The 141,322-nt window shown below is 52.2% G+C and overlaps 2 protein-coding genes and 1 long non-coding RNA gene across 7 annotated transcripts; 1 reads left to right on the top strand and 2 right to left on the bottom strand.

The window, feature by feature from the left end:
- Positions 1–30,220: 30,220 nt before the first annotated feature.
- Positions 30,221–35,401, bottom strand: MRPS23 (mitochondrial ribosomal protein S23). Its single transcript, XM_036105929.2, has 5 exons — positions 34,800–35,401; positions 34,076–34,246; positions 31,341–31,418; positions 31,006–31,132; positions 30,221–30,602 (listed from the first exon to the last, which is right to left on the bottom strand). Exons 1-5 carry the CDS (start codon positions 34,841–34,843, stop codon positions 30,450–30,452), a joined length of 573 nt encoding a protein of 190 aa, XP_035961822.1. The 5' UTR covers positions 34,844–35,401; the 3' UTR covers positions 30,221–30,449.
- An 8,709-nt stretch (positions 35,402–44,110) lies between these two features.
- CUEDC1 (CUE domain containing 1) lies at positions 44,111–125,855 on the bottom strand. Of its 4 annotated transcripts, none has more exons than XM_078064841.1 (12): positions 125,718–125,849; positions 74,175–74,271; positions 64,394–65,017; positions 59,786–59,913; positions 54,766–54,892; positions 53,843–54,035; positions 52,559–52,645; positions 50,620–50,691; positions 49,702–49,795; positions 48,912–48,970; positions 48,021–48,091; positions 44,111–45,848 (listed from the first exon to the last, which is right to left on the bottom strand). In XM_078064841.1, exons 3-11 carry the CDS (start codon positions 64,724–64,726, stop codon positions 48,024–48,026), a joined length of 1,161 nt encoding a protein of 386 aa, XP_077920967.1. In that variant the 5' UTR covers positions 64,727–65,017; positions 74,175–74,271; positions 125,718–125,849; the 3' UTR covers positions 44,111–45,848; positions 48,021–48,023. The 4 variants fall into 4 exon arrangements, with proteins under 4 accessions (XP_077920967.1, XP_077920972.1, XP_077920980.1 ...); XM_078064846.1 differs by having other exon boundaries at positions 44,111–45,845; XM_078064854.1 differs by lacking the exons at positions 48,912–48,970; positions 49,702–49,795 and having other exon boundaries at positions 125,718–125,855.
- On the top strand, positions 66,933–78,296 carry LOC118544190 (uncharacterized). 2 transcript variants are annotated; one of them, XR_004921450.2, is made up of 3 exons: positions 66,933–67,080; positions 72,526–72,732; positions 78,101–78,296. It is a non-coding gene; the product is annotated as an uncharacterized LOC118544190 (long non-coding RNA). The 2 variants fall into 2 exon arrangements; XR_004921452.2 differs by lacking the exon at positions 66,933–67,080 and adding an exon at positions 71,393–71,459.
- Positions 125,856–141,322: the final 15,467 nt, after the last annotated feature.

Raw genomic sequence — 141,322 nt, 5'->3', positions numbered from 1 at the left:
GGAGGCGGGTTGGGGCTGAATGGCTCTAATTAATTTATTATTGGAGTTCACTGATATAAAGAGAGGGTCACTACAAATGTAAATGATGCCTGTTTTTATCCCAGGATCTAAAGCCACTTAACCAAGGAAATGAAAGCTATCTCACATTTGTTTAATTAGCTCATTTGAATAGAAGAGAGGCCAGGGAGGGACAAAAAAAGGTCTGAACTCAGGAACTTGCCCACAGGAATCATTCCTCACCCCCTTAACAGGGAAGCCCCGCTGAATGCCTTCCTCGGTACTTGTTTTTAAATGTTATTAATATTTGCAATTATAAAAATAGTTTGTGCTCATTGTCACAAGGCAAACAATACAGAATTTAAGTTATTGTCTCCCCTCCGATTCCAGTCAGTTGAGGTAATCAGTGTTAACATGCTGGAGTACATAGCCTTCCATCGCTTTCTTTGCGACCATTTCAACGTACCTAACCATTCCCCATTATGGCCTCCCCCTCTGCCTCACCTGCTTTAATGTTGCTCTTGCTATTCAACATTATATCACGGTATCATGGAGATTTCTCCACGTCAACATATATGGATCTAATTAACTCTTTAATACCCCCATAATCTTCTTTTTTTTTTTTTTAAGATTTTATTTATTTATTTGACAGAGATAGAGAGAGAGCACAAGTAGGCAAAGAGGCAGACAGAGAGAGAGGGAGAAGCAGACTCCCCGCTGAGCAGGGAGCCTGATGTGGGTCTCGATCCCAGGACCCTGGGATCATGACCAGAGCCGAAGGCAGCCGCTTAACGGACTGAACCGCCCAGGTGCCCAATACCTCCATAATCTTCTATAAATACTATAATTTATTCAACATTCCCCTATTGATGGACAATTCTGGTTATATCCAGCTTTTCCTACTATAAATAGGGTCCATCTTTTGTGTGTATATATGTATCTTATTGTATATATACAATATTGTATGTCTCATTACCTACATTGAATATCTTATATACATGTATATTGATGTTATTATTTCTATAAGATACAGTCTCAAAATTGGAATCAGATGATGTGCTCATTTTTATTTCTAAAAGTCACCTTGAGATTACCTTTTCAAAAAGGCTTAGCAATTCACATAGTTTCCCACACACTTGACAGCACTGGATGTTATCAATCTTTAATTTTTGCCAATCTGATGAGTGAAACCGGTACTAATTGTTGTTTTCTTTTGCATTTCCCTGACTACAAACAGAGTTGAGTGTCTTTTCATGTGCTTGTCGCGCATTTGTATTCTTTCATCCATAAAATGCTTGTTCATATACTTTGTCCATTTTTTTTTAAGTTTTGTCTTTTCCTTATCAGGTTATACATTCACAATATTATTTATTGTCTGTCACAGGTATTATCATTGTTAGTTTTGGGGCTTAGTAGAACTCGATCATTTTTGTCCCTTCCCTGTCAGTTTCACTTGTGAATGTCAGCTTCCACCATTTTTTCCAAGTTAATGGACAAAGGAGCAGGACTAGGGAAAAGCATGCCATGACTACAGAACAGAGAGGAGGTTCAAGTGATCAGAGCAGTGAGTTTGTGCTAGGAGGTGGGGAAAACCACGTTGGACAAAATTGAGCATCTATAATACTCTCATATCTGGCGGAGAGAGGTGAGTAGCTTTTCCAGAATTCAATCAATCTCTTTGTTTTGCTTTATTTATTTATGTATTATTTTATTTATTTGAGAGAGAGAGCACAAACAGGGGGAGCGGCAGAGGGAGAGGGAGAAGCAGACTCCCTGCTGAGCAGGGAGCCCAATGCGGGACTCAATCCCAGGACCCTGGGATCATGACCTGAGCTGAAGGCAGACGCTTAACCAACTGAGCCACCCAGGCGCCCCTGTTTTATTTTTTTTTTTAAGATTTTATTTTTAAGTCATCTCTGCACCCAACATGGGGCTCGAACTTACAACCCCAAGATCAAGAGTCACATGCTCCACCTGCTGAGCCAGCCAGGCGCCCCTCTTTGTTCTGCTTTAAATGCTCCTCCTCCTCCTCTCGGAATAGAATCCTTCTCCCATATCCCTTTATCTAGCTCACTCCTATTCATTTCTCAAAACTTAGCTCAAACATCACCTCTTCTGAAAAGCCTTCCTTGATCCACCCACTGGTGACCTAGATGCCCCTCCTATGTATAGTTCTATTCTAGCTCTTGTCATATCATATCATAACCCCCTGGTCAGCTTGTCTGTCCCCCTCCACTCTAGACTGATCGCCTTTAGAGCAGGACTCCCTTTGGAGCACCTGTCCATTCCCAGGGGCCAGCACCTTTGTGAGTGCTCTGTTTGTTCAGAGAATAGCTTGTACAAATTTAGCAAACTTTTCTTTAGCACCACTGTGCCAGGGGCTATGGGGGTGAGGGAAGAATTATAACACATGATCCCTGATATCAGAGTGGTTAAAATCTAGCTGGGACACAATAACACACTAAAATGGAGATAGTAGCAATTATATTTCAGTAGAATAGTATGTAACTGAGAATAGAAATGGGATAGAAGCTCTGGTTGAGGGGGCACAGGGGAAGAGTCATGGAGGATGTGGGATTTGCTCTGGATTGTGATGGGTGGGTGGGATTTGGGTAGGGAGTAAGAAGAAACCAGGGCAGCCAGGTAGGGGCAGCAATGGGCAAAGGTTGGGACTGGGAAAGAGTACATGGTGATTATGTAACGGCAGGGAGGCTCAAGTGACCAGAGCAGAATTTGTTCGAGGAGGAAGAAACCCACCTGGGACAGCATCTAGCTTCCAGCAAGGAATTTCTGCATTACTATGAATGTGCATGTTGCTTCCCCAGATCTTGTTGGCTGATTATGGATGGCACTCTGCCACATCCTCTAAAGATGTGTTCACATGTCTCTATCACTAAATTGTAAGCTCCTGGTCTGGAGTGTGGTTTGCAGAAAAATGTGTTCCCCCCCCACACACACACACGCACACAAAAAGATGTCCATATCCGGGGCGCCTGGGTGGCTCAGTCGTTAAGCGTCTGCCTTCGGCTCAGGTCATGATCCCAGGGTCCTGGGATCAAGCCCCACATCGGGCTCCCTGCTCAGCGGGAAGCCTGCTTCTCCCTCTCCCACTCCCCCTGCTTGTGTTCCTCTCTCGCTGTGTCTCTCTCTGTCAAATAAAATCTTTAAAAAAAAAAAAAAAAAAGATGTCCATATCCTAATAACCCCCAGAACCTGTGAATATTCTGCATTATGTGGCAAAAGGGAATTAAGGTTGCTAGTCAGCTGACCTAAAAACCAGATTATCCTGGATTATCTGGGTGGGTCCAATATAATCACATGGGTCCTTAAAAATGGCACAAAGAGGGGTGCCTGGGTGGCTCAGTCGTTAAGCGTCTGCCTTCGGCTCAGGTCATGATCCCAGGGTCCTGGGATTGAGCCCAGCATCAGGCTCCCTGCTCAGCGGGAAGCCTGCTTCTCCCTCTCCCTCTACCTCTCTTTCCTCTGGTGCTCGCTCTCTCTCTCTTTCATGCTCTCTCTCAAATAAATAAATAAATAAAATCTTTAAAAAAAAAAGGGAACTGAGTTAAAAAAAAAAAATGGCACAAAGAAGCAGAAGAAGGGAGGCAGAGGGAGCTGTGACTCCTGGAGAAGGTCCAAGGGATGCAATGTGAGGATTCAGCTCACCTTCGGCTTTGAAGGTGGAGGAAGGAGCCAGCAAGCCAAGGTGCATAGGCAGGCTCTAAATGCTGGAAAAGGCAAGGAAATAGATTCTCCCTAGAGCCTCCTGAGAGGAAAAGAGCTGTGCAGGCATCTTGATGTTAGCCCAGGGAGACCCATTTCAGACCTCTGATGTACAGGACTGTAAGGTAATAAACACGTATTGTTGAAGCCACGAAGTTGGAAGTAATTTGTTACAGCAGCAATAGGAAACTAACATAGGAGGGACCGTGTCTCGGCTGAATTTACATACACACGTAACCTGGCTCCTTCTATTTCGGGGCTCGATAAATGCTCCCTTAATGCAATTGCATTAAGAATTCCTGACTCAACATCCCTCCCAGAAAACATAAAGCAAACTCTATCAACATCCATGGGCTTAGAGCCACGTGCTCTAGGTCATTGTGCTTTCAGCACAGATTTTGTTTTTGCTATTATAAAATAACACCAGAGCAAACATCATTCTTCTGTTTTTGAAACGGTTTGCTTATCCTAAGCAGATTTCCTGGGTGAAAGATAATGGACAATGTTTATGGCTCTTGACCCATTTAGCCACCTTACTTTCCAGAGAGTTCGAGCTAATTCACGCCCTTACCTGTAACCAAGCACCACCCTCCACCACAACTGGGCCCAGCAGGGCCCTCATGCACAGCCTCCCCCCTGCCCATTAAAGTTTTTCCTGCTCTGATATCAGCTGTGTAAGTTTTGGCCCCTGAGACTCCTGGACATTTGGCTGTGGTGGCCTTCCTGGTGGCAAGAGTGACTTTTCCACAGCCATAAGGAACATTCCTTAGGGATAATGCTGGTCCAGGAGGGAGCAACCTGACACATCCCTAGTTTATTTTTAGTCAGCAATTACAATGAGAGAATTTTTTTTTTAAAGAGTTGCAAGAATGGATCTGCCTATGTGCAGGAAGCTGGTAATTTTCCAGTGTCCCCGAAGAGGTGGCCTGGGAATCGAGGAGAGACTGGCCCCAGAGGGAAAAGCTGGTTGATTTAAAGGTCTGATTCTTTTTTCCCCTTTGCAGTATCATGGGTGGGGTGATTTTGTTTTTCTTTTTAATGAATCTTTTGTTTACTATGCTAATAAGAGCATCATGGAAGCATTTTTGCACCTGCTTTGAGCCCACAGAACACAGACCTGCAGGCTTCATCTTCCCTTAGGAATGACTGTCTTCCCACTTTAGGAGAAAAATCACACGAATAAAACTTTGCTTGCCTCGACTTCGTCACTCACAGAAGTGTCACTGCACTTGGGTGTGGAGGCTGCTGTTCAAGCATGGGGAGGCAACCAGGTAGGGATGTGGCCAGCGGGACCTTCCAAAGCGCTGGGAACTGGCAGCTCCTGGGAGAGTGGGCAGTTCCCGTCTCGGGCCCTCGGAGCGGTCAGGCAGTCTGGTGGCTCTTCCCTCCCTCTTCTCTTTGGTCTCTTTTCTTCCCCCCTGCCCAGCCTCTACCTCTGATATGTCCACGTGACATAAGGCCAATGAAGCCCTGCTCTTAGGAGGCCAGAGGAATGTCCCACTGCACCAGACGCACATCCTGGGGCTCTGCCAGGCCCAAAGGTACCTTGGTTTTGCCTGCAGATGCTTACTCTGAAAAATGGAAAAAGGCTTCGGACTCCAGAGATCTTCACTGTAGTCCTGCTCCTCCTCAGACCTTCCCTCATGACTTTGAGTCTCCGGTCCCCAGGGCTTCAGGTTCCCTCTCTGTGAAATGGCCAAACTATCTTGCTTCCCAGGGAGCGAGCACCCGGCGTGCCTTGGGAGAAAAGAGCAACAAATATTTATAACTCCATCACTGAGGTGGCAACTGAAACAGCTGATGGAGCAAAGCCCGACCTCAGTCAGGTCCCGGACCTCCTCGGGCCCCGTTTCTTCCTGCGGCCTCCCACCCACCCCCAGACAGAGCAGGGCTGACCTCCAGCCTCGCCTTGGGACCCCAGGAAAATTCCCAGCCCATGAATTTCCTTTGGCACTTTGAGGCTCCCCCAGGAGGATTCCTGAGACCACAGCAGGAAATGAGGAACATATTTTTAAATCAGAAGGGGAAGCAATGTCTTTGTGTCAGATAAGTGGCCTGGATCCAGGGCTGAGAGACTGTGGCGCATTTCTCTTCACAGACAGCAGGTGCTCTTCTAGATGTGGTTATGGCAACAAAATAAATGATGGATAATTGCTTTTGTGACAACTTGCCAATTAAATTAGACTCAGCAGAATAACATAATGACAATTTGTTATGCTCCGGTGGGCACTAACATACCAATCATAATTAAATGCTATGACTGAAATAGAATACCGCTCGACGCAGGAATATATAACCCCAATTCCCTCTCCGTGAAACATTATAGGTTGAGGCTTGATTTTAATTTCGCAAAGATAATGGCATTAGTGCATATCCAAGTGGGCTTGTGGAGAAGCCTGTGGCGAGGGAGATGGGCCTGAGTGGGAAGACTAGGTCTGTGAGGAAATGCCCCCGGGGGCTGAACTCCAAGGTCATGGGGAAGAGCCAGCCGAGGAGCCCCTGGATGTGAAGACGGTGCTTCACGGGCCACCGATGTGCCTGGGCCTGTCAGCCCAGCTGGGGAAGGAAAGGAGGAGGCCTTTGCCAACAGCGTCTGCTAACAGGGCCTGGGCTGTGGCAAATCCGAGGCCTCCACACCGGAATGTTCCAGGAGCAGGCACATCCTTGAATGAGAAGCCCCAGCTCATGCTTCCCGACAAAGGTGAAGGCCTACTGTGTGCCCGGCAGGTATTCAGTACTCTTCACCCATAAGGCATTTTCTCACAACCTTTAACTCCAGTAAGGAACCAGCCTCAGAGATGAGGGACCTACTCAAAGTCACAGTCAATTCAAACCCAGATCGTCTGCCTTCGAAGCCACTTCCCGTTTCCAGGATGTTCTTCCTGGCTGATTGAGGCTGTCAATAAACATGAGGGAGGGAAACACCAGAGAGAAACACAGAAGCAGGCCCAGTGGAGGTGAAATGTCCACCCAGGTCCCCCCACCCTGCCTCCAGTGACGCCACCCTCCCCCCTCACTGGGCCAGGAGGGAACAGCTGACCCAACGAGGGCCAATCAAAGTCTCCCTCTGCGAACTTGGCAACTGAGCCACTGCAGTTCCATAAAATGGTAACAAATGTACACATCTGTCTCAGTCTGTTTGAGCTGCTATAACAGAACACCAAGGACTGGGCCGTTTATAAACAACACAAATTTACTTCTCACAGTTCTGAGGTCTGGCAAGTCCAAGATCAAGGTGCCTGTAGATTCAATGTCTGGTGAGAACCACTTCTCTGTTCATAGACAGCTGTGTTCTCACTGTGGGTCTCTTTTATGAGGGCACTAATTCATGAGGGCTCCATTCTCATGATCTAATCATTCCCGGAGGCCCCCACTTCCAAATACCATTCGCACTGGGGATTGGGGATTAGGATTTCAATAGATGAATGGGGGAGGGGACACAAACTTTCAGTCCATAGCAACATTGATTTTAAAAGAGCGTCTCTGGGGCGCGCCTGAGTGGCTCAGTTGGTTAACCATCCGACTCTTGGTCTCAGCTCAGGTCTTGATCTCAGGGTCATGAGTTCAAGCCCTGCATGGAGCCTACTTTAAAAAAGAAAAAAAAAGAGCTTCTATTATAATATACACACTATGCACGCAGCACAAAAAGGGCTACAACTCAACTATCAAAGACTTGACCAAAACTGGATACTCTGATAATAATAAATATTAAGTATGTACTCAAGTTTTAATATCTTTATTGATGCATTAATCCCCAAGCCATTCCATAAAAGATTTGAAGTGGCTTTTTTTTTTTTTTTAAGATTTTATTTATTTATTTGACAGACACAGCGAGAGAGGGAACACAAGCAGGGGGAGTGGGAGAGGGAGAAGCAGGCTTCCTGCTGAGCAGGAAGCCCAATGCGGGGCTTGATTCCAGGACCCTGGGATCATGACCTGAGCTGAAGGCAGACGCTTAATGACTGAGCCACCCAGGCACCCCTAATTTTTTTAAATAGTAGCATCCTACCTGGATTTTATAATTTCTTTTTTTTTTAAGATTTTATTTATCTATGGGGCGCCTGGGTGGCTCAGTTGGTTAAGCGACTGCCTTCGGCTCAGGTCATGATCCTGGAGTCCCTGGATCGAGTCCCGCATCGGGCTCCCTGCTCGGCAGGGAGTCTGCTTCTCCCTCTGACCCTCCCCCCTCTCATGTACTCGCTCTCTCTCATTCTCTCTCTCTCAAATAAATAAATAAAATCTTTAAAAAAAAAAAAAGATTTTATTTATCTATTTGACAGAGAGAGACACAGCGAGAGAGGGAACACAAGCAGGGGGAGTGGGAGAGGGAGAAGCAGGCTTCCCGCTGAGCAGGGAGCCCGATGCGGAGCTCGATCCCAGGACTCTGGGATCATGACCTGAGCTGAAGGCAGACACTTAACGACCAAGCTACCCAGGCACCCCTTGAAGTGGCTTTTAAAAAATCAAGTAATAGGGGCGCCTGGCTGGCTCTGTCGGTAGAGCATGCTTGATCTCTGGGTCGTGGGTTTTAAGGGGTCATGGTTTAAGCCCCACATTGGCCTAGAGCTTACTTTAAAGGAAAAAAATCAAGTAACAATTACTTGTTTGCTTTTTTAAAATTTAGAAGGAGGTTCTGTAGAGGTAAAAGGGATGGTTGAGGTTTCTCTCTTTCTCTTAAAAACTTTACTGAGCTTCTTAAAAACTAAATAATGCAAACACAAAACATATAATACCAAAATGTTTATAATGAAAATCCACCCTCATCAGTCCCATTCCCCTACAATGACCACTGACATCAACTTCATGTGTATTCTTTGAGCCTTGCTTCCCTGCCTGCACCGTCCTTTGAATGTGGAAGTGGACCTGAATATTTATGGATGCAATGATACGCTATTTGGGATCTGCTTCAAATAATCCACAGGTGGAAAAAGAAAGGGAATGCGATGGAAAAAAAAATAACCAAGAGTTAAAATTGTTGCAACAAGGTGATGGGACTCTAGTTCATTGCACTATTGCTCTTCACTTTTTATGAACTTGACAATTTCTACAATAGGAACTTAAATTGTTAAATGCTGTTTTTTTAACTGCTTAGAAAATGGACTCATGCTTTACATAAAAATCAGTTTGCTTTTTTCTTTAACTAACAGCTTCTTGTGGACCTTGTTCCAAATCTATACAACATAGATCAGCTCTGTTCTTTCTAATGGCTTTCTATTGTATGGATATCCCATAATTTACCCAACCTCCCTTCCCCTGACAGACTGTTCTCACTGTTGTGCCGTAACAAATGATGCCAAGTAAACCTACTTGCGCCTACGTCTCTTCTCTCTCGAAGGCAGCTTCTGTATGATCAATTCTGAGAAGTATAATTTCTGGGTCAAAGGGTAAATATGTTTTAAGTTTGACTGATATTGCTAAATTATTCTTCAAAAATGTTATTGCAAGTTTCAGTTCCAGCTATATATCCCTTTTTATCTGTATCCTCCCAAACACTGAGTTCTAGCAATCTGGTTAACCTTTACCAGTTTCAATAGGGAGAATATATCTCATTTTCTGTTAATGTGTATTGTTCTAATTGTTGCTGAGGTTGCTCATCTTTTCATGCTTTCTCTGCCACACGTATTTCCTCCTCTGCACATTGCCAGTTCATTGCCCTTGCTCGTTTGTCTATGGCATTTCTCTTTCTTATTGATTTGTAGCAGCTCTTTGTATATTATCGATGTTAACCTTTTATCTAGTATATATGTTTAAAACATTTTCTTCCATTCTTTAATTGTTGTTTGTGGTATTTTTCATCATACAGACGTTGTTGTTGTTGGTTTGTTCATGTAGTTAGAACTGTCATTCTTTCCCTGCCGTCTTCTAGGTTTTATGTCATGCTGAAAAAGACCCTATATTTTCTTCTAGTACTTTCATAGTCTTACTTTTTATTTTTAGATCTTTAGTTCACTTGGGATTTATTTGGGGCATGGTATCAGATAGAGAATTAAATTTAAAATTCCCCTGAAATTCACAACCCATTCCCAGTACAACCTATCCTGTTCTCTCGGATGTCAAATGCTATCTTTGTCATATACTTAATGCCCATATATATATCAATTTTTTCTAGACTCTCTGTTGTATTCCCCTGGTCTAATTGCCTAATCCTATACCTGTATCATAATGCGTTAATTATTGTTGCTTTGTAATACCTCTGATAGTGAGTAAGTAATACTACATTCTGATATTCCAAAATTTTGTTAGCCATTCTCATGCATTTATCCTTCCAGATGAACTTTATTATCAAGTTGTGAAGTTAAAAATAAAAACCACCATGGGATCTGATTAGAATTGCCTTGACTATATATATTAAGTTGGGAAGGATGGTCCAAGACTCTGTGTGAAAGGGAAAGACAAAAACTAGGCATGGATTTCTCATATACCCAGGATGCCATAGCCAGAATCCAACAGGCTCAGCATCAATTCTGGAATGATGCTGCCCCATACACCATGTCACCCTTCGCTCAGCCTGCTCTATAATCAACTCCTGCTTTTTCTTCCTGTTGGGCTCCAACTCTGATTCTTACTTGCGTATGAGTTACGTGTTTCTCTGGCCTTTCAACCACCTCTGATTCTCCTAGCATAGCATGGCTGGTCTTCTCTCTTGACCATTCTAGAATATGCTCCTTCATGCAGGGGAGTGGTCCCAGCCACTGAAGCTGGCCAGTAGGCTCAGGATTGGACAATGTCCTCAATGCCATGGTAATAAAAGGAAACTGAAGACTCTTCTAGTTCAAACTCCCTCCTCTGACTTCATTTCCATAACACAAAGATCATAAGGAAATGACCAGGGGCTTAGACAAACAAAGTTATAGAATAACTGGCTGGTTAGGAAAGGTGTTTTGAAATTTTTTTGGCAGTAATAAGAAGTAACACCTTTCCCTAGTGTCCACCTTTCCATTCCCCGAAGAGAAGTGGAAAGGAAATATTCTAGGACTATGTTGTCTAAGATTCCACCAGTTTCAGAAAGAGGCTGTCTTCATGGTAACTGGGAAGTTTATCCTGGTCAACCTGAAATGCCTACCATTTCTGATATTAGATTCCAATGAATGTCAGACAGGGCCCGGACTAGGGTGAGGCAAGTGCCAAATTTGCATTTGTATGATCTTGAGGATGAGTGACTCCTTAAATTTGAGCCTTACTCTGGCCCCCGCCCTGGAGTTTGATCCCTTGAGTGGATACTGTGGTCCCCTGCCCAAACCTCCTCTGCACCCATTCTAGCTGCTGAGACGATCAGCTGATGATGACTCGTGGCTGCATCCCTCAATGGGGATCACTCTAGCCCCAGGGGATCACTCTAGCCCCAGGGAACTGCCTTGCCCAAATTACATGCCTTCCAGGGAGCAGCCTATAGCCAAGGACTGACTTAGGTGGGGATGCAAATGCTCGGCCTCCTTTTCTCATTTGGAAGAGTTCTGAAGAGGTGTCCCGGCTCCAGAGTGCCAGGGCCTCAGCTCCCACCACCTCATCAAGTTCTGGAGGTACCAAGGTCCACACTTTGGACATCTCCATAGAGATGGAACAAACTTACTGTGCAAAGCAAGTGAATCTGAACAGCTCAAAGGACAGTCTGCTATGGGTTCTGTCTGCTGAGATCCCCCTCTTTGGGGCCACCCACTCATCCCCCAGCTGCTGAAAATATGGGCTGCTGATGGCTCAGAGCTTCATCCCTCCCTGGAAATTGCTTTACCCAAGGTGCATCCTCTCCTAGGGATGGCCCTAGCAATGACTAGCTGATGGAGGAGATGCAAAGGCCCAGCCCCAATACCTGGCGGCAACTCTGAAGGGCCATCCTACTTGCAGAGTCCCTGTACAATTAGCTGAGGTCTCCATGGCAACCACAACAGGGGACATCTTCCCCCTCTGCCTGGTCCTGCCGCCTTGCCCCCTCACAGGTGTATCTCCAGAGAATGCCCCTAACAAAGGTTTTACATGCAGCTCTCCATCTCAGAGTCTGCTTCCAGGGAACCCAACCTAACACATCCCCAAACTCAAGCTGAGACATTGGGACACTCCAATGATGCTGACTTGGTTCTTTGACACAATGAACCCCAACAGGTGTACTGATCAATAGTTAAGCCTTAGATCAATCTTCAGGTTGGTTGTTTCCAACCTGTCCCCTCTCACTGGGGTTCAAGGAGATTACCCAAAGAAAGGAGAATGCAGCCTAAGCCACACTTCATTGGTGAATTCCACTCATATGCCCTTTTTCCTCACTTTAAATCATATGACTCGAGAAAACTTTAAATAATAATAGTAAAGCCTTCAGCAAGACAAGGACAAACCCAGGGACATCTGCTAGGGAGCACAACCAAGCTTGTCTTTCTGAAAGGAAAGGAAAAGAGATTAGCATTTATGATGTCCACAGGGGGGTCAGTGTTATACAGGAATATTTTTAGTAAATGACAGAGAAAAACGTAGAAAACAGGCTGATTGATTGGCAGACAACCCAATTTTTAATCTGGACATCTTTAATAAATTCTGCAATGCAGGATTATCAATCTTATCTTACCTGGATTTTTACCTTCACAAGGAGATGCCCTTGATTTTAGGGTGGCTAAATCAAGGCCACCCTTTATTTATCAATAAAGAATAAGTGGCTTCTTTATCAAAAGGTTTACTGTAAATGGCCAAGCCTGAGCAGCCCTGAGCTGGCCCCCAGGAGCCAAATCTCATCACCTTTTCATGGTAAAAGAGTTTTTCTGACTCGTAACACATAGGGAGTCAATCTCCTTACATAAATCCTTCCTGGATTTAAACACAAGCAAAATGCAAATGTCAACGTCACTTGGATGTGGTAATACTGTTCCAAGAAGCTAAAGTCACAATGGCACGTTTCACATGTCAGCAGAATGTAAAGCTCTTTCCATCCAGGATCTTTCTTGGCTCCCTCAACCCTTTGAATCAGGTACAGTGCTATTATTATTTCCATTTTGCAGATGAGCAAACTGGAGCTCTGAGAAATTAAGGAATTTGCGCACAATTACAAAATGTACGTGGCAGAGCTGGAACCCCAACCAGTCTATCTGAGGCAGAGCCTGTGTTTTTAACTATGATGTTTTAGTCCAACATCCTACAGATTTTTAGCAATGTCATCTATACCCCATAATATCATAGCCACCTACACTGCAGATTTTAACATTTACAAATCAAATGAAATACATTTTCTATGACGATTTAAAAATGTGAGGTTGTATACTCCTCTCTTTTTTTGCAGAATAGGGTGTGGTATGTTGTCTGTTGTCTATTTTCAAGATGTTTCAGTCAACTTGCCTAAAGGTATTTCTTACTTCCGCCTTCCATGTTAATCATAAATTTCAAATTGTAATTTTTTCAAGGCACGAATAAAGGTCAAAAGGAAGTTCTGTGCTTGACATTCTTTGTTGAAAATAAGCATATTGAGACAGAACAATGCCTCTTCTCGTTTGCTTAATAATAAACCAAGTGAGCTTTCCATATTGAATTCTGCAGCTCAGAATTTCTTTCTTCTTTGGGGGATGGAGTGGGAGGGAAGAACAGTGGATAGATAGCTGCATATTTGTCCTATAACAACTTCTTGTTTTCTGCTCTCCAAAGATATCTTCAAACTTATCTTTTATTTATTTAAACATAGTAAGGAGGCAAAGTTATTTATTGTCTGTAGTCTGATGGCTTCAATATTGAAAGTCTTTATAGATCTGCTTTTATTGTCTGTTTTTGCTGGTTCTCACTCATGGAGTCAGGTTTCCTTGTGTGCCTGGTTATCACTGACCACGGTCCAATAAATATAGGAATAATAGAAGGCCTAATGGTAAAGTTCCTATGCCCAGAAATCTGCTTCTCTGATGCATTAAGCCATACCAGGCTGGGCCCAAATTAGATCAAGTGCAAGGCTTGCGATTTCCTGGACCAGGACAATCTGGTAATTGGAACCTCGCGTTGTGATTCTGGGTGACAGTTGCTCCACTTCCAGATTGCCCTCCCCCAGCTTCCTGTGGAGAGAGCCTTTCCTTGGGCTGTCTCCCAGCTCTCTCTTCCCGGTAGGCTGCAAGGCCACTGAGGATCAGTAACCCTCAAGGCAAAAACAACCTCTGTGCCCACTCACCCCTTTGGCTCCTACTCTTCCCGTCTGTTGACCTCATCATTCTTACTGTTTGTCAGCAATTTAATACTATTTAAGAAGATGCCAAAACTTATTTTATGCTTTTATAGTTGTCTCTAATGGGAGAGTTGGTCCAAATTGTTTAGCCTCATCCTACAAGTTTCTCAAGAAATAACCAACTCAGAATACATTTGGGACCCGACAAATACCTGAGGTTTGATTTATGTGTCTTAAAACAAAACAATCAAATTTTGAACAAAGCATCTTTAATGGTGCTCACTGAGGCCTGCAGTTCACAAAAGTGCTGGTTTAGGGTCCTCAAAGGAAGGGGGTCTGGGGGTGGGAAGGGAAGATTATAGGAGTCACCTGTGGCATCAGCCTCACTGGATCGGCCACCAAGCCCCTGTCCAACCTGGGCCAATGATGCCGGCTCTTGCTGGTTTTCTCAATTGGAAAATGAGGAGGAGGAGAAGGAGGAGGAGGGCGAGGAGGAGGAGAAGGAGGAGGAAGAAGAGGAGGAAGCAAAAGAAGAAGAAAAAGAATGCCTGTTTGACAATGTTGTCATATGAACTAAATGAGATTAAATAATACATGCAAAGTCTATAGCACAATGTCAAATGTCTGCTAAACATGATTATTACTATTGTCCTTAAGACGCTGATGTCCTCAGACACACACACACACACACACACACACACACACAACTCAGCAGACCGCCCCAACCTTCCCCGCATGTACACACAAGTCTAGTCAAGAACCACTGCCTTAGTTAATGATGATTTGAATAAATCACTCAATTCCCGTGGTCTGGTTGCTAAGGACATCATTCTGATGGCCTTAAAGCCAGGCCTCCTGGATTTTATCTCCTTTAACTCATTCTGTGACCTACAAATAGAAAGGATGACAGTAATTCAGCCGTGGGAAGCGCCTGGAGAGCCCCCCGATGGAAAGTACCCCTGCCACCACGTGGCCGGTTGTGCTGTTGTGATGGAGCGGAAGGCTGTTTGGAAATAATCAAAAATTCTCTCAGGAAGCCCAATTATATTTTTACATCAAGAATCAAAATGCTAGTGCTGCAGACTTCAGCCTATCATTCACAAACCTTTTATCCTGTAATTAAGCCAGATCTGCTGCTGGGCTAATTCTTCCCTGAATGACACCACCCTTTGAGCCAGCCCGTATGTCGGCATAAGACTTCACTCTGATGATCTATTACACCAATACATCACCGCGGTGAGCTGCTTCCTTAATGATTTATCCATAACACATCATCGGAGTGAGCCACACTCATAACATATTGCTCAATAAGTCTGCGGTGGCCAAGGGAGAAAGCCACGGACAGCGGCCGAGTGCATGCCCTTACACGGCTGGTGTCAGCGTGCAGGGCCCATGCTGGGCTCCCCGCTTCCTAAACAAATGTTTATATAGGTGGGAGGGCTCTCGTGCCAATAGGCTTTTAAAACATGAAGAACCATGACCTTAAGAAAGTCCTATAAATCCTGAGCAGCAAAGCCCCCAGTGGGTAGTGGGGGCTGCCCTTCTAAGCCTGTCAAGCAGGTAGGAAACATTTGCTTTAAGCTCTTACTTAGAAGGCCAGGGCCCATGCACTGCACAACTCCAGGGGGCGCCATTCACATCGCCGTCTGTGCAAATGGTGCCCCCGCGAGTTGTGCAATGTGCAGCCTGAGCCACCTCACACCACAGCCCTGTAGGAGGCCCTGGGTAAGAGCATAGATTCTGGCATCAGACTGCCTCATCGGAGTCAAGGTTCTGGGACTAATGGTCCTATTCACTGCATTGCTATGAGATGGAACAGAACGATGTATGCAGAGCACCTATTAGTAAGCACTCCATGTGAGCACGACTGGTAGCAACCTTAATGAGTCCGGAGAGCCAGGAATCCTGGAGGTCCACAGCAGGCAGTCCCTGAGGATTGTGCTCTTCATTCTGCGGGATCCTATCTCATTTTTACGTATTTATATCCTGCATCATTCCAAAGAAAAAGGAGGAAGGGTGGAGAAGAGAAGGCTCACAGAAGTCCATACTAGGATAAAAATAAGTAGATGGGGGGGGCGCCTGGGTGGCTCAGTCATTAAGCATCTGCCTTCGGCTCAGGTCATGACCCCAGGGTCCTGGGATCGAGCCCCGCATCGGGCTCTCTGCTTGGTGGGAAGCCTGCTTCTCCCTCTCCCACTCCCCCTGCTTGTGTTCCCTCTTTCGCTATCTCTGTCTGTTGAATAAATAAGTAAAATCTTTAAAAAAAATAAATAAATAAGTAGATGGGGACATTCGGGCAAAAGGAAAGAAAGATTTAGCCAAGTTTAAGCAAAAGTAGTGCACCAAAACAACACCAAGAACGGGCCAGGGCGAGGATCGTGCTGGAGAGCACATTCACATTGCCCAGAAAAGGAAAGATGGGCACACCCTATGGCCCAGCAATCCACTCCCACGTGTGTGCCCTGGCCCAGAGGAACTCTCTGGCACACATGCGCAAAGAACAAATAGAATAATGTTCTCTGCAACATCCGGAGACAGGGCAAAACTGGAAACGTCCACCAGTAGAAAAATAAACATGCAACAGTGATAGCCAGGTCTTGAAGAGTGCACACTGTGCGCCAGGCTTATTTTAAAAGCTTCACAGCTTACATCATTTAATCTTCACATCGACTGAGGTAGGTGCTATCATTTGCCCCATCCTATGGCTAAGGAAACTGAGGCCCAGAGAGGCTGATTTGCCCAAGGTCGTAGAACTAGTAAGTGGCAGAGCTGGGATTTGAACCCTGGCATTCTGGCCCCAGGCCCGTGCTTTGAAACACCGCATAATCATTTGTCTAGTCTTCGAGGGGAATACTACACAGCAGTGAAAAATGAATTAACTAGAGCTACATGTGTCAACAGAGGGAAGTTTCAAAGTAAAATCCTTGAGTAAAAAGAACAAATTACAGAACGATACATATAGTACAAAGCCACTTATAGAATGTTTTTAAATATGCAATACGATACCATATGTTTGCTACAGGGGCATACGTTTGGAGAAAATTTCTTATTTTTTGAATAGGAAGGGCTAGAGCAAGTCCAGGAAGAGACGTCCCACAGGGGTGGGAGGTGGGAGAACGGGTGCAGGACCTGGCGCTCGGAGGGCTTCAATCTGTCTTTGCTAAGTTTGACAGGGATATTTGTTATATATTCTCTGTTATTTTTGTAAGCCTAAAATATTTCACAATTATCAAAACAAATGTCATCATAAATTCCTCTATCAGCTGCATGTGACTGTAACTTTAACTCTGAATTTACTCACAGCCAAAGCAAAGAGGGAAACTAAGGTACCAAATTGGCCAAGACCACGAGAGTAAGCCACGCCAGGTGTTCAGAAGACATACAGGTTTTCTTTGCATTGGGATGGACAGGAATTTCACCCATGGGTCCTCACAGGGGAAAAGACAGTTAATAACATCCCTACAGAAATGTAAGGGGGGAGGGAGCAGCACACAACCATGTTCTAGCATCTCCCTGTGCATGCCAATGGCGTAATGTCAACGGAGGACTCAGAAGGAGCTGCTCTCTGAGGGGGGCATCTCTATGGCCAGTGTCTGGGGCCTTCCCACAGAAACTGGCCTGTGTGACTCGGGAGCGAAGCAGGCGGACCCTGGAGGGGAATGAAATAACCTTGACTCTGGGCAGGACTCTCCCTCCCACGTCTGCGTCCCGGTGTGGACACAGGCCCAGGCAGCCAGTGTCTCTGCAGATGGAGAAAATGGAACAGTGGCAGCCCTGGGATCAGAAGGCATCCACCCTCTGCCTTATGCTGCCCTCCATCACTTGCACTTCTCACATCCTGGGCCCTTCCGGCTGTGTTTAAACCTCTGGTTCTTACCCTCATCGTACAAAGCAGGGAGTCAAGAGGTAGTGGATGGAACAAGAAATACAGGGTAAGTACTTTATGTGACTCTAATAGTGGGATTCGTAATAAGAAATACATGTTGGGGGCGCCTGGGTGGCTCAGTCGTTAAGCGTCTGCCATCGGCTCAGGTCATGATCCCAGGGTCCTGGGATCGAGCCCCGCGTCAGGCTCCCTGCTCAGCCGGAAGCCTGCTTCTCCCTCTCCCACTCCTCCTGCTTGTGTTCCCTCTCTAGCTGTCTCTCTCTCTGTGTCAAATAAATAAATAAAAATCTTTAAAAAAAAAAAAAAAAAAAAGAAAGAAATACATGTTGGTCTCTGCCCCCAGCTCCTAAGACAGAGCTCCTGAAACCCTCATAATTTCTGATAGGAGGGATAGGAGTATCTTTTATTCTACTAAGGTGACTCTGGGTGGGTTCCTGGATGGCTCCTGGATGGCTCCTGGATGAGGGCTGGTCACTGGAAAATCCAAACCATAATTAGAAGCTTGGAATTTTCAGCCCCGCCCCCCCATTCCCTTGAGAAGGGAGAAGGGCTGAAAGTGGAGTCAATGCTCACTCATGCCTGCGTGATGAAGCCTCCATAAAATCCTAAAAGTACAGGGTTCTGAGAGCTTCCAGGGTGGTGAGCACGTGGAGGGAAGTGCTGGGAAATGACGCACCCAGAGAGGGCACGGGAGCTCCGCACCCCTCCCACATACCTTGTCCCATGCATCTCTTCCCTCTGGATGGCCTCTGTATTCATTATCATAGGCTTTAAGAAACTGGTAAATGTGTTTCCCTGATTTCCGTGAGCTGCTCTAGCAAATCAATTGAACCCGAGAACAGGGCTGTTGGAACTTGCGATCTATAGCTGGTCGGTTGGAAGTATAGGTGATAATCTGGCCTTTCCTCTGGCATCTGAAGTGTTGTGTGTGTGTGTGTGTGTGTGTGTGTGTGTGTGTGTGTGTGTGTGTGTGTGTTGAGGGGCAGCCTTGTGGGACTGAGCCCTTAACCTAACCTGTGGGATCTGACACTATGTCTGGGTAGACAGTGTCAGAATTAAACTGTAGGACAGCCAGCTAGTGTAGCAGACAATGACTTGTTGTGGGGAACCCCCCACTCCCTGCCACTTTTGGTGACCAGAAGTCAAGTGTTTTATGTGAGTAGTAAAGTCAAGTCATGGGGAGAAAGGCAGTAGAGAAGAACTGGGTTGTTCCCTGCATAGGAAAGAGGAAAACCGAGTTCCCCTTACAGTGATCCCAAAGGTAGAGGAACCATATTAGTTTCCTAGGGTTGCCATAACAAACTGCCACGAAGCTTAAAACAACAGTAACGTACCGCTCACAGTCTGGAGGCCAGAAGTCTGAAATCAAGGTGTCGGCAGGGCCGTGCTCCCTCTGAAGGCCCTGGAGAGTTCCTGCCTTGCCTCTTGCAGCCTCTGGCAGCTGCTGGCAACCCTTGGCGCTCCTTGGCTGGTGGAGGCACCTTGCTCCAATCTCTGCCTTGGTCTCCGCGTGGCTGTCTTTCCTCTTTGTGTGTGCCTGTTTCCAAGTCTCTCTCTCCTACTGAGGATGCCAGTCATTGGATTTAGGGCCCGCTCTACTCCAGCATGACCTCATCTTCACCTGATCACCTCTGCAAAGCCCCTGTTGCCTAATAACGTCACATTCACAGGCACCAGCAATTAGGACTTTGACATACCTTTTTTGGGGGGTGGGGGAAAGGGTACAAAATTCAACCCCAAACAGAACCTTAATAAGTGTTACTACACAGAGGAACTAAGGGGGTAAATGCCGCTGTGGAAGAAGAGAGAATCGAAGTTACCTGTCATCTCTCCTAGCAGAAAGCCAGGAGGTGACGACAGCAGCTGGGGGTGTGAACCCCCCTGAAGCTACTCACCAGAAGCACCAAACACAGAAAGAGTTAACCATGGTTGGCCCCAGGGACGGGCTGACGTAGGAGGCGGCAGACAGCCTGGAAATGTGAATATGGACTGGTTATCAGGTAATATTACAGAATTACTGTTAATTGCCATTTTGTTAGGCTTAATAATGGTAATGGTGTTGATGTAAGGAAAGGTGTTATTTTTCAGAGAAGCAGGCTGAAGCCTTGGGTGAGAGTGGTCATGTCTGGATGAACTTTAAGATACAGAAAAATATATCGATAAGCAAAATCTTCAGAGAAGATCTAGATGAGCAAATAGAGCAAAATATTAATAATGGTTAAGTCTACATGATGAACATATGGAGGATCATACCATTTTCTCTACCCTTATGAGTGTTTGCATCATCAAAATTTATTTTTTTTAATTTAAATTCAGTTAACTAACATATAATGTATTCTTTGTTTCGGGGGTACAGGTCTGTGATTCATCAGTCTTATATAATACCCAGTGCTCATTACAACAATTACCCTCCCCAATGTCCATCACCGAGTTACCCCATCCCTCCACACCCCTCCCCTCCAGCAACCCTCAGTTTGTTTCCTGATTAAGAGTCTCTTACGGTTTTTCGCCCTCTCTGGTTTCGTCTTATTTTTTCCTCTCTTCCCCTATGATCCTCTGTCTTGTTTCTTAAATTCCACATATCAGTGAGATCATATGATACTTGTCTTTCTCTGACTGACTTATTTCGCTTAGTATAATACCCTCTAGTTCCATCCACGTCATTGCAAATAGCAAGATTTCATTTTTTGATGGCTGTGTAATATTCCTGTGTGTGTGTGTGTGTGTGTGTGTGTGTGTGTGTGTGTGTACACACCACATCTTCTTTATCCATTCATCTGTCGATGAACATCTGGGCTCTTTGCATAGTTTGGCTATTGTGGACACTGCTGCTATAAACATCGGGGTGCACGTACCCCTTCGGATCCCTACATTTGTATCTTTGGGGTAAATACCCAGTAGTGCAATTGCTGGGTCATAGGGTAGCTCTATTTTCAACTTTTTGAGGAACCTCCATACTGTTTTCCAGAGTGGCTGCACCAGCTTGCATTCCCATCCATAATCAAAATTTAAAAGTGAGAAGGTTTGGGGGCACCTGGGTGACTCAGTTGCTTAAGCCTCTGCCTTCAGCTCAGATCATAATCTCAGGGTCCTGGGACTGAGCCCCAAATTGGGCTCTCTGCTCAGCGGGGAGTCTGCTTGTCCCTCTGCCCCTTCCCCTGCTCATTCTCTTTCAAATAAATAAAATCTTTAAAAAAAAAAAAAAAGTAAGGTTTTAAGTATTTAGTAAGTCTTGGAATGTGCTTGCTCTCCCCATCTTTGCAGCTCTTCTTGGACCAAAGACCCAGAGAATAGGGCTTCCAAGGTCTTGTAGTTCAACCCCCTTATTTTACAAATGGCTAAAAAGGTTGAATGACTTTCCAAAGTCACGCAGCCAACAAGTTGATGAGTCGGGGCTGGGCCAGGATCTCCAAGAGCCTCATCCAGTGCCCCAGCTGCTCTCCATACCATCTTCTGCCTCAGTTGTGCGCTAAAGGAGATATTTTTAAATGTCGGTAAACAATGGAGGTACACTCAGTTCTTTATTTTTTATGGCAGACACTGCCTATGGGTCACTGAGTTCTCATATATAAGAAATCTTGATTATACCTGAAAGCTTTATTCTCTTCAACATGACAGTAAAGTACATTCAGGTCCTTTAGATCTTAAAGTAACCCCTTTGGGGTTTGGCAACACACGTTAGTTGAGCAATAAACATCTGTCATCTATCTTTCATTAGCATTAATTATAATGTGAATTTCATTAGTATTATTTATTATTATATAATAGCAATTATAATAAATTATATTGTAATAATTTTATAATATAGTTATTATGAGTCAACAGCACACAGGAACTAAGTCCAGTCGGTGAGATTTTTCCTAAATTTGAGCTTCTTGACTTTACAGGTATTCCAAGTGGTTCTTTTAAGAAGCCACGCTAAGTGTGTCAATCAATAATCAAAAGGGAAGGAATAAACAGTTCCAACCTTGAGAACACGCTGCACTGGAGGTTAGATCGCCCAGAAGGCCAGGAGAGACACGACAGGAATGCTGCAGGACTGTGGAACATTCTGGTGCCCTTGACCTGCCTGCTGTTCAGATGACCGGACCCCTCCAACTCATCTGGCCTGTCTCCCACGCCCTTTTGTCTTCTCTCACAACCCAAAGTAGGAAAGTTAGGGATGGTGCAGGGTTGCCGAAGACAAGCTTTGCCTTCTTAGGATTTAAATTGAAAACTTTCTGGGATTAAGCTGGCTTTCTCTAAGGCCCATGAGTGTGGTTTGACCGGGACAACCAGGAGCCGGGCGCGGGCACACTCGCTGAGGCAAGCCAGGCAGGCCCACCCTGTCCCCAGCCTGAACAGGGAGACCCCGCCCAGGCTACGAGTTAGCTCGAGGCTGCCGGCAGAAACAGTAACACAAGCCCACTGTCCCTTGAATTATACATTTCAGGAGCTGGAAGCCTTGAGGAGCCAGAGGGACATTCGTGCCAGGGCAGGGGAGAATGGTTCCAGCAGGGAGCCGGGCCCAAGGAAGGAAATGAATTCCAGGGAGGCAGGGAGGCCATGACCCTTGCTGCTGAGACGGAGCAGGGCCATTTCACCTCACCTGGCAGGAGCCAAGGGAAGCTGGTGATAAAGTCCAGGATCCAATTCTCTTCGTGCTTAATATTCAAGAGATAATGCTGAGCACCCTCGGGATTTAAAGCAAGCACCCAGGAGGGGGTTTGAAGAAGCTGGCATCTCCTGCAGAATTCCTCAACACACAGAGACTAGCCCAGCTGTCCTGGCCTGCTGCCATTGCTCTCCGGAGTCCGAAGTCCTGGGCTCCGCTCCCCCGGGGCAAGCCCAGCACCAGCAGCTCCCAGGACATTTGCTTCGGACCAGCATCTTTATTTTATGGAACCGTAGACGGCTTCAGAGTTTCCAAAGTTCTGCCACAACCAGCATCTTTGGGTTCTGCACCCCAAAACATACTTGGTACAGTACTATTATCCCTATGCTTAGATGGGGAAACCATTCATTTGTTCATTCACTCACTCAACAAGTACACTGTCAAGGATCTCTTAGGCTCCAGACCCTGTGCTGGAAGTGAATGCAGCTCAGAAGGGTTAATGACCTGTCCAAAGCCACAGTCATATACAGGGAGCGGCAGTGCCAGGATTGGAACCCAGTTCTTTGACACCTGAAGAGGAAAGAGGCCAGAGCTCTTCCTCTGTAATGTCCCTCAGTGGCACCCTCAGCGCTTGTGTCCTCTAGACTAGCACCCCAGGTGACCAGTGGCAGAGGGGTCCCACTGCAGACCGACCAGGGTCAAATGGAGTGACAGGGGCACAGGACAATGGGAAAGACATAATGATCTTTTTTCTTTTTTTTTAAGACTTTATTTGAGAGAGAGAGAGAGAGAGCATAAGCGGGGGGGAGGGGGGGCAGCAGAGGAAGAGGGAGAAGCAGACTCCCCACTGAGTAGGGCACCTGACATGGGGCTCGATCCCAGGACCCTGAGATCATGACTTGAGCTGAAGGCAGATGCTTAACTGACTAAGCCACCCAGGTGCCCCAGGACATAAATAGATCTTTCTGGCTCTCCAGACCTCACTCCCATCCCACCCACCATTCCAACCCTGGCATCAACCCTGCCCTTCACCGGGAGGAGGACCAGAGGGAGTTCCAGAAACTCCTGCCCCAAGGGTTGCGCAGCCCTGACCCCCGGGAACAATGTTTCTGGGGTTGGAGCCATTTTTTTCTGTTGGACCTCTAGGTAGTAACCCTCTGGCTTCCCTCCACAATCAGGGGGCAGGAGGGAAAAAGAAAGGAGCAAAAGTTTCCCACAAGGAGGGCAAGGGAAGCAACAATGAGGAAGGAAAGAGGAAACAGAAGGAATGCCATTAAGACATTGCTTTCTACACACACACACACAAAAAGCTCCAATAATAGACGAGTTCCCAGGTTGTTCTTTAGCTTTCTCCTTTGTCTTTTTGTTTTTAATTGTTTGATTGATTGGCTGATTGACTGGTTTAGTGCTAGAAGGTTGGAAGAAGATAAAAGAGATCGCAACTGCTGGGGGGAGGAGTTGAGAAGAGAGAAGCGATTAGACAAGTACCTGGTGAAAAGGGACACTATCCTAGTTTTTTTGTTTCTTCTGTTTTGTTTTTTTTTTAAGATTTTATTTATTAGAGAGAGCGCACGCGCACATGAGTGAGTGGGGGTAGGAGGGCAGAGGCAGAGGGAGAAGCAGACTCCCCGCTGAGCCGGGAGCCCAACGAGGGGCTCGATCCCAGGACGCCAAGATCACGACCCCAGCCGAAGGCAGACGCGTACAGACTGAGCCAGCCAGGCGCCCCTTTTCTCCATTTTAATCTAATGTACATTCGCCTTCACCCAGTGGGAAGCAACAGCTGCTGAGAGCCTTCCAAGCACTGAGCAAAGACTGACTCCGTGCCAAGAACTTTGTTCCTGCTCTTCTTTAACCCGTATAGCACCTTGATGAAGGAGATGTTAGGACCCCTGCTTTACAGATAAGGGAACTGAGGGTCAAGTTATTCACCTGCTCCCCTCATGTCACAAGACAAGGCAATCGATCAGGGCTTCAGTCCCAGGCCTGACCCGGCAAGGCCTGGGGTTTTTCCGCTACCCCACACTGCCTCTCTGCCCACACCACTCCCCCAGTCCGTCCTCCACAGCAAATTCGCAGATTTTGTCATTGACTGGAGAAGGTTAGGAAACGCTGCTCTGGGCAGTCTCTAGGGACTCGGCCAGTTAGCTCCTTCCTCTCCTGCTCCCACTATGGTGCAAACATGGTTTCCCCCACAGGCCTTTGTCATTTGTCCTGGGGCCTATCAGCTCCCATCTTTACCCTATCCCAGGCACCCCAGGACTCAGCTTCCTAAACCTCAGCCAGAACATTATTTTACAAGGACACTCACCAACCTTGAAAGGCAAGTACCCCAAGGCAAGGAAATAAAATTAATGTGGTTGAGCAGCACGAGAGTGCAGCGCCACCTAGCGGTTCTGGGGCCAAATGGTCCCGGGTGGTGACATTTTCAAACAATCAATATCTCATTATTAACCATAATCACAACCTGATGTTTACTTTTGGAGAAATGGTCAGCGGCAAGGGATGCACAAGCACTTTTCTGCATGTTTCAGAGGTCTGCGATCCTAAATGCCACAATGACTATTAAACAGTGTCCTGCCCATGAGCAAACAGGAGGGAGCAGAGATTGATTGTATATCTTTTTCATCTAAGCTACTCACCAAAAACAAAGCATCTGTTGAAGCCACTGACCTTTCACTAACTGCTGGAAGGAAAATGCTTGATAAATAATAAATAGACCACTACTTGATGTTGCTTAGAACTATCTTTTAATTAAAAGAACAGACCAACTAGAAGGTCAGGTGACTGACATTTAAGTTCCGGTCTCAGACAAGCATCAGTCGAGGGTAAAACTCTACCCCAAATGTAATTTCACTGTCAGCCACCACTCAACTAAAGTCCTCTGCCTGTAATACACATGGATGGAGGGGACATAGCCTCCACTTCCTGCCTTTGCTTTCCCCTAGAGACCTCTCCATCTGAGTGCCAGAGCAGAAACAGTGTGGTTCGGCATCTCCACAGAACCTGCTCCAGCGCCGGGCTCACCCAGTCACACGGCCACAGGCCACACTGAGCGCTACCCTAGACTGTCTTCCCCACGGGAGGTGCCCTTCCTCCACCAGCCAAGGTGACCTCAACCAAGTGGCTCACCGAACCTGCTCAGGCATCCATCTCCCTGAGCACCGTCAAAGGCTCAAAACACACGATGAACCTCGCCAATCACGCCTCCACCTTCTGGCTGTTCTGGAATAGAGCTCAGGAACACGGAGACCCTGAGCGAAGTAATAATCTCGTGCCCCCCCCGCCAACACACACACACCCACTCACCGCTCCTTGTCCCTAGCTCCACATTCCCGAGGCAGAGCCAGCACTTGCAGTCCCAGAGCCACGGCATGTCCCAGGCCCTAGAGCCCATGTAGTCAGGAAAACAGCCGGCCCGGTTTTGAGTTAGCCCTGCTCCTAGCGGAGAGCCTAGAAGGATGGAAGAGGCCCCACAACTCCTGCGTGCCTATCTGGGTTCCCAGGGGCAGAGGTAGGCACCAGTGCGGGGCTGAGGTAGGCACCAGTGCGGGGCTGAGAGAAAATCTTCTCCCACTTGAATGACTTTTGTCAAAGAGAGAATCTGTGGAATGTTTTTAAGTGGCAAGCCATCATTTATTTACAGAGAAGGGTACCATTTAAAAAAAAAAAATCAGGAATCCTCTGGGAGCACCAAATTTTCTATAATACTGCTTTCATGATCAGAGAACACGACACTAAGTGTTACACAAAATTACAAAAAGACCTGGGTTTGCCTTTTAAGGACACATGATCAAGAACCAGGCCTACTAAACAAAAGCGAAGGAAGAACTCTAAAAAATCTTGTGAATCCAGGACCACTTAAAAGAGCCTTGCCATAGGGGCGCCTGGGTGGGTCAGTCGGTTAAGGGTCTGCCTTCAGCTCACGTTGTGATCCCAGGGTCATGGGATGGAGCCCCGCATTGCGTCGGGCTCCCTGCTCAGTGGGGAGCCAGCTTCTCCCTCTCCCTGAACCCTCCCACCCCCCCCTTTAGCTCTCTTGCTCTCAAATAAATTAAAAAAAAAAAAAAAGCCTTGCTATATAGATGATGGGAGATGTGGGATCAGTTTCCTTTGTTGACTTTCTTGTTCCTTCTGTCCCTTAACTAAGAGCATTCACCTGGCTCAGCCCCCAACATCCTGTGTCGCTCTACACTCCCCTTGGAGAGCTTTCATTCTCCTGGCTCCAACCCTTACCCCTGTGCTAGGGACTTCCTCCCCATCTCCCAGACATCTAACTCATCCCTTTGTCTGCCACTTGGACGATGCACCATCACCTCTCAGTATGTTGAGAACTGAAGCCCTCTTCCCAACCTTGCTGTTAGTGATGCAGGTATTCTGGTCACTCAGATTTGTAACCCTGGCATGGCTGCAGAGACCAAAGTCTCCTCTTCCTGCCCTCCCCCCTCCCTGCCGGCTCCGCCAACGCCATTCTTTGTATCACATCTGGGTCAATCTTCCTTCCACACAACACTGCTTTCACTATGTTACTTCCCTGCTCAAACTTTCTGATACCCAACTGAACAACTCCAGGTAGTTACTGAGGCCACCGTGGTCTGACTCCATACTACCTGTTCAAACCTGTTTTCCACTACTCAAGAGTCATAGAAGCATCTGTCACGTACTACAAGTGGGCTTTGCATTCTGTCTCAATTTTCACATAACTAACTAGAAGCCAAAGAAGCAAACATTATCCCTATTTTGTACTCTGAGACTGTCACGGGCACAAGGTCACACCAACAAAAACTGGAGGAACGAGAACTAGTCCCAGAACTTCAAACTTGTCTTTGCAAACTGCACTGTAACCTGGACACATGCCTTTCTTGGCTTCAGCTCAGCAAACCTACATGGAGGGCCCACTCCAGAAAGGCTCTGTTTAATGCGTCAGTGGGTACGAGTAAGAATTTCTGCACTTGTTTACACTCTGAATGGAAAGAAGGTAGTTCCTTCTGGAACGGATGACAAGGGTGAGGCCAGAGTGCCAACAGCGGACCAGGTGTGCCAACTGAATGACATGCATGAGTGCAGCCCGGAAGGGACTGGAGATCTGATTTGAACATCAGGTAACATTTCCAAGCATGTACCATTTCTTCTTTTTTTTTTTGTAACTGAGTTTTATGCCCATGAACTCAGGACCCTGAGATCAAGAGCCACATGCTCTACCAACTGAGCCAGCCAAGCACCTCTGAGCAGTCACCATTTGTAAATGGCAGTGAAAATAGTTTCTCAAAACTGTGGTGGCAGGGAGGGTGCTCCAGGCAGAGGAAACAGCATGCCTCCTTCAACTCCCCCTGCCTTTCAAGGCTCTCCGTGCAGTATTCCTGGACTAGTCTAGAGCTGGCTCCTCCCCCCGACTCTACCATTATTTTGTATCATAACTTGAAAGAATTCTTGTTCATCTTGTTTCCAAAGTCACTCGTCTTCCCAATTAGATTTTAAGGTCCTTGATGCAAGAATGAGCTTCCACTTCCATTCTGTCCAAGCATCTCTATGCCAACGATGGCTTTTGCCCACACCAACTGTGGGAAGGGCTCTGAATTCCCCAAAACACTTCACTTTCACTGTTTTGACTACTGAGATTCAACATAAAGGAAGTTTGCTGTAAGGTCTAGTCTCTCTCCCTTCTCCCAGGCTTAGGCTCTCCTCAGGGAAGAGTCTGTCTGGTTTAACAAGATGGGAATGGAGGCGCCTGGGTGGCTCAATCAGTTAAATGTCTGACTTCGGCTCCGGCAGTGATCCCTGGGTCCTGGAATTAAGCCCTGGGTCTGGCTCTGCGCTCAGCAGGGGAGTCGGCTTCTCCCTCTTCCCTCCCCCCGCCCCGTCCTGTGCGTGTGCATGGTCTCTCTCTAATAAATAAATAAAATCTTAAAAAAAAAACACAAAAAACACAAGCTGGAAGTGTAGTGGTGAGGGTGCGGGGATACAGGCATCCCTGTATATTGCTGGCGGGAGCGTAACTGAGCCGCTTCTATGGAGGACAACATCAAAATCAAAGGCACGCTATTCCTAGCAGTACCGCTGTAAAGGACACACCCACAGCAGCACGGGCCTGTCTGCAGCCCAAGAAAACACAGAGCCATTTCTGTCATTCGGGCACTGATTAAATCACTAGGCATCCACACAAAGGATCTGAGACATATTAAATGGAAAAATGAGGTACAGGACAGTAAGCACAGTGTCCCCATGCATACGCCCAAAATATTCCTGGAAAGGAAATGGCCTTGGGAGAGAGACATAGGTGGCTGGAGATAGGTTTTGGAAAGGAAACCAGCCTTTTACCTTTAAATTCTGAACCATGTGCCTGTGTAATTTTTTTAAAAAATTATGCATCAGGGGCATCTCGGTGGCACAGTCAGTTAAGCATCTGACTCTTGGCTTCAGTTCCGGTCCCGATCTCAGGATCGTGAAATCGAGCCCCACGTCTGGCTCCGCACTCAGCAAAGAGCCTGCTTCAGGTTCTCTCTCCCTTTCCCTCTGCCCCTCGCGCTCATGCTAAGTAAATAAATCAATCTTAAAAAAAAAAAATAGGAGCGCCTGGATGGCTCAGTTGGTTAAGCATCTGCCTTCGGCTCAGGTCATGATCCCAGGGTCCTGGGATTGAGTCCCGCGACGGGCTCCCTGCTCAGCGGGGAGTCTGCTACTCCCTCTGCCTCTGCTGCTCCCCCTGCTTGTGTTCTTTTGCTGTCAAATAAATAAATAAAATCTTTAAAAAATAAAAATTAAAAAAAAAAGTATGTATCAAACAACTTTCTAAAAATGTCTTCATCATTATGGCAAAAAACTTCCTTTTAAACCCCAGAAAGTCTAGAGAAGTTAATGAGTGACCCCCCCCCCCCACAATTGTTCCTCTGAGAACAGAACTGTCTCTTCCCCCTGCTTAAGTCCTCCTCCCCAAGCTCGGCATTCACTAGCTGTCTATGGTTGTTGAATGGATGAAATTTACTTTCCCATCTAAAAGTAAAGCATTCTGCAAACAAGAGGAATCGCAAACCAGTGACGGGGTGGCAGGGAGATGCAGCGTGGCTGAGAACTGCTTTTGCCTCATGTACTATTCCCCTTCCATTCACAGAGCACCATGTGCAAGGCTGTGCCGGGGCTGAGGTGTGGGCTCTACCCTGGGTCTACCAGGAGACAGAAGAGACTGTACACAAAGAACAGAAAAGCTACATGAGTTTTAAAATCAGGAATTTCTGAAGCAGCTTTACTAGTAGCTGAAAACCAGTGGCCTTAGGATCACAAATATAAAGGCTACAAACTCAGAAGATGTCATTCATTCAGGAGAAGATATGAAAATGAAGAAAGCAGAACGGTTGGTAAGGTCTCATCACCACATCTCCACACCAGGGAGGCAGGTGGATGCCGGTGGATCACGGCATCTAAATGAGCTGGCCCCCTCCTGGCAATCCAGTTATCTACAGATGTCCTCTGAATTCAGTCTTCAGCTGGATGTAATCATTTATTCATTCAAATCTTTACTGAGCAGACTAGGTTTGGGCCTATGCTAATTGTCTCCAGCACTCTCAACCTAATCTATGAGATTAAAGCTATAGTTTTGACCTTTGTCTATCATCAATGATAGGTTCTCACTCTTACAACAAAGCACAAGTCAACTTGACCTCTCAAGTTGAAGATCAATAGTTCTATAACAAAACGTGAAGATTATCTGCAGACAGAAAGTTGGCCCAGGGGACATACCATATGCACAAGTAAAAGCCTGATGGGGCCAGAAAAGAGAAAGATACCCAAGAATCAGATACAGCCAACCCACATGTTAACAGAAATCCAAGCAGACCTACTCAGAACAAGTCCCATTCAAACCATACTTATAAAGGTTTCTTCATGCTATTTACAATTTTAAAGTAAATTTACTTTATAAGCAGCCAGGGAATTCTTTATTTAACACCATCCTAACATAAAAGTTCATTCAAACCATGAAACTCAGCTTTATGACAACCTAGAAATAGGAACTAAAAGAAGGCAAACATAATGCCTTAGAGACTGGGAAACATTTACACAGTCCAACTGTTAAAAACAGTTCAACATTCATCTAGTGAATACAGTTTGGATGTCAGTATACACGGTATACAAGTTCTTCAGGGAGGTGAGAGACCTTTCGGCTCTTCTTCAGATGTCTCCAAATGCTGGTCCTGTGGAACTTCTTGTAGAGGCTGGTTTTTTTCCAATACTGTTTGCGGTTTGACACCCGTGGGTTCAGATTCCGAGGAAACGTGACTACCTTCCTTTTGCTTAAAAGACCAGACATAAATACATCACACAGATGTCATTTTCATTCCACTGACTGGCCGAAGCTGTATGACTAAGCACATTCTATCATGGAGTCAAAACGTAACATTAATATCCCAGGTCAAATTCTATTATAACAAGCAATACACGTGATAAAAATCTCTAGAGAACCATAATTTCAAAAGCCCTAATGACAACTCACTTGTTCCAAGTAGCAGTCACCATCACAAAATTTTAGTGTGTGTGTACACATTTTTTTTTTCATTTCAGTATATTTCATCTACCAGTATTTGACCTGGTGTTCAGGGACATAAACCAAGGTTGGAGAAGGAAAACCAAGTCTTCCTTTAACTTCTAACAAATAGACACTAACCCTAATAACAATTTTAATCAAAAAATACTCACAGTCCTTGCTTCTCCTACTCTTCTCAAAATGACACCTGCTGCCAATAAAGCCTTCCCTGTTTCCACAAATAACTTCTCTTCATCTGTTTCTCCAAGCTTCTGCAGCTCAATGTACTTCTCCACAAACCTGGAATTCCAAGCAGACCACATCTGAGGCCTGTATATTAAGAGTCATCATGACATGCTGTTACATAGTATCAAGCATTCCCTTAACATGTCTTCCTTAGAGGAGCAGCTTTTCCCTGCGGTGGAATTCAACAAAACTCCTCAAACCAATAACTAAATTCCTTAAAAAACAAAAAAAAAACTAACCCAGGAATTGTAAAATGGCTTACTGTTGACAGGTAGACTTGAAATTTGGATTGAACAGATCAAAAGCTTTCTGACCAGATCCATAGGCTGAATAAAATTTCCTAGAAAATATAAACAACACAATATAAATCTCCATTTACAGATCACAGCCAAGAACGGAGTAAAGAAAAATTACTAGTCCAAACATAAGCTTTTTTTTTTTTTTTAAATAAGCAGTGCATGCACATGGCAAATAAACCAAATATTACAAAAAGGTATCTAATGAAAAGTTAACATTCCTGCTCACCTCTGCCCCCAACCCCCAGTTCCCTCCCAGGAAGCAACACTAACCAGTTTTTTGTGTATCCATCCAAGAATATTCTAACGTACAAGCATATATGCATCTATCATTCCCTGTCCCCAGCCGTATAGTTTAACTCCAAGGACAGAAAACACTATTGTACATTCTGCCTCTTCACCTTAATAGTTCTTCCAATCAGTGAACTTAGATTGTTTCCAATCCTTTGCTCCTTTAGACAGTGCTGCAACGATTAACTTTATCAATATTTCTTAGTACACTGTGCAAATGAGTCTAGAATAAATTCATAAAAATAGTACTACTAGCTCAAGGTATGTGCATTTGTAATATGGCCTTCCAAACTGCCAAATACTTCCCAAAGTGGCTGTGCCAATTTACGTTCACACCAGTAATGCATGAGGATGTCTATTTCCCCACACCCGGGCCAAATTCTATTTTCTAACTTTTTGTTTTGTCAATTTGACAGGTGAAAAATTATAACTCGTTTTATTTTTGCCTTTTCTTATGAAATAGACTGGACATCTTTTCATGTTTAAAAGCAAACTGAATTTCCTTTTCTGTGCCCTATCCATGTTCTTTGCCTTCCATTTGGTGGGTTTTTTCTACTGATTTATAAGCAAACTATACAGCAGTCTAAATAGGAAATCAGCCCGTCATACTTGTTGCAAAATTTTTTTCCCAGTATGTTGGCTGACTTTTGATTCTGTTTGTGGTACTTTTTTGGGGGCAGAAAATTTTAATATTTTCATTTATGGCTTCTGGGTTTTATGTTATACTTACAAAGGTCTTTATCACTCAGATTATTTTTAAAATTCTCCCATGTTTTCTTCTAGTACTTTTATGCTTTCATTTTTTACATTTAGGTTTTGCTATGTCTGGAATTTATTTTATTGTTATAAGCTCTTTAAAAATATTAAAAACACGGGCGCCTGGGTGGCTCAGTCGTTAAGCGTCTGCCTTCGGCTTAGGTCATGATCCCAGGGTCCTGGGATCGAGTCCCACATCGGGCTCCCTGCTCCGCGGGAAGCCTGCTTCTCCCTCTCCTACTCCCCCTGCTTGTGTTTCTGCTCTATGTCTCTCTCTGTCAAATAAGTAAATAAAATCTTTAAAAAATCAAATAAATAAATAAATAAAAATAAAAATATTAAGAACACTAAAGAAGCCACAAAAATAAACGTTCAAAAAATTACTTAAATGCAAGGTATTATTATTTTGACATTAACAGTAATAAAAGAAGGAGCAGTAAAATATTCCACATTCTCCAATGACCTATCACCTAGTTCCTGCTATTCACACAGCAGAAGCACAAATGATTTTTTTTTTTTAATTTTTAGAGATAGAGAGCACGAGCAGGAGGAGGGGGAGAGGAAGAGAGAGACTCCCAAGCAGACTCCCCGTGGTAGAGCCCAATGCAAGGTTCAATCCCAGGACCCTGAGATCATGACCTGAACCAAAAACAAGAGTCGAATGCTTAACTGATTAAGACACCGAGGCGCACCCACAAATGATTTTAATGTATAAATCCTGACCAAGTGCATGCAATAAGCCTATCCAGAAAAGCACTGACAAAGTATTTAATGCCCCCAAAAAGCTCGGGAACTACCCTGAAAATTTCCAAGTAGAGCAAAAACATACTTTTCTCCTACCTCAAGGAGTGTTGGGGGCCAGGGGAGGAGATTCCTCAAATGAAAGGGGCCTAAACCTCAAATGAGAATATAATGACTTCATAAATTGTTTTCTTACATCCGGAAATAGAGAAAAGAATAAGGGGACAGGGCACCTGGGTGGCACAGTCAGCCGAGAATCTGACTCATGGTTTTGGCTCAGGTCACAGTCTCAAGGTTGTGAGATCGAGCCTCGCCTGGGGCTTCATGCTCAGCACAGAGTCTGCTTCTCTCTCTCTCTCCCTCTGCTCTTCCCCTGTGCTCTTGTGTGTGTGCGCGCGCATGCTCTCTCTCTCAAAAAAAAAAAGGAGAAGAAGGAATATGTATTACCCTGAATAACGTACAACCTCCAATCTTAATATTTAAGAAAAAAGAATCATACAAATTCTGGGTACTAAAAACTGACATCAGTATTTGAGGGAAAGAGCTGTGCCACTGAATTCCCAGTGAACTGACCTCCTTGAGCCTCACAGTCTTCATGAATAAAATGGAGACAATATACTGATCTTATAGGGTTAGAGTAAGGCCTAAGTTAGAGAATGTTTTTTAAGGGCTTAGCATAGTGCTAACAGATGCACAGAAACGGGTAGCTATAATTGCAATTATCAGTCCATTGCTGGGCTCCAGATTCTACTTCCCAGAACTTGTTTCTGAATTCCTAACTTGGTAGATACACAAGACCTCCTCCACAGGGCAAGCCCTGGCTCGACTCCCACTAAAGTTACCAGACTAATAGCTAAATCCTTCCTTCTGAAGTTCTGCTGCCTCCTGTCCATCATGTGGGCTTTGTACTCACGCTCTAATCCTGTCCTCGGGGTACAAGATGTCCTGGATGGCAGCTTTGGCTTTGCCATATCGCAAGCGGGGCCTTCGGAAGACAGGCTCTCTCAGCGGGGGAAAGGCATTATATATGTCAAACCAGAGGGGCTTCTCATTCAACACCCCAGCTCGAATCAGGTCCCGAGTCCTGAAGGAAGGAAAAATAACGAAGGACAGTCAGTTACAACAGCCTAAGCCCCTGAATCAGTCTAGCACAGTCTGGGACATCAGTGGGATCACGGAGTCCACAAGACAGAACCGGAAGGAGGCCACAGCAGGGGTGTTCCCCACCTACAGTTAACATATTTCCATACTCCAAACCGCCCTAACAAAGCTCAGGGGTTAAGTCCTATTTTTCTCATGTGCGTCCCACTCCCCTCGCCCCATCCCCGTCGCGTCGAAGAAAATACAAAGATGGCCCAGCCGGGCCCATCATCATCTTCCTCCCTTCCTCTTCCTAGAGAACTCCACTCGGGCAGGAGAGGTGCAATCTTGGGCGGGAAAGATACATTCAGGGAGCGGCGCCGTCAAGCACACCTATTCAGAGACAGGAGAGAGCACGAGTGGGCCTCACCCGGCTCAGCCTCCCGCACTCTGGAGAAGGCCTCGCCCTGCTCTGACCCCCCCAGAAAGAGCGTGAGCTGTCGAGAGCCCCCATGCGGAGGAAGCACCCTCAGCCCACGCCGGCTCCGAGCACGCACCGCGAGAAAACGCTGCCCACGGTCTCCAGCCGGCTCCTCGCCATGGCAGGCGCCTCGGACGCTCACGGCCTGGGACTACCGGAAGCGGAAGCGCCGGCGACAGGCGAAATGGGCGCAGGCTGCTGGCCGAGCCGAGGATCGCGGCGCTCTCTCCGCAGCCGCAGCCGGAGAGCCGAGCCAGGCAGAAGCAAAGGATGGGCCGAACTGGCGCGGCCCTCGCCCCCGGCCAGGTTCAGACGGGAGCACTCGACAGCCGAGCCGAAAGGGACGGAGCGGGTCAGAGCCGGGCAGAAGCAATAAATGACCGAGCTAGAGGAGGGACTCACGCTGGCGCTTGCGTTACCCTTTCCGGCCTGGCGGAGCCACCTGCAGTCGAGAAGGTGGGGCGGCGCGGAGGGAAGATTGATGGGGAGGAAGGAGGCAGGCGCAGCCAACGAGGCCAGGACACACGTAAAGGCAGAGATGACAGGTCACACCGGGGCTGGGCCCGGACTACGCCTTACGTTGCTTGGAGACACAGACTGCGCAGAAGGAAACCGAGGCCGGGGATGGGCAGGCACTGGCCCAAGGTCACACTAGCGCCGAGCCTCCGTCCTCCGTGCCCTGCTGTGCAGCGCGCCCCGGGAGTCCGTCGGCCCCGGAGCTGCCTCCTGCATCCGCTGCCCTCGGGATGCTGCGGGGCAACTAGTATTTTCTCCGCCGGGAGACGTCTCGGGCTCGCTCCTCCTTGGAGCTGGAAAAGCGAAAGTGAACAGAACAAATTCGGAGACGGAGACTCAGAAACCTGGGGAAAGTAACCTCTCAGGGTGACCTTTTGGTCCAATAATCATACGTTGGGTAGAGTACCCCAGAGAAATCGAAGCTCAATTTGCTGAGGATACTTGTGCAAAGATCGTCATTGCAGCATTGCAGTGGGGAAAAAAGTCAAATGGAAGGTTATGGTTCATATATCCTATGCAATCCTATGCAGCTATTACAATGAACAAGTTATGTCCCTATGTATTTACCTAGAGGCATGCCCATGACTTCTAGTTAAATGAAAAAGGAAGTTGCAGAGAAACATTTTAGTGGGATCCTAACCTGTTCAAAGAAAAAAGAAAACACCTTTATATGTGTTTGTGTTTGAATGAAGATAGAAACTGTGTGGAAGGCACACAAGACTGTGAACACTGGTTATCTCCAATCTTGAGACTGCAAGAGAAGAGAGAATTTTTTTTCTTTAGATATCCCTCAGAGTTTGACCTGTAAAGAGTTTTTATTCATATTTGAACTTTTTAATCCAATGAAATGTTTTGAATCACATACACACAAAATAGCTCCTGGGAGCCCATTATCATCTTTGTCAGCCAGAAAGAGCAGCAAGTCATCCCAGAGCCCTCCCACTCTATGGGAGGCTGGTAAGGAGGAGAGAAGTAATGTTTTAGGAGCAATTACTGCTTGTTTGTGTTATCTTGGAATCCACACACCTACCCAGAAGGTAGCTATTATTAGCCTTATTATAGATGAGAAAGTGAGGCCACAGGGGGTGAAGTAACTTGTCAGATACCTGAGTGACAGAGCCAGGCTTCCAGCACAGCCTGGGCCCTTTCCAGAACCCACAACCCTCTTTAGTTATGCCTCAAGCTGGAGACAGGTAGACCTACGGAGGTGTGACAAAGCTGGCCCCAGGGCTAGGGGCCAGGGTGACCCGAGGCCCAGGGCTACACTAAAAGGTGGGTTTCACTGTTGCCACAAGGCCCTGTGACACAGGGAAGAGAGAACACAGTTCTGGCTGGTGGGTCAAGTGTAGAGATTCCAATCTCCCAGTCGTAGGAAGGTCTGGAAGACTCTGCTCTAGGGAGAGCAAACATGCTCCCAGCTAAATATAGTCTTCCCAGCCTCATAACAAGTTTCTAATTCTGTCTAAGTCAGAGCTAGCTGCCCGCGGGGACCACAGACACACTTCCCCTCCCCCACTCGGGCCTCCCCCCGACCCCCTGGCCTCCCCCCTCCCCAGGCCACTGCAGTGACCGCTGGTAAAGAAGTAGAAGGCTTTATTCCATGATCAGGGAGGTGAGCCAAGAACCCAAACCCTCAACAGGGGAGGAATTGCAAGGTGGGAATTTTTCCTCTAGATCTTCTTAAGAAAGTTCCTTCCTCTTCTGAGCTTTGAAAGTTTCCCCTCCAGCATCCTATTTAATGCCTCTGTGACTGAGACAGGGGAATGCTGGTGGGTAGATAGGAGGACCACAGGGATGTGGGAGCAAGATGAATCGGGAGCCCTCTGAGCCTGCAGCAGGAAGTGTGCGCCCCAGCGAGCGTTATTCATGAAAGGGAAGAAGCTGTCAGGCAGCTGGGGGCAGGCAAACTGGACCTTCGAGGCTTCTGTCTTTTCACCCAGGACCTCTCAAGGCTGCAAGGGACTGATGCACTCGTGCCAAGCACTGCACCAGGAATCTGGATTGTCTTGTTCAACTGTTCAACTATCTGATGCCACAGGTAATGTCCTGGCGATCTTACACAGAAGGAAAGAGAACCTGTAAACTCTCCAAAAGGCCATATGCCTTCCACTACACTGCTCAACCCCTGTAGATGTGCCCACTAAGTAGTGTCAACTCTCTGCGTGGCTTGCTGCAAGAGTAGAAGCCTCCATTCGTTAAAGCCCGAATCGTAGCCCGGGCACTTAGTGCTGGACCGTGACAAGTCTGATGGCAGTTCCAGCATCATTGCTGCTCTTGTGACCCGTAAGCCACCGACTGCCACCTGCGACTGCAGCATTTTCGTATTCCATCAAACTGCCACTGTTGTTTTATTTTCTTGTTAAATGATCCATTTCTCTCACAAGCGTTTAAGCACCAACCTGACCCTGTGCTGAGTCCTGGAGAAGCTGACTGTCTAGTGGGGGAGACAAAGAAGCAAATTCATAATGGATACATTAGGTGCTGAATAGCATGTGGATTATAGTAGTCGGCTAGGGCGGCCATAACAAGGTACCACGGACGGGGTGGCCTCGATACCAGAACTGTATTTTCTTACAGTTCTGGAGGCCAGAAGTCTGAGATCAACTTGGCAGGGCTGGTTGCTCCTGAGGCCTCTCTCCCTGGCCTGCAGATGGCCACCCGCTCCCTGTGTCCTCATGTGGTCTTCTCTCTGTGTCTGTGTCCTCTTCTTATGACACTGGTCATACTGGATCTGGGTCCAACCTAATGGCCTCATTTTAACTTCAATATCTCTCTCTCTTTTTTTTTAAAGATTTTATTTATTTATTTGACAGAGAGAGACACAGCAAGAGAGGGAACACAAGCAGGGGGAGTGAGAGAAGGAGAAGCAGGCTTCCCGCAGAGCAGGGAGCCCAACGCGGGGCTCAATCCCAGGACCCTGGGATCATGACCTGAGCCGAAGGCAGACGCTTAACGACTGAGCCACCCAGGCGCCCCTCAATATCTCTTTAAAGACTATCTCTAAATGCAGTCACATCCTGAGGCATTGGGGGTTGGGAGTTCAACATAGGAATTTTGGAGTGACGCTGTCCAGCCCCGTAAGGTTGATAAGTACTTACGCTGAAGGGCTTCCGTCTGCCCAGCCAGATCCACACGCACTCTGTGCTCTTCTTCACCCTGCTCTGTTCCCCAGGAGGCTGACTTCTATGGACCTCATCCCCCGGCCCTGTGCTTCCAGCCAGGGTCCAGTTGGTACCACCAGTGGGAGACATTGGCAAGGGAATGGAAGGAAGGAGGAGAGTGAAGTCAGTCTCGAGTTATTTCGCTAAGCATAATACACTGTAGTTCCATCTGTGTTGTTGCAAATGGCAAGATTTCATTCTTTTTGGTGACTGAGTAATATTCCATGTGTGTATATGTGTTTACACCACATCTTTTTTTTTAAGATTTTATTTATTTGAGAAAGAGAGAGCACAAGCAGGGGGAGGGGCAAAGGGAGAGGGACCCTACATGAGGCTCGATCCCAGGACCCCGAGATCATGACCTGAGCTGAAGTCAGATACTTAACCGACTGAGCCACCCAGGTGCCCCCCACGTCTTCTTTATCTATTCATCAGTCAATGGACATTTGGGTTCTTTCCATAATTTGGCTATTGTAGATAGTGCTGCTATAAACATTGGGGTGCAGGTGCCCCTTTGAATCAGCATTTTTGTATCCTTTGGATAAATACCTACTAGTGCAATTGCTAGGCCGTAGGGTAGCTCTATTTTCAACTTTTTGAGGAACCTCCATACTGTTTTCCAGAGTGGCTGCGCCAGCTTGCATTCCCACCAACAGTGTAGGAGGGTTCTCACAAGGAGGCCTCTTCACACACAGATCTGTCCCCGGGTTCCAGTCCCTGTTCCCTCCCTCGCCCCCACAGGCCTAGTTTCAGCAAACTGTGCCAAACTCTGCTCCCTCCCTCCCCGAACTTATCCCTCTCAAAATGTGGTGTTGTGACTCTGTTTACTTGTCTTGAGTCTCTACCTGGGCCTCTCTGAGGGCAGGAACTGGGTCTCCTATCTCTGCCTCCCCATACCCAGCCTGCTGCTTGGCCCAGAGCTGACTCTCAAGAGTTTTCTAATGAACAACATGGATGAATAAAGCCAAGTTCGCACAAATGAGGATGGAGCCATCCCAGCCCTCCTTCCTGGAGGCCTTCCTCAGATACACTCTGGGTGTATGGGCAAAAGCTGTGGTTGAATGGAAATAATCCTCCACACCTCCCCCCCCCCCCCACACACACACACCATGAACCTAGTCATTTCTAGTTCTGGCTATCCTCTGTACCTCACTGACAGACCCATTTTACAAACCCCTGGGCCTCAGCTTTGTTATCTGCAAAATGGGCATAATCGTAGCACCCACCATATAGCCTTGTTGTGAGGAGTCAGTAGGTCAGTATCTTCAGAGTATTAAAACAGTGCCTAGTGTGTAGGCTCGATAAATAAGATGATGATGTTTTCTGACCATTCCACATTTAAGAGCAACGAATCACAATTTATTAAATCACACCTAACAATTTGCAAAGCATGTTCACACAGCTGCCCATTCATTTCTTCGGCCAACAGTCTTGCCCCCAACAAGAATCCAGTTCGAGCAGAGGAAAGAGAAGCACTTTATGCTTCTACCCACTCTGCATCACCGTGGCTCCTTTTGTAGCCAAGAAAACGGGAGCCAGCTGGGCCTGAAGCAACAATCTGGCCTTTTATTATTGGAATTAAAGGGCAATTGGAATCACTCTGGAGCTTTCCCAGCAGAGGATGCGACCCTTGAAGGCAGATGTTTCAGGCTGCTGTGGGCCCCTCTTTTCTTTCTTTTTTTTTTAAAGATTTTATTTATTTATTTGATAGAGAGATAGCAAGAGCAGGAACACAAGCAGGGGGAGTGGGAGAGGGAGAAGCAGACTCCCCGCCGAGCAGGGAGCCCGAAGTGGGGCTCGATCCCAGGACCCTGGGACCATGACCCGAGCCGAAGGCAGGCGCTTAACGACTGAGCCACCCAGGCGCCCCGGCCCCTCTTTTCTTGTGGAAGGCAGAGCAACTCCATCCTTAATGTGCACCTGAACCTCCCAAGATCTTGGAAAATGCAGATCGTGACTCAGGCGGTCTGGGGTGAGGACCCAAACGCTGAATTTCGAACAGTCTCCCAAGTTGATGCCAATGTTGCTAATCTGCAGCTAGGGCAACCAACTGGCCCAAGTCCTGGGACTCTCCCAGTTTTAGCATTGAAACTCAGCACATCCGAGGGACGTTTAGACCTGGAAAACCAGGACAGTTGGTCACTGTGTCCACAGAGCACACTTTGAGTAAGAAGGACGTAGCCAGCTGAGTTTGTGCTGAGCTTTGCAGCCCCTCACTTCAGAGTTCCTGGAATAATCCTCTTGACCTGATAAAGAATTGTGACTCTTTAATCTCTAGAAATGACAGGGTGGCTGCTGGTTTTGTGGGGCCTCAAGCTTATGTAATCTTAGTGGCTCTTTTAAGGAAAAAAAAAGCACAAAAATATCTTTGTTTTGCAAAATTTGCAAAACACATAACCATGAAAATAGAGTAAATTCCCTTCTGTCTCTTTGGTCTCTGGCCAAACAGGTGCTCACTTCCTTCTGGGAGAATGATGTTGGCCTCTCAATGGCCAATTCTAAGAGAGACCACCAGGTGGCAGTAGATTTACACAGCCCTCTTCAACCCCAGCCAGGCCCCCGCCCATCTCCAGAAATTTCTAAATCTTCCTCCAGATGGCCTAGCCAGCTAATCCAACAAATTAATCTGTGCTGTGATAATGGGCAAAAGAGTTCATGTGCTTCTCTCTAAATAGCATATTTTCCATTTAATGGAAATGCTAAGAGATTGTTTTTAAAACCAAATAAAGGGTGCTAATAGGTGAGTTCCAGGCACAGTGTTGGATACACATCACTATGGAAATGTTTTTAATCAGGGAGACCTTTCTGTGCTCAGCAGATTGCATCTATGGAGGAGTTCTAGGTCTTATCACCTGTTCCCCCCCCCCAATATATAGCTTAGTGTTTAGGCACCAGTTTGGGAGTTCAACTGCCTGGGTAGTGAGTACTACCACTTACTGAGGGTCATGTTGAGTAAGGACCTTAACATCTCTGTGCCTCAGTTTCCTGATCTGTGAAATAGGAGTGATAATACTGATTTCACATAATAGTTGTGGGGATTAGGTAAAATAATGTATATAAAGCACCCCCCAAAATTTGCATACAGAGGGCACTCAGTAAGCCGCTATCATCTTCATCATCCCATGCCTTGCCTGCCTTCTGCAAACCAAATTCTCCATCCTTCCTCCAACCTCAACCCCCTACCAGCTGCCTCAAGAGAACAGAGGGAGGGTTGAGCCCCCAGCATGGTAATAACCAGGCCAGTTCTGGGCACAGTATTCTCCAGACCCATGATCTCCTCGAAAGTTGGGGCTCAGCCCTAGAGACACTGAAGCACACAAAGCGGGAGGGGCACTGGCTGGACCAGAACTCCAGATAGCCCAGCACAGCACTTTTCCAGGAGGTAACTCTCCAAGTATCACCTTATGGGTACCAGGAGCCCAACATCTGCCGATGAGCCTGGCATGTGAGGGCAGATGGATAAGGGGGTCGTCTGGCAGAGCCGGACTCCCTCCTAGGTCCTAGGAGGACACTGCTCGACACGGAGGGACTCATCATGGAGCAGAGGCTTCATCTGCTGTGCATCTTCATCTTCCTGTTGGATCTGGGAAGCTCTCTTTGCCTCCTCTCCCCACATCCCCTCTCTGGTTACAGTCACCTTCAGTCAGCTACACTAAAAGGCAAAAGGGTGAATGGTTATCAAACTTTGCTGCATATTAGAACCACCAGAGGAGCTTTTGCAATCTGATTCCCAGATGTACAATCTAAATCCCAAACCAATGAAATCAGAATCTTTTGAGAATGAGACCCAAATTTCAGAAATAATTCCAATATGAAGCACCTGGCTGGGTGAGTCAAAAGAGCGTGCAACGCTTGATCTCGGGGTCATGGGTTCCAGCTCCATGTTGGGCATAGAGAGAGAGAGAATAATTCCAATGTACAGCAAGTTTGAGAACCAGTATTCTAGAGTGGTGTTTCTCCAGCCTCAATGTGCATTCAAGTCACCTGAAGAGTTTGTTAAAACGGACATTCTAATCCAGTAGGTCTAGGGTAGACCCTGAAATTCTGTGTTTCTATCAAGCTCCAGATGATACAAATGCTGCCGGTACCTAGCACAAATTTTGAGTAGTAAGGTTGTAGAACTGTGCTTCTCAAACTTGGCATGTATCAGAATCATCTGGAGGGCTTGTTAAAATATTCACAGTTTCAGATTCAGTAGATCTGGAGTAGGGCCCCAGGTGTCACTAGTGCTGCGGGCGCATGAGCCCACTTTGAGCGGCAGGGCTAGAGAGCATAGAACAGAGGTTTTGGAATCAGGCTGCCCGGGGCCCTGTTTCTGGCTCCACACCTTGCTAGCTCTGCAATATTGCCAGTTACTTAACGTTTCTGAATTGTCATTTCATCATCCATAAAGTGGCCATTATTGGGTAAGATTAATTGAGCTAATATGAAACACCTACCAGACTTCCCAGTGTGCCGGTCCTCCAACTTGATTGCAAATTTAAATTACCTGAGGAGCTTTAAAATAAATCACTCCATGGTTGTTGATTTAATTGGACTGGGGTACTGAGCATCAGGATTTTTTTTTTTTTTTTAAGCACTCAGGTAATTCTGTGCAGCCAGTACTAGGTAGTGGCCTGGCTCTGTGTCTCCCAAACACAAGAATCAGATTGCTGGGCAACACTCCCTGAGTCTCCGACTCAGTATGTCTAGGGTAGGGCTGAGAACTGGCATTCCTAACAAGTTCCTAGGTGTCAGTACTATGCTCTGGGGATTACACACCTATCAGCATAGGGCCAGGGTGCCTGGCGGGCTCAGTCAGTAGAGCACATGATTCTGGATCTCTCGGTTGTAAGTTCAAGCCCTACGATGGGCATAGAGATTACTTAAAAATAAAATCTTTTTTAAAAAAATGCACAGAGTAGGGTTAGGTTAAAGAATAAGCTTGGTTTGTCCACGTGCAAACAGTAGGTATGGAGAGAGCATCACCAGCTGTCCCCCCTCGGTCCGCCTGGGAGTGAGGGAGAACCTCTTTCTAAGGAGGGCAGGAGGGACCCGCATTGTTCCTCCAGACACTTCGTTCAAATGTGGCATGGGGGTAAGAGCGGTGGCCTTGGCCTGGGTAACTGGGAGCCCAGAAACAAGATGTGTGGGTGGAAGCCACAAGGAAACCTTTGGGCTCAACACAAGAACTTTTTAACCTTGAGAACTGCTGTCTGGAAAGGGCACCAGCTTCTTCTTTTGGCGGTGAGTTCCCTGGCATGGGCGGTAGTCCGGCAGAGCTGCGGCCTAGGGGAAAGCTAGAGGTACTTGCAGGGGAAGATCTCTGCGGGCCTTTGAAGTCTGACATTGCACATCCCTGCAGCCTCCCCTCAGCCTTACTCCAGAAGCTTTCTGTTTATTTGGGGAAGTGACGGGCTGGAGCTTTCCGGACAGACCGGCTTTTCCCCTTGGTGTTTTCCTTCGCCTATCAGCTAGCGGTTTACTTTCCCAGGGCAGGCAGGAAAGCGCCCGCGCTTAGCGAAGCCAGGTGGGGGAGCCTGCTGTGCGGGTAGCAGGTGTCCCCTCCTGAGTGCACTGCGGCCAGGGATGAGCCTTGGGGCCTTACACACGCTGCGGGTTAACCGGTTGGGGCCGGGGGGGGGGGGGGGTGCGGGGAGGGGGGCCAAACCCTGCCCGGGGCAAGAAGAGAAGGGTCCAGCCCACACCGCCGGCCGCATCAGAGCACCAAGAGAACACCAAGTCTTTATTACAGGAATTCCTATGAAACAGCTCCAAGAAAAAAACCCACACATAGGAGAAACAACGACTAACAAAGCCACACACACAGACTTGGGCTGGGGCGTCCCCGCCATGCGCTGGGAGGGGTCCGGGCCACAGCCCGGAGGCCTCTCCTCTGCCCCCGGGGCCGGAGCGTCTGGAGCTCGGCCTGGCGGCCCGGGGGCTCCTCGGGGTCGGGGAAGCACGGGGCCGGATCGCAGGGAGCAGCGGAGGGCGGGCGGCCCCGCGCCAGCGCCCCAGGCCCCGCGCGGCCGCCACACTTGGTCAGGCTCCGCGGCGGCGCGTCCCGTCCCCCCAGCCCCCAGGGGCCGCCCCTCCGCCGCGCGCGCCGGGGAAGCGGGGCCTCAGCGGAACGAGGTGCCATGGCGCCCGCCACGCCCTCATTATCTCGGGGTGACGGCCGGGCTCCCGCTCCCAACCCCCCCCACCCCGCGCTTGGGCTGGGCTGGCTCCCCGCTGCTGGGGGGGCGCGGGAGGGGACCCCCTCGTGCCGGCCCAGGCTCCCCGGCTCTCCTCCGGAGAGGTCAGCGCGCTCCCGTCCCGGAGGCTGGCCGGAGAGACCGGGCCAGCCGCCTCCCGCCGGCAGTGCTGGGTGCCCGCTAAGGCTTGTGGAAGCCGAGCGCGCCTCCTCACGTCATTCCCCTTCTCGTTCTCGGCAACAGGCACCCAGCAAGCCCGTCCGCCCCAGGCGCCCCCATCGGGGCTGGCAGCCTCATCTCCTCGCCCCTCAGTCCTGCACTTTCTCAAGGGTCACCTCAGAACCTGCTGCTGCCCACCCTTAGTGACAGCAGGACTTCTACTCAGAGCCCCCCCACCCCACCCCCAGGAGCCCCCACTGTTGAGTGACTGCAGGGTCCCATCCAGAACTGCCTTTTGTCTTCTGCCACAGTCAAGAACACTCCTGGCTAGCCAGACTCCTCCAGCTCCGGGGTGGCCCCCTCCCCATCCCTGCTGGGGGCCATGCCAACCCCTAACAGAGGCAGCTGGTGGGGCCCTGGCAGGGTGGTCGGTCAGGAGCTAACTCTCTACAGTGGCCCATCACTCCTCAGAGGGAGCCTGAGTGACTGCCCGGCGCTCTCCCACCCAGGGCTCTGTCCAGGGCTTGTACCAAGGGTCTGCAGCCCTGCGGGGGGAAGGCTGAGATGCAGGAAGCCATGGGAATAAAGGGCCCAAGGTGCCCAGAAGGGAGCTGGGGATGGGGATAGGGGGTCAGGCAGGGTCTGTGACCCAGGAGAGATGGGGAAAGGAGAGGGGCAGGGGCTCCACCTTCAGGGGCTTCACCATCCTGCCCTTTTGGGTACTCCAATCTTTGCCTTTTTTCTGGGATTTTTTTAAGGTGGCGGAGGTGGGGATGGTGGAGGGGGGGAACAGTGGTGGGAGTTCCTGCACTTCCACTCATTGCCCATAGAACAGCCTGGCTACAAAAGGGGCTAGGACTGGCAGCTGCCCCCGGGGCCCCAGGTCCTTCCTCCAATCACAGCACAAAACTCCAAAGTTCTAAGTCCCCTGGAAAGTGGCAGTGACAGTGGCAGTGGCGGGGCTGGACGTGGCTGAAGAATCACCAGGCCTCAGTCCTCGGCGCCATCTGTCCGGCGGCAGCTGGGCCCTTCCGCCGGGGGCCGGTTTGGCTCTCCGGCTGCCCCCACCAGGTCAGACCATCTCCGGCAAGGAGGAAGCACCGGCATCTGCTGGGGAAAAGAGAGGGAAGAAGCCTTTTTCAATAGAGCCCAGTGGTCTTTCCTTGTCAGCGGTCCCTGTAGAGATGGTTTTAGGCAGAAGGTCCCAAAGACAGGCGCCCTCTCCTTCTTCCAGGGACTCTATGCCAGCCTTGGAACTCTGCCCGAGGTCATGTCCCGCCCCCCACATCCAAGCTCCAGGAACAGCAGGAGCAGGGCCTCTGGCAGCCAGAGCAAGAGTTGGGGGCTGAAGTCCAGGCGGAAGCAAGCGTATAGGGAGGGCTCAGAGGTGGGGAAGTGGCCAGCCCGTTCTGGGATACGGCAGCGGCTCAGAGGGGCTGCACCAAGGGGACCCATAGGGGCAGAAAATAAATTAGGGTCTTAATTTGGTAGGCCCCACACACCAGGCCGAGGAGTTTGTAAGCCTCTACTAGGAGGGCTCACTCCAAGAGCAAGGGAGAAAGGGCAGAAGAGTGGTGTCCTGGGGACGGGTGAACAGAGTCAGGGCCGGGAACCACACTAGCAGCTGCGAACCAGGCGATGCGAGTCTACCAGCGCAGGGTGGAAGGGAGAGGAGAAATGAAATGGGCAAGTCCGGAGAAGATGCTGTCTGGCTTCCAATGACTTCAGACCCAGGGCTGGAAAGATGGTCGTGGGCACAGCTGGGATGCAGAGTGGATGTGGAGGACTGCCTGAGACGGAGGGTCAGAGGGAGGGGCCCACTGCACGGGGGTCTTGCTGTTGCTAGGAAGGAGGGTGGTGAACTGCCAGAGAGTGGCAGCGAGAGGGTCAAGGGCAGAGCTCCCGGGAGAGCTGGGCCTGTGGCACTGGGAGGAGCCCCGGGAGCAGTGCGGAGGATAAAGAGCAGATAGGAAGAAGGCCCAGGACTCCTGGGCCACAGGGGTGGGCGGGGAGCAGTTTCAAGAAAGACAGTGGGCATGGCATGCAGAAGGGAGCACCAGAGGATGCAGAACGGAAGGACCTGGCCCTGGGGTGACCTTCCTGCAGCAATCTGGGGGTGGTGGGAGGGCTGCGAACCTGCAATGGGTGAGAGACGATGCCATTTTTTCGCAAGTTGGGCAATGAAGGAAAATAGTGAAACCTCTTGGTTTTGAAGATGGGGAGGAGGAGGAGGGTGTAGACTTGAGGAAGGAGCTAGAAAGGGAAAAGCTGGACAACTCAGGAGAGAAGGAATGATGGCAAGGTCCTGATGTGTGGGCGGCTTTGGAGCAGACACGTTTTCCTGGGGGAGAGGGGCGGTGGAAAGGGGAGGGAATGGCAGCAACCGAGTGCGAGTGGGGGCCTTCACCCCAGCCGGCTGTATGGGGGCACCCTGGGCCAGTGGGGATCGCGGGTGCAGCTCCGCGCCTGAGGATGGCCCCAGCTTCGGCATCCTGGGGGATGTGGGAGGCAGTCAGCTAGGTGTGAAGGCCAGCCGCCCGGGCTGGTTGATCCACCTCCACGACAACTATCCCGAGGGCAGCAGCTAGCCGTTTCTTCATAGCGTGAGACAGGGCCACACCTACCACACTGTCCGCTCGGCAGGGGAAAGCCCTGTAGATGCTGGCCACTGGGACCAGGACAGCGGCTTGGGGAAGGGTGGGCGGGTCGCCTCCTGATGGGGAGGGGGGCCGGAAAAGGGAACAGGTTCTACTGAGCCCCCGAGGGGCTGCTGACATTCCCTGCTTCGTCCCCAGGGATGCACAGAAGAGAAGGAGAAGCCCGAGGGCCCACGGCTCCAGCCAGCAACAGAGCTGCCTGGAGGGAGACTGTTTCTTCATGTGGTTGTGGCAGATCCTACGCCACCCAACCCAAGCAGGCAATGGGACAGTTCTGTGTGTGCACGGCTGTGGGGAGGCCACTTCAAGTTTTCCTAAGTCGTCCCCTTACTGTGCAGTATATGTCCTGTCTTTCAAATGGGCTGTCAACTCTCAAGGTCAAAGCTGACTTTTTCCCCCTTGTTCCCAGGATCTGGCACAGGCAAGTGTGATTACTTTGCTAAATGAATTACCAAAAAAAATAAGGAAACGCAAAAGGCTGGTTTTCATGCAGAAGACCATGTCCCCTGCCACAATGACAAGGGAAGAAAACCCGGATCTGTGCCATCCAGTTGCCTGAGCCCAATGCCTCTGGATCCCTGGGAAAACCCCCGGGGTACGGGGCATGGCAGGCTCCAGGCCTTACCTCTTATTGTCCTTCCCGTAGGGCTTCCTCCACCTTGGGTGCCTCGTGTCGCCGTCCCCGGAAGTCTTCATCTGAAAAGCAGAGGGAAGTTGCCTCATGTTCCACCATGCAGGGCCTCATCAGGCGTGCCCCTGGGCTGGGCAAGAGCTGACCCAACACTCTCCATCCCCTTTGTTTGCTGGGGCACATGCTGAACCTGGGGTGGGGTGGGGTGGGGACATGTGGGTGTGCTGAGAGGCACCAGGGCACAGTGTGGGGTTAGGACACCTGGCTGCTGGCCTGGCTCCGTCACTGAGCTCGGACAAGTTCTTCCCTCAGCTTGCCCATCTGTAGAATGGGTGGGGAAGTGGTACCCTCCACATGGCCTCTAAGACCCTCCTAGCCCTCGTTTCTGGATGTCTCCTGACCACCAAAGGGCCCCTCTGCTCTGAGGCATGAGGATCAGCTTCAGCTATGGGCCTGCTAGGGTCTAAGGCAGTGTCTTCTGGCCCACATGGCCTTTGGGAGGAACTGGATGAACGCTGAATGGCCTCTGGGCCCAGGGACTGAAACTGCGCAGCGCTTGGTTGTCCAGGTGAGGCCCCTCCACGTGGGTAGGCCTGACTGCCCCCTCCCACCCCAGAGAAGAGACCCAGAAACAGCACCTGACACTTTGTGCTCCAGGGAGAGATCTAGGTGGAGGTAGAGCTGGGGCCCCCTTTCGGGAGTGGAAGGAAGGGAGAGGCAATATGAACCAAGTGGGAAGACCCATTTCTTTGGGTCACCTGCCCACCTACCCACGATGTGTCCCCCAGGTTGGGTCCACCCACAAAATACCCGGGCCCTCCTCTTGGGAGGGTCCCCGATGACAAGCAACTTAGAGCTCAAGCTCCCCTGCCCTCCTGGCCTCACCACAAGTGTGGCCCTCCACGTCGTCCAGGAGATTAGCCGTGGACACCGCAGCTCCCAGCCTGCCAGGCCATTCAGGAAAACTGTCTCAGGGACGGGGGGGCACTGCCATCATCCTCCTACTTCTACCAGTCCCTGTCCCTGGCCTCTACCACCCACTCCCAGCTCAGGAGGCTTCTAGCATTATTTCCCAACCCTCCCCAAAGCCTCCTTTCCTCGGGATCAGGTGAGCAGCCAGGTCCTGACTTTCTCACCCAGCTCCCATCTCTGGGCATGGAGAAGGGAGTTCCTCCCTGTTCCCCTCTGGCTGTTCGGCTTCTAATATCCTGGGCCCGTGTAACAAGCATGGGTAGGAGTCTGGGTTAAAAGGTGGAGAACCTTATTTTTATTCAAGAAATGAAAGCAAGAAGGCAGGCCCAACGTGCTTGAAATGGGGAGGCAGCAAGATCTATGGATGAATTCAACTCAAGAAACTAGTGAGAGGTTTGCCGATTTCAGTGGAAGAACCACGTCTTCTACCAAGAGTAGATGAGCCCAGCCAGAAAGTGAAGGGTGTCGTGGGACAACTCGGGAGCCCACAGAAGGAACTGGGAGACGCTGGCCTGTTCCCCAGCCCGGTCATGGGGCTCCAGGCCGGGCGGTGGGCTGGCTTCGGGGCACACGGAGGAGGCAGGTGGCTGCAGAGCCCGTCCCAGCCCCAGCCCCTGGGGAGGGAGCAGCCTCGAGAGTCGGGCCAGGGGGTCAGCGCCCTCAGCACCCACGCCCCTGCCCTGCGCCAGGCCGGAAAGGATACGACTGGTGCTTGGACAAGTGTTTCCTCTTTGACTTCCTCATCCTGGTCTTCTCGGAGAAGGCCCTGGCCAGCTCGAACAGCTTCCTCCGGGTGGCTGGGGCAGAGAGACCCGTGAGCCGCAGCTGCAGGGCCGGCCCGCGGTGGGGGCAGGCGGCGGGGCGACAGGAATGCAGCGGGGAGGGGAGCGCCCCGCCCCCCCCGCCCCCCCCGCCCCCCCAGCAGGGGGGCTGCCATCCGGGGCCGGCCTGCAGGGGCAGCATAGGCCACCGAGAGCGGGGCCGGCCCGGGCAGGCAGCCCGAGATCCGGGTATTCCTGCCCCAGCGGCGACAGACAGCAACGCGTCCTGGCTGTCTTTCCCGCCGCCTCCCCCGCCCCCCTCGCCACCTCCAGAGTTGGTTCTGGGATTTCCATGACTAATCCGAGATTTTCCCTGAAATGGAGCCTGGAAGGATGGCAGCCTCATTCACACATGGTTGTGTGGTAGGGCGGGGAGGAGGAAGGGTAGGTGCGGCCCCGGCTGGCAGGACTTTGTGGGAAGAGGTCACAAACCCTCGGGCCTCCTGCCCACAGAAAGTGGGCTTAGCACGGGCCTCCCCACTCATCAGGCCTGGCCAAGTCCCCTCAAGCCACAAAGGACGTGAACTCTAAAACGGGGGTGGGAGTGGGGGGTGGTGCAGCACATTATTATTTTTCTGCAGACAGCTGGCTCAAGAGGATTTAAAACTGAGTTTGTATCCAGACTCGGCTGCAGAGGGAAGTGAGGCAGGAAGGCGGAGGGAGCCAGCCTGCGATTAAAATGTCACTTCGGTTCACCCAGAGTCCGCTGTGTATTCAAAACTCCTGGTGGCTCCCTCCCTCCCATGAGGCCACAGGGCCCGTCTTAGAACAGATGGGGAGGGGGCATAGGCTGGACTCACATTTTCCCATGTGTTTCAACTTGTCCCTGAATAAGGCATCTTCAGACACAGCAGGATTGGTGTCACCGGCTCCTGAAAGGGGAAGACACCCCTGAGGGCCGGTTGGAGAGGGAGAGCAGCTGCCCAAGGCCCTCCCGGAGCGGGGTGGGGGGGTGAGGGGGGAGAGTGGGCCAGGGCTGGCCCCACCAGGACAGGGGTTCAGCCCAACCCTTCCATCTGAGGAAGGGGGCAAAAGATCAGGCTTCTTCCCTAAAGACACTAAGGATTTGAGGAGTACTTCTTTCTCCACCGAGCCTTGCTTGGCTTCTGTGTGTCAAAAGCAGGGCCGTGGTATGGTCCACTGCATGCATGGAGGCCGGCTCACACCGGCTTCCAACTCTCCGCTTCTCTGACCAACTCCGAGTTCCATGAGGTCATGCTGGTAGCTTGGAATCAGTCATGGTGGGAGTATTTACATCATGAAGTCACCCGACGCTAAGCACTGGGGCTTCCCCTGCACCCTGAACTTGGCTGGTATATATTCGTCAGCACGCAGTGACTGGCCTGCACCCCGACCCGGTGTGAGAGTTAATACGGGAATGGAAGGGAGGTGTGGGCACAAAGCAGGCCTTTGCCCATGACAGTTCCCTTCTTCTTCCTGCCTGGCTCAGTCCCTCTGATACTCCCTCCAGACATGAAGTTTCTGACTCATTTGACAGAGGAATGAGAATAAACCCAAATGGCCCACCTAGAGTCTCCCCGCTCACTCAGCGCCCACTTACGTCTCTAGCTGCCCTTCTAAAGCCCCTGCTCCCCACCCTGCAACTCGGCTAATCCCAAGTCACCTTGCCTGCTAAGTCCCCTCTGAGTCATTATGATCCATCTCAGCAGCCCTGGTGTGTCTAGTTCACTCAGGATCAAGGATGAGAGACTGTCGTTAAAACTCCCAGATGCACATCTGGTGGGGCCTAAGCTCCAAGCCTGTTGCTTATGAATCAGTTCCACGGGATTTTCTCTCTTTGAGCTGGGATCAGCTGAGCTCCCCATCCTTCTGCTCCTCCACCCCACTCCACTATGTGATGTAAGGTCTGCTTTGGGCAAAAGCTGCCCCTGCTGCTACCTTCTCTGCAGTGAGCAGCCTAGTATGGATGGAAGCACTGGCCGGCTAGGGGCCACGAGGCACACACAGGGACACGGGGGCAGGGATCAAGTATGGAACCCAGGCCTTCTGGCCCTCTCTGCCCAGGTTCTCAGCTCCAGCTTAACCCTTGTTTGTGCATCCCAATAGGCTGCTGTCCATTCCTGGCCCTCCTTCAGTGGGTTAGGGCTCCTGGAGGGGCCTGGCCCTCTATTGAGGCAATTCTTGCTTCTCACCATCTTGGACGTGAAGCTCAAAATTCTCTTCCTCCAGCACTCGGGTGGGGCCTGGCCAGGGCAGATACAGCCTCAGCTAATGAATGAACAAACCCTGCCCTTCTCCTCACCGTGAGCAGCTGTGATCATCAGTAAGTATGTCCTCAGCTTTGCTGGTTTGTTCTAGCCATGTCTTGAATGTTTCTCCTGCATTCCCCAGAAGACCATAAGCTCCCCCAGGGCAGAGATCAAGCCTTGGAAGTCTCTGAGTCCTTCCTGAGCCCACCCACCATGGGACATGTGTGCTGTGGCATGTCCCCTTCTTGCCCATGCTCCAGGCGCATTATGAGCAGTTCAGCCAGGCTTTAGCCAACCCCAAGGGGGCTCCAGCAGCTGCTGGATTGGCAAGAGTCCAGGTCTGCCAAGTGGAGGGGTCACATCAGTCGAAGGAGTGCGGTGGTGGGCTGGGTGGTGGGCTCAGACCCTGCCCCTCCAGCCTGTTTCCCCTCCCTATCCCCAAACTCCAAATATGCAAAGCACAAGGGGGGCGGGGGGCGGCATGAGCCTCTCTGCCCTCCAGGCCTCTCTCCCAGGAAGGCAAGGTTACCTGGGGCAGGAGAAGGAAAGCCAAAGTCGTTTCCCACAGCCACGCTGCTGCTGGATTTGGATTTCTGGGACTCGTATTTCAAACGATCTGGAAAAGGATCACATTCCTGTCAGGACAGTGAGCTCTCTCCCAGTGGCACCCTGGGCCGAGATGCAGGAGGCTGTTGGAGGCCAAGCCCCCAAATCTCACATGATGCACACAAAATATGTGCACACGTGTCTCCCAGCTCTCCAAGAACCAGCTGTACCATAGAAACTACGGCCTGACAGGCACCTGCAACGGTAGAACATCACACTTAGAAGGACCCTGAGAGATCACACAGTCCAATCCTTCATTTAAAAGGAAAGACCCTGGGGCGCCCGGGTGGCTCAGTCGGTTCAGCATCTGACTCTTTCCACTAGGGTCATGATCTCGGGGTTGTGGGATTGAGCCCCATGTCCGGGCTCCATGCTTGGCAGGGAGTCTGCTTGGTATTCTCTCCCTCTCCCTTTGTTCCCTCCCCTGCACTCTCTCTCTCTCAAATAAATAAATAATCTTTAAAAAATAAAATAAAATAAGGGGCGCCTGGGTGGCTCAGTCGGTTAAGCATCTGCCTTTGGCTCAGGTCATGATCTTAGGGTTCTGGGATCGAGCCCCATGTGGGGCTCCCTGCTCGGCGGGGAGTCTGCTTCTCCCTCTGCCCCTCCCCCCTGCTGCTGCTCATTCTCTCTGTGCTGCAGAGCTGGGGCCAGCCTTCTCCCTGCGCACCTTATTCTTCCCCAACTATACACCATCAGTCACATACACACACGTACACACTCCCACCGGGACCCTCACTGTATCCCCCCACCCAACACACTCCCACCCTGAAGGGGAAAGGCAGCCAGGCTGGGGAGTAAGGTCCCCAGCCAAAGACAACCGAAACTGCCACAACACCTGAGAGCCCCTGTCCTGACATCCTCTGCTCGGCGAGGCACCCATGGACCCAGCCCCAGACACGTCGGGACAAGGCCAGTGCCTGGCACACGGCAGATGTGCCGGGGCAAAGGAGAGGGCCCACGGAGGCACACGTGTCTTCCTCTGAGTCCCAGGGGAGGGACAAGGGTTGGCTGGTGACTCGTGTCCCCGCTGGCAGGATTCTGGGGTTCCCACAGGGTAACTTGGTGGGGGCCGTGTATCAACACGACCAAGGCCACGTTGGCCTCCAGCTCAGTGCCTCTTCTGAGCCCCAAGGCTGAAGCCGACTCCAGCTCCCTTCCCCAGCCACAAAGGAGTGGCCCAAGTGCCCCCCCCCCAGGGCACCACCTCTCTCCAGGGCCAGGAGGAAGTCCCGGTTGCGCTGCAGCTCCTTCATGAACTCCTCGTTCTGCAGGAAGAGCGCAATCCTCTCGTCCTCCAGGTACTGCTTCCAGCGGTTTTCCTGGTCCCGGGCGCCGGGTCCAGCCACAGGGGGCAGGCCTCCCTCTCCGCTCCTGGGCTTGGAGCCCCCGGGGTTACCCTGAGGAGGGGAGCAAGCGAGTTGACTGGCTGCTCACCAGGGCACGTGCTGCACAAACATCCCTGCATATCTGGGTGCACATATGTCCTTTCCCAGGATCCTCCAGCCGCGCCCTGGGGCCTGCACCTGCTATCGGGCTCTAGTGGTCAGCCTAAATGCAACTCAGCGGGCCAGAGCCCTCTCTGCTGGGGAAGCAGTAGGGCTTAAAAACGATGCTTCCTCCCCCTTGGACCACCCCAGCCCTCATCTACAACCTGAACAGTCCTGGAAAGTGATCTGCAAGCCGCGTAAAAGCTCGACTAGCGCCACATGGAGGCCCAAACTCAAAACTCTCCCTGTCCTAGCTGTCTCGGGGCGAGGCCCCCTTCCCGCAAGGGCCCCTCAGGCCCTGCCCACATCAGGGGGAGAAGCTGCCCCTGGCCCTATCCCATGGGAGGGCGGGGAGGCGGCCGGCCCCTCTGCCGTTGGCTGCCCCTGTGCCCGCCTCCCTCCAGCCTGGGGTGATGGCTCTAGCCACAGACTCCTCCAGGCTGTCCCCTTCCCTGGGTGGAACAGGAAACCTCCAGGCCCAGACAGGAAACGAGGCTTTCGGTTCAGCATTCTTTCCCTGCGAACCCAGGGCAACAGAAATAGCCCGGCCCGGGCTTCAACATCAGGAAGTAAAACGGGCTGGCACAAACTGGGGCCAAGCAGAGATGCCGCACAGGCAGCCGGAGGCTTCCCCCATTACCTGTATGCTGTCCAGCTGCTGGGGCAGGATGCGGAGAAAGTCCTCGGGGAGGTTGCCCAGCAGGGGTGGGTTCCAGTTACGATAGCGCCTCTGGCTCGACACGGGTCCAGAGCCCAGCACATCGATGCTGGGGGGTGAAAGGTAACAACGAAGAGGGAAAAGTCAGGCCCAAACTCAGGAGTCGCGGCCCATCACACCAGGATCCTGCTCAGAAGGGCATTTCTGCTCTGAAGCTTCCCGCGGCCTCCTCAGCCTCCAGGACAAAGGCCCAGCGCTCTCTCTCATCTTCCCGATCAGGCCTCTGCTAACCTCAGCCTCTGGCCGCAGGGCCCGGCTCCTCCAGCTCCAGGACAGTCACTGCTCTCTGGCTACCGCGGGCCCTCAAGGTCTCTAGGCCTAGACCCCTCAGTGTTCATGGCGCTCGAGCTGGCTGTCATGGGTTTACGTGCAGATGTTTACGAATGTCCTCTAAAGACAGCAGGCGTGTCCCTAGCGCCCAGCACAGTGCGAGCTCGCGGCTGCTGAGGAACAGGTGCGCTCCCCATGACCAGACCCAGCAGCCGCCAAGCCCGGCCTGCCCGAATGTTGGTTTGCTGGGGTGGGGGGACATGGGGATGGCGGGACCCCTACAGAGTAGAGCAGATCCAGGCTCTAGTTCCGGCTCAGTCACAGCCAGCAGGGTGGTCCTGGGCAAGACCCTGCTCCCCTCTGGGTCGGAGCTTCCTCATGGAATAACCGTCTCCCTGCCGAGGTGGGCGGGAGCCCCTCGTGAGGCTGTGTCTCGGGCACTGAAGGTGGGGATGGAAAGTTTCCTGTTGCAAGGGGTGCTCAGGAGCAGCTCTTCATAAGCAAGGTGCCTGGCCGGAGGTCCGTCGGCACAGGCAGAGGCCACCGGGGCAGGGGGGGGACAGGGACAGGAAGAGAAGTGGTGGCAGGAGCCCCCCCGACCCCCAGGCCCCCGCCCTGCCATCCGGGGCCAGGCCGGGAGCTCCCCACAGCGCCTCGGCGGCCTGCAGCGTGGCAACCGCAGGACACGTGTTCTGCTGAATCAGGGAAATGACACACACAGAAGGCAGCGGGGCCGGGGGCGGCGGGCCTGCCGCTCTCGCCTGGCTTTGATTTGTCTCCAGCTCCAGGAATCCCGCCCGCCCCCTCACTGGAGGGGAGCTTTTCCGGGCTGCCGCTGACTGTGGAAATAACTTCCTTTCCTTTTCTATTTTGGGCGGGTGGCCTGGCAGGGCGAGGGGGGGCGGGGGCGGCGGCAGACGGGGATAACAAGCTGCTAAGTGCACGGTGGGAGCCAGGGGAACCCGCCCGCCTCATCCACCCTCCCGGGGCACAGGTGAGGGAAGGCTCCAGAAGAGCCTGCATCGTAAACCCAACCGGGACTCTGTGAGTCCTAGGCAGATCTCTCTCCACATCACTCTGCCGCCTTCTGTCACTGTTGGAGGCTTCACTTCTCCCAAGGGCCGAAGGTGGGGGAGAGGGTGCCCCCTCTCTTAGGGACTCGGGGACCACCCGTGGTTGGCCCCAGCACAGAGAATTCCTCTCCAGGGTCTTCCCCTAGGACCCGGGTACCCACTCCAACTCAACCACACCTGGAGCCACCCGGGAAAGTGCGGAGGGAGAACCCCAGAGCTGCACTGGGACCCCTCTAGCCATTTGTTACTGAGCCCAAGAGGGGAGGGGGACAAGGAGCGGGGGACCCCTCCTCACCGTTTCCCTGGCGGCTGGGACCGTGGTCCCGAGGAAGGTCAGGCCCAGCCCCTCCCGGGCCCTGGCGCTGGCAAAGGCAGAGATGAGGTAAGCCGCAGCTGCAAGAGCCAGGGGGGCCCTGAGCCTAGGCGGCCCAGGCAACTCCATTGTGGTCGGAAAGGAATGTCAGAAATGAGCTGAGAGGCAAATAAAAAACTTCCAAGGCTGTAATTTCAACGGGAAAACGGCAGGTGGCCTGTGCTGAGGGGTAGCTCTGGGTCTCAGAGACCTCCTTCATTCCAGAAAGAGAGGGAAGGGCAGGCTAGAGGAGGGGAAGGAGAGAGAAGGCTGGGAGGCTCTCCTGGCCCACAGCCTGGGCACCAGGACCCCAAAACTAAAACTTCACGCCCCATCAGACCCCCAAGTTTACCCATGGCACATCAGACCCCAGAAGGATTTCAGACATGAACCTTCTAGGCAGGATTTTTGGTAAAGACTGGACACTGAGGCCCAGAGAGAGTCAGGCCCTGTCCAGGGACACACAGATCGTGCAGGCAAAACCTGGGCCCAGGGGTCCTGACTTTTCAGGCACTCACGCCTGGGGTCACCCTGGCTCTCTATTGTCTCAGCAGGGCAAGCTCCCAAACCCCACCCCATCTGCAGTCCCTGAGGTGGCAGAGGGGCCTGGCCCCCAGTGGCCAGGGATTCTAAAACACTAACCGGATCCTGTCACTCTCCAGCTTAAGCCTGCTGACTGCAGGATAAGGCCAAAGCTCCTCAGAGGACCCACAAGGCCCCCGTGATCAGCTCGCCTCTCCAGCCTCATGGCCATTCCATTTCCTGGAGTTCCCCAAAGCTCCTGGATGGTTCCCCCTCTTCTGCCTCCTGGCCTTTGCACACGCTGTTTCCATTGCCTGAAATGCCCTCCTGTCCTCTGCTTCACCAGGACACCGTGTGGACATGAGTTCTTCGTTCCTCTAGGCAGACTTTCTTGCCCCCAGTTCTATGCCTCCCCCAGCCTCTGATGTCCTCAGGGGGGCAGGGTAGTACTATATTCATCTCAGCATCACACACATCGTTCAGCACCCGCATACTGCAGGAGACTCAGTAAATGCTAGAAATGAATGTTCTGGATAGAGAGACTGAATGAGGCCCTGGAAATGGCCTACGAGTGGACCTGGCCTAGCAGGGCCATCCTGGGGCAAAGGGGCACATGCTCAGAGCCTGGCCCTGCTTCTTCTGAACACTGGCCTCTGAGGGAAGCTTCACCACTGGTCTCAATATTCCATGTTAGAGCTCAGAGGCCAGCTGCGCAGCCTGGGGTGGGAAGGAGCAGTCAACCACAGGTGACAGGTCTGATCCCTGCCTGGGACTATGCTAAGTGCTCCACGCATAGTGTCTCGTTGGATCCTCACAGCACAGCACTGCTGAGCTGGGGATTAGTATTCCCATTCCACAGGTGAGGGGAGCGAAGCTCAGAGAGGTTAAGTAGTGAGCCAGAGGTCACACAGCCAAGCACCTAAAGCATCAGAAGCTTGGCAGCTGAAAGAAGGGGGTAGAAGAGCACTTTTCTTTTTTCTGACTCTACAACTCAAGTTCTCTGTCCTGTATCCTCCCCAGGCCCAGCAAAGCCTTCATTGCCAGGTCAGGGCCCTGAATCTCAGGCCTCTTAAGCCTTGATCTAGAGCTGAGGTCACCCTGCCCCCAACGGTGGCTTCCATCCCCGAGCTGCACTGCGCCTGACCTCACAGCAGCTATACGCCCAGCCAGAGGGGCAGAGGGAGGATGGGGCCTGGGTACCCAGGCCAGGTTCACCCTGGGATTCTCTCTCTTATGGCCTCAGTTTTCCCTTCTGAAAAACAGGCAGAACCACTTTGCCTAGTAGACACTGGAGGTTTTGCAAAAGCATCTTGGAATATTAAAAAAAAAGTAATAATAAGTCAAAGGTAAACCACTTAGCTCTGGGCTCCATGACCCATGCCAGGCCGCAAGTCCTGCCAAGGCCTCACCCAGACCAACCGATGCCCTCCCTGCCTCCCACCCCACTGGAGCCTCCTGGTACCACCTGCAATAAAGGAAGGACCCCAGGTCTGCTCCTGTTCCCGACTTAAAACATTGTTCCCTCTGTCCTGCGACCTTCTAGGCCTCCATCAGCTCCCTGAGCTGCAATCGCAGAGAATTTTCTCATTAGGGAGGTGAGAGACACAGCAGCGAAGACATTGGTTTTGGAATCAGAATGGCCTGAGTTCACAGCTCAGCTCCATGGTGTTGGGAAAGTTATGAAACCTGGCTTAGGCTTAGTTTCCTCCTCTGTGAAATGGGGATGCTGACAGTGCTCTCATAAGCCGTTCGAGGATTAGAACGTGACAGTGTATACATAAAGAGCCTCACTGGTTCCCAGCACTTGGTAGCTGGTGGCTGGGGTCATTACCCCCTACCTGCACAGCAGAGGTCTCCACTACCACGGCCTGAGGTGCCCAAGACCCCCAGAAGGAAAGATCCACTGGGACTAGTCCCCTGTCCCATCATCTCCCCCCAACTCCTCAGCACCCCAGCGCTGAGCCATTCGAAGGAACTGCAGCTCTAGGACAGAGATGCCCGGGCTCCAGCAATCCCATTACAAACAGGAAGCACAGGAAAGCGCCTCAGAGACTGTGGGACCCGGCTGTCAAGTGGCTTCGTGTGAACCCTCCAGATTACAGAGCCTCTCACCTGGAAGAAGTCTCCCAGGACCCTGCAGTCTAGTCCTCTGCCTCCACTTATCAAACTATCCCGGAAAAAAAGACTTACTTGCTCCCATTGCCTAAAAATCCCCGCAACATCCCTAGACCAGGGATGGCAAATAGGTATCCATCCCGTCAGTTACTGCTGACTGTCTGGGAGCTGCTGCGTGGAAGGGGACTCTGAGGTTCTGTCTCCACTGAGCGGGAAAGAGCCCAGTGGTCAATTAGCAATGCGTGCCATGGGCTCAGCGGGGGAAGTGTCTACACACTCCCTGTGTTCACTTCTCCCACTTGCACGGGCCTTGACTGTGAGATCCCAGAAGGCAGCGCCACGCCTTATGTAACTCCGTGTCCCATTTCATGTTCCGCGCAGCACCTAGCCTAGAGTAGCAATTCAGCGAATGTTTGCCCTGGTGATCCTTCCCATGTGGAAGTTCTCCTTGGTATCTAGCTACAGTGTCTCTTGCTGCAGTAGAAGCCTGTTCTTGCTAGAATAATATCCTGAGGGGTCCAGCCAAGTTTTCCACGGCGTTTGTACTCAACCCCAGCCCCTGATCCCTTTCCCCCACCGCCCTGCGCTCCGAGAGGAGTCGGGTTCTCACCGGGGAGGTGGTGTGGGGGGAGCCAGAGGGTAAGGCCTGTCGAACATGTGCATGTGATAGGCTGGCGGGGAGTAGACAGGTGGGGGTTCTTCATCAGAGCTGTCAGGCTCCAAAGTCCTTTCCAAGATCTAGAGCAGAAACAACAACAAAAAAAGACATGTTAACAATCCTTCTCTGAATTTAAATAACATTCAGACGAAAGCCAGGGGGGCAAGGGTGCGTCGTAAGGGAACGCTGCGTCGCTGCGGGAGTGTAAACGGATAGGGCCACCACTTTGCCAAACTGTTTGGTTTTCTGTAAAGCTGAACGCATGGCTGCCTCTCACCCTACAGTTCCAACATACTCAATGGGCATGAAAGCACACGTCCCCAAAAGAATGTTCAGAGCAGCATTATCCATCCGAGCAAGGTTTAAAAACAGGCCAAACAAATCACGGGGCTAGAAGTCAGAGCAGGAGGACCTCTGTGGGGGTGCAGCAGGCCGGGACGAGACACCAGGGGGATTCCAGGCTCTGTGGGTGTTTCCTGACCCTGGGTGCCGGGGCAACTTCGTTGAGCCGCACACGTATGGTTCGCGTAGTTTTCGGGACATGGGTTATTTCTGATAAATAACTTCAACATCATTCGTACTCTCTCTCAAAGTACCTCCACGTCAATGATCTCACCCGAAGTCAAACAACTTGGCAAGGTAGGATAGAGTTCGTTACTCCCATTTTATAGATAAGGAAACTGAGGCCCAGGCTAAGTGACATGGCAAAGCTGTATGCTCTCTTTAGAACTGAGTCTTCAACTTGGACATGGTCTCCACAGCAAGGATCCGTCCTTCAAGCACAATGCCCACACGCCCTGGTTGGATTCTTAGGGCGGACAGTGGCAAGGGGAGTACCCAGGATGCCTCTCCCTCCTGGATGATTCTCTTCATCCAGAAGCCAGATAGAGGGGCAGGGAAAAGCCAAGGGCTGGGCAAGGCCCAGAGTTCCTGCTCCGTGGACTGACCTGGATCCTTCCCCAGGGATCCACAGAGGAGTCTGGGGCAGGAGGCAGGAGGTGACCATCAACCAGGAGATCCCAGGTCGGACACACCCCAGCTGGCCTACACCTTAGCTTCCTGCTCCCTGTCCTCTGCTCCCCACTTCTGTTCCATCTCTTCCAAGACCAAAGAACAAGGGAAGGGCTCAGAGGCTGTCAGTGGGCCCCAGAGTCCCCAGGCCCTGCATCTTAACCCCGAGTGAGTTTGCAGAAGTCACGCTAAACTGCTTCTGCAAGCCTGGGCGGGGCCGGGTGGCACGGGCACCTGTCCGCCCTGAGCCCACCCCGCCCGGGCACCCAGGGTCTCGCAGGGACACCCTGGCAGGTGGGCAGGTGGGCGGCACACACACAAGTGCGTACATGCTCTCACACACACTGCCACACTTTGTGCATACACAGCCAGCCCGACCCGAGGAGGCCTCCCGCCCTGGAATGCACTAACGTTCTTTCCTTTCAGGCGGAAAGTATTTAAACAGATGCTTTTGCAGAAAAAGAAGAATGTAGCTGCCTTGTGGGCCACTGCTCTGCTTAGCCCAAATTTCCACAAGAAAAAAAAGAAAGAGAGAGAGAGAGGGAACACTGCAAGCTCCAGTCTAGCTCACTGGGGAACGTCGGGTGCCTGGCACAGGACAGGGGCTCAGCAACTACCTGGCGCACCCAGAGAACAGTGTTGCTTCTGCTCCCAGCCCGCACTCCCTGCCCCTCAGACCCTGCTGCTCTGAGGGACAGGGTTCCCGGCTGGGGCCTTGAGGCCAACTTCTCCTTCAGGGGCTGGTGTGAGGGACACGGGTGAGGAGGGGAGAGTTGGATTCTTAGGACGAAGGAAGCTGCTTGAGGTTTCCTAGGCCGCGGCCTGTAGCCTCCCGCCTCCAGACTCAGGGAGATCAGGCCTCTGTGCGGCTGCCCCAGGAGGCCCCCCTCCCCTCACGGCCGCTCCTGCTCCTCAGAGCAGCCTCCTGGGGCTGCAAGAACCAGACGTTCATCAGAAGCTCCTGGAGCAGAATGAGGAACCGCCAAGGAGGCAGGCAGCAGGCCAGGCACGCTCCAGAAAGGCTGATCCCGAGCCTCCAGGGAGAGTAACCCCAGCCGTGTTCCTGGCCCCCCTCGGCCTCTTTCCCCACAACCCCGCCAGCCACACTGAGGTTGTTCTTCGGGCTGTAAGGGCGCTGAAGTCTTCGGCTCTGTGGCCCTGCGGCTTCACTCAGCGTGGGTGATGGATGCCTGCCAGGTGCTCCGGGGACCAGGGTCCAGGCCACTGATCTGACAGGAGCTATTTCTCTGTGGCAAGGATGCCCCTCGGGCCAGCCCGCCATCCATCAGCCGCCAGCGAGGGGGCTTTTTCCAGTCAGCAGTTAGTGTCATTCCAGCTGCTCATAAATCTTCTGAAGCACTTCCCGCTGCCTCAGGAACTGCCTGCCGATGCGCCAGGCAGAGCCCCAAAGGTGGGCGTCTGGGGCAACAGCCACGGAGGGATGCTGAGAAGGGGCTCGATTTGGAAAGCAAGAGTCTCAGAAAAACAGGAGCACGCCCAGTGCAGGCCTATCAAGGGGATGGTGAAGACGCGTGGAGATTCACAGGCCCGCGGGTGCCATGGACAAAGGAGGAAAGATTATTCTACCCTACCTGCCAGACTGCAGAATCAACGAGACCGCAGAAAGGGTCAGAATATGCAGAATACTTTCCTTCCAGCTCACACTTAAAGGATGTATTTGCCTCTCTCTCTGTCAAATAAATACATAAATTTAAAAAAAAGGGGGGGGGGGGTGCCTGGGTGGCTCAGTTGGTTAAGCATCTGCCTTCAGCTCAGGTCATGATCCCAGGGTCCTGGGGTCGAGCCCCACATCGGGCTCCCTGCTCAGCAGAGATTCTGCTTCTCCCTCTCCCTCTGCCTGCTGCTCTGCCTACTTGTGCTCTCGCTCTCTCTCTCTCTCAAATAAATAAATTAATTTAAAAAAAAAAAGGATGTATTTGCAAACACACACTCACACACACACACACTCACACACACACACACACACACTCACCCCTCCTTCCCACAGAGAGGATCTGGGTTTTCTGAGACCCCTTCCACTGGCTAATCCAGGCCGTTCAAAGGAGCAGTCTCCCAAAGAAAGAGACTAAAGAAACCTGTGCAAAGACCGGAACAACACTTATTCACTCAGCGAGCGTTCCCTGGGTGCCTGTTACGTGCCAGGACTGTCCTGGGTGCTGCAGGTGACACGGGGAGGAGGCAGATGTCATCGCCCATGGGGCTTCTCCTCCACCTGGAGGGAGAAATCGCAGGCAGCACCAACTAAAGGAAGAAGGGCCAGCGGCCTCGCCCTGCAGAAGGACTCGGGCTGACAGGGTCTTGGATGCCTGCAGGGCGGGGTGGACCAGGAATCTGCGGGCTTATCTGGGTCTAGGTTTTCTCTGTCAACGAGGGTAATAATAATAATGATGCCGCCTCACAAAGCGCATGAGGACTGCAAGGACGGATACATCTGAAGCCTGTAGGATGGTGCCTGGCACAGGATGGGACTCAGCGAAGAGCAGAGTTAAATGCCATCTGCTGGGCCCTTCCGTCCTGTCCCTGGCCACATGTCCCACCACATGTACCTTCTCGCTGCCCTGCAGGCAGTGACCCGATCACAGAAAGACTCTGTGCGCCCCTTCTGCACCCAGCACGGCAGGTCCTGCGGAGACCGGGGCTCACACATTTACTGGACTCTTGGAGGGGCCAGGTGGGCCCTGAGGCAGCAGGGTGGTCCCTTCTCCCCCAGTGACCTCGCTGAGAAAGGAGGGACCTGCTCGGGACTGCCTGCTGCCGCCTCCATCATGCCTTGGTCAGAGGAATTTAACTAGTATGTCGGAGGTCCCTCCTCTTTGGTGGCTCCCCATGCTCTCTCTCCACGGCCTGGCCTTCTCAAGTTCCCCGTCTCTGCCACTCCAGAGGTCCTGACAGATGGTCCCGCTGCGGGCTCCCTAAGTGACCCGTGCTCTGTCTCACCTCTGAGCCTTTGCAGGAGCGCTTCCCTCCGCCTGCACACCCTGTCCCTCACTCCCCACTCTTTCTTTGGGCCTCAACTTGGCTATCCCTTTCTCTGGGAAGCCATCCTCCTCTCCTGCTCCCACTTCTCCCACCATAAGCATTTACCGCTCTCCCAGCTCCCACTGCCTGAGTCTTGTGAGCTCTGTGCCCGCAGAAACCCGGTCTGACTTGGCCACGGTGGACACCCAGAAGTGCAAAAGGAGCCTTTCCAGGAAAATACAGGCTAGAGGGCCCCAGCCTGGAACTGGACTTCGGTATGTTGGAGTAGGGCCCGAGTGTCTGCATTTTTAACAAGCTCCTCAATTCTGATGGCCCCTGAGCGGGGTCTAGTACCATGCCTGGCACACCACCGAGTAGGTGCGCCGTGTTTGTTGAATGACTGCATGATTTCTGCCCATAAAAGGCCACTGACCGGCTTGGGTCCGGGGTTCCTACGAGAAAGGGGCTACCGGCGAGTTAGAAGTCAGACAGGTCTAACAACCCAAGTCCTCTAAGAGGTTCAGTCAGCGTCGGGCCTCCCGGTGAATGATGGGGGGGGCGCGCCCCTACCTCCGGGGGGATGCTGTCCTCCGAGTCGGAGCTGTCCTCATAGACGCTGCCGCCACCGCCCTCCAGGTTCATCTGCAGCAGCTGGTCGATGGTGGCGTCCACGGCGCCGCTGTTGGCGCGCAGCACGCACTCGATGATGTCGTAATCCATGTTGGGGAACATGGTCTTGAAGTCGTCCATGGCCTGGTTGAACTCGAGGCGGCGCACCTGGCGGGCGGGCCGGCTGTTGTTGAGCTCCTGCGAGGCGGCCCCGGCCCCGGCCCCGCGCGCCCCCGCCGAGCCGCCCCCGCCGCCGCCCCCGCCGCTGCTGCTCCGGCGGAACAGGCTGGTCATCTTGCCGAGCCGCTGGGGGAGAATGTTTGCGGCCGGCGCCGAGCCCCTGCCCCCGGATCCCTGCGCCGTGGCCGCTCGCTCGGTGGGCTCGGGAGACTCCCTCCCGCGGCTCCCGCTCCCCTGGGCGGCCGGGCGGGGGCGGGGGCGGGGCGCGCGGGGTCGCCGGGTCGGGAGGCTAGGGCGCGGGGCCACCGGCGGCCCTCGGGGAGCGGCCCTCGCGGGGCGGCGGCATCCGGGCCTGGGCCTCTGGTCATCCACACCCCCGGGGCATCCTGGGGCCGGCGGTCCCACCTGAAACAGAGGGAGGCAGAGTCAGGGGCGGGATGCCAGGGGCATGAGAGAACCCGAATGCACGGGAGAACCGCTTCCTTGTGCTTTCTCTCCGGCTGCGACAGTCACACAGCCAGGGTTCTGTGCTAGCACAGGACTGCTACCTGCTAGGCAGGGCTTACTCCGGGCCGGGTCCTCGGTGTGCTGGGTGGGCGGACTCCTGACACCGCTATGAGGTAGGTGCTAGTATCCCCATTTCGCAGGTAGGAAAACTGAGGCATAGATGTGGAGGAATTAGGATTTGAACCCAGGACTATGGCCACTGGTCTCAGCCACTACTCCTACTGCCCAGGAGCCCTGACCACCTGAGGCAGGAGGGGCTCTGTACAGGCCCCAGCCTGCCCTCTGGTCTCCAGCCCACCCCAGTCTCGGCTTCCCACATCACCGTCCCAACTTGATGATGCCAACATCATGGCCTCCAATTTGTGGAGAGTGCCATTAAATCTGCGACAGAAAACTGTCCGGCCCGCTCACAACCAAGCACGTAAATCACTGCCAAGGTCACATTTTGTTAGTGCAGTCAACTGAGAGTTGAATATGTCTAAAAACCTCAAATTCTGACTTTCTCCTGCTTATCCCAAAATTAGTAATTTTGTTAATTGTAGAAAAGTGGCAGCTTTAAGGGACCGTTCCATCAAAGGATGTTTCTTAAGTTCCTAAGTTTGACACAACAGGTGCAAAGCTATTTTCCCTTTTCTAGGACTTGGGGTTATCATCTTAACAGCTGACACAGAAACATTCGTGTGAGCAAATCAGCATGATGCTCTTGTTTGCCATGATCTCAGCCATCAAACAGCTGATGGTGTAAGAAGGACGAGAGCAGAGGAGTATGGAAGGTGCTGTAGATGGGCTCTCACTCACCCCAGGGTCAGAAGATCCAGCGCTACCATTGATTCCCTCTGTCTCTTTCGGTCAGTCCCTGCCCAGGTCGAATGAGACTGCATATTGTTCCCCAGGGCCACCATGCTGAGATTCTAACCTCCTTCAAACCTCTAACTCCTTAGAGGGATGTGGAAATTGTCCAGGGCTCCTGTTCTGGGGCTTGTTGGGTGGGCGTCTGCCCAGTCCCAGAAAGGTGGGCTATATCGAAGAATGGAAAACTAGGGGCGCCTGGTTGGCTTAGTGGGTTAAGCAAACGTCTGACTTCGGCTCAGGTCATGATTTTGGGGTCCTTCGATTGAGGCCTATTGGGCTCTCAGTGGGGAGAAGCAGACTCCGTGCCAAGCTGGGGCGTCTCCTCCGCTTGGCAGGGAAGTGCCCCTATCCCCGCTTGTTCTCACTCTCTTTCTCAAATAAATAAATAGATAAAATATTTTTTAAAAAAAGAATGGAAAACTAGAAGCACTTGGGCCCCATGCAGCCTCTGGACACTGATATTACAGAACTACAATCCCTCCCAGCTTCTGGAACATACCTATTAACACTCTGGTTTATCTGTCTACATCTAGATACTTTCTCTATGCATCCACTACCGTATGTATGCATTTTTTTATGGAAATTCTATGCAACTTGTTTTTCCACTTAATAATTTATTGTAGCCGTCTTCTTATGTCAGAACATATAGATCTACTGCACCATTTTTAATGCCTGAGTAGTATTCTGTTGACTGGGTGAAGCATGATTCATTATCCAACTCCTTCCACCCCCCTGTCTTCCCAAACGAGCAACTCACAGCCCAGGGAAGCCAAAGCCATTTTACAAGGAGACATAGAGGGGTGACCTCAAATGGTCAGTCCAAGAACTGTGATGAAAATGAGCACAGGAAGGTAGCCAAGTATGACACAGCGTTCCACAGCCGGCTTTAGACACCCCACCCCCCACGTCCACACCCCTCCACCACCCCTGCCACATCAGAAGGTCAGAGGATGCTCTGATTCTGCCAGAACTCTACCCTAGAGCCGCCGCCTTTGTCCCGGGCTCCGGAAACCTGCGCTGCGGCCTCTGACAAAGACCTCGGGGGCACGAGGCCCCAGAAGCCAGGGCCCCGGCTGCCATCTGCTATGCTGACGTCATCATACATACAGGTCAGTGCCTGTGCTATCACCCTCTCCGGAGTAGAGCCACCTTCTCGCTGCCCCGCAAATAATCTATTAAGAGATAGAGGGACTTGGCTCTCGCTTTGCCAAGGGCAGACCCGTGGGGAGTGAAGCCAGCACCAGACCCCCCTTCTTCCGGATGAAGAAGGAAGATGATGGGGTCCAGATCTCCCCCATTAGCAGGCCCCTGGATCGGCCCCTCGGGCTGTGTCAGGAAGGTCCCGAGAGGCATCCCCACCCCCTGCCGTTTACGGGAAGCGCAGGGGTTCAGAGCCAGGCTGCCGTCCCTGCTCTGCCCCTCCCCAGCTGTGGGACCTCGGAGGAGTGTCCTCCCCTCTCTGGGCCCAGTACCCTCACCTGTACTTATGGGACTTCGATGAGGATGAAACAAGATCATCCCCCACGCAGTGCCTGGAACATGGCGAGCTACCTGACTGCTGTTGTCGCCGCCCCAGAAGGCTGGCGAAGAGCCAGGAGCAGTTGGCACACCAGCCAAACTCTTCCCCAGAGTGGCTGGGGCGGGCGAGTCCTCCAGGCCTTAGAAGAAGTACTGATCCTCGAAGCCCCAGGGGAGGCTGGCTGGCCTGGGCAGCTGGAGACACCACAGGTCAGGCCACCTCCTCTTCCATTTACCCCAGGTGCGAAGCCTGGAAAAACAGCCTGTCCTGTGCGCACCATGATATGGCACGGCTGACAACTCTGGGCCAGCCCCACAGCCTGCTCCGCACGGCAGACGACGGCGCTGACGCCCAGGACCCGTCAGAATGGCTCAAAGACATATGGCCCGTGGGGGCCAAGCCTAGACTTTCCCATCGCAGCTCGTCCTGTGGATGAGGAGCGAGTGGCTCAGAAACGCTAATGGGAAGTGCGGGGAAGCAGAAATACCATCTCCACAGGACTCCGCAAGAACGCACAGACCCCAAAGCCAAGCTGCCTACAATTAGCACCAGGTGGGGCGACACGGCACCCCCACCCCCACCCCGTGAGGACCATCCCTCGCTAAGCTCAAGTGCAGAGTGTGAGGCCAGGGCTGAGGTGGGCCAGCACGGCTGGGAGCAGGGAGGAGGGCTGTCCTTGGGGTCAGTGTCGTCCATGCCAGGCTGCCTTTTGCAACCAGCATGGCTCAGATGAAAAGCAATTTAAAACACATGGAAGAATTAAGGCAGGCGACTTCGGTTTACAAGCTTGTGCCAGGCGCTTTGACATTCAATCCTTATTACAACTCCAGAGATAGACGTTATCGTCTCCATGTCATCGCTGTGGAAACCAGTTCAGAGAAGTCAGGTAACCTGCACAAAGTCACACAGGCAGTACGTAGAGAGGCCAGAATTAGGAACCCACCTCCTAGGAGCCAAAAGTGCCCAGTCAGGCTTGGAGGGCTAGGAGCCAAGGAACCTCAGAAATGCAGCCACGTGTGGCCCGGGCTCAGAAGACTGGGCACAGCCTGGCTGCCATTGTGACCTAGACAGCACTGGGGGAGGGGTGTCTGTTGGCCAGGCCCCAGAGCCGGCTCTGTGACCTTGGGGAAACCGCTCCACCTCTCTGAACCCCAGCTGCCCAGTGCTGGCAGGACAACAGAGGGAGATAACCCCTGACCCACTTCTGAAAAAGGAAGTGAATGAAACCCGTTGAGCCTGTTAGATGTCTTGGTCTTGGAGGCCCACTCCGCAGCTCTCCCAAACTCTGCACTGTGAGTAACCTGGGGACTTGGAAGCAGAAATTCCACACCTGTCCACCCCCAGGTCCCAGGGAGCCCGGCCTTCCGCTTCCCCATGAAGGAATCCGGGCCCGGGAGGACTCCAAGTGTGAGGAGACCGCCAAGGCCTGAGTCACTCCTGGCCTGGCCCAGGGAGGTGGGCCAACTGCCCGAGTTCTGTTCTCCTGACCTTGCCCAAGGTCAGTCCAGCCAGTCTCCTGCAGGACCAGGTAGGGTCCACCCGGGAGATGTGAGAGCCCGGGGGCCAGAGTCCTGGGCTGCCCTTCTGACTGGGCCCAGTAAAGCCCAGTAAGGCTGTGTGACTTGGAGAAATCACTTCGCTTCTCTGAGCCTCAGCTTCCTCATTTGTAAGAACAGGTGTAATACCACCTACAAGGGATGTTGTGATGGAACTTATATGGGGGCCTGGAGCTAGTAAGCACCCGAGGAAACAGGTTGGTGTGGCCTTAGGCACAGGCCTTGGCACTTGGCTACCCTCACAGCCTGAACGATCTTATCCAATCCGCTTTAAATACCATCTACACGCTGAATACAGGCTCCCAAATTTCTCTTGCCCTGAGGCCTCCTGGGAACACGCCCTTCAACTCTACAGTTGCACCGCCGACCGGCTGCCCCCTCTTGGATGTCCAATAGCAGCTCTGACATAATGGGTCATCCGACTTCGTGGTTCCTTCCAAACCCACCCTGCTCCTCCCACCTTCCTCATCTCTGTGAACGGCAGCTCCACGTGACTCGGGCCCGAAGCTCAGGCGTCTCCTTGAGTGCTCGAATTCTCTTACACCCACACCCAGTGGCAGCAAATCCCATTTTTCTTATCTTCAAAACCATCCCAGAACCCGGCTGCCCCTCACCACCTCCCCTGCTATCACTCGGCCTGTCGGTGTCCCCCACTGCCTTCCTTCAGAAAATTCACCGTGGTGGTCTCGTCATTCCTCTGCTCCAACCCCTACCTTCCCTCCCACCACCCCCCCCCGCCCCCATGGCTCCTCATGTCCTCAGAACACAACCTAGAGCCTTACTGTGGTCTGCCAGGCCCCACACCGTCCTGCCTGGGCCACCTGCCTTTGCCGTCAAACCTCACTCTGTCCCCTCCCCTCACTCTCCCTGGGCATCCTGGATCCTTGCTCATCCACTTGCAAGCCATGCGCGCTCCCATACAGGGGCCTCCATCTCCTCCCAGATACGGACATGCTGCCTCCCTCCCTTCCTTCGGGCCCCTACTCAAGCATAATCTTATCAAGCACCAGCCCTACCTGCCACGTTCCCTCACCTCCTGCCCTGCTTTGTTCTCCTTAGGGAACAGACCACATGAGAGATTATTATATATTTCCTTGTTGTTGACCATCTCCGCCACTGGGAGGTAAGCTCCACGAGGGCCAGGCCTATGCTTTATTCACTGTGCTGAGTACAGCACCTTCACGGTGCCTGGCACTGACAATGGAGATTTGTTAGGGGGATAAAGAAGGGAAAGGAAGAGGCAAGAGCACCATGAAATGTGGGTCGCCTTCCCTTCCCTTCCTCCTCTGGCTCATAGCAAGGCGGGCGGTAGCGGGAGGACTCCTTAGTTTCCAAAGTCCTTTCTCCTCTACGGTCTCACTTAGTCCTCATGAAAAAGCTATCGTTTCTATAGGGACATGCATTATTATCCCACTTCACAGATGAAACAACTGAGGCCAAGGCAGTCAGTGCCATGGTTAAGGTCCTGGGAGCCTCCTGCTGCCCAGCCTGAGGGCCTCCTCCCTTGCGAGGCACAAAACGCCGATGGCAGGATGGTCCCCTCGCCAAGTCAGCGTCAGCTCCAGGGGACAGGAAATCAACTCCCTCCAATATCTGACTTAACACTCCTCCTGCCACCCAACCCTGAAAGGTAGGGGTAGAACAGAAGGCCTCAAGAAGAGACAGAGTTAGGAGGCCAGAGGTCCCAAATTGCCGGCACTTCCCTTTCCCCAACCCTCTCTCGTCTAGAAGGAGGAGGGACTGCCCAAGGCCAGCTCTGTCTCAGCACACCTCTGGCTCCCTCCTCTGAAAATCCCCCAAGGACAAGCCACACACCGGAGCTTGTGATCAGTCCGTAATTGCTGTGATCCCGCCCTGCAGAGGGGACTCACTGTCCCTTCTCGCCTCAGGTCTGGGCCCAGCCCAGTGGCACCGCCAAGCCAGGCCACTAGGTGGTGTCCCAGGGCTCAGGCCCCTGCTGGTCCCAGGGAAAGGGCAGGCGAAGCAGCTTCCCTCCGAGAACCCAAGAATCTGCCCCACCCCCACCTCGGACTAAAAAGGAGAGGAACCCCAGCAGCCCAAGGGTCTCAGAACCCACGACTGGAAGGGTCTCAGAAGAACTTATTGTCCAAGTGGGAAACACAAGGCCCACACGTGCCACCAAGTTCTAGCCCCCGGCCTTGGCGGACGCGGGGATCTATGCAGGTGTTCCCCCTGTCCTGTGGAGCCCACAGAGCCCGGTAGCAGGTGACTGGAATGGGCAAGCTGGATGCACCCTGCTCCCCAGCCCTTTCTCTCCCGTATGAGAAGGCGACCGCCCGGCTTGCTTCGTCTCATCAGGAATCCGGGCTGCAAAAGCCAGCGGGGCCAGAAGGAGGCCATATGGCCCCTGGGACGCTTGTGTCGCCATGGCTAAGTCCTGGGCAAACCTCAGGTGGGTACTGGCAGCGCTAACGGGGAGGCTGCCGGGCCAAGGGCAGCTGCATCCTTGTCCAGCTGTCACCTCAGTCGCCATGGGGGCAGGGCGCAGGGAGGCCGGCTGAGCCGCTGGGCTTCTGAGCTGGCGAGGCCGCAAAAAGGGGGAGAAGGGAAGGTGGGGGCCCAAGAGACAGACAGAGGCCCTGGGGGGTCTGCGCGGGGGCGCGGGGGCACGAGCGTGTGAGTGTGCGTGCGCGAGCGGCCGGAGGGGGAGGGGCGGCGCCGACAGAGGCGCCTTGTCCTCCTGCCCCTGCACCGGCCTGTTCTCTTCCCAAGCTATTCATGTCGCCGCAGCTTCAAAAGCCAGGTGACCTTTAAATGCCGAGCCTGCTGCTCCTGCCCAAGGCGCGGAAAAGGCTTAATGGAAAACTCAACCGGCCACAGCTGCTGGGGTGACGGCGACAAAGCCAGCCTCATTCTGAGGGCACCGGGCTGCCGGGCAGCCACACCTGTGCCCACCTCTGGGGGCACGACGGGCACAGCCGGCGGGGAAAGGAGGCCTGGCCGGGCCTGAGAGGAGCAAGAGGAAGAGGGGGAGACACAGTCTCAGCCCTGCCGTGTCCTGCTGTGTGACCTTGGGTTGCCCACTTAACCTCTCTGGGCCGTACCCCATCATTTAGTCCAATCTAAGCCTGGGGCAGAACAAAAGTCCCCCTTCCCAGAAAAAAAAAAATCTTTTAAAAATCTGTAGAAGAACAAACAAGGAAAAGAAAGACATTTGCTTTCCTAATTTTTCTCTCTCTTTGCCTCGACGTCCATGGCCAGGTGTGTAGGCAACGGGAGCTCTACGGTAGGGCCTAGGGCAAGAGGTCTCGAAGGAAGTTAATAAGGTTCCTCATTCCAGTTGAAAACGTCTAAGATGAAGCTCCTCGAGCATGAGTAACGTGGCATTCGTTTGGCCCCTCTTGGTAGGATACTGGTGATAGTGGTAATGATAACCTAACCCTGTTGCCCGCTTCTTTCCAAGCCAACCCTATTCCTGTGCCTTCTGCATGTTAACTCTTCTCATCCTCTCATTGCAGCCCTGCAAGGGGCGTACTGTCACTGCGATTTCTACTTTGTGGATAGAAAAATGAAGCACAGAAGAGTCCAGGGACTTGTGCGGGTCACACAGCTAAGTGGCCAAGGGAGGTCTGACTCCAGAATGGACGCTGTAAATCCATCCAGCTCCACCAACTCTCTGTGTTCCTCGAGCTGCGCACAGAGCCAGGCACGTGGCAAGAACTCAGGTAACCGTGTATTGAATTGAGTCCTCCACGGGGCACAGCTGCCCTGGGGGAGGCTGGGGGTGCGTGGGGCCCGTGTTGGGGGAGCAAGGGAAGAGGAAGGAGAAGTTTGCGGGCCAAGCCTCATCCTGAAGGAGGGACCATGGCAGTTTCCTTACAAAAAACTTTTCCCCACCCCACCAAGGTTGTTTAGTTGCCTGGACGACCAACTGTTTTCCACTTTGACCTGAGCCTCTTCGAAACTATTTCCACAACAATCCCTCTCTCCATCAACACATTCTATCAGCTTAGCCAAAACGCTCAACCCAGGAGCCTGCGAGGAGATCAAACGTCAGTGGACAGAAGGGGTGCTGCTCCCCACTGCCCTAACCCAGGGGCCGTAGCCCTGAGGAGCCCCTCTGGGCTGGCAGCAATGTATGTCTACCTGGGAGCAAGTCAGGGGCCCAGACTCAGGGAAGGGAGTCCCTGGCAGCTCAGGTGCAGGCCAGTAAAACTGGGCTGGCTCCAGGTGTGAGCTCATGCTGGCCCGGGGCCAGCTCCTTGGGAAAGGGGGGCCAGCGGCCCCTCCCTGGGCCTCTCCTTCAGGCAGTTGGGCTGCAGGTCCCTCCAGAGGCAGGGCCTGCATGGTCTGGGGCTGAGCTCTCAAGTCTGGACAGTCCCAGATGTCTCTGGGCCCCTGGGACAGGTGCTCAGTCAAGGATGCCACACACTTTAGTATCTGAGCATGCCCAGGGAATCCAGGCCAAGGAACCAAGATTAGGGAGGGGTGCTCAGGGTGAGCGGGGGGGGTCCTGGGAACAGAAGTCCGACTCCTGCCCCCTTCCCCTCACACTAACACGCACTGTGCACCCACCGACTGATCCATGAATCCCACTTCTATGGAATTCATATAATATGTATCATGGAAGACTATACAACAGAGAACAAAAATGAGGCCTCTCTATATGTCTCTCTGCCCAAGACCTATGGCCAAGGGGAGCAATGCAAGGCAGTACTGTACTATAGTACGTTATAGTATGTGTGTGTCAGTATGTATGGAGAGGACATTCATAAGAAACTGATCCTATAGGTTTCTGCTGGAAGGAATTAGGTCATAAGAGACAGATCAGGGAAACCTTTCTCTGTAAATCTTTGTATATCTTTTAAATTTTGATTCATGTTCATTATCAATTTAAAAGTAAAATAAGCAGATAGCCTATAAAGAATAGCAAAATGAGAGCAATGCCAGTGATTTTTTAAATCTTTTTGCATGTGTATATTATCTACAACAGACATGAATCACTTTTGAATAATCATTACAGCAAACGTCTATGAGCGCTAACCATGTGCCATGTACTTTCTAAGCACTTGGCATGCATTATCTCATCCAAGCCTCAAAGTAAAGCAATTATAATACCCATTTTACAGATAAGGAAACTAAGGCCCAGAGAGTTTAAATAACTTACGTGGGGTCACACAGTCAGTGATGGAGCCAAAATGTGAATCCAAACGGTCTGGCCCCAGAGTCCATGCTCTTCTTAACCTCCTCCTTATACTGTCTCTCTAATTAAAACAAAACAAAACAAAAACTGAATGATGACAAAAAAAAGTCTTAAGCAAAAAGCAAACTACAGAGCCTCTAGGACTTTAGAACTTTTGTAATCCTCAGAGTCCCAAATCCATCCTTCCTGCCTCTACTAGTCCAACAGGCCTTTGCCAGTCCTGCCTCAGTGGGAGCCAGGCCCCACTCCTCTCCCAGTGCTCGCTCCTGCTCAGGGGCCCGCCCACCTCCTGGTGGCCTCACAGGGGAGAATGAAGGGCCGTGGGGAAGGTGGTGGCCGATGCCAGATCTGTTCCAGAGGTCAGACCGCAGCGTGTGGGGTCCTCCGGGGCAGGGCAGGGCTGGGTCTGGCCAGGCAGCTCCTTGCGGAGGGGATACCACACGTTGGTTGTGAATGGTGCGGAGTCTGGGCAGCCTCCGCACAGAGGTTCCAAGTGGAGCTTTAGCTCTGGGTCAACCTCAGCTTACATTCTGATCACCACTGCTTGGGTGAGTGGAGCTTCTCTGAGTGAGTTTCCTCATCTGTAGAATGGGATACCTGTTCCTCTGAGGACGGGTTCCCCTCCAGGGGGATTCATGAGCTGGGCACACACAGGCTCCACACAGATGCCCTCAGCCTGGGGCAGCTGTTAGTAAGGCCCTAGGGCCCCACACTTCTCCGCGGCTGAGTCTAGAGCCTGGCCCAGGAGTCAGGCCTGGGGTTACGATCTTGAATCCAGCCCTGAAGGGGGACAATGTGCAGCACAAAGGCCTCCCATCAGGGGCCTCCAGGACCTCAGGCTGGGGGGTTCTGGGGCCCCTGAGTGGAGCAGGGAGCTGGACCGACAGCCCCATTCCTGCCCATATTCTACTATGCATCCTAGCAGAGAAGGGACTGGAATATACTGGGGCCTGGGTCGCCCAGGCCTCCCACTCCTCCTGGGGGCCTGCCCTCTTGGGGAGGGACTCCCCGCCATCCCCAGGGGTGAAGGAGCACAAGCACACAAGCCAAGTGGCCTTCTCAGAAGTGCCGGCCTCTGGCAGCTGAGGAATGCAGGCCCAGGGCTGGGGAGCAGGGCCTTGGGGAGGGGGTGGTTGGCCCTGAGCTTCGAAAGAACAGGCAGCAGCTGTGGCTGGGAGAGCCTCGGCCCTCCCCGTCTGGCAGCCAAGACCCCATCAGAAATTCCACCCCAGCAAGAAGGGCCAGCCCAGACAGCAGATGGGATTGTTTAGAGCCACTTACCAGGCCAGCTCCTTTCCCCAACTGCAGGCTGCTACCCCCTCCTCGCCCCGGCCCCTTCTCAGTCTGTACGGCAGCAGAGCCCCCCCTCCACAGCCGGGGGCGCCCCGAAGCCAGCCGCCAGGCACCCCCTCCCGGCCTGAGGCCCTCCCCTGGCCACACCGCCGCACTTCCACACAGCCTCGTGCCCACCCGTGCCCTCTGGAGAGGCTAGGTTAGGACGGCAGGAAGAAATGTTCTCACTTCCAGATGGTGCCTATTGCCAAAGGTCACAGAGCTCCCTGGCCTGCGATTTGATCCCAGCTGGGATTTGAACCCAGACTCCGGGGCCAGTGCTCCCTCTTCGTGCAGTGCACACACTAGCAACTCCAAAACAGCTCGTGCGTCTGTGTGTGCAACACGCACCAGCTCACTCAGACCCGTTCACTCGCAAGGCCACAGGACACAACCAACCTTCATTAGGTTTTTCCTGAACACTCCCTTCCACCCCAGGTCCTCAGTCCATTCCTCTCTCCACCTAACTCCCAAGCTGCGTTTTTAAAATTACAGCCACGCTCTCCTCCACACACTGACTGCCCTAAGTGTGAGCCCACCGTGCGAGCCACGCCCTGTACTGGGCTGACGGCAGGGCCACGGGAGGCCCGCAGCCCTCTCTCTCTTCCCCATCCGTGCCCAGAATGGCTTTTACAGTGTCTGGGGCAGCAAAGGTGAGTTCAGGTTGACCTGACCCGCAGCAATGCTGGCCAGAACCAGAGGCACCGCCCTCCCAGTTGCTCGCAGGATCAGCGCTTGGACTGGAGCACAGGGAAGGGCCTCGGGCCTGCGGGGCTGCCAGCCCTGGCCCTCAAATCTGACAGTCAGCAGAAGGGGGCGGGAACTCTTTGGGGTCCCATAACCAGCCTTCTTTGCCTCCAGGAGTCTCAGTCTCTGCCTCTAGTAAATAGAAACAGCCCCTAATGAGTCTCACCCTTCCCATCACTGAAACCCCCCAGGGATGCAAGGACATGGTGGGGTGGGGGGTGGATAAGGGCCAGAGAAAGGCACCACTGTACGAGGTACAAACCCGCGACATCTGCAGAAGGAGGTGGCCGTATCCCAGTCCCCCAGGGCTGGAAGGGCTTGTACCCTTTCTTAGCTACAGAACCAGAACCCTTTCCACCCCTTTCCTCATATGAGACCCTCGGCAGAAGTCCCTCAGCCCTCCCCTCCCCCAGAAGTTACACATAATCAGAGAACCTGCCATTTACCGAGTGCTGGGCCATGCTGCCCGGGCATGGTGTTGGTTAATCCTCACGAGCTTCTAGCACTGTCCATCACTGCCTTCTACCAATATCAGAGCCATTTTACTGAGTCATGTGTGACCTAGAGGTTGTCCAGGGCTGGGCCGCACCCAACCGCCATGGCCTTACATGGCAGAGACCAGTGCACCTGACAAATCTCCCGACACACTGGTTCCTCGCAAGGGTTTTAAAGCCTGGGTTCAACCTCCATGCTCTTGTCTCCTGAGCTGTTTGTGTCTCTGCCTGTTCCCCCTCCTGCTACCAGCCTGCTCTTGGGAAATGTTAATGTGCTTTTCTATCAGTCTCAGAAGCAAACATTCTTTGCATTAAAGCCGTGTATCTCAGAGGGTGGTGAGACTTCATCAGACTCCTCCGAGGTGTTGCTAAAAACACATATTCTCCACCCCACTATTAAATCAGAATCTGGGGGGGGGCTGGGAATCTGCTTTTTAACAAGCTCTCTGGGTCATTCTGATGCCCAGTAAAGCGTGAGGACTCCTACCTCACAGGGTGATGCAATTCTAGTTTTAGCTCCATCACGAACCAGCCGGGTGACCTTAGGCAGGTCATTTTACCTCCCAGGCCTCCAGCTTCCCATCTGAAAACTGGGCAAGGAGGACTAAAATGATCTCCAGACCCCTCTCCCCAGTGACAGCCTCTGTGTCTGCCCTTAGTCCTCAGATGGTTCCCAGGAGTATAACTGAATTTCATGGCCTGCACACCGTAGACACACATTAAAGAGAGTCCACATCAGACTGATTTAGGGAGAGCTGCACAAATACCTTCTCTCTGGCTCCAGGCCCTAAACAAATGACTTTTGGATTATCCACAACACTTCCCCCTCCCCCGAGCATCTACTTGCTTCATTCCAGCCCAAGCCGACCAGGATCTGCACACCTGGGCTTAGTCAACAGGCAGCAAACAAAGCCTCTGCCAAACCACCCCACAAGCCCAAACCCGCACCCGCTCTGTCTCTCAAGGGGAAGCACCCAGCCTAGGATGTGTGGACCCTGCATGCCCTTCCTCCCATCACAGAATGGGCATGAGGGGCTGGGTCGGACAGAAGGTATGGATAGAACGGCCCCAGCCTACAAGTGGGTTGCAAGGTTTATCCAGACTTAAGGGCTGTGAGGCACGGGAAGCCCCCAGCAATCGCTGGGATGTTCGAAAAGCAGCTAGACATTCCTTAGTCCCTGGGTTCCTTGATGATCACCCCTTAACACACAATGTACCTAGCAAGTGCTCAAGCATTGCTTGCTAGCGGTAAACATTTGCTTGATTCGTCCTTCAAGGTCTATGTATACTTAACAGTGGAACTGTGGGGATTCTCAGGCCCACAGACACAGGGTGACTTCAGATTCCTGTTACCTTTGCGGATGGTGAAGCTATGTGTGCTCCTGCCAAATTAACCAAGGGGGAAGGACGAGCAGGAAAGGCAAGAACGGAAACCCAACTTCTACGGTGGGACACAGCCGGGAGTTCCAGCCATGGTCTGCTGATCCTACTCATTAAAGGATACTGAAATCGATCATTTCCTCACTCTGAGCCCGCCGACTGGCCCGAAGGATGGTGCTTTACGTGTGCACCGCACTTGACGGTTTACAATGCCGAGGGAGGGGGGCGGGGGTGGAGTCCACCAGCCCTTTCCATTCAGCCAGGCTCCAGGCCAGGCACGTCCCCTCCGGCAGGGACCCACTCTGGCACTGTGTGAGGGCACTCCCCCTACACGGAATCCTCGAAACAATCCCACAGGCTAGGAAGCAGATTATTTGATAGATGAAGAGACTGAGGCAGGCAGAGAGGAATTAACTTCTCTGCGGTCTCACAGCCAGGAAGTGGCGAGTCGGGATTCTTCCCCAAAGCCCACACTCCCAACCTCTTACCGCACTGTGCCTGCACTTACATTGGTGGGCCTCTGATCTCTGCGTGGGCAAAGGGAGAAACTGAGGCTCCAGAAGAGCTGGGCCCTGGAGTCAGCCTGGCAATGGTCCCCCCCACCCCCCCGGCCCATCCAGGTCCCCTGGAGCAGGGGAGTAGAACAGAAGTGGGCACACCCCAGCTCAGAGCTGAGCCAGTCCCACCACGGGCTCCCTCCGCCGCCACAGCAGCCCCGGGCCCGGAGGGGCCAGCACCAGGCTCCCTCTCCCAGCCCCAGCAGGACCTCCCTGTCGGGGCCTGGGCTGTCCTCAACACTCAGCTGCGGGCCCCACAGGAGGAAGCGGCCACACTTGAAAATCATTGCCATGCAGGGCCGAACTTGGGGCTTTTGTTCTTGAGCAAGGACGGTAACATTTCACTTTCAGGAAGGAGCTGGGAGGGTGGGGCCGCCTCAGAGTTGCACAACCGAAAACACAGGCTCAGACACACACGGGGCCCACGTGGAAGTCTGCTTAGACAAGCCCCCTGCGGACTTGCGGAAAAGGCCTCTCAGCCACGGCGGGTCCGCACAGAGGCCGGACACAGGCCGAGCCCTCCCCCTGCTTTTTAAATCAGGGCTTTGTGGTCAGTCATCTCGGCAAGCCAAGTAAAGGAAGGAATAGCAAGGCGGCAGAGGCAGGATGGGAACTCAGGCCTCCAACCGCCCTGGGGGGCGGAGGGGGGAGCCTCAGGCCCGAGAGAGGGACCACGGGGCCACATCTGGCTGGGAAGGACAGCCCCAGCACTGGGAAGCCTGCCTACCCGCGCCTCCTCCCCTTCCGGGGCACAGCATCCCTCCTCCAACCACGCAGGTGCCCCGTGGCCCCTGCCGTCCCCCAGACGCAAGGGAAGGACAGCAAACAGCCCTCACAGGCACCCCGGCAGTGTCTAAAGCAACTTTGTCAGGTGGCGGCTTTTCCTGAGTCACCTCTTGCCCCCCCTTCCCCGGGGTGGTGGTGGGAGAGAAGGGAGAAAAGTCAGTCAACAGGGAAAAACTTGTTTTTTAAAAAAGTAATACAAGAATAAAGCAGGTTTTGAGCAAGTCCCATAGCCCTTGGAACCAGGGCTATCCCTAGATCCCCGGGAATGGGCCCCTGCTCCCCTCCCCACCTTGCAGGGGTCAATCAGAGGCTAAGCCTTTCACCTGCTCCCCTCCCACACCTCCTCAGGGCTTCACCTCCAGGTCCCCAAGGAAACTGGTAGAAATGGGATCCTCGTCCTTTGTCAATTACGAAGTAAACAGCTCTCTGGGGGTTCGCCCTCCTTGGCGGGGAGGGGTCCTCTCACTCAGGCAACCCGGAGCTCCCACCCTCCCTGAGCTCCTCTGGGGGCGGCAGCAAGGAGTACGAGAGAATGGGCTGGTTTGGGGCCGGCTGGCAGGGGCAGGCCACCCACCAGGTCCAGCTCACCCCCCTCAAAGCCGCTCTGTTTGTAAAGGGCTTTCGGGGACAGGAAGCAATAAACAGAGTCAAGCGGCCAAGATGCAGGGGCTGATTATGCAGTTTATGGATTTTCCAGGCCGCTTTGTACTCTCCCACCAGCTGCCTGGGGCTCTGCAGAAAAAGGTGCTGGCAAAAGACGGGTTGGTCCTTGGCTTGAAAGGTGGACCTCTGCCAGGCCTAAACTGGGTCTTTCCTAGTGTGGCGGGGGCACGCATGCCTTGCCGGCCCCACAAGCACCTTCTCGGTGCCGCACACCACCAGAGCCCAGACCCTCTCTCTCTCCAGCTCACGGCTCACCTCTCCATCCCGCTCTAAGTTACTCGACTCCCAGGAATTCCCAGAGGAGAGGGCGTGCCTGACCAAGGCTGCCTCTGCCGGAAGGTGGGTGGCCCTCCTTGACAAAGCCGCTCACAGCTCAGCTTAGCTTGGCTTGGCTGCCCTGGGCGTGGAGAGCAAGTTGGGAAAAGCTGAGCCTCGTGGGGAAGGGGTTCTGGGCTGCGGGCCTCCCCAGTACCAAGCTCAGCTCACATTTTCCCCCAAACAGGCTGCGATCTGGTGAGATGGTAGCCCACGTGTGAAGGCAGTAAGTGCGGGGTGGTTCGCAAGAGCGACAAGGGGGAGCGCCCCCACTCGTCTCTCAGTACCCACTAACCAATAAATAACACAAGAGACACCCCCAGAATGGAAAAGCACGCAGCTGAGACCTTCAGGGGCCAACACGGAATGACATGAAAAAGCCAAATGAGCCGGCACGGCGCTAGTTTCGCTGAGGCGTCTGAGTGCGTACTCGCGTATCTGGACACACGCACACGCCGCATCCTAAGTAGCCGTTATCTTAGAGGTGGGGCTGCGGGAGGGGTTCTGCTTCTCTTCACTGCCTGCTGCTCTGCATCCTTTGAAGTTTTTCCACAAGCAGGCATCATCTCTGTAGTTTAAAATTAAGAATTAAAAAAAAAAAAAGGTGCACTGCCGGTGGGAAGGTGCGCGCGTGGGGGAAAACAGTTTGGTAGCTCCTTACAAAGTGAAACACAAAATTACCCTGTGATCTAGCAATTCCACTCCTAAGGCGTATACCCCGAAGAACTGAAAGCAGCGATTCGGACAGATACGTGTACACACCCATGTTCATAAGAGTATTATTCACAATATCCCAAAGGCAGAAACCACCCAAGTGTCCATCAACAGATAAGTGGATAAACAAAATGTGGCGTACACATAAGGGAAAAGGGGAGTATTCTTCAGCCATAAAAGGGAATGAAATTCTCACAGATGCCACACCATGGATGAGCCTCGAAAACACGCTGAAAGCCAGACACAAGAGGACAAAGGCTGTATGATTCCACTTCTCTGAGTTCCCTAGAACCGACAAATTCCTAGAGACAGAAGCTAGAATAGAGGTTACCAGAGGCTGAGGGAATGGGGGCGGGAAGTCTTTGTTTGATGAACACAGTTTCTGCTTGGGATGATGAAGAAGTTCTGGAAGTGGATGGTGGTGACTGATGATCATACGACGCTGTGAACAGACTTACTGCCACCGAATTGCCCCCTAAAAATGGTTAAAATGGTAAGTTTTGTGTTATATATATTTTTTACCACAAGAAAAAGAACTAAAGGGGCGCCTGGGTGGCTCAGTCAGTTCAGCGTCCGACTCTTGATTTCGGCTCAGGTCGTGATCTCAGGGTCTGGAGATCAAGCCCTGTAGCTTGCATCGGGCTCCGCACTGGGCATGCAGCTTGCAAGGGATTCTCTCTCTGCCTCTGTCCCTGCTCCCCGCCCCCCCCCCCAGCTCCATCTCTAAAAAAGAAAGAAAAAGAACTGAAGACTTAAATCAGGCAGGAGGAGGCACTGAGGGGTAGAATCACCAGAATCACCAGACAGAAGGGGGCGCTACTTGGGCTCTCCGGACAGAGGGCAAGGAGCACACAGGAAATCCTGCCTGCACAGGGGGGCTCTGTCCCCATTGGCACGGAGCGGCCAGGGGACAGTGACACCCCTGTTGATGAGGACATGTGGCCTGCAGAGTCCCACAGGCCATGGGGCTGTGGGGAGATGGCAGTGCAGGGGTACTTTCTGGAATGTTCGGAAGAGGTGGGTTATGGCACACTAGGAAACGGTTAGTGTGCTGAAAAATGAAGCACGCATCTGAGAGCCTGGTCTGGAAAGGGAGCGGGGAGGAGAGATGGCTTGCCGGGACTGCAGGGAGAGAGGAGGAGAGGACAGAAGGAAACTAGACACAGAGAATAAGGAGAGGCCTGTCCTGCAGGGTGCTGTGGCAGGCAGAAATGACTCATTCAGGGGCGCCTGGGTGGCTCAGTCAGTTAAACGTCTGCCTTCGGCTCTGGTCATGATCCCGGAGTCCTGGGACCGAGTCTCGCATCGGGCTTCTGGCTCTGCAAGGAGCCTGCTTCTCCCTCTCCCTCTGCCTGCCGTTCCCCCTGCTTGTGCTCTCTCTCTCACACCAATAAATAAATAAAATCTTGAGAAACAAAGAGAGAAAGAAAAAGAAAGGAAGGAAGGAAGGAAGGAAGGAAGGAAGGAAGGAAGGAAAGGAAGAAATGACTCATTCATTCATCCAGCAAACATTACAGGGCTCTCCCAGGCGCTAGACGCTGGGGCAACGGAGGCCGGGGGTAAGGGGGTAAGAGAACCATCTCATCTGATGAGTACCTAGTGCCCCTTCAGCGCCACCGCCCATCTTGCTCAAAAATATATACCTATATAAAGCCAAGAAACCCAAAACTACCCCCAGCCTCCACCTTCTCCCAGAAAGTAAAAATGCTTCTTACTTGAGGCCAAGCTGTTCAACTAGGAAGTAAGATCAAAACTGCCAGTGTGGGCCGACCACCCCGGTGCCCGGGCCTCATTCACACCAGTGTGCCCGTCGGCGAGCTACCAGGTGTCGACTGGGACCGGACTCTTTCCACCTCGAGGGGAGAAGCAGGGAGCAGCATGGGCATGCCAGGGCGGGACCCTGGGCTTTGAGGCCTGTGATGGCTGGACTCAGACTGCTCAGGCGCAGGGTTTCCGGACATCTTACCCCGCTTAGCTCTGATGGCGCAAGGACAAGGAGAAGCCGTGCATGGGGGTGCATTTGAGGTCAGCGGCAGCTCTGCCTCCCTCAAGATAAGAATATTCAAACAGTGGACTTGGTTAGAAAAGGGCATTGTATCTAGGGCCTTCCTGAAATGTGTAATGTGGGTATGTGGACGCGGAGGAAGGAGGGTGGCAAGCAGTTCTGAAACATCTCGACTTGGCCGCTGTGCCCTTCTCAGAGACCCACTCCTTCTAGAACTGTGCTATCCAATAAGGTAGCCACTCGTCACATGTGCCAATCTAAATTTCAACTGTAATTGATCGAAATGAAATGGAATTGGAAATTCAGTTCCTCGGTCATACTACCACATTTCAAGTGTTCACTAGCCACTTAGGCTAATGGTCATCACACTGGACAGGACATATTTTGGAACGTGTCCAACATAGCCGGAAGTTCTATCAGACAGTGCTATTCTAGAACCTAAAGGGGAGCCCCTCCTCCTTGGCAGTATGAAGCCCTGGAGTGCTTTATGACAACTGTCCGGGGGAAACCAAGGACTGCGGGCCACTGATCCCCAAAAGAGGAGCCCCTCCACATCCTTCTGGGAAAAGTGGGTAAGGGCAAAGACCCTTTTCTCCTGAGCAGGAGTGAGCACTAGTACCTCTCCTCACTGGGGTTCTCTGCCTCTGCCAAGACCAGAGCCTTGGCCCGGTTCTATGAAACCTGCCAGTCAAGGCAGAGAGAAGCAGAAGTCCAGCTAGAAACCCAAGTCCCAGTTCCAAACCTCAAAACCCCGGGCCGCGGAAGACCAGGTTCAGAAAAAGCCCTCCCATTTGTTTGCCTAGAGAAACTGTGTGCTGAGGTCACAGGGCTCCTCCACAGTCCCCTTTTCTGGGTATGCCCCGTGGTGGCCCTGGCACCGCTTCCTTGGGCCTGTCCAGAGCAATGGGAAGGAGTCAGAGGAAAGAGGGGCCATGTTGTGGGAGTGGGTGGGGAGGGTAAGGGCTTATAAAGAAAAAAAACAGTATTTCACGGAAACGGATGGACCAGGCTAAGGAAGGAGATTCTGAGAGGTGAGCGATGTTGGGTATTTGGGTCTGGATCTTTGAACCAACCAGAGAGAGCAAGACTGGTCAAGGCAGCCCCCAGCCCTGCACACGCCGCACACGTGACATGGCTGACACACTTGCACTCCTACCCTGACTGATCTCCTTCAGAGCTTCCCCATTTCAGGCAAGGGCCATCCATCACCATTCTCCCCACAGCGCATCTCAGCCTGGCCCTCAAAGTCAACCAAAACGGAACCCATAAATCTGCAGTTGTTGGGGCGCCTGGGTGGCTCAGTTGGTTGGGTGCCTGCCTTCAGCTCAGGTCATGATCCTGGGGTCCTAGGATGGAGCCCCGTGTCGGGGTCCCTGCTCGGCAGGGAGCCTGCTTCTCCCTCTCCCTCTGCCCCTGCCCCTGCTTGTGCTCTCTCTCTCTCTCAAATAAATAAATAAAATCTTTAAAAAAAAAATCTGCAGTTGTTGCAGCAAGTGGCAGATTAGGGGCTGGGGACCAGGAGGTGGGCGAGCAAACAACGCACAGAGTGCGGGAGCAATGGGGATCAGAGACCCAAGGGGAACCTCTGAGCCTGGGTTCAGCCCCTGGCTCTGCCACATGGATCCTTGAGCAAGATCTTCTTTCTCTTGAACCTTTTTTTAAAAAAATAAAACTGAGGGGCGCCTGGGTGGCTCAGTCGTTAAGCATCTGCCTTCGGCTCAGGTCATGATCCCAGGGTCCTGGGATCGAGCCCCACATCAGGCTCCCTGCTCAGCGGGAAGCCTGCTTCTCCCTCTCCCACTCCCCCTGCTTGTGTTCCTTCTCTCGCTGTGTCTGTCTCTGTCAAATAAATAAATAAATAAATCTTTAAAATAAATAAATAAATAAATAAAACTGATAGGGGTGCCTGGGTGGCTCAGTCTGCCTTCTCAGAGACCCACTCCTGGAGCCCCGCATCGGGCTCCCTGCTCAGCAGAGAGTCTGCTTCTCCATCTCCCTCTGCCCCTCCCCCGACTTGTGCTCTCTCTCTCTGTCTCTCTCTCTTTCTCAAATAAATAAGTAAATCTTAAAAAAAAATAAAAAGAAAACTGCTCTAAGCAAATGTAAGCTTAATGAATTATCATAAGGCCACACCCCATAAGCATCCATGTCAAGAAAGGAGACGTTGCCGGCCACTCCACAACCCCTCCCCGTGCCACACGCTGATTTCTGTCGTAATTGCTTCCTTGCATTCCTTTACTGTCCAGATGGACATCCCTGGACACTGGACTTTAGTCATGCATGTCGTTTGTCCTTTAAGTTTATCTTAATCTATGGCTTCCCCCATCATCTTCTTTTTTTCCTTATAATTTGTGAGTTGATGCACCCAGCCATGTGACTCTTGCCTTCTCTACTGTCTGAAGGTCATGGACCAAATTCCCTTTTCTCTCAGGGCCTCACTTACTCCTTCCTTACCAGCACCGCCCTGGCCAACTTATAAGAGCTCCTGTGACAAGAAGAAGAGACAGCCTGAAAGCACATCAGGAAATGCTTATGATATTTTGTCAAGCAAAGAATGCAGGACGCAAACGGATACAGAATGCTCTGCTTTCAGCCCCACCAAGAGAACGTGCATAGGAAAAAGGGCCGGCAGGAAACGCTCGGCCTACCAGTGGTCGTCTTGGATGGTAGAATTCTGCCTCCCTCTCTTTGCTTCTGTCTTACCTTTTCCCATGATCAGCATATAACAATGTGATAGGGCACAAGTCATTTTTAAACATTTTAAAGAAAAGGGTGCACGAGACCAAATGTGCCACCAGGCCTATCCACTCTCCCGTCACAGGACCACTTGGCTTTGCTCTCTGTTCCTAAGGCCACCACCAATCCGGCTGAGATCCGCAAACCTCAAGCTCATCCCATGCCTGCTTCTCTGATGCCTCCTAGCTGCCCTTCCTGTCCCCGTCCTGTCTTCTCTCTGGTGCCACCAACAGAAGAACTCGTGTAAAACATGCTGGGTCGGGGCCACCTGGGGGGCTCAGATGGTTAAGCGGCTGCCTTTGGCTCAGTTCATGATCCCAGGTCCTGGGATCGAGCCCCAGGTCGGGCTCCCGGCTCAGTGGGGAGTCTGCTTCTCCCTCTGCCACTTCCCCTGCTTGTGCTCTCTCTCTCTCTCAAATGAGTAAATAAAATTAAAAATAATAATAAAATAAAATATGGCAGGTCGCTTCCCGGCTTGCCCGCCGCTCATGTGAGGCTCAGACCCCTTCCTTTGCCTGCATTGGTGCTCACCACATTCAGTGGGCATCAGGATCACCCGCAATGCTGGCTGAACACGCATTGCTGGGCTCCAGCCCCAAAGCCTCTGTCCCCTAGGTCTGGGGGTGGGGGAGAGGGCCAAGAATCTGTGTGTCTAACGAGTGCTCAGGTGATGCTGGTTCAGAGAGCATGCTCTAGAACCCTCTCCTCGGTCCTCCTCAACAAGCCCTGTCCAGCTTTCAAGAGCTAGTTCAAGGTCCCCCGTCCATGTGGCAGTCTCTTCCAATGGCCAATATTGATCTCCCTCTGTTCTTCCAGACCACCCCTAGCACTGACCATGTGCTGGTGGTCTGGAAAAGGGGAGAGAGCCCTCAGGGACCGTGGGCTGGGCAATGTGGCACTGTACCACTCTCTGCCTTCCTAGTGGCTCTTACGGGCAGAGTCTGGGAAGAGCACTTCTTCGGCAGCCCTACTTACGCAGGAGGTCTCCTGAATGTCCCAGGTAAATGCAACCTTTTCCTTCACACACAGACTTCTAATTATTCACTCACGCATTCACTGTCAGTCAAAAAAAAAAAAACAGTGAGCACCTACTATATGTCCGGGTGCACAAAATGAAAATCTCTTTTCTCTACGGAAACCAAGAATTACAATAGCATTAAGTTACCAGAGAAGGGGCGCCTGGGTGGTTCAGTCGTTAAGCGTCTGCCTTCGGCTCAGGTCATGATCCCGGGGTCCTGGGATCGAGCCCCGCATCGGGCTCCCTGCTCGGCGGGAAGCCTGCTTCTCCCTCTCCCACTCCCCCTGCTTGTGTTCCTGCTCTCGCTCTCTCTCTCTCTCTGTCAAATAAATAAATAAAATCTTTAAAAAAAAAAAAAAGTTACCAGAGAAGCCTGCAGAAAGGGCTCCTTCCAAAGGCAGCCAAGGAGCCCACCCCTGCAGCCCCGGGGACGGCTAACCCACACACAGCCATGGCCTGAGAGGCAGGTGCTGCCGGCGAGCACGCACGGTTGTGGTCACATCCACGTGTAGCCATGGTGAAGGTCTGGTCGCCAGTTGCAGGCTTCATTTGTCCTCAGCTAAGCCACCCAGGACTCGGAGACAAGATTTATGGGCAGATATTGTTAGGAGAACAGATGTCCAAGTAAGCAGGCAGGGCAAATGGGAACAATGGTTGTGAGACAGGGAAGCTGAAGGGACTCCATTTTAGAAAGGCCCCATTTACTCACGCTCTAAATTTCTTTTTTTTTTTTTTAAGATTTCTTTTTTTTTTTTTTTTAAAGATTTTATTTATTTATTTGACAGAGAGAGAGACAGCGAGGGCAGGAACACAAGCAGGGGGAGTGGGAGAGGGAGAAGCAGGCCTCCCGCCGAACAGGGAGCCCGATGCGGGGCTCGATCCCAGGACCCTGGGATCATGACCTGAGCCGAAGGCAGACGCTTAACGACTGAGCCACCCAGGCGCCCTTTTTTTTAAGATTTTAATTATTTATTTGAGAGAGAGAGAGAGAGAGAGCACCAGCTGGGGGAGGGGCAGAGAGAGAGAGGGAGAGAGAAGCAGACTCCCAGCTGAGCTCACAGCCAATGTGGGGCTCGATCCCAGGACCCTGAGATCATGACCTGAGCTGAAATCAAGAGTCAGACGCTTAGCTGACTGAGCCACCCAGGTGCCCTCGTGCTCTATAGTTCACCTTGCATCTAGGTAAACCCAAAGAAGCTCCTTTCCCACTCCAAGGGGGGAGCAAGGAAGTGAATTGTTCTCTGAGTCTCGTCCTGGCCCCAGAACACCTGAGAACATCTAAGAAGAACGGGATCCCAACCATGTTCCAGGACATTAGCTTCGAACAAACCTCGGCCCACACTGGCATGGACACTCCTACCTTCGGTGATTTATGGAAGAACACCTGTTCAGCTGACACTCCCTGTGATTGATCCCTACCCTGGATTCCTGGAGGAACACCCCGGACCCTTTTCCTGTATAAACCCCTAACTCCAGCAACAATGAGACAAAGTCTCCTCTCCTTTCTGAGTCTTTCAGACACTCCGTTTGCTATACTCTATCACTTATGCTATTCAGTAAGCTCTGCTTTCATTTCCTCCTGGCTTACATTTGATTTCTATTCTGCACAAAGCCAAGGACCCTCTTGGCTGGGCCTGTGGGGCCCCCTCTGTGTCCTTGGACCCGCCTGCCTATGTCAGTTGTGATGGTGCAGGCCTGGAACCTACTGGAAGGAGGCAAGAAGATACCACCTCCTAATAAAAAGGCAACAGATGTCTAAAGAGCAGACCCTTGTCCCATTTCTGCAAACATCTGGGGCTCTGGACACTTGGGTCTTCTGCCCCAGCAAGACATTCTGGGCAGGCTGAAGACACCAGATTCTCCACTGGGGGTGTTGGCTTCTCTGTGACCTTGGGCAACTTTTAATTCTTCGTGCCCCCATTTCACTATCTAACATTATCTTTTAAAAAGGTAGTAAAGCCCAAAACAAGATGATAGAGGTCCCCATTGGAAGAATAAAAGGAGAGATTTAAAAACAAGCAACAGGGGTGCTGGGTGGCCCAGTCGGTTAAGCGTCTGACTTTTTAAAAAGCTTTTATGTATTTATTTGACAGAGAGAGAGCACAAGCAGGGCGAGCGGCAGGCAGGGGGGAGAGGGAGAAACAGGCTCCCCGCTGAGCAGGGAGCCCTATGACCCCAGAACCCCAGGATCATGACCTGAGCCGAAGGCAGACCCTTAAATGACTGAGGCACCCAGGCGCCCCAAGCGTCCGACTCTTGATCAAGACTCAGGTCTTGATCTCAGGGTTGTGAGTTCAGACCCTGCATTAGGCTCCATGCCCAGCATGGAACCTACTTAAAAACAAAACAAACAAACAAACAAGCAACAATAATGCCATCTGTAAAAGTAAAAGAAAGAAACGGCAAGGAGACCAGGCAGGGAACATCCTTCAGTGCCTCAGTGGGGAGAGGCTGCATGCGTTCGGGCCCCCTGGAGCAGGGATTCTGGGCTGGAGGGGTGCAGCAGGGTCTCTGGGGAGCTTCTGAAAGACAAAGGTCTAGGGCCCCCTACTGAATCAGAGTCCCCCCACCCAGGAACATGCCATTTCCGTTCCCTGCCCCCCACAGCAAGTCAGAGAGGCTCAGGGTATTCCGGGGGCTTCCAGACTTGAGATACCACCTCAGAGGTGAGAAGCAAATCATTATCTAAGAGGGGAGGAGGGAAGGACAGTGGCCGCAGGGAAAACACCAAGGGAACCTAGAGACCAGCTGGAGAGGAGAAAGAATGTCAACATTGAGGTGCCCTTTGTCCACCCCCCACCCAGATCTGATTCTGGAGAAGGGATACCACCCTCCCAGTTCAGGCCAGCCAGTCCTCCAGGGACCTGCTGCTTTAGCCAATGCACGTCTGAGTCCTGGGCTGGGCTTTCCTCTGACCACCACCGAACCTGGCACATTTCCCTGTGCTCTCCACGCCTTGGCCCCAACAGCCTCATGCTGACCAGCTGCGACTCTTTATTTCAGGATTCAGATCGTGGTCCTCCTCCTCCAAGAAGCCTTCCCAGAGGCACTTTTTGGCACACCCCCACACAGCCTTGGCCTGTTAGATTCTTGCCGTACCATCAACGTGGCAGCACTGATCACCTATCACAATGACCGGTGTGCGGCTGGTGGCCCCGGCAGACAGTGGATTGTTTTGGTCTCGTTCAGTTCTTCAACCCCAACACCCAGGTCAGTGCCCAGCATAAAGCAGGCGAGCAATACAGATATTTATGCTGACCAGGAGAAAGGGAGGGAAGGAAATTTTACATCAAACAGTTGCACTAGGCAAATTTTTCAAAACTCTAGAGAAATTACAGCAAATTTTTTTTTTTTTTTGGCACTTCGTTTGTGACACGGAGAAGCCCGAGACCCAGGGAGGCAGAGATGGACAAGCACCCAGGCAGAATGGCTCCAGGGTCCTTGTTCTCCACTAGTCGGCTATGGTTGATGTAGTCCACGCAAAGGAAGAAAGATGAACACCTAGAAAAAAACTAGCTCCCTCTGAAGCCCTTGCTCCCTGTGGTTTAGGGGTCCCAGCGGCTCCAAGCATCACGTGCTTTTGGACAAAGCCCGAATCCAGGTTGCTGTCCACAGGAGCCATTTGTCCCTGCTGGTAGCCCCTTGCAGTCAGGTACCAGGGACACTGCTGCAACCATCGGGGAGAGCCCAGGAGTCAGCGGTCCCCACTGGGGGCAGGGCTCCGTTGAGAGACAGTGACAGGGACAGTGCCACTCAGGGCCTTGGCGTGGAAAGGCTTTTCTCCCCCACGCCCACGTCTCCTGGCCCACTGGCTCGGAACAGCAGAGGGGTGGCCTGCACCTGCCCCACCTGGCCTGTCTGGGCCTGGGAATAATGGGGAGGATGTTCTACGAGCCCCGGGGGCTTTACTCTGAGAGACGCTGCAAAGAAAGCGTCACCACTCAGGAACTGAGAGGTGTCACGGGAGGCGGGGAATAAAATGTATTCAGGGTCAACTGGGGTGACTAAAAATGAGCCATATGACAGGTACGTGGTGAGGTGTATCCCCAGAGCCTTCATTTGACTTTCACACCAACCCAGTGAGACGGCTACCATCCCCCTTGTCTTACCAACAGAAAACTCGGGCAGTGTTCTGCTGGAAGGAGAGGGAGCGAGAACACAACCTCAGAAATGGGGTGTGTTTGGCCAAGGCCGAGCAGAGATTGAAGGGTCTTTGAGTAAAGCATTAAAGATACTTGCTCTCTGTTTTCTCTCTTTCTTAAGTCAGGACAAAATGAAATGGGACTTAAGTTAGATTCCAGAAGAAACTCGTGGACTATAAAGAGGCGTGAGAGAGTTCACTTCCCAGGATAGAAACCCAGAAGTTGCAGCTCCATCATGTACCCATTCTGCAGGCAGGAGACTGGACAACTTGACCTTTATCACCACGAGTGTATCACCTAACACACTCAGCAGGCTCCTCGGGCAATTTCGCTCCAGGTCCAGTCTTGAGGGAGGCTCTCGGACAATGCAAATCTGAGGTTAAATACATCCTTTGCTGCACTTAACAGGCAGATGGGGAGAGAGTTCAGATATTAAAATGAAGTTTAGAGTCTGCTGATTTAATCAATGAGGTTAAAGAGACTGCATTAAAGTTAGCACGAGTGCAGTATTGCTAGAAACCTACTGGGTCGCCGGTCGGATAACGGAGTTCATCAAAGCTGCGGTGGCCGAGGTGACTATATTTTCCAAACACGGCTGCTTCGCCCCCAGAAGCCCTGTCCCTCGGGGGCTGCCCTGGCCCACTCACCAATGAACTTCTTTGTGGGAGCACCACAGGCCACAGAGCAGATCTGCTGTTGCCCCAGGCTGCTCAGCCCAACACTTGTGCTCTGGCCTGGAACAGAAGGCTCCCCGAGCAGACCGTGATCGGCCAGGGACGCAGGATAGCCTGGGCCAGAGGAGGGGGCGCCTGGAACAGGAGCAAGATGCTCAGTCTCAAGACAGGTTCCTGAATCTGAAGATTCTTCTCAAACCAGGTAACCCACTGGTTGGAATCAAACGCAGGGTGTACTAGTCACCATTGAACAAGTTTGTGACAATAACTTAGCAGAGTTTACCCAAACGTGGGGTTTCCTGAAGGTCAAAGGAGTCACATTACCAAAGAGGTTTAAAACCTCTCAGGCCCTCGGGAGAAACCAGGGCCCAGAAAAGTCAGAATCCTCCCCCTCAAGGTCCTGCCAAAGGATGAGCGCGGATGCCAGCTTTTCCGACCCAGCCCCCGCCCCCGGGGGCCAGCAGCTGTCTGCGAGAATGCAGGGGGCCCAGGAGGGCTGAGTGTCTACAACCCGCTGTGCGCTCCCCTCCATCTGATGGCCTCGCGATGCACGCGGCGCAACCCTGAAGGGGAGGCCAAGCCAGGCACCATGCCTCGGGGTCCCGGGCTGGACGACTCACAGTTGGCTCCCCCACCCCGGGCGCCCCAGGCCACCAAAGGCCTCCTGTCGATTCCTGCACTGCCCCCACCTCTCTCTTTGATGCCAAATTGGGTAGGGGGGAGTAGACAGCAAAGAAAAATCCCCCACTAGGCATCGATTTGCCCAAAGCAAAGGCAACACAAAGGCTGCGCCTGTTTCCATGGAGACACGACTGGCAAAGCGAAGGAACGAAACAGAGCGAGAAACACAAACCCGTCAGCACCTTCCGGGGCCGGCGTGATCGATGTTGGCGGGCCAGAGCCCTGACAGGAAGACGGCGGAAGGATTAAAGGTAATCAGAGGATCTAGAAGCCAGAGTCCGAGCCCTTGCAGTTGGTAGAGCGGGAGGCGAGGAGCCTCCCTATCCCCCGGGCCTACAGACTAGCCTGGCCCCACTCCTGAGAAAGCTCCTGAACAACAACAACAAAAAATCCTGGACAGAAATCCAAAGTGAGCAATTATTCACTTTACAAAAGGATTCCCTGCTTGACAAAGGAATTCCTTGAAACAGCAAAATCCCATGGTGGATTGGAGCGTCTGTTTTATTGTTTACTTCTCTGAGGCTGAGGACAAGGACAAGCGAGTAGCTTCCAGTTGAAAGTTTGTAAGAAAAGGTGACAAAATTCCCAAGGGGAAGGGATGGAGGGGTGAGGACAAGACTCTTCATAAAATATCTGCTGGGGCGGGGGCGCACCTGGGTGGCTCAGTCGGTAAAGCATCTGCCTTTGGCTCAGGTCATAATCCCAGGGTCCTGGGATCGAGCCCCGCAAGCCCCACGTCGGGCTCCCTGCTCAGCGGGGAGCCTCTTCTCCCTCTTTCTGCCCCTCCCCCTGCTTGTGCTCTCTCTCTCTCAAATAAATAAATAAAATCTTCAAAAAAATAAAATATCTGCTGGGAGAGGCCCACAGGAAATTGAGACAGGGCAGCTTTAAGACAGAAAGGTGAGTTAGCTGGACATCCGTGGCCTGTCCACCATGGAAGAGCACAGGAGCCCACAGTGGGAGAGGCTGGGCAACAACAGGTCTCTGACGGGGCCCGGCAGGGTGGACCCCAAAAGCAGGGCACTCTCGAAGCTCTTAGCTGAGGGGAGACGCGGGGAGCATAAGCAGTCAGTCCTCATTCCCCCAGGACAACAAGAAGGCCAGAGCCTTCTGGCTCCCGGGTGGAGGCCGGGGGAAGATGCCAGCAGTAGCCTCGGCAGATGGCCGGGGCTCAGGGCAGTAACAAGAGCCTCGGCGCTTGCTCTCGTCACTCATCAGGTGACATGTATTAAGCGCCCCTCCCAACACATCGCCATCCTGGGAAGGAGACAATGCCACACACCAGCCCGGCCCTGCCCTTGGAGAGTCTCCACCAGGACTTCACTCCACTCGGCTTTTCCCGGACTCTAATTCCTACCGAGAACAAAAAGCAAGCATAACAACAACGACAATATTTACTGAGCATGCTGTGTGGGCCGGACATTGTACCGTCATTGTTCCGTTGACCCTCTCAACCCGCCCGAGAGGCAGACGCTCTCCTCATCCCCGCTTACTGATTGGGAGACAGGCGCAGGGAGGCGAGTAACTGGCCCAAGGTCACACAACTAGTAAACGGCAAAGCCAGGTCTGCCCAACTTCAAAGCCTGGGAACACCACAGGCTAAGCGCTTGCCACATCAGCCCATTTAACAGACAAGCTGAGCACGAGAGAGTCCAAGCGACTTGCACTGAGGCAGGTGGTGGACTCTGAAGACCAGCTCTTCTGACTCCCTCAAGGCTTTTTTGCCCTGTGATGCCTCCCCTGGGAAGGCCAGGGGCTTTCTTGGTGGGGCACGTGGACCGACCTGTGGCCTCCTGTTCTGGGCCTCCGTTTACCTGGTACAAGGAGGCATGGGACCGTGTGAGCTCCTGTCACCTCACCGCGAAAGGAGAGCTGGGAAGACACATGGGACGTGCGTCCAATGTGTCGCCGGGCAGGCCACGGGAGGAAGACCCAGTCCCAGCTCCAGCAAAAGATCCCCGAAGGCCCACAAGCTCTGGAGTGAGCGCTGTAATGTCCACAGAGCACAACCCGGGCGGCATAGCCCGTGGGCGTGTGGTTCAGTGTTCTTCCCGCCAGCACACGTGTGCGAGATGCGGGCACTTCCAGGGGCTGCTGGGACCCAGCTGGCTTTCAGGGACTCAATTTCCCAAACCTCCACTTCCACGGGGAGTCCTTTCCTAAACTGCCGGACTGGCAGCCGCCTGGCTCTACAGCTCTCTTTACATAATGGCCCCTCCTCACCATTTCCCCAAAGAAAGGCCCACTTCCAGCCATCCTAACTGCACCCTGGTGCTCTCTCCTGGGGTGTGAACGCCACCAGACAAAGGGACAACTGGAGAATGCAGCATTCCTGGGGAAGGCCCCGGAGGATGGGCATGGAGAAGGGGGCTGGCCTCGGGGCGCCTGGGTGGCTCAGTCGTTAAACGTCTGCCTTCCGTTCAGGTCATGATCCCAGGGTCCTGGGATCGAGCCCCGCATCGGGCTCCCTGCTCAGCTGGGAGTCCGCTTCTCCCTCTCCCTCTGCCTGCTGCTCCCCCTGCTTGTGCTCTCTCGCGCTCTCTCTCTAATAAATAAATAAAATCTTTTATTTTTATTTTTTTAAGATTTTTAAATTTATTTATTTGACAGAGAGAGACACAGCGAGAGAGGGAACACAAGCAGGGGGTGTGGGAGAGGGAGAAGCAGGCCTCCGCAGAGCAGGAACGCTGGGATCATGACCTGAGCAGAAGGCAGACGCTTAACGACTGAGCCACCCAGTCGCCCCAAATAAAATCTTTTAAAAAGAGAGAGAGAGAGAAGGGGGCTGGCCTTATTTTACCAAGGCCTTATCTATCTTACCTACCCGTCGCCTGTTGGTTTTTGGGTTACAATCAGGGAGCAAGGAAGCTGACACAGGGACACCTGTTTAACACATTTATTCAAATCGCAAAATGGAATCTGACTTTTTCTGACACACAGTATGATTTGGCTGATGGCTCGAACGACGAGGTCCAGCTTTGCCAATTAAGAATTATGACAGACATTTTCCGTAACTGCATGGGCCGAGTTTGCTGGTTTAAGGCTTTGACAAAAATATATTTGAAGTGAGTATATGACATACAATCAGCGTGGAAATACATTCTACTTAAAGTTATGATAACAGGTTTTTTTTTTTCTTTTTAAAGATTTATTTATTTATCCTACAGAGAGAGGAGAGAGTGAACACAAGCAGGGGGAGGGGCCGAGGGAGAATCTCCAGCAGACTCCCGGTTGAGCACAGAGCCCGACGCGGGCCTCGATCCCACGACCCCGAGATCACCACCGGAGCAGAAACCAAGAGGTGGACACTCAACTGACTGTGCCACCCAGACACCCCAAAGTTCTGATAAGAGTTTGTATATGTGAATTTTAAAATGTGTAAGAGGATACAGTTTTTCAAGAAATCTTTTGACAGGTGTGAGAGCAAAACAAGTCTGAAGGCTGTCGCTTTACTTCCCTGGAACCGCGCTCAGGGGCTCTAGCTTCCAAGCCACCAACCAGCGAAGTCAGCCGCGGTGTATACAGCAAGCCCTGGACCTAGCACCCGGGTCTAAGTTTGTTTCTGCTACTTCTCAGCTGCACGGATCTGGTTAAGTCACCCAAACACCCTGAGCCTGTTTCCTCATAAGTGAAAGGAAATAAAGCATATAAAGCATATTAAATACCCTGATGACGATGGCGCCAAACGGATAATGGAGAAGTACATCAGCCTATGCAGCTCCAAACAGTAGCCAAGCAGTCAGCGTTTCCTGTTCGGCTTGGACAACTTTATGGTATTCGTCTCTAGATCGTACTAATGACTTATATTTATTGAGCACTCACTATGTGCCGGGCTCCACGGGCCCCAGATCATTTTGTTTTCACAACAATCCTATGGATAAGGTGTCCTTCTTATTGCCGATTTACAAGCACAGAAAGCTTACACACTTGCCCAGCTCAGTCAGCTGGCAATTAAAGGCCCAGCAGGTGTGTTTGAGTCCAGAGATGGTGCTCTAAACCCTCCCTACTCAAAGTGTGGCCTATAGCTGGCAGAATCTGTGCCCACTGGGACCTTATTAGAAATGCAGAATCCTAGGACCTCCCCCAAACCTACTGAATCAGAATCTGCATCTTAGAAAAATCTATGGGCAGTTCATACCCACATCCAAGTCAGAGAATCACGGCTCGAAATCACCAGACCGTTTTCCATCCCGATGCACCATCCTGGTTTTATCTTGCTGAAGGTAATATTAGAATGTGTGCTTTCTCTACACACATACGCAGAGCTGGCAATTAAAGCAAGCAAGGTGGTGAGGGATTATAATAATCCATCAGTAACATATGCAAAATTTATTTTAAAAAGGACTAGGAAGAATCACGTCAAATTGTCATCCATGGTTACCTCTGCAGAGAGGGCTGGGAAGAGGGTAGTCAAAGGGGGCTTTCTACTTGTATTATTTGAATTTTTTAATAAAAACAATGCAGTTGTGTATTGGCTTAAAAGGAAAGCATGTTTTAAAACACAAGCACAGGGGGGCGCCAGGGGGGGCGCAGTCGGTTAAGTGTCAGACTCTTGGTTTCGGCTCAGGTTGTGATCTCAGGGTCCTGAGATCGGGCCCCACGTTGGGCTCTGTTCTCAGCACGGAGTCTGCTTGAGATTCTCTCCCCCTCTCCCTTTGCCCCTCCTGCTGGTGCATCCTCTCTCTGTCTCTCAAAATAAATAAATCTTGAACAAAATAACATAAAACACAAGCAAGGGGCGCCGGGGTGGCTCAGTCGGTTAAGCATCCGACTCTTGATCTCAGCTCAGGCCTCGATCTCACGGTGGTGAGCTCAAGCCCCCGCACTGGGCTCCATGCTGGGCATGGAGCCTACTTTAAAGATAAATAAATAAATAAATAAAATTAAACACAAGCACAGATGACTGAAATTGACTGTATTTTATGAGCTACAATACCCAAGGCTATTGACAGCTTCCAGCCCCGCACTCTGGAAGGCCCAAGGAGGGAGTCAGCAGAGAAGCATTGGTGGGACGCAGAGAGTGCTGTGCTTGGAGTCCGAAGACCCGGATTCGAGGCCTGACTCGGCCCCAATTTGCTGGGGGACCTCAAGGCTCCCACTGAGCATCTGCGGGCTTAGGTAACCTCTGCGATATAATGTGGGTCGCCCCACCCCCATGCACCTCACCCCATAGCGCTGGTGCAGGGCGCAGCAATGCCATGACGTGCCTAAAGGCCCCTGAGGACTGCAAGGTGCCACAGAACGTCAGGGCGGGGAGTTTTCTTGAGAAGAAAAGCAATGAAAAAAAAAAAAAAAGCAGTGGAACATCCACCCGCACTCATCCCATTCCCTGAATGCAGCTATTCCATGACTTTATAAGGAAGATGCACACAGTAACCTGGATTTAGATTCCGTGGGAGCCTCAGGCTGATTTTCAAATCCTTATTCGAACTTAGAAGTTGGGTTTGGACATGGTTCAAAACATGAAAGAAAGGGCTATTTCTCAGTGTCTGGCCTGTTTTCTTTGCACTTCTCGCTTGCTTTCTTCACAGGCTCGAAAGTCCTGGAGAGGTTCTGCTTCAGGGTTCTGTGTACTCCCAGTCTGCTATGCTTTCTCTGACTCCCCACGGCAACCAGCCCCCGGCGCCGTGGCCTCCGGGCTACTCCCCGAGCAAACGGCTTGGGGGTCTGCAGTTTGGCTTGCTGCTGGCCAATGCCTCAGTTTCCCCACTGTTATCTTAGATTTTGCATCACTGGAGAGAGCAGCACGAGTTCTGTCCTCGCTCATCTGGGGGAGCATGGGGTTTGGGTACAGAGGGATAAAGTGACTTGTTCCAACCCAGACTAGCTTCAAACAGACAGAGCTGGGCTGGGGCTCTCCGACCTTTGAAAATTCCTTAAGGTTTCTCTATCATTCGTTTGCAACTTGTCTGTCGCTCACCTTGCCCCTCTGTCCCTTCCTTCTAGGGAACACATGGATCTCAGGACTAAACGCCGCTGTGCTTTTCCTCAAACTAAACGGTCCTGAAACCACACGGTCTGAAAGTATCCTTGAAACTGAGCCAGAAAAAAATCCCCTGCCAGATTTTCCAAGGAGAACGAGACCCATCTAAACCATTATGAGCTTCAGTTCCAGCGATGGCTAAAGAAGCATCTGGGCAGGCAGTTCCAGCCCCACTTCTTCTGTGGCCTTAGGTGCCTTGCTTCACCTCTGCGAGCCTCGGTTTTTTTCAAATACGAGATAGTGACAGGGCTACCACCTTCAGGTTTAAATGAAGATTCCAGACAAAGGTAAAGACCTTCACGCAGGATTCTAGATAAGGGTGATGACCTTGATGCAGCGTAGAAGCTCAGTAGGCAGCAACTATTACCATCCTGATCATCATCACTTGGGACATATATCTCGAAGACAGGGATCCAAATTAATTCTCCACTCCAGCTGCACATTAGAATCACCTAGAATTTTTTTCTTTTTTAATCCCAGTACCCAGATCTTACCCACAGTGATTCTGATTCTTGGTCTGGGGTGGGACCTAGGAAAACGGTACATTTTTTACAGCTGATTCTAATTGCACCTGGCTGAGAACTGATCCAAATCGGTGCCTCCCAACATTTAACATGCACATAAACCTCCTCGGGATCTTGCTAAAATCCAACTCCTGACTCAACAGGTTTGATCCGAGGCCAGAGATTCTGCATTTCCAACTAGCTCCCAGGTGATGCCAACCCATGGCCTCTGGAGGTATGGCATCCAAAACTCAAGGTCTTGGGACGATGGCTGGAAAATTTGTAAGATTCTTCTCTGGACAGTCTCAAGGGCTAGCTCTGTCTAGCCAGGCTAGAGTTCACTGCCTCCTGGAAGCAGTCAACTCTGTGACCTTACCAGGGACCTAGCACCAAAGCCTGTCCCCACATGACTCTTGCTTTGGTTTCCTGTTGGCTTTTTTAGGTTCTAACAAGAGCCTGCAGACAAGTGTAGCCACAAAGACATACTTGCAAATTAATCATGACGACACACCCTGCATTCATGTGGAGTTGCCTTCTCCAGACTGGCCAAGGGAAAAGCCAAAAGGAAAGGGCCCTCGTTACTTTCACTTGGATGAGCAAGGAAGAGGAGAACAGGGCCTGACTTGGCAGGATGTCCCAGCCAGGAGCTGAAAACAATGTCAACTCTGGTCCGCCATACTTCTCCGATCAGCCAAACAGGAAAGCTTCCTGCCTAGAGCTGGCTAGGTCAGCACACAGTTGAAGAGACTCCGGGAAAACGTGAGCAGGGAGGGGGCTGGGCGGGCAGGTCCCTCTGGCTTTGAGGCTGGTGCATTCTGTGACCCTGAATAACATCCACAAAACAACACTGACTGGGTACCTACCACATCACAGGGAATTTTACAGAAACACTCTCATGTGATCCTCGTATCAACTTCGCAAGTCCCACATCACTGTCTTCATTGGATGCATGGGTGAGGGAACGGGCTCAGTGGGTCAGCGACAACGGATCATACAGAGATCAGAGCCAGGACTGGAACCTAAGCCTGGCCAGTCCTCCCTGCCTCTTTACACTGCTATTCCAAACTCTCAAATCTCTCAATGTCTCGATTTACCCCTTCACTGGGGCAGGAAGAAAGGGAAAAGGGTATAAATCAAGACAACTGAAATTGGCTTTGGGTCTCAAGCACAAAGGAGAATGCTTGTTATCATTATATCTGTTATTAATTGTGATCACCATCAGACGTGTCATTAAGAGGCACTGGGAGAAAAGGCTGGTGTCTACCCTGACATTTAGAGCGGCTGAACAAGGCTCTGGCCCTCGACAGCGTCCAGCAGCCCAGGCCACTGCCGTCCCCAGTCCCTCGGGGGGGTGGGGTGGGGGGGCTAGTAAACAGCACCTGATGACTCCAGGGTGAATACCCTGGAGGCTCGGAGGGGAGGCTCTGCTTGTGGGACAGGGCAAGAGTCCAAAACAGTTCAAGGAAGGAGACCAGGCTGGGTCACAACAGCATGTTCCTGGCACCTGGGCCACCATGGCAAGCCCAAGGCTGGAAATGAGACTCAACCAATTCCCTGACGGGCTCTGAGAGCCAAACTGAACTTGTGTCCCCTCGCCTTAACCCTGCTGCATAAGCCGCAGAAGCTTCCTGAAGCAGCCAAAGGCCGCTCGAACGAGTGCCCCCCTTTAAGGACCAGGAAGCCGAGTACTTAAGAGGCCATGCTAGGAAGCTCTGTCCCCTCCAGACCTACCCCATAGCCAGGCCCCTCCTCCCAGCGCCTTGGCAAGAAGAAGCCTTGGCAGAGGCCCCAGCTCTGGATTAATATTACACCAATACAACCCAAACAAATGGCTCCTGCCTGCATGTCCCATAAAGTTCTGAGGCTTAAAACAAAGACAAGTTGAGGAGGGGGTGGTCAACAACAGGGAACGAGCAAGTGAGTGGCGTTATGGCCATGTGATGAAATATTATACGGCCATTTGAAATAAGGTTTTAAAATCATGCCATTTCATTAAAAACCCTCCTTGTGCAGTTACATGAAGAAGCTACTTAAAAAGTCGGTAATCAGTAAGATTACAACGATTTTTTAAAAATCTATGCACATTAAAAAAAGAGCAGGAAATACAACCAAATGTCATGGTGGCAATTTTTAAACGATCGGATGATCATTCCTGTGTTAGAAACGAAGTATTTTCCAGTTTTTCTTTAGTGAGCACATAAATTGCCCAGGAAGAAGAGGAGCACATTCTGACCACAGTCTGGGTGTCTGAGAGTCGGGATGAAGCCCTGTGGGGGGCCGGGGGCCTAAACCCCACACAGCCCCCAGCAATGAGATGGAACAGGCCCAGCCGCCCCCAGAGGCCCGCAGGGCTGTCGCGGTGACACCTGGACAAGCAAGCCAGTGGGGGACCCTTCCCAAGGGGCTGGAATTCTCCAGGGAACAGAACAAAAAGCCCATTAGCCCCGAAAGTGCTTGTAGTGAGACGCAGCCCAGTTAGGTGCCCTGCCCCAGGCAGAGAGGCCGATGACAGCTCCCAGGTCCCTCGGAGACCCCCAGCAGACACAGATTCCTGCCCGCGCCGCTCCCCGCCCCAGCGCAAGGTTATAAAAGAGACAAGCTTCACCATATGGGGCTCAGCAGCCTCGTGGGAATGTCGGTGGGAGTGAGAATGGCAGGTCCCTAAGCCGTGTGCAAATGTGAAGGAAGGGGGTTTAAAGCGGAGAAAACTGCACCAGCTGTCTCTTAAAGAACACTAATTACAGGGGCTGTGCCGCCCGAACCAGGCCTGGTTCTGCAAGCAGAGATCCTCCCGGGGGGAGCCCCCCCGCAGTCACCCCGCCACCGCCTGAGCTCCGCTGCCTGGTGGCTGGCCCGGGGGCTGGGGGGGTGGGGCAGAGAGGGCATCTGGCTGGGGCCGCGGGCCTATTGAGGCTCTGTGCTGGGCAGGCCGGCCCTGGGCCAGAAAGCAGGTTCTGCAGGTCCTGCTTCCTGGGAAGTTCACATCACAGGGTCAGGTGCTGAGTGCCAGGGCCCGGTGGCACTGGAATGTGGAGAGGGTTAGAGAATTTCCTTCTCTGGAGATCTGAAAGACCTAAGCATCTGGAACAGCTCAACGCTAAAATGGAAAAAAAAAAAAAAAAGTGACGGCCTCATCCCTGGAAGCTGGGGAAGGGGCAGAGTCAAGTGGAGAGATGAGAAAGGCAAGGTCTCAGGGGTCCCTCACTTGCAGCTCATGGCAAGGAGCTCGGAGTCACCCATCACCAACGGTGCCCCTCCTGGACGTCCTCCCGTGGCCAGCATTTCTGCTGAGACACGGGGGGAGGCCTGAAAAAGGGCCAGGCTCGTGAAGCCAAGGAGGCAGGAGCGCCTGGGCGTCAGCCCTGGGTCTCACCCCCGCCCTGCAGCTTTCTAGCCCCCTCACTGCCCCAATGAGGTGTCAGTGGTACCCATCCTGGCCGCCGTACACAGCCGTTCCCAGTCAGTGAGAAATGTATGGGACTGCGCTCCCTTTATTTTTTTTTTTTTAAGATTTGATTTATTTATTTTTGAGGGAGAAAGAGAGCATGAGCAGGGGGGAGAGGCAGAGGGAGAGGGACAAGCAGACTGCCCCCTGAGCAGGGAGCCCGAACTGGGGCTCAATCGCAGGACCCTGAGATCATGACCTGAGCCGAAGGCAGCCGCTCCACCGACTGGGCCACCCAGGTGTCCCTGGGACAGCACTTCTAAAAACTATCAAATTCTAAACAAATGGAAGTTGTCGTTATGATTAGTGGGGTGTCCTTATAAAGTGGGGGCATTTACTCCCCTCCCATGACAACAAGCAAAGCGGCAGCAAACAGATAGGAGCCCGTTACCGGGTTTTTCCCCAACTCACTCCCCCACCCGCTCTAAGCCCGGAGCGGCCAGGCCGTGTGTGCAGCCTGGGCGGTGGGCCTCCCCAGCCCGAGGGGGGGGAATGGCTCAGGGAGGGCGAGGGAGGAAACAAAACCAAGGAAGCCAGGGAAGAAGTAAGGTTGCCACTGAGATTCCGCCCTCCTGGGAACGTGCCCCGTCCCTGGGAAAGAGGCCCAGATGAAAGGAGGCGCAGCTGGGGGAAAACAGGCCGTGAGAACAGAAGGGCAATTGTTCGGGGCGGGCCAGGCGCTGCACCCGGAGCAGCCTGCCGGCACTGCCCCTTTGTGCGCTAATGTCATTAAGGGCCCGGTGGGGGCCAATGTTTGGAGTCCTTTAACTCCTTGCCATTCTCACACGACAGCTGAGCCAGTGCAGGGGGGAGGGGGGTGGCCCTGGCTTTCTGGGCAGCTCAGCTAAAAGGGGGCAGCGAGGGGTAGGAAGGCCAGGGCAGCGGGAGGCGAAGCCCTCACTGGGGGCCCCGAGAGGCACTTCCTCCTCCTCCTCCTCCTCCTCGGCACTGTCCCCAGGAGCTCCCGGAAGCCCCGCCACTGCCCTGACCCCAGTTAACACTCCCACTAATTGCTGGGGCTGCAGAGAACCTGGGGAGCAAAAGAGCCAGAGTTAATTAAGGGGAGAAAAAAAACGACTCTGCTGCTCCATTCTTCATTTCGACTCCTCCCCACCCCTCAGGGTTGGGCATCTCGTTTCAGGGAAGCTCCCGAGGCAGGGATCCCTACCAACAGCACAGGGCCACTACTGACCAGGGGCAGCTAGGTGTAACAGGCTTCTAGGAGCCTGGCTCCACAGCTAACCGGCCCTTCAAGTTTCCCAGAAGTACAGCAAGGGGTCTGCTCCCCACTCATTCAAAGGAAAGCCTCACGTTCTCAGTCTTGATATGGATGCTCTGAAACAGGAGCCGTGTGGGTTCTTGCTACCGAGGTGGGACTCCTCCAGAAGGCAATGGGACATTCCGTAGGCTACACAAGCATGCGACGGGAGCATGTGACAAATGTTACCTAGTCTAATCTCACAACTACCCTACTGAGGTAGGTACTGTTCTTATCCCCACTTTATAGATGGGAAAACTGAGGCTTGGAGGAGATAAGTAACTCACTCAAGGTGAACAAGCTAGCAAGTAGGAGAAGAATGATTCAACCCCCAGAACTCGGACCCCAAAGCCCATGCATTTACCCCTTGTCCCATGCTTCAAGTCACTTAGATATTCTAGTCCACAAGAAACAAGCCTTGTGGAGTTTACAACCTGGTACGAGATTCTCAGCCAAGGGTTCTTGAGGGTTTGATGAAGTCCACGGACTGCCCCCTCCCCCAACACCCCTCAAAATCAAACACATGATTTATGGTGTTCGTGTGTGTGTTCACTTTTCACGGTGGAAGGGAGCGTTCAAGTTCTCTTTAGATTATTGAAAGGGTCTGGGACTCAAAAAGAGGTTAAGAACTGTAGGCCAATGAGGTGATGCCTTGCTAACTAGACTCTAGAACACAGATCTTTTGACTTGAGTCCTCTACTTCACTTCAACTCCTTGCTCTGAAGAAACAGCCAACAGGGCAGCCTAAATTTCTCCAGAAAGGGAGGATGCAGAATCAAGGAACTCGGCACTGAAACTACCCAGCCGGCCTGGGAGAGGGTGTCCCGGAGATACACCGTGGCGGAGGCAGGGAAAGCGTTAACAGCAAGGCCCTGCGGGATGACAGGGATTTCCTACAGCGTTTATTACTTCTCTCCATCACTTAAAAACAAGTTCCAACATTGTCTCAATTCTGATTCTGGATTTTGCTTGGATCCACACAGATGCAAGTTCATGATCAGCAGCCCTAAACTATCAGAAGTTAGCAGGGGGAAAAAGTTTCTGTTCCAAACGAATTTGCTAGTTTTAAAGACCACTGTCTATCCAAAAACAAGGGCATGCATTTACAAGGGCTACTGTCTTCATTGTCAGATGTTCTAAGACATTAAACAATGACAATGGTGCCATTCGATTAGCCAGTATTATCAAGAGCGCCTTCTGAGCACTGGGCTCTGGGCCTTACCCATGCTTATCTCAGTGGATCCTCAGCCCCATCCTATGAGTTAGGGGCGTTAACATCTCTGATTTACAGATGACAAAATTGAGGCTCAGAGAGGCTAAACAGCTGCCCAAGAACACACAGCAAATAAGTGACAGAGCCAGGGTTCAAACCTGGGTCTATTCTGACCCTAAACATGGGGCTCTAGACCAGGGCCACTAAAAACATGTTCATAGACCATCCACAAACTGTTAGTTATGTGTCCCTGGCAAGATACGTACAGGAAAAGAAAATAAGTAAGGATTTAAAGACATTTTTAGGGGCGCCTGGGTGGCTCAGTCGGTTAAGCATCTGATTCTTGATTTCAGCTCAGGTCACGGTCTCAGGGTTGTGGGATGGAATCCTGCGGCGCGGTGTTGGCTCCACGCTTAGCAGGGGTCTCTTGGGCCTCTCTCTCTGCCCCCCACCCTGGCATGCGTGCACGCTCTGTCTCTTTCAAATAAATTAATAAACCTTTTTTTTTTAAAAAAAAGAGGCATTTCTAGCAATCTGACATTGCTCCAGCATCCCAGCATGTGGTGGGCTTGCCTCTTTGAACAGGGAATGCACACAGACCAGTTCAGACACCATCAGACTTGTGCAGGCTGGTCATACTCATTGGGACCATATACCCATCCCTGAACGAACGAAAAACACAAAACCCATCCTTCACCTCCGCTAGCTGAAGGAGCCCTGTTCTAAAGGTATTCTGCGAAGACAGGGGCATAAGGTGATGCTCAAACGAGCCTCCAGCCATCCCCTCAATTGTCCCCTCAGCATGCAAAGTCTTCTAGCACAGCGCTTCTCAGACTTGACCGTGCACATGGACCACTGGGATCTTGGTAAAATGCAGACTGACTCAGGCAGTCCGCCAGGTGGGGGGTGGGGAGCGAGACCCCATTTCGAACCAGGTGACCTGAGGGCTCCTGGTCTGGAGTCTGGACTTCGAGGAGCAAGGTTCTAACCACACAAACGCACCAGGGCACATGAGGCTGGGGCCAGAGACTTCGCCTGACAAAGCCAGCCAGACTCCAGCAAAGGGCCCAGGAAGAGGCTCACCACCCGGGCCTGGCCGTGAGGAAGGCAGAAGGCCTTGGAGGGACTGGGCTCAGCTCAGAGGCAGCTCTTGCAACACACCTTTCCCCCCTCCAGCCTGAGCCTGGGACATCCAGGGGCCCTTTTCCCCTGTGTTGCAGAAACAGAAACAAGTTCCAAGGGCTTGACTGAAGGCAGAGCAAAGCAGCTAGAAGCATGGGCAAACATTCGGAGGACTACTCCCTCTAAGCATACCTGAGGAGGGGAGGCGTTCTGGGGGCACTGTGCTTACGGCCGTGCTCTGCGCGTGCCAGGTGGCCAGCCGGTGATGTCCGGCAGGTGGGCCCCGGGAGAATCATTACACTCACATGTTCGGACTGCACTTTTTACTCCTTATCAAAGGATATTCAAGTCTACTGTGAGAGCTCAGAAATCTAATTAAGAGCTAGAAGCCTCAGAGGAAGGAGTGTAATGTGGGTCACCCAGGAGGGCAAAAATGGCCCCTCTGTGGCCACTCTGGCAGCCAGAAAGGGCCACGAGCAGCTCCCCTCCAAATAGGAACGGTCTCCACTTCCCTCAGGTAACCCTCAGGTTATGTGCCCCACTCCCTCGAAATTCTTACAATAGAGACCTTCCTCCTTATGGCCAATCTCAGTCTTTCCTAATTCAATTTATGGCACAAGGACGGACTATGTGCTTATCAAAGGGGCAATTCATAGAAGGCGGCCCAGATCTTCCATTCATTCAAGGATTTACTCATTTATTCAAAAACATTACGGACCAGGGGCACCTGGGTGCCTCGGTCCGTTAAGCGTCTGACTTTCGGTTTCGGCTCAAGTCATGATCGCAGGGTCCTGAGATCGGGCCCCACATCAGGCTCTGCGCTCAGCGGGGAGTCTGCTTGAAGATTCTCTCCCGCTGCCCTGCCCCTCTCAAATAAATAAATAAATCTTAAAAAACAAACAAACAAACAAACATATGGACCAACTGCCACGTGCCAGGACCATCAGGAAGTGGGCATACAGCAGACTCAGCAGACTAGGGCCTTCCCTCCCCTTCTCTAAGGAGCAGGAACGCATGAAAGAAGGCGCCCCGCGCACGAAGCCATTGCCTTAACGAAGGCAAAGGGCACGGCCCGTTCCGGCGCCGGAGGGAAAGCGAGCAGCTCTCCCACGTGCCTGAGCTTAGGGAAAGCCAGCCCCACAGTGGGACCGGGCATCTGAAGCCAACGGTAGCTGAGAGGGGCTCCTTCACTCACACAGAGCGGAGAGAGGCCTGAGCGTTCCTGACACTCACAGCCAGCAGTCAGAGGGCCTGATGTCCCAACCAGAAGTCCCTCCGCAAGATGCAAGCCCACCTCCGGGGTCATCAGGCTGAAAACGTCCTCTGCGTCTCAGATGACTCTCATGAAACCACAAGCGTCTTTTTCCCTTTGCAAAAACCGAATCACATTCTCCTGCCTCCAAACCTTGCCATGTGCATTTCCCTACACGACGCTCCCACCTGGCTCCTTTCCACCCAGCCACCCGTCCTTCTTTCCCTCAGAATCCTGCTCAACACAAATCTCCAGACAGGCTGGTGCAGGCACAAGAGCAAGGCGCCATGACCTTGGGCACTACTGACATCTGGGGCCAGATCATTCTCCGTTGAGGGGGGTCTATCCTGGATATTGGCAGATGTTTAGCAGCATCCCTGGCCTCGAGCCACAAATGCCAGGGGCACCCCCATCCCCAGTTGTGCCAACCAAAAATGTCTCCAGACACACCCAGTGTCTCCTGGGGGACAAAATCATCCCCGTGGACACTGCACTGGAGGGATGGCCGGCAACCCTGGTGGTACACGAGGAACACCTGGGGGGCTTATAAAACCCACCCATGCTTGAGTCCACCCTGCACACACTCTGCTTCTGGTCTCAGATTCCACAAGGAGACAAGAATGTCCGTCACTTTACTAGCCCTTAATGTTCTTCTAATGTGTCGGTTGGTGCATCCATTAGACTGGATCTCTCCAGAAGCATGAGCTATACTTTTTTTCCTCTCTCCACAAAGCTCCATGCAGTTCCTCCTATTCTATCCTAATTAGAAAAGTTTGAAAAGTTCTTAAGCCCCACCTCCACTCCAACTTCAGATGAAGAAGCCATTTCAAATAGCGCCATCTCCCCCAAATTCAACGGCATATGACAAGAAGAATTTACAACCTTTCAAACTTCAAGAGGAAGAGGGGACAGAAGACATGAGGGTCCGTGAGACTCTAGCCAGCTGATTTTGCTCCCAGTGTCCAACCTGTGAATGAGAACACTTCGTGCTCTCCCTTGGGTGGGAGGAAGCTTGGCTGAGCAGCCAGGACGCCCGCCTCTGAATACTCAACTTTGTGGAGGCCCAGCCCTCTGGACCAGAATGGAAGGTGCGATGCTGGGGGTCCATTAGCAGTACCAGACATTCCAGTCTACCAGACTGGACACTGTGGTCCTCAGATAGACAGTGACTTGAAAATAATGTCAGCAGACCCAGAATCAGCTGTTTTCTGAGACTGAAAGACTAGGATCTTTTTTTTTTTTTTTAAGATTTTATTTATTTATTTGTCAGAGAGAGAGACAGAACACAAGCAGGGGGAGAGGCAGGCAGAGGAAGAAGCAGGCTCCCCGCCGAGCAAGGAGCCCGATGTGGGACTCGATCCCAGGACCCTGGGATCATGACCTGAGCCGAAGGCAGCCGCTCAACCGACTGAGCCACCCAGGCGTCCCTGAAAGACTAGGATCTTTCCTCACACATCCCTCAAGGATCTCCAGGGGTATCAGGAGAGCTGACAGACAGACAGAGGGCTGGCCATCATTAATAGTTAACAGACATAGATCTATGTCCTCTGCCTCCTCTCCTCCCCAGACCTGAGGCTGCCCCTGCTGGCCACCTCTTCAGACAAGGCCAGAGAGGAATGCCGTGTCAAGGGAAAAGATCTGGTTATAACCCCACCCTTCCCTAAATGGAAGTGCATTCACCACTCACTCATTTGGTAACCAAACATACAAAGGATACTTCATAAATGATGTAGGTGCTTAGTGAGCAGCCAAGCATCCTTCCCAGTTTTTATACTTGGGTTAGCTTAAAACAAAATGATGGGAGGGGAATCCAGGGGGCCAGGCTCCCCCACCCCCCGCCCCCGCCCCCCCCAGACAGTGAAGGCTATTCAAGCTCCCAAGATCAGCCTTCTCACAAAGATTCACCGGCTCATACATAAGAATACAAATTGCTAATGAGATTACATTACATTTAATGAATGATTTAATGTTTTCTGGGAGATTATAGTCATTTGATATTCATGGCCAAAAAGGATGAGCAAGTCTTAAAGATCTGCTTCCTGCGGCCCTGGCTAGCTTGCTGAAATCAGTCTAGGGCACCGAGGCCTTCCATTCGGAGGTGGCCAGCGGGATAGTGATTTTTTTTTCCCCCAAGCTTCCTTCCCTCCCCTCAATTACACACACACCCTGTTGCCTGGAGACTGAACGCATTCCTGATGCTTACGCTTCTTTTCATTCCCCAGAAGCAGGAGCTTTGGAAACCAGGGCCTCCAGGAAACATGCCTGGGGCGGGGGAGACGGGGGACCCGAGTGACACTTCCTCACTCACAGGCCCGCCCTCCCCACTGCCCTCCCTTTCCTCCCCAGGACTGAAAAGCCCCAGCGGGCTGGAACTGAAGGGCTCCCGCAGGGAACAAGGCCCCCTTTGAAAGCGCGTGTTTACCGCAGCCCCGGGCAGGGGTTGCCATGGCCACCGTCCACCTTGGCAGGACCCGGCAGGCCCCAGCGCGGGGACACTCGGCCCCCGGCACCCTCTCCTGGGCCCCGCAGCTGCTGGGGCGCTGATTTTCCGCAAGTCTTCGGCTCAAAACAGAATCCCGAACGAACCGAAAGAGGATTAGGGCTCGCCCCCATCCCCCAGCAGCCCAGCGGCCGCCCCCCTCGGGGGCTCCCCGACCCGCCCGCGCTCGGGGCGACACCGCCCGCCGGCCGCTAATGGGGTGACTGCTTTCCGTCACTCGTGGTCGCCGCGCCCGGGAGCCGAGCGGGAGCGGCGAGGCCAGCCCCGGAGGCCGCAGCCGGGCCGCAGCTTGAGCCCCGGGGCCGCCGGGCTGCGGGAGGCCACGGCGGCGCGGCCCCCAGGACAAAGGCGCAGCCCGGGGCCGGCGGCGGGGCCCTGCGAGCGGCCCGCGGCGGCCCCACGCTCCTGCCTCGGTCCTTCCCCCGGGAGCGGCCGGCGGGGGCGCAGCCTCTAACTAGTCCAGCCCCACAGCGCGCGGTGCGCAGACCGGCGCCTTCATCCCGGCCGCAGCTCTCCCGGGGGTGCGGTTTCACAACGGGAAGCACTGTAATCCCAGCCCTGGGCCTGCTGTGGCACCCGGAGCCTCCCCAGCGCCCCCCAACCCCGGGGCCCAGGACGGAAGGGAAGGAGCCACCCCGAATTCAACGAATTGCTGGAAGCAGATGGGGCGCGGGAGGAGAGGTGGGCGGGCGCGCGCTCCAGGGGCTGGAAGCTTCACCTTGCACCTGGGCGGTGCTGGCAGAACTGGATTCATAGAAGGACCTGAGCGTCTTCGGGCCAGACCCGCCTCTGTCAGCAGTCTCCCCACGCTCCCTCCAGCTGCCTAGCTTCTCGGGGCTTCCTCCTGCACCGGGCGCACCACACGCCTGCACAGCTCCCGTGTTCGTTCTCATCAAAGGGCCTGGGCACGCAGAATCACCATGCCGTAGGTCCCTGTCCCTGCAGTTGGCCCGCCTTGGCTTCTATTAATCATACTAGCTGCTAGTGTATCGAGCACTCATTTCATGTAATCCCCACCATAACCACATGAGGAAAGTACTACAAATATCCCCATTTCACAAGTGAGGAAACCCGGACTCAAGGAGGTGAAGAAATTTCCCCAGGTCATATAGCTAGCAAAGTGAGAACGAGGGTTCGCACCCAGCTGTCTTAATTCCAGACCCCGGGCCTTAACCCCACGTTACACGGACACGTGCATACACTGCACTGCAGTCTTCGGAGAACTGAGTAAGCCCAGAGAAGTGAAGTGACTTGGTCACAGTCACACAGCCAGCTGGTTCCACATCACAGTTTCAACTACAGAAGCATCCGTATTTACACAGCTGAGAGCACACTCAAGGTACTCTTTTACAGTGTTACGGTCTAATGGCCTGTAAACCTAGCTTGACCCCGGGCAATGCCCCAAGCTAGTCCTGTCCATTTCCTCCGGAGGCTCTGTGTGATCTTCTAACAAACAGCTCCTCTGCCTCTAGAAGAGTTTTTTTGTTTGTTTGTTTGTTTGTTTTGTTTTGTTTTTAAGTAGGCTCCTCCAGGTGCCTGGGTGGCTCAGTCGGTTAAGCGTCTGCCTTTGGCTCAGGTCATGATCCCAGGGTCCTGGGATCAAGTCCTGCATCTGCTCCCTGCAGAGTCTACTTCTCCCTCTGCCCCCCCCAACTCATTCTCTCAATCTCTCTCTCTAATAAATAAATAAAATCTTTTTTAAACATAAAGTAGGCTCCTCTCTCACAGCGTTACAATCTCTCCCATCCCCCTTCAGGGCAGTGCAATCTCCAAGATTCCTAACGAGTACTCGCACACCAACATGCCAGCTCCCATTAACGCGGCACTTTACAGTTCTCGAAGCTTTCTTCCAGATAATACTACTCCACAGTCCTTGAACCAGGTAGCATGGGCCCCTTTCTGAGGACTGTCTCCACCCCCATGCACAGAGGAAAGCCCCCGAGCCTTGGGGATACCTTACAGACCACGTGCTCCTGGCTACAGCTGATTGGACCAACGGGAGACAGCTGACACAAATGGGCCAATCAGATTCTTTCACCAGGAATTTGAATCCGGGTCCGGAGCTACCATTGAGCCTGATGGTTCCTGGAACCAGCGCCGGTCTAGCTGGAAGCTGAGGCCACGACATCTGGCACACATCCACAGAAGCTGGGGCGTCCTGCCGTTGTAGGCACCCGGGAGGCCAGCCGTATTTCCTGCCCTCGATTCTTCCATTCCCCCGAGACTTCAAACAGCTCAAGCTGGTTTCTGTTACTTGCCATCAGTGGAGTCGGAACTACGAGATGGGCTGGGTTATTATCCTCCTTTTACAAACGAGGAGAGAGGCTCACAGACTCACAGAGGTCAGCGACTCAGTGAAAGTCACAAGGCCAACGTGTAATGAAGGAGAGGTTAAGGGGAGCCTAGCTGGCTCAGTCAGTGGAGCCTGCGACTCTGGATCTCTGGGTCCTGAGCTGGAGCCCCGCATTGGGCATAGAGATTACTTAAATAAATAAATCTTAAAAAAAAAGAGAGGGGGGGTGGTTAAAATTGCTGCTGGGAATCTCCTTCGGTGCCATCTCATGCCTCCTTCTCTTAAGGGATTAAAGGAAGTGACAGGTGTTCCCTTCCTGCCAGTGTAAAAAGAAAACGGTAACTGAGGACAAGTGATTAGGCCAGAGGCACTCCAATGGGCTAAAGCCACAGACAAGAAATACAAAATGCTCGCCTTTAAAAGCACGAGGGCAGCCCCTTGCCCCCCAATATTGCCCAACCTCCCTAGCAGTTAGGTTGAAGCCACGGGACCAGTTCTGACCAATGAAATGTGAATGGAAGGAAGGCAGGTCAGTGCCTTGCAAGGCAGCCAAAGCCAGGGGCTGCCTCCATCTCTGTCTTCCACTCCTCTGGTAACTCCGAAGGCCCCCTATTTCAGACGGTGTGGCTACGGATGGGGGAGGACTGCCTAACTGCAGCAGACTTCCCAGGAGCACAAACTAAGCCTCGACTCTGTCAAGCCACCGGGGGTCAGGGTTCCATGATTACCACAGCACGGTCTAGCCTCTCCTGACTGAAGCTCACAAGTTACTCAACCTGCTTCCCTCAGCCCGGTTCCGTGGTCTGCAGGATGCTGCCTCTGTCGGTTTCACAAATATTTCCAGAGTGCCAGTGCCAGGTGCTGCGACGGGGAGAGCCGAGAGAACTGCCGTCAGAAAGTCCCCTTCCCTCCCCTCCAGAAGCTCCTCATCTGGTGACCCACAGGCCCCACTCCGGGACTCAAAGGAATAGTTCTACAGGTGTGAACGCAGGCCTCCCAGCCAACCCCTGGCTGAACTGAGCGCTGAGAGAAGGGCAAAGGCAGCTTGTCCCAGCGACTCCAGGGGGGTGGCAGCCAAGAGCGAGTTCACACCGGGTTTTCACACCCTGCACGCCGCCAGCCTCGTGGCCACACACAAGTGCTTCCCATGCCCTGGGCACAGAACACAGCAGAGAAGGCATCAGGGAGGAGTCATCAGGAGAGCAGGTGGCCGGTAGGAAACAGGAGCAGCAGAAGACACGACTCATCTGCCCTCACCCTCCTCTGCAGAAGTATCTCCTCTGGGAATCACACCATCCCCCCAACCCCTGGCTTAATTTATTTTAGCCCAAGATGTCCCAACGACTGAGCTTTTCTCCCATGACCCCGCAAAGCTGAGGACCAACCAGAGACATCATCACTGTCAGGGACTGGTGGCTGGCTACAGTCTCCTTTCTTCATGCCGAAAGCTAGATGAGAAGTTAGCTGGCAGGGTCGCCATGCACAGTTGTGTGAGCTGTTCACTTCACAAGGTGCCCATCCAAGGGGGCAAAAGGGGCTGGAATCTAGCCTGTGCTCTGCTTACCAAGCTCGGTAGCTTGGAGAAAGAGTCCCTTCTTCGAATTCACACAAAGGTATCCTGCTGGATGCTGAAGCCACAGAAACCTTGGGGTCAGCGCTTCCCCATAAAGAGTGAAGAAGTCTGATGATGGGAATGCACTCTACGGGTCTCTCTACTTTCGTGTATATTTGAAAATTTTCACAATAAAAGTTTAAAACCCCGAACCATTCCACCCAGCAAATGGCTGTGTTACTTGGACAAGTGACATTACCCCTTAGCCCTCTGCCTCAGCTCCCAATCTAAAAAGACAATAATCCCTGGTTCATAGGGTTGATATAGGTACTAAATTGAATTACTTAAAGTAAAATGCTTGACACAGAGTAAGTCCTCTTACAAATGGGAGCTATTAACAGTAGCTGCTGCCGATGGCCAGGGCAGGAAGGAAAACGAGGCAGAGAGGCATTGTTGAGAAAAGCCAACACTCTGGGAAATGTGTGCCATGAAGCCAGAGAGAGTCTGAAAGCACAACCACCCTTTACACATTCCAGGGGGCTGGTGTGAGGAGTTTCCTTGCAAACCCCTCCCGATCCCTGCAGCCTTCACATTCCCCTGCAGACCCCAGCCTCAGCTCAGAATCCAAATTAAGGTCCACAGAAAGGTCACAAAGAAGGTCTCAGAAAAGGAGATGTTCCCCAGCCTCCGGGAGAACTCAGAGAAGAACGTAACTTGTGGGTGGGGCGGGGCGTGCAGGGAGTGCTCACCCCCTTCGCCCCCTCCCCAAGACTCCTATCTGGAGTCCCAGAAGAGAACAAGAGATCCCCAGAGGGTGATTAGGACGACCCAAGGGATGAAGCATGAGCACAGGGAGGGCCCCGGCCACTTTCACAGGATGGGGGTATAAGTAGCCATTCACATCCCTGAAGGTCAAAAGCTATTTTTGAATTGTCTAGTTTTATGTAATGAATTTTTATGTGAATGTCTTCAAAATTATCAGTGCTGTGTGTGAATTTCACCAGTGGCTTGTCGTTTAAAAAGGACACTTTACACCCCCTATTCATTTCCCCATAAGGCCTATTCGTTCCCCAGAGCCTCACAGGGATAGCAGGGCTGAGGGTGGCCGTGAGGGGAAGCTGAGAGCCCCGGAGGGACCTCAGCCTCGGCTTGAACCTCCAGGCCTCTGCCCTGGGAGACCGCCACAGAAGGCTTCTGGTTTCAGTCAAATGCCATCCCACTCACTTGCTCTCTCCTTTCTTTCTTCTTTTCCAGGATGCTAGCTAAGAGGATGATTCATTCTCTTATTAAGTCAATTCATGAGAAAAAAAAAGAAGTCACGCAAGTTTCCAATCCTCTCTTCACTGAACACAAGCTACTCTGTGGTGCATCCCGATATGCACTTCATAGAAATTCCACGAAAAAGCCCATCCTTCACCTTTCCTTTCATGTCGTAAGAATTCACTATCCTTGGCAAGTTTTCTAAGTTTCTAAAGCTGTCACAGCTGAGGGCCGAGTTGGGATTTGAAGACAGGCTTCCAGATAAAATGTGATAAGAAGAGGAAAGAGGCACGTGGCTCTTAAATCCACAGACGGTGCACTCCCTCATGGCAGATAGTAACAATCCACCCAGAAAATGTCCTTCTCTGTCCCTGCCGCTCTCCTCAGCTCTGTCCCAAACTTAGAAACAGCTGTTTCCCTGTAACTCCAAAAAAAGCTCTCATATGCTCCGTCTCCTCATTCTTTCCAACACCGTGATCTGTACACTTAATCTACCTCCAGGCTCAGCTTATCCGTCCCTCAGCTCTTCAAATACGAAGAGGAGCAGTCAAAGAATAAGAAGCCCAACACTATCATGGTACAAAGCCCTCTTGTAAACACCATCTACAGACTCAGCAACCTGGCTTTCTGAGTTTGGATCCCAGTTCCTCAACTCGCTGTGTGACCTTGGGCAAGTGGACTCAACCCTCTGTGCCTCAGTAAAGTGGTGATAATACTACACTCACGTAGGGTTGAGTAAATAAATTAATGTGTTTAAGAAGGTGCCTGGCAGGGGCGCCTGGGTGGCTCAGTTGGTTAAGTGGCTGCCTTCGGCTCAGGTCATGATCTCAGGGTCCTGGGATCGAGCCCCTGCATCCAGCTTCCTGGTCAGTGGAGAGCCTGCTTCTCCCTCTCCCTTGGCCTGCCCCCCCCACCCCTGCCTGTGCACTTTTTCTTTCTGAAATAAATAAATAAATAATCTTTTTTTTAAAAAAAAAAGAAGGTGCCTGGCATGCAACAAGCCATGGAATAAATATTCGCTATTATTACTAGACCATTGCAACGATCCGCGGTAGGAATTATTACCAACTCTGTTTAGCAGATGTGTTCGATAGCCACTTATTGTTATGGATATAATATAATAGAAAAGTATAAATTTTAAAGTTAGGTGATCTGGGACACCTGGGTGGCTCAGTAGGTCTTGATCTCAGCTCAGGTCTTGATCTCAGGGTTGTGAGTTCAAGCCCCGCACTGGGCTCCAGTTAGGTGATCTGCTCAGAAGGACACAGTCCATACGTGGCAGGGGTGAGACTGGATCTTTGGTCTTGGGACTCCAAATCACAGCCTCACAAATTTCACACTTTCACATGCTCCCTCCCTTAATCAGGGAAATTTGAGAAGTGCCATGGATCAGCATCAAAAACAGACTTCAATTCTGTAACCCCCAGAGAGCGGCAGTATCTCAAGGGAATGTTGCACGATATGCCACATAAAATTAATTTCCATTTGTTTCCACATTCTAAGAAAACATACCAAAGCAGCCTCACAGAAGGTGCCACCCCATCAAAGGTGTCAAAAGACCCCCTCAAGGCGGAGGCTTATACCAGCCTCAACAATGTTCAGACTAAAAGGGCTCCCTCGGGAGGCTCCTAGGCTGTCAGCAATTTGCAAAAAAGGTCATGCAAATCGTTTGGGAGCACATTTATGCAGGCCTGGCCTAAGCCATGTGGACTTCTGCCAAGCCCATAGTTTTTTAAAAACACGCACTGTCTTCACCCTTGATAAATAGCAGCCAGGCTACAGAAACATTTCCATTACACCCAAAAGCCTGCTTGCCATCACAACTCATCGAAATGGGTGTTTCCAGGTTGAGAAGAACTCTTCCATAAAAACATCGAAAAACACCCCAACCTTTCCAGCAGAGGTAACCAATCTGGCATTTAGGGAACCTCTAAGCACAAGTAAACGGTATTTGTCGAACAAATTATGTGGTAAACATACGCTCCTGCCCAAAGTCTAATTCTATCTAATAAATGGATTAAGCCCATCTCTTCTAGCTCTGTTGTGAACATTCATCACGAGATTTCTACACACGCGCTTCCATAAATGTTCTTCACGTCGTAGATCAAGCCTGATGAAGTCACCTTCTGGCCGCGCTGGAGAGCGAGGGGTGAAGAGCGTTCAGCATTGTGGCCCTGGCCTCACCACCAACGACCACGTGATTTCAAGAACCGATCATAAAAACAACGACAGATGTCAGAAGCAACGGCGGCGAACATTCATGGAGAACTTACCAATATGCCAAGCACTGCGCTAAGGACTTCATAAGTATTTGATTCTCATTAGCAACCATTAGGGAATCTCAATACTCTCATTGTGTGGGTCAGGAAACCAAGACTGAGACACTGAGTAACCCTCCCCCAGAACACGACAGCAAGTATCGGAGGCTGCATTCAAACTCATGTGCTCAACCACATACCATAGGGCTTTTCGAGGTGCCTGAACGACCCAGGATTACAAATTCCTCTAGGAACAGTCTGCGTGATCTTCAAAATCCTTTCTGGCTTTAAAATTCAGTGATTCTCTCTTTTACTTCTTTATTATTATTTTTTGATTTATTTAAATTTTTTTAGAAAGAGAGCAGTCAAGATAGTGGGGGGGGGGCGGGGAGGGAGGGGCAGGGAGGAGAGCAGAGGGAAATGGAGAGAGAGAATCCCAAGCAGACTCCACACCCAGCGTGAAGCCCGACCTGGGGCTCAATCTCACGGCCCCCGAGATCACAGCCCGAGCCAAAAATCAAGTGTCGGTTGCTGAACCGACTAAGCCGCCCAGGCGCCCCTTATTTTTTTTTTTTTTTAAGATTTTATTTATTTATTTGACAGAGAGAGACATAGTGAGAGAGGGAACACAAGCAGGGGGAGTAGGAGAGGGAGAAGCAGGCTTCCCCGCGGAGCAGGGAGCCCGATGCGGGGCTCAATCCCAGGACCCTGGGATCACGACCTGAGCCGAAGGCAGACACTTAACGACTGAGCCACCCAGGCGCCCCTAAGATTTTATCTTTTAAAGTAATCTCTAGGAGCACCTAGGTGGCTCAGTCGTTAAGTCTCTGCCTTCGGCTCAGGTCATGATCCCCCCGTCCTGGGAGGGAGCCCCGCATCAGGCTCCCTGCTCAGTTGGGGTGCCTGCTTCTCCCTCTGCCTCTGCCTCTCCCCCTATTTGTGTTCTTTCTCTTGCTCACTCTCTGTCAAATAAATAAATAAATAAAATCTTAAAAAAAAAGTAATCTCTACACCCAATGTGGAGCTCGAACTCACAACTCTGAGATCAAGAGTCACATGCTCTCCTGACTGAGCCAGCCAGGCGCCCCAGTGGTTCTCTCTTTTAGAGATAAAATGAATTTATGACTTGGACAAATAAAATGCAGTGACGCGCTGGGACTGCTAAGAGGGATGTAACATCTGTGTGCGCCTCCCCCAGATCCAGTCAGGGGAGAAGAACCGCTGGTTTTCTAGGATAATGATGCCCCGGGAAACAATCAGACTGGCCCCAAACCGTCTCTGGAAAAATGACAGCTTGAAGTTCTTACAGGATGCCCCAATTTGCAAGGGTCTGCAAGTTCTCAACTGTCAGCTCGCAAAACTTAATTCGACTTCTTCTTTTTTTTTTTTTTTTTTAAGGAAAGTCAGTTGCAAGGAAATGTGCACAGTGGGGGCCAGTTTGAAGGACACCAGCCCACGGTGTACGTGGGTCCTGTGGCATACTTATGCCTTCCCCTCAGGTCTACACCTGCTCATGGAAAACCCACCTCATGCAGGTACTGTGTGGGTTCCCTATGACCTCTCAGGCCGTGGCTCAGCAGTCACGGAACCGTGCGGGCTTGGGTCCGACGTGCGCCCGCGGATATCCTCCCACGCTCCCTCCCTCATCACCCTTCCCAGCCTCCAGGCGCACAGACACTCCCCAGCCTCCTTGCCGGGCTCCTCTGATGCATCCTCCTCCCCTCCCTGCTCAGCACAGGAGCTCCCTGCCCAGTGGCCGGATGGGGAGACTCTGTCCCAGCTCGCCGGCTCGCTCAGCTCCTGGCACAGCCTGAAACCGAAACTAATCTCAGACCTGAACAAGATGAAATCATTTCCTATGCCTGATCGCCCTACATGACCACAGAGAATCTTCCCCCAACAGAGCGCCGAACCAGAGCTCTGTCAGGTCCCTCTAGAACCTACTGCTGTCTTTTTTTTTTTTTTGTAGCTTTTAATTTTATTATGTTATGTTAGTCACCATACAATACATCATTAGTTTTTGATGTAGTGATCCACGATCAAACCTACTGCTGTCTTAACAAACAAGGGACAACGGGGTTAGAGGAGGAAGCGGAGTCTTTTCTGCCTCTGCTTTGCTTTAATTGGCCCAAGTCCACTTAAATTGACCCCAGCAAGTAAAGCCCACCTCCCGGTATTTTAAACCCACTGTTCAGCACCAGTTCATGTTTGACTCCTTCTTAATCAGATTCTCTTCGGAGAGCAAGCCATGTTCTCTTCAGAGATCTCTGTAGCCCTCTTGCCAAAGGCAGTTTAGAGCACTGTATCATGGGCTTTTCCTACATTTGAAAAATGCAGCCTTTACTTTCGTGCTAGGAACCCCAACAACAAACCTAAAACATTATAAAGGAATATTATAAATGAACATAACGTCAGCCCTTGACGATCTTTCAAAGAACTGTACGTTTTGAGGAAGATCTGAAACTGCGTTGTGTTCATTCGTCTTGCCTGCCCGCCCCCCCAGCCCCGCACACTTTGGGACACCCTTCTCTGTGGCTGGGGGTATTAGATAAAGATTCTGCTGCTGGCTTAAGCAAAACACATGATTGGAAGGACAAAGGCACCGGCCCAGAAAGTGTATGGTAAAAGAGTAATAACTTTTGGATTGTCTGCGACTCACTTTTCATTCAGCAAAGTTTACTGAGGGCCCCAAATGTGCACCCAAAGCCCTTCTAGGGGTCAGGCCAGCAGGGTGACGAAGATGATCCAGTAGCTCCAACAGGGAACGTCATTCTCAAAAACATCTTCTGAGCGGAGCTGACGCTTTCTCCAGCGCCAAGAGCCCAAAGGTCAACCAATTGCAGGTTTCCTGCAGCCCTCTTCACAGGGCTTGGCCCCCACCCTGTGGGCCCTCCCAGGAAGCATCCCCTCTGACTGGGAGCAGTGCAGGGCAGGACCCCAGCTGTTGGGCAGATGTGCTTTGTGTCTTGGCTCACTGGCTAATGGATGAGCCGCTCCACGTTACGGGGCTTTCTTCAGTCACTTCCTTGGTAAAATAAGGAGTTAGGCCAGATTTGAGCAACCTTCTAGCTCAAAAATTCCAGCTCCTTTTACCCTCCTATGGCTGAGCTGACACAGACCTCTAGGGGCCTCTACTTCATCTTCCTGTCTCCAGATGAAACCTCTTAAACCACCAAGACAAATGAAACTTGTTCCCATTTCTAAAGACCTTCAGGGGAGGCCATTCCACTCCGCTCCTATGAGTCATTTCTTCTCACATCTCACATCCGATCTGCAAGGAACGTTTTCCTCATACCTTACTTGAGTCCTTCCTCTGCAGCTTACATGCATTTGCCTCTAGTTCTGCTTCTAAGTTCGGAGAGACAAGAGTGAATCACTGTGCTCTGAGCAGTAACTTTTTAAAAAAAAAATTTTTTTTTTTTTTAAAGATCTTATTTATTTGACAGAGAGAGACACAGCGAGAGAGGGAACACAAGCAGGGGGAGTGGGAGAGGGAGAAGCAGGCTCCCGGCCGAGCAGGGAGCCCGATGCGGGGCTCGATCCCAGGACCCTGGAATCATGACCTGAGCCGAAGGCAGACGCCCAATGACTGAGCCACCCAGGCGCCCCTAAAAAAATTTTTTTAAGTGATCTCTACACCCAACAGGGGGCTCGAACTTACAACCCCGAGATCAAGAGTCGCAGGCTCTATGGACTGAGCCAGCCAGGCGCCCCTCTGAGTGGTAACTCTTAGGAGATTTTTATTTCTTCTTCAGCAACTTCACTGCAAGCATTACAGGAGGTGACTCTTAAAAACCACAAGACATCAAGGAAGCCAACTGCACTTCCCGGTTCCTGCCTCATCCCGGCCAGCATGTTGCCAGATCCAGAACATCTGACCTTCAGTTCTAATCAGAGTTCACAGTGTGATGGCCTCCATGGCCAGATCAAAAGCCCTGGAGACTGGAGCCATCTTTACTCAACTCAAGTGCCCCCTCTTACAGGAAGCCTTCCCTGCCCCAACTCTTCTGGCTGGCAAAGCGTCCCCTCTGCAGAGCTTTGTCTCACAACAGTACTTGCCATGGCAACTGGAGTTCTAGGCTAACATATTTGTGTCCCCTACTAGACCACAGGCATCTTGCAGGCAGGGGCCGTGTCTTAACGACCTCTGTACTCGGGGTCAGGCCCCAGTAGAGTGCCTGGCCCTTGGCCAGTGGTTCTCAGCCAACTGAACATTCCAGGCATGTTCCAGTGATGTTTGAACGTTGCATGGGCAGCTCTTCAAGCACAGCATGAAACCCTTCAACCTCCCCCCACCCTCCTCACCTCTCCACCCCCAGCCCAGGAGCGGTCCCTCCGAGAATTTCTCTAGGGATGTAAGCTCTGTAACCAGGCCTCTTGGATTCAAATCCTGCTCTACCACCTTCTAGCCATGTGATCTTGGGCAAGTTATTTCACCTCTTTACGTCTGTTTCTTTTTTTATTTTTTTTTTAAGATTTTATTTATTTATTTGACGCAGAGAGAGAGACAGCAAGAGAGGGAACACAAGCAGGGGGAGTGGGAGAGGGAGAAGCAGGCTTCCCACTGAGCAGGGAGCCAAAGGCGGGGCTCGATCCCAGGACCCTGGGATCATGACCCAAGCCGAAGGCAGACGCTTAACGACTGAGCCACCCAGGCACCCCAACGTCTCTGTTTCTTAACTGAAAAAATAGATATACCATCTCATAGAGTCTTGTGAGAATGAAACAAGCTGATCCATGAGAAGCACTTGAAACGGGCTGATCCATCGCCAGCACTCAGTGAGTGTTGGAATGACCATTCCCCCAAATCTTTTCCTTCCCAGAACCTCCCTCCACCCCGCAGCTTCCACTCTTGACTGCATCTCCGGCCCGTTCCCATCCCCACTAGACGCCCTTCCTCCAGGCCCTCTTGCCCTGTTCCTCCAGGACCAAGGTTAGCATCAACATAAAAGCGAGGCAACTCTCCTAACTTATTGTGATCCTTCCCCCGCTCCCTGACCCCCACCAGCTTACAGGGCAGAGTCTCCAAAGAGAAGGGGGACGAGCTGGTTCCACAGCAGGGCTATGGATGCTGAGTCATTTGACACCCAACTATGCTTCTCTCTTGTCACCCTTGACATTTCAGGCTCCCCGTCTCCCCACCGTGCAGTCCCCTTTGCTCATAATTCAAAAACCTCACCCCACTCCACCTGACCCCTTCTAAAGCCAGCCTCCGCCGCCACAGTCTTTACCAAAGATCTTCCTTAACAGTAAGAAGCCTCAGAACACTAGCACCCATGTGCGGAAATAATAATAATAATTGATGATCGCTTCTCCACTAAAGAATTACACCACACTCTTTGTCTGGTATACGTGTTAGATCTCCTTCCACACTTTCTAAAGCTGAGAGACTGAAGCATTTACAAAAGCAGAATGGAAGATGAAGGGCTGGGCCTCTCACTTCAGATCCGACACTCTGAACACTGAGCTTCGACAGGGAAGGGCACAGAGGGGCCCCATTACCTCCTGGGGGGAGGAGGTTAGAGGGAGCTGGAACTTTTTTCTCTCACCCATCAGTCCTCAAAGACACTGGGTGCCACCATCACAGAAATGAAAAGGTCACGTTTTACAAGGGAGCTTATGTTTACAGGCACTGTTCTAGCATTTCTCATTTATGACCGGTTTTACAAAATAAGAGTCACAGCCGCACGATTAGGAGCGCGCTATGCTGCTCTGAGCCACAGGAGGTGCTCCCCGGGAGGAGCGAGCCTCCACAACCAGCACCCTAACCTCACCCACAGGTGCTGTCCGCGGCAGCGGCAGACAGGCGAGTCCTGGCCGCTGAGGAACGTGAAGTTTTAGTCATGGCCACAGGACCCTTACATCTCACCAAGACAACCTCCAAGTCCCAAGTTCAGGGACTTGGACCACCGCCTCTCCAAGGCCCTCTGTGGCTCTTACTTCCGGTAGGCACACGAGCCTACAAAATGCAGGCCTATCCTCCTCCAGGCCATCTTACATAGTCAGGGGTGATCCCTGTCTGACTCCCAGCTTCCTGCCCCCAAGGCTTTTGTCGCTTACTGCTAGGATGGGGGAAAGGCAGAGTAAAGGTGGGAAGCTCTCAAGGAGGACACAAGTGTGAGCGCTACTATATACCAAACACTGTGCAGGAGAGTTAAACAAAGCAAAGCCCCCATGAGTAACCTCTGTCTGGGGGCACCTGAGTCTACGAAGGGCTTCCCAACACCAAAGCAGAGAAGTCAGAGATGGCCGGCCCTACTAAAGGCTCTCCCAGATCCCCAGCAAGCGTAGATGCCACAAACACCTGAGCAGCCAAACGAGGGAGCTCTGGCTAAGAAAGACAAGGCAGGCCACGCCTCCTGGGGGTGCCCTGGGATTGGTGACAACCCTCTCCTCTAGCCCCCACTTGCCTTTTTAAGTCCAGAGGGATCTAAGGAACCTACAGTACCTAGATCCTGGCCTTGGACAATTCTGCCCCAAAACCTCCTCAAGAGGAGGAGTGTTTCCACACTTACACCCCCCACTGCAGCTCCTTCTCCCACCTCACCCCCACTCCCCCAAGAATAAGCTGGAGCTCTTAAAGCACCTGGCTCCTATACCCAGTAGAAACACCAGAATATCCATCCCATACTCTAACCCTGGTATTTGCCTCTAATTCAATAGCACTGTGGCCCCGGCCCAGGGTCCAGAGCCTTCCCACCACACAGACAGCAAAATCAGCCCCTGGAGATGCCCTCCACCCCATACATCCGCGCCCATCCTCTGACTAACTGTAGGGAGCTGGGAGCTGGTCCAGAGGTCCCAGGTCTCTATGGCCACAAGCCCAAAGTTGCATGAGAAGGTCATGAGAAAAGACCTCTTGGGAGGTCTACTCTTCACACCCTGGGATTCTTCACTGACCGGCTACAAAGGAGGGAACTGCTCTGAATGGCCTATGCGGCACCGGACTGAAGATCAGGGATCTTAAAAGGGGTTCCAGTTCCAAAGGGTATGGTAACGTTCTGAGAGTGCCTACAAAACGTGTCCCTGCACACACGCATGCTTGAGGCAGGAGGAGTTGGAGCTTTCACCAGATTCCCAAAGGGGCCCGTGACCCCAGCCTCTGGCCCCAGGGTCCCCCCCTCGTCATATTATCACTCCTCGGCCATCCTAGTTGACCAAGGTCTCTCTCCTGTTTAAGGATGTGCCCAGGCCTGAGGCACCACTCCTGTTCCCTTGTCGCCTGCTCCTTCCAGCTGCAGAAAGGGGACAGGAGTGTTTCCGACCCAACCCTCCTGCGCACACCTTCAGCCTCCTGGTGACTTGAGCCAGGTTTCTCTCTCCATTCCAGAGAGGCCACCCTCCATTCAAAATAGAGGTCCCAACGACATCGACCCTCGACAAGAGAGAGGGCCCAGTTTCACACTTGATCCCACAAGGGGGCCAAATCTCATGGTAAGATGACTTCCTCCACGAGAGAAGTCCGGTGTCCCTCTCTTCCTTTCAGGCATACATGGCTACCCCCACCCAGGCTGTAAAGATAAGCATGCTTGCCAAAGAAAAGGGATGAGAGGCCCTGAACATCTCCCTGAGTCCTTTCTCCTGGACCAGGTGACTCAGGATGCGCAGGATAACCAACAGGGTTATTCCCCACGCAAAGTGGCACTGCGGCCCCGGGGCCAGGTGGGGAGCGAGATGGTCTCCTTGCATCCTACCACCTCTAGGACATCTTATTTCTAAACTCCCAGTCATTCCCCTCACCCTCCACTCTCACCAAAAACAAAATAATAAAAATGAAAATAATGAAATAAATAATAAAGGAAACTCCAAAACCTCCTTCCCCCTAAAACCAATTCCTCTCCGGGAATTTATTTTCAGTATAAATTTCCTGCAGCCCAAACTTCTTTTAAGGGGAAAAGAAATGGCCAAGCCAGTGCTGGGTGCAAGGCAACCATGCAAGGAGAAACTGAAGAGGAAAGAATGAATAAACGCCAACACCAACCCCCTGGAGCTCGGAGCCCGGGGCACACCGAGCCGGAGGGGCGGGGGAGCAGGGGCGGGGACAGCGCGTTCTGAACTTTCCCTAGCGAGCCACCGGGAGATGCAGCTCCCAGGGGACCGGGTGGGACCAGAAAGGGCTGAGCCGACCTGTGACATCGGCGGGGACAGGAAGCCAGCCTCCCCTCCTCCTAGAAGGAGCTCTGCCCCCCGGCAGGCGCCCCCCCACCAGCCCGCGCCCCCAGGCCCGGGCAGCGCGGCGAGGGGCGCCCACACAAAAGGGGGAGCGGCCGGGGCGGGGGCTCAGCGCGGCGCCGGCCCGAGGAGGCCTCGCTGCCCTTCCCCACGCCGCCCGCCCGGCCGCGACCACCCCGGAGCCCCCGCGCCCCGCTCCCCGCCCCGGGGCCCGCCCGGCCCGCGCGCCCACGGCCTGGGCGAGGGGAGGGGGCGAGGGCCGGGAGCCGGCCGCCTGTGCGCCCGGGGCGGCGCGGGCTCCGGGGGAGGCGCGGAGGCAGCGCCGGGAATCAAACTCGCGCCCGCCCGGCCCGGCCCTCCCGGCGGCGCGGCGGCGATCGGCGCCCGAGAAGGTGGGGCCGCCGGGCCGGGCCGGAGGCGGCTCGCGCGGGGGAGCGAAGGGAGGGTCTTACCGAGCGGCCGCCACGCGCGTCGGCTCCCCGCGGGCCGGAGGGGTCGGCGGGGCCGGAGGGGCCGGCGGGGCCGGCGGGCGGGGGAGGGGCCGCGATCCCGCGCCCGCGGCGGTGGCGGCGGTGGCGGCGGCGGGCCCGGCGCGGCGGCGCGGCTGGGGCGCGGGAGGCGGAGAATGCGAGGCGAGGCCAGCTTCCTAGCGGCGGGCGGCGAGAAATGCAGCTGTCCCTGCGCGGCCGCCGGCGGGGCCACAAGTGGGGCCGCGCGGGGAGGAGCGGGGCGCGGGCGGGGCGCGGGCCGGGCCGCGGCGCCCCCAGACCCGCTCGGAGGACCGATCCCCTCCGAGAGAGGAGGGGAGCAGCAATGGGGTGGAGGAAGCGGGGCAATCGCGGGCCCGGGGGGCGCCAGGGCAAGGTCAGCAAGGTCCCCCGCCCCCGGTGTCCCCGCTCCGCACCAGCCGCCCTGAGTCCCCGCTGGCGGGCCGGAGGGCGTGAGCGAGGAGCCTCGGTCTCCCCCCGCAGAGCGGGTTGCGGGGCGCCCTGCCCCTCCCTCCCTGCTTGGGGACCGGCGCCGGGAAGGCTCACCCGGAGATGCGGGGGCGGGGAGGGGGCGGAGGGGGGCGGGGACCCGAGCCCTCGACTAGCAGGGGAACCTGAGAGCCGGGCTGCCCGGGCGGGTGCGGAGTGTGGACGCACATCTGGGCCCGGAACGGCTGAGGTGTGGGGGAGGGGCGGCCCCTGGGAGTCAGGGCTCGGGAAAGGAAACCCAGTGCTGAGGTCAGAGAAGATGGTGAGGAGGGGGTCAGGGGATCGAAGCTGTTACCCATCACATCATCAGATCCGTTCTGCCGTCTCCCCAGCTCCTCCCGGCATCCCCGGTCACTTCAGGGGCTCCTGAACCCCGAGATTTTCCACAGAAGAACTTGTTCAATAAATGGGAAATCAACTTTGTTCTTTTTCCACGTGGTTTGGCTTCAAACTCCAATTTGAGGGTGGGTAGGGTGGGGCGGGGGGCGACAGCCCAGCAGCCTGCATTGAGGAGGAGCTATCTGGGAGCTCTGAAGACGGTACGGTTCCGGGGCTGCATCATCCTCGGAGACAAGCGGCCTTAGAGACCCACTTCCCATCTGGGCCTAGACTCCAGGGAATAGCCCCCCTCTCCTCTTCTTCTGAGGGTTTGCAATCCCCTAGCTCTGCGGAGACAGATCAACCTGCTCAGCCACAGAGACATCTGATGGTAAAAACCACAAACCAAAGTGCCCCAGCCACCATGTGTTTCCATCATTTGCATGTCAAGGGAAAGTTTCTTTAGCGAGTTGGGAACCTGGGAGGGGGAGAAACCTCAGCACCACCCTCACTGGGGACATCAGACACCGGGTTAGCCTGATGAGCGCAGCTCCAGAACTGAGCTCCCAGACCCTCTGAGGATCTCCACTCTCTGCCCACACCCTCTCCTCATGCTCCTTCTCTTGGTGATACATTTGATTTCAGGGGGGCCCTTGAAACCCCAGAGGTAGTCCCCTAGACCCCTAGACCCCAGGTTAAAGATCCTTAATCTAGACGGACTGACTCACGCCTCCATGCTGACTCCTGGCTCCAGTCCTGAAGTTGTAACGGGGGGCCTGGGGTTGATCCTCCTTGCCAGTCTTCTAGATCGTGTATGTCATCGCAGGTGTTACCTTACTCCTATCCACAGTGCAGCTGGTCTACCACTTTTCTGCTTACTTGCAAGATCCTTCTGCAGTTCCTCCCTGTCACCTTGGCATTTCAGAGCCCGGAAAAATGCATGGGCAGACTTGGAGATACCCCTGTTTGCATTCCCCTCTGAGTGTTCATAAAATCCTTTAATGTGTTATTAATAGAGTCATCAAATGAAACCAGTACTCAAATGGATGCTCTTCCTTGAAGGACACTTCTTGGGCAGTGCTAACCTACTCTTCTGTTCAGGGCTGTCTTCCTGGAAGCTTTTCCTCAGTCCCCTCCCCTGCTTCTCATAGCCCCCTGGGTAACCTCCCTCACTCCCGCCACTGCCTCTGAGCTGCAAGTTCCCCGGGTTCCCAGGCCAGGCCTGCAGGTCCCCTGGACATCTCACAGGTAAGGAGCCTGGAATCCAACTCAGAGCCCTTCCCTCCCCAGGCCTGCCCCTCCTTCTCTGGCTTGGCAGCTGGAAACCTCAGTCCTCAGTTTCCCTTGCCCTACGTTCTATTGATTATCGAGTCCTGTCCATTCTTCCTCCACCCCCACCCCCAGCTTATTCCCCCAGCTTCTGCCCTGGGTCAGGCCCCTATTGTCTAAGTTCATCTCAGAGGATGAGATGTCCCTGCCATTTCAAGCCCAACCCTCCCGCTCCAGGAGATTCTATCAGTTCTTTCTTTCTCCCCTTCCCTCTGCTTCATACCTACAAACCTGAAGGATGCCCCCTTTTTAAGAAGCCCTTAACCGGCCCCCCGGCCCCACCATGCCCTCAGGCCACACCCTGGTTCTCTCTTGCCCATTCCTCAATAGACTTCCTCTAAACAGAAACCAGACATACTCTGTCTGCTTCCTCAGTGCCCCCTGGATCCTGCAGTCTGGCCTCTTTCCCCAGCATCCTGAGGACAGCTCTCAACAGGGGGCACCAGCCAGCACCCAGTCCTTTCCACCCAGGGCCTCCTCCCTGCCCCACTCTGCCCCCCTGCAGCCCTGCATGCCCTTGAAATGACTCGGTACGCTCCTGGTTTTCCTACCAGTTCCTTCCTTTCTATCGCTCGGCCTGCCCCAAGAGCTTCTCCGGGGCCCAATCCTCTTCAGTTTCCCTTAAATCGCACAGTTCCCAGAATGTTCTCCAAGTGGGCTAGAGTGGAGCGGGTACCAAGCCCTGGCTGCTCCACTTGCCTGTGGCATGTCTTCGGGCCAGTTACTGAACTTTCTCTGCGCCTCCGTTTCCTCCCCTGTATTTGGAGCTCACAACAGTGCCTACCTCAAAAGATTGTGGTGAGAATGAAACCAGTCCACACACGTGGAGTGCCCAGAACACTGCCTGGCACATGGAATGTTCAAGAATGGCTAGCGTCGTCGTTCCTGCTGAAGGGATCTGCTGTCCGCCGTCTGTGGAGCGACCCGTCCTGGTACCGGTCCCCCTCCCTCTCCTGAGCCCCTGACTGGAATGCGTGGCAGCCTCTGGACAGGCTGGCCCCGAGCCACCTCACCTCCAGCACGGCAAGCCTGGAACCCATGACCTCCACGTCCCCCTTTGCCAGAATGCTCTGTGGGAGGTGTCAGAGGGCACCTCCCACACACCTGAGCTACCAACCTCACAGGCTGCCTTCCTCCTCTCCCACTTTAAACCCCTGAGTAAATTCAGGGCCTTCTACTTCCTGAATTTCCCTGGAATCTGCCCCCCTCTCCATTCCCACCCTTGTTCTGGCCACCGGGCTCCTGCCTTTCACTCCATCCTCCCCCCCCCCCCCCCCCGCCCGTGCTCACACTTACCTGCTGAAGCAGAGACTGCTGATGTCTCTGTCTTGTTGAAAAGATACGGATGACTCGCCATGGCTTGGCGAATCAAATCTAAACTCCTTCAAGAGGCCCTTCCCAGCCGCCCCTTAACCTATGTCCCGCTCCCTCCCCTGTCCGGTCCTCGCCCCTCCCCCCCCCCTCCCCCCGAGCTAGAACAGTCAAGACCGCTTGCTGTGCCCACAGAGCCAATGGGAAGGTGAGGAAAGCTTCTGGCCAAGTCTGTGGCTATATTAAGCACAGATAAATGGGAGCGTATCTGCCATGTGTCGCCTCTGCCGTGAGGCTGAGGTGGCTGGAGAGCTGTGGGGCTCAAGCTTGGAGAGAGCGGGTTCCAGCGGGACCACAGGCAAAACGGGACGTTTCCCTTCTGGGACTCCTGCAGCGGCACACAAATGCTGGGGCACACCTCGAGGGAACAACCACATTGTCTCAGCCACCAAGAGACCCTCTCCTTTTAGAATCACCAAAAGCAGCTTAATCAGGCCGGAGGTGGAAAAGAAAGTGGCGTAAACGTCCAGATAATTTGGGTAATCCTATCCTTTTCTCCATCTTCACGGATCTGACCCAGAAACTCAAGGGACACTAATAAACTATTGGTGGTAACACGTGGGAGTTTTGAAAGAACACATGGGTGAAACGTGGGAACAGTGGAAACATTTTTTACTTAAAAAAAATGCGTAAACAACCCCCTCCCGGGATGGTAACTAGATGGATGCCTGTGGGATTGTCAGTCCGACTTCCATCTGAGAGAAGGACCCCCGGGGCCCCTCAGCCCTTTCCCAGAGAGCCAGCACCAATGTCATTCTTGTCGCACTTTCTGTGAACCCTCCTTCCCTTGCATAGCGAACTGCTCCCCGGGGTCCCTCTGCCCCCTCCCCACCTACATATAGCACGGGGTCGGGGTATTCTAGTTACTTTTCACATGAGCTCCTGGGGGGCAAGGTGTGTCTTCTGTCTCAGTGCCTTCACCTCCCCATCTGGCAGGCCCCGTGAGCTGAGTACAGATCTTCCTCAACTTACAGTGGAGTTCCATCCTGACAAATGCATCATAAATTGAAATTATCATAGGCCAAAAACACATTGAATACATCTAACCTACTGAGCATCATGGCTTAGCCTAGGCTGCCTTAACTATGCTCAGAACACTGACATTAGCCTCCAGTTGGGCAAAATCATCTTCCACAAAGCCCGTTTTATAATCAAGTGTTGACTACGTCATGTAATTTATTGACTACTGTGCTGAAAGTGAAAAACGGAATGGTTGTGTGGGCCCAGAATGGTGATCAGTATATGGGTTGTGACCCTTCTGATCTCAGGGCTGGCTGGGAGCTGCATCCTGCTGCCTGGCATCACCGAGAGTGTGTACCGCGTATCGCTAGCCCCGGGGGGGGGGGGGCGGGGGGGGGGAGATCCAAATTTACAATTCGAATTACAGTTTCTACTGAATGCATATGGTCTTCGCACCATCGTAAAGTCGAAAAAATCACAAGCTGGACCATCAAAAGTCAGGGACTGTCTGTAACCATTTGCCGAAGGACAGGTGGGTGAGAGGCATCTGGCTTGCCCTTATAAAACCACCTGTCTTCCCTTCACTGGTACCAGTTTGTAAGGCTCCAGGGGTCCTGCCCTCCTGTACGGCCGCTGCGAGAGTCCTCTACAAGGCGGCGGGGCGGAAATCAGGCATACATAAGTGGAATTTCAGGTAACCATTAGGATTATTTGTAAAGAATATTTAGTGTCTATAAACATGCTCATGAGGGGCACCTGGGTGGCTCAGTCGGTTAAGCATCTGCCTTCGGCTGAGGTCATGATCCCGGGGTCCTGGGATCGAGCCCCCATTGAGCTCCCTGCTCAGGGGGGAACCTGCTTCTCCCTCCCCCTCTGCCTGCCGCTCCCCCTGCTTGTGTGCTCTCTCCTCTGTCAAATAAATAAATAAAATCTAAAAAAAAAAAAGAAAGTTCATGATATGTTATGGAAAAGGGAGGCTATAAAACAGTTTATGCAGTATGAGCCCATTTATTTTTATTCAGTTAATTATAAACATAGAAGAAAATACGCCAACTTATTAACAAGTTTGAGGATGAGAGTTTTATATATTACTTTTATTTTATTAATAATTATTATTAATTGGGGGCGCCTGGGTGGCTCAGTCGATGAAGTGTCTGACTCTCGGTTCCAGCTCAGGTCATGATCTCAGGCTCTGAGGCGGAGCCCTGCGTGGGGCTCCCTGATTAGCGGGAGTCGGCTTGGGATTCTTTCTCTCTCTCCCCCTCCGCCCCGCTTGCGCACGCCACGTGCTCTCTCTCTCTAAAATAAATACATAAATAAAATCTTAAAAAATGTAATTATTATTAATACTTTTCTCGACTTCCCAAATTTCCTACAAGTGACCATACTTTCCTTTACAATCCCATATATGCATATGCCTGTACTGAGCCTTCAGGATCACTGTGACGGGAAGGAGGAAAGTCAAACATAAATACCTTTCCTCCATTATTATATTTAACTTAGGCGACCCAGTTCCAGGACCATTTTCCCCCACCTCCTGTGTACTTCTACTGAGACCCCCCAAATGAAGAGTGTATCGCCCCTCCTCACCCCCCAAGTCTAAGGGGAGGTTAGATGGGGAGCTGCCAGCAACTAACACAATGCGGCGTGTGACAGGAACAGGAGCGTCAAGGTGCGAGCAGAGGGCTCTGGGCTACCCAGGGAGGGAGGGGTGCATTCTCACGGGGCAGAGGGCAGACAGGGCGCCTTTGATGAACTGGCTTCTGAGCCAGGCCTTGAAAGCTGGAAACCATTGTAACTGGGGATAAGAGCATTGCATCTGGGGGCACAGCTCGAGCCCGGGCCGGAGGTGGGAGTGCTGCGGCGGGTTTGGATGTGGGTGAATACCGCTGTGGCCAGAGTGCAGAGTGGATGGGCTGTCGACAGCAGCAGGTGTGTGTGTGGGGGGGGGGGGTAACACAGCAAGATGAGGCTGGAAAGGCGAGCAGGGTTGACAGTGAATGGCGTGGAACAGCAAACTAAGAAATCTACAGAGAAGGACTACAGGCTCAGGCCTGGATTTCAAAATAGAATATTAATATGTACTTTGATTTTCCCAACAACACCACAAGTTGAGGTGGAGAGGTCCCCGGGTCCTGCACCAGGCCAGCTCCAGCAGAAAGCCAGCCTGGAGATAAACATTTAGTATAAATATTTCACAGAGGTTGGGGCGCCTGGGTGGCTCAGTCGTTAAGCGTCTGCCTTCGGCTCAGGTCATGATCCCGGGGTCCTGGGATCGAGTCCCACATCCGGCTCCCTGCTCAGCGGGAAGCCTGCTTCTCCCTCTCCCACTCCCCCTGCTTGTGTTCCTGCTCTCGCTATCTCTCTCTCTGTCAAATAAATAAATAAAATCTAAAAAAAAAAAAAAAAAAAAAAAAACTTTAAATATTTCACAGAGGCTAGAGGTTCAGCCCTGGCTTGGAGCAGCAGATTCCTTCTTCCTCCTAAATTCTCCCTCAACCTGCTCTGCGTAGTGTAGCGCGGTGAAGCACCCGGACCTTGGAGTCAGTCAGACCAGGGTACGAATAAATCCCTGCTGGACCACTCTTTACCAGCGAAATACTTAACCTGAGTCTCAGTTTTCTCAGCTCTAAAATGACTGAGAATATCACCTTCTTCCTCACTAATAACAGTACGGGGCGCCTGGCTGGCCCAGTCAGTAGAGCCTACGACTCTTGGTCTCAGGGTTGTGAGTTCGAGCCCCATGTGGAGATTACTTAAAAATTAAAAAAAAAAAAAAATTTAGATGATAAAGTTTTGCGAACATTTACAATGTGTCTGACCCTGTTTTAAGCACTTCTGCACACTTTAGCTCATTTAATCCAGAAAAACCCTAAAAGGCAGGCATTATTTTTCACTTCTAGTTTACAGGTATGGAAACTGAATCGCTTCTCAGCCTTTTGGCTAAGATCAAGTGCAGATGTGGAAACTGAGGCACAGGAAGGTCAAAAAGCTTTGCCCGGGTTGCAACGATAAGTGGGAGAACCACGATACAAACCCAGCCAGTGACTTCAGAGTCCATGCCCTTTACCACATTCCTGCAGGGAACAATTACAATTATTATAAAAACAAACACATAATGCTTACACATAATGTGTCAGTTAATGTTTACATTCTTTTTTTAAAAATATTTTATTTATTTATTTAAGAGAGAGAGAGCATGGGCGGGGGGAGGGGCAAAGGGAGAGGGACAAGCAGGCTCCCAGGTGAGCAGGGAGCCCAACGTCGGGCTCGATCCCAGGGCCCTGAGATCATGATCTGAGCCGAAGTCAGATGCCCAACCAACTGAGCCACCCAGGCGCCCCAACATTTACATTCTTTTTGAAAATTCTTTTTGTTATTATTTTTTTTTTTTAAAGATTTTATTTATTTATTTGACAGACAGAGACAGCGAGAGAGGGAACACAAGCAGGGGGAGTGGGAGAGGGAGAAGCAGGCTTCCCGCTGAGCAGGGAGCCTGATGCGGGGCTCGATCCCAGGACCCTGGGATCATGACCTGAGCCGAAGGCAGACGCTTAACGACTGAGCCACCCAGGCGCCCCTCTTTTTGTTATTATTATTTTTTTATTTTAATTTTTTAAAAAGATTTTTAAAAATTTATTTATTTGACAGAGAGAGAGAGAGAGAGAGCACAAGTAGGCAGAGTGGCAGACAGAGGGAGAGGGAGAAGCAGATTCTCCACTGAGCAGGGAGCCGGATGCAGGTCTCCATCCCAGGACCCTGGGATCATGACCTGAGCCAAAGTCAGACGCTTAACCATCTGAGCCACCCAGGTGCCCCAATTATTATTATTTTTTTAAAACTCTACTTCCAACGTGGGGCTCGAACTCAGGACTCTGAGATCAAGAGTGGCATGCTCCACTGCCTGAGCCAGCCAGGCGCCCCCAACATTCACATTCTTACCTCATTTACTCGTCAACAGCCCTGTGGTAGGTACTACCATTAGGCCTTGTTCACAGATGAGGAAACTGAGGCACAGAGAGATTAAGTGACTTGTCCAAGTTTCTTTGCAGAGCTGGGATAGGGGCGCAGGTGGCCTGGCTGCAGAGTCGGTTCCTCGTCACTTTAATACACTCAAAGAATGACGCCTGTTTTGTTTATTGTCATTCTTATAATTCTCAAGAGGTCTGCCTGAGATCAACTGAGTCCAAGATGTTTAAATCTGGTTCTTCCCAGCAATAATGATTCATGGAGGAGCTTAGGGATGGGGCAAGATAATATTCCTGAATGGGATTTGGGGAGCTGAATCACAGGTGAAGGCACATTTGGGGAGGGCTCCTTCTTGCTTGGAGGGAGAGGCCCTCAGCCTGCCCCGTCAATGGCAAGGAAGAGAAGGAGAGGAGGCTGACCCTACATCATCAGCCCTTGAGCGAGGCTCTGAGCATTAGTGGAAAGGCACAAACGTCTTATTCTTTGGCAGGAGGGCTTCCCTGGGTTGTACCACAGCCAGTTCCAAGGTGGTGGGCACAGGACCCTAGAGGACCGAGTGATGTCTTTGAGGGAGATTCTACTTACTGGGTGTCTCTTTAAAAGGGAAAACAGAACCCTCTGGCAGGGCTGAGCCCTTGGGACAAGGGGACCCTGAGTCTATGGCAGGACTGGGTTCCCAGGGTCCAGACCCTCAGCCCCAGGTCCCATCCTTGAGCCTGCAGGGCCTGCTCCCTTGGGTCAGGGGGAGGTAGAGGCCAGGGCTCATTTCAGCTCCATTCCCTAGTCAGGAAAGTGTCACATGATGGTGGTGGGTCAGAGGAGAGACACAGCCAATATAATGGCACAGAGGGGCACGGCTACCACCGCAGGGCCCATTCACTGGAAGTCTGCACTGAGATTTAAATGAGCAGGAGGATACAGGCATTTCTTTTTTTTTTTTTTTTAAAGATTTTATTTATTTATCTGAGAGAGAGAATGGGAGACAGAGAGCATGAGAGGGGGAGGGTCAGAGGGAGAAGCAGACTCCCCGCTGAGCAGGGAGCCCGATGTGGGACTCGATCCCGGGACTCCAGAATCATGACCTGAGCCAAAGGCAGTTGCTTAACCAACTGAGCCACCCAGGCGCCCCCAGGCATTTCTTTATTGTGGATTCATGGGTTATTACTTTCCTTCAATGGCTTATAACTTATTAGCATCATTTATTTTGATGCTTAGATTATTCCAGATTTGACCATTTGCTTGCTCCTATGTTCTTTCAGTATGTTCCCATTTTCTGTGATACATGCCCATCCCTACCTTCTTGTGCAAAGAGATGTTTACACCACCATGGCAAACATTGAATCAGACCATCAACGGACACTAAATCTAGGGGGAAATTTTGATGAGGAGCAGGATATTTAAAGGGCCTTAAAGTGTCTCTGCACAGACTGCTTATTAGTTGCAAGGGGGAGAAAAGTAATTATACAGTGGAGAAACTGGGCAACACCTTGACTGGATGATCGAAATTAACATTGTCTATGGGGGACAGAGGGACACCATGTGCCTCCAGATATGATATCCTGAGGACACATTGTCTCAGCAGTACTCCAGCTGAGAAATGCATTATCTCAGTGTAGCCAAGGGGGGATAAACCTAAAATAAGGAATATTCTATTAAAAAAATTCAGGGGTCTGTAAGAAGAAGAAGAAGAAGAAGAAGAAGTTCTGTAAATGTTCCAGATTTAAGGAGTCTGAAGAAACACAACCAATGGGGTGCCTTGGTGGCTCAGTTGGTTAAGCATCTGACCCTTGATCTCAGCTCAGGCCTTGATCTCAGGGTCATGAGTTCAAGCCCCATCCCGGGCACGGAGCCTACTTAAAAAAAAAAAAAAAAAAAAACCACGACCACTAAGTGCAATACCTGACCCTAAACTAGACCTTGTACTGGAGGGGAGAAAGTGCTATCAAGGATGGACAAAATTGGAATACGGATGGTAGATTAAATAAAAGTATTATGTAAACGTCAGTGTATAAAGTTCATAAGAGTGTAGGAGTGTATGTCTATTTTTAGGAAATACAGAAATATTTAGGGATAAGGGCCCTAAGGTATGAAACCCTGCAATGGTTCAAAAAGAAGTTAGAGAGAGAGCCCATATGTGATTAAGCAAGGGATAAAATGTTAACGATAGGTGAGTCTGGGTAAAGAGCATACAGGTGTGTCTTGTACTATTTTCATTTTTGCAACCTTTTGTAATTTTGAAATTATTTCCAAATAAGCTTTTCGAAAACGTTCCAGGCTCACTTTATGTGTTCCGTGCCCAAGCCCTGCAATCTGCTTTTTCTCCAGAGGATCCCAGTGAGCAGGAGTATTTAACCACATTAAAAAAAAAAAGAAAGAAAAAAAAGAATGAGAAAGAAAAGCATTCCTAGCATATGGAACAACATGACAGAAGGCAATGAAATGTGAGATATAAGTGTAGGCGGTAGAAAGGGCCTGTTCTAGCAACGGCGAGTCTTCTGAAAAGCTACCCCGGCAAAGGGCACCCCAGGATGAATCGTGGCCACCCCCCTGCGACGCAAACGCAGTCCTCCCCCCAGCTTCCCACAAGCTTCTCCCTATTCGCCGCACCTGTGTGATTTGGGTGCAGGATACAATAAACCGACAGATTCGGCCATCCTTCAGGGGCCAACCCTGTATTCGGCGGCACCTCACGTGTGGAAGCATAGAACTGCCTTTTATCTATTTACATAGAAGGCGTACAACGGTTGTGCGGGGAGAAGAAAGTGAAGCGGCCCTGGAGAAACTTCAGCCGGAGGACGGCTCTGGGTGAATGAGCACCCCGGCCCGGCCAATCAGAACGCAGGACGGAGATTTCACCCAATCCCGGCTCGGCAATGCTCTAGCCGGGGCGGGGCCGACACGCCCCGGGTGGGTGGCTCGCCGCGGCTCCCCGCAGCCCTGCAGTGACTCCAGTGGGCCCTGGCCCGGGAGGGGCGGGATCGCGGAGAGGAGGCCGGCGAAGGAGGTCGGGCCAAACGGGGGAGGATGCTAGGCTTGGCAGTCTGGGCACCACAGTAGCTTGACCGATGCAGCCCTGGCAAAAGCTACGTTTGCCACGCTCTCCGCGGGGCTCCCCTCTCCGAGCGCGCGAGTCCAGGACGCCTTCCTTCGGGAGAGCAGGTGAAGCTGGCGAGGGCTGACTCAGGAGCAAGCAGGTGTGAGAAGGCTGTCAGGCTTCTCTCCCCCATCCTGCCTGGGTAGGAGGCGGCGCTTCCTTTCTTCTTGGGAAGACAGGCGGTCAGGCCTGTGCCAGGCTTGCAGCCAGCTTTAAGAAGAACTAACTCTCGGGCGCCTGGGTGGCTCAGTCGTTAAGCGTCTGCCTTCGGCTCAGGTCGTGATCCCAGGGTCCTAGGATCGAGCCCCACATCGGGCTCCCTGCTCGGCAGGAAGCCTGCTTCTCCCTCTCCCACTCCCCCTGCTTGTGTTCCTGCTCTCGCTGTCTCTCTCTCTGTCAAATAAATAAATAAAATCTTTAAAAAAAAAAAAAAAAAAAAAAAAGAAGAACTAACTCTCTGACTGTCAGGATGGCGGGACCGCGGAGAAGAGCGAGCGGTGCAGGCGTCATGTCCGGATGTAATGCATGTGAGGGAAGGAGGCGAGATGGAAGGACTTCTCGGAAGCAGGATGCACCATCCCCACATGGGCACATGGCATGGCAGCTTTTCCAGGTCTCCCAGCCTGGTGATTCTTCCCTGGGTCTAACCTGAACCCTCTCTGCCACATCTCTGGCCAGCCTTCAGTTAGATGCTTTTCGGGAGATGGGTCTTCCATCTAACTTTCTCATTCTTAGATGAGGCTCTGGTTACTATGCTGGATGCCAGTCCTCAAAACCTGAGAGTCTGAGGTGGGGAAGGCATGCAGGAAAGCATTCAGCTCCTTTGTAGGTCTTACAGAGAAGGGGTGAGTGCCTCTGAGAGAACTGATGTCGCTGTTACTGAGATAGGAAATGGGACCAGGTGGAGGTGGGGTTCATTCTTGTTACCATTCTTTTTTATAGCTGAGCAAATGGAGGCCAGAGAGGTTATGTGTCTTGCCCAAGATCACACAGCTTCAGGTGGCACAGCCTGGATTGATACCCAGGCTTGTCCGATTCGCAACCCTCTGCTCTTGACTGCAACCCTGTATTACAGGGACCTTATGCCAGTTCTCACCCTGCTTGGGATCATCTGGGGGCCTCACTTACCTGTCGCTGCTGTTTCTGGCCTTGGCACTTGGTTCTTTGCTGTGTTTCAGGCTTCCCAGACACAGGGATTCATCCATACAAGGGAAAGTCAGCAAAACCCCAGGTGCCATGGCCCCACTAATTTGGAACCACAGATTTAAGGGGTGTGGGACCTACAGTTGAACTTAGAAACCAGAGGGTGCTAGACTACATCCACTTTATTTGGGCATCTCCCAACTCCTCCTGTTACACTGAGGAGGAATCAGCCAACTGCCTTACGTTACAGGGAAGGTTTCAAAAGAAGGAGCAACATTTAAATTGGTTTTGCAGGGTATCTAGGGGTTCACAATGGAGCAAATGTGTTGAAGGGTTGCTTGTTGGGAGAACATTCTTTTTTTTTTTTAAGATTTTATTTGCGATGGAGCAAGAGCGAGATAAAGCACGGCGGGGGGGGGGGGGTAGGGGCAGAGGGAGAGGGAGAAGAGTCCCAATGTGGGACTAAATCTCAGAACCCTGGGATCATGACCTGAGTCAAAGGCAGTTGCTTAACCGACTGATCCACCCCGGCGGCCCTGGGGAGGACATTCTAGGTCTGGAAAGAGCATATAGAAAGGCTCTGTCTCCTTTGCTTTCTGTCCCCAGCTCCACCCTTGCCCCATTCCTCCTCCTTCGGAGATCCTTGACAGAAACAGAGCTTCTGGTGTTGACAAAGTGGCAGAACTTCTCTTGTGTTGGACAGGCCACTGTGAGTCAGGGCCTACTCTCTTGGGATGAAGCTCTGGGATTCCAGGAAGGGGGATCCCCATCTCTTCAGCTGAAAGTGGCTCATGGGTCCCCACTTTGGAGGATTCCATACTAATCACTTGAATCTTGCCTGTTTCTTCATCTACTGATGCTGTCCTTTTCATGGCCAAAGAACACCTCTTTTCTGCTCATTGACTGAAGCGGAAATGATCACAGCTGACTTGGACTAGCAGTCTGTCTCGGAGTCCTCGGAGCAATCATGTCCAGTCCAAGGCAGATGAATGGAGAGGGGAGGGGATCAGGGTGACGGTTACACCACAGGAAGCACAAGGACATTTTCTCTAAAATCTCTCTCCCCTTCCTGGGCCTCTTCCTAACCTCCAAGTCCCCCATTTCCCTCCTCTGACTCCCCCTCCTCCCCATTAAGCAAAGTTGATGTCTCTGGCTCTTTTCCCACCATTAACAAAGCTAGGAATTTCTTGGCTTATGAGCAAGGGCCTTGGGTATCTAGGCTCCTTCAAGTCAGATCTCTCAGTGGATTAAGGTGACTGTGGCTTTGGTGACTCCCCTGATTGCCCCGAAGATTGTCAAAGACTTAACTTTGTATCTCAGTCCCTGAGGCTGGCTCCCCTCTCCATGAACAGCCTCTAGAGTTGGTACATCTGCTCCCAGTCTTGCCTGGGCACTGACTTTCAGACAGAGCTGATGGAACAGTCACTGGGAAGGCATGTCCCTTCTATTGCCCCTTGGTCTCCTTGTCCTCTCCATTTGCCATGCCAAAGGAATAGCTCACTGGCAGAACACGATGTTGGCCTCAAATGTCCATCTTTAGCCTGGTAGTTCTTGCTCCAGGTTCTTTATAAATGTGTTTAGGAAAAAGTGACATAGAGGTAACAGGGCTGATGCAGCCAAATTCAGATGAACCTCACTTTGAGAAAAATCCATAAAGAACATAAATTTACAAAACACTCCAGAGAACTCCTCCTGCATGGCTGGCAGTTACATACCCAGAAAGGATTCATTCCAATAAGAATAGTGATTTTAAATTCTTATTTTATGCACTCTTCCAACAGATATTTAGGGATTGGGAAGGAGATGGGTTGTCAATTTAAGATAATCAAGGACGAAGAAAACTTCTTAAAGGATGATGCAAGTGAGTGGTGATACAGAATCTAAAGTGTGAAAATCCCTTCTCTTACCATGACACGGCCGTTTTTGTAAAGTGAAGTATACTTGACCCTCACGGTCCAGGGCCAAGATCTGGGTCAAGTGCCTCTTTCAGGAAGGGAAAAGTTAACTAGCCAGCCCCTGACAGGTTGCCCCAAGGAGACAGCTAGATTACACAAAAATCCAAAGCAAAGCCTTTGACCGTCCCTCCATTCCCTCCTTGGGAACTAAATGGGTCTGACTGCCCAAAAGTGGGCAACCAGGAGAAGCTGGAATCCAGATCAATGCACAAAGTCAATCAGTATTGAGTCCTGAACCACCCCACACTGATCTGCCCCCACCCCCATTTTTACAAGACCAGGGGGAGATTATCCAGTAATCTGCTAGGGTCAGACCAGCTGTGGGGATTTATAGGCTCAAATGGGGACAAATGGCATTCATTCAGGCTACAAGACTCCTTAAGGAGGAAATAGAAAGAGTGCAGGACTGAGGGCCAGATTTATTAGAGCAGGGAGGGGGAAAGTGATTACATCCCATGAACACACTGGACTTTTTGTCCAGGGATCCTTGAGGACACTTCAGGGAAAACCTTCACTATCCCCTCTACATCCCAAACCCAGGTCTCTTTAGAGTGGACCAAAATGCAGGGCCCCTTGAAAAGAGCAGAGGCCTGGACAGCCAGGACTGTAAAGATTAGCTAGCAACTCAGTGAAATAACACTTCCCGTTTCCAGACAAAAGCAACACTAGAAACTTTTCCTCCAGCTGTTTTCACTGAGTCAATAGAGACTAAAGCAATTATCAGAAAAAGGTTGGGAAGCCTCAATTCTATAGAAAACAGATGTAGGTATCCAAAACTTTTTCACTAAATGGTCAGATTCATCTTGATCTGCTGTCACTTGAGTACTCATCGTGTTTCTCCTAACAGCCTCCTTGGAGGTAGCAACCACACCGAAATCGCCTTTACGGGCCCCTTGGTGCCCAACAGTGCCTGGCACATTGTTGGTACCCAAAGGACATCT

This window comes from Halichoerus grypus, chromosome 2 (assembly GCF_964656455.1).
Source record: "Halichoerus grypus chromosome 2, mHalGry1.hap1.1, whole genome shotgun sequence".
NCBI lineage: Eukaryota > Metazoa > Chordata > Mammalia > Carnivora > Phocidae > Halichoerus > Halichoerus grypus.
Note: the sequence above shows the minus strand (reverse complement) of the source record. Positions and strands in the feature narration are given on the sequence as shown.

What these genes read in the sequence shown, in the direction of transcription:
- MRPS23 (XM_036105929.2), bottom strand. Translation starts at nt 34,843, where the DNA reads ATGGCGAGGAGCCGGCTGGAGACCGTGGGCAGCGTTTTCTCGCG. An exon ending in GTGGGCAGCGTTTTCTCGCG is followed by an intron (nt 34,247 to 34,799) that starts GTGCGTGCTCGG and finishes TCCTTCCTTCAG; the next exon opens with GACTCGGGACCTGATTCGAG. An exon ending in CCCGAGGACAGGATTAGAGC is followed by an intron (nt 31,419 to 34,075) that starts GTGAGTACAAAG and finishes TATATTTTCTAG; the next exon opens with GAAATTTTATTCAGCCTATG.
- CUEDC1 (XM_078064841.1), bottom strand. Translation starts at nt 64,726, where the DNA reads ATGACCAGCCTGTTCCGCCGGAGCAGCAGCGGCGGGGGCGGCGGCGGG. An exon ending in AGGACAGCATCCCCCCGGAG is followed by an intron (nt 59,914 to 64,393) that starts GTAGGGGCGCGC and finishes TTTCTGCTCTAG; the next exon opens with ATCTTGGAAAGGACTTTGGA. An exon ending in CCCCCCACACCACCTCCCCG is followed by an intron (nt 54,893 to 59,785) that starts GTGAGAACCCGA and finishes TTCACCCCCCAG; the next exon opens with CATCGATGTGCTGGGCTCTG.